Genomic DNA, 141,657 nt, shown 5'->3' with positions numbered 1-141,657 from the left:
ATAGTGTGAAGAGGAAGAGGAAGTGCAGCGCAGAATCGGTGGAGTACCCTTTAAATGTCAGGGTACATTCATGCTAAAACAACCAAACGCTGACTGTTGGTAGGAAACAGGAAGTGACACGTCTTCTCTTTCACTGTCTGATGTTTGTTGACCCATCGAACCATCAGTCCCTCCTCCCTCTGTGGACTTTGATGCTCCTTTATAACGTCACCTGATTTCCTCCTTTGCTCCCCACAGACAAGAATCATAACTCCCACGGCAGTGAGATGCTTTGTCACTTGAACCCCGTCTGTGGCTCTCAGCTCCGAGGCCTCTGGTTCCTACTGAAGACCTAAACCTTTTAAAGCTGGTCACAAACACATAGTTTCACTTTTTAAAATAGTTTCCTAATCGTTAGCAGCTGCTCAATGTTGTTTTTAGGAAACAAATGGGAGGAAACGGTGCATTTGTTGGGGACTATTTTCAGCGGCGGAGTGAGACTTAAACCTTTAAAAACTGCATAAAGTAGATTTAAAGTACAGACAGTACAAAGAACAGACACTGTGCTCTTCAGAGGAAATAGTGCATTTGTTGGGGACTATTTTCAGCAGCGGATGAATCCACATTTGGTGCTGTAGTGAGTGATTGTGGCAGCAGGACGGTGTGTGTGTCAACTGCAGTGTGTGTGTTCATGAATGAAGGAACATGTCAGCCAGAGCAACAGTGAGGCTTCCTGATGTGTTTTTAATGCTTTTTGGATTTTAATGGAGTTCTCCGGCTCAGAGGAGGAAGATCTGTGACGCTCACAGGACTGTTGGTGGATACATTCACTGCTGGTTTTTGGTTTCTCATGTGTTGACCATAAGGAAAACATAGATTGTCACTAAACTTATGCCTAAGAAAGCCAACAAGTTCAACTGTGGACCCAACCCCCATCTCAAATTCCCAGAAACAACAGTGAGGACACTCAGGTCGTGTCCTCAGCTGCACAGTCGGCTGCTTGTGACTGTGGAGGAAAGCTGAACTCCAGACTGAGTCGTGATTTACACTCTGTCTGTTCAGCATTATTTGTGCAGATTTAGGTGTAAATGATGATGTTTCTCTTCCACACAGTGTCCTGACACAGATGCTGTAACTCACTGTTAGAGATGGAGGTGATTAACGAAGGCAGCTCATCATTAACCGCCTGCTAAATTAGTCATTTGTCTGATTAATTCATGGTGAAATCTGGCAATAACAGCAGCGACAGGAGGGACGAGCTTCAGGTTAAAACAGCAGTGCAGTGAAAGGAGGAAAACATGAATCAAAGTGTGAATTTTATGAGAAAACAGCTTTCCTCTGAGCTCCAAACCGTCAGACGAAGCGTGTTTTCTCCGAGCTGCTTTTCTGCTGATAAATCTGAGACTCGTCTACATCCTGTTGAACATGCTGATTATCGTCCTGCTCAGTGTTTAAGTACAAACACATGGAATAAAGATCTGAAGCTCAGGCCTGAACGTGCACAGACAAACAGAGCAGAGGAAATGAGGACACGTACTTCAGAACGTGTTTGAAGTATTTCTACTTCAGTACATCTCAGAGGGAAATATTTGACTCTTTACTCCACTGCATTTATTTGACAGCTTTAGTTACGAGTTATTTTTACAGATTATTGATACAAAATATGATCAACAAATACAATTATTAGATATTATATCATAATTGTTAAAAGTGGTCATTGTGAGACAGAATCTGATCATTATGACTTAATATTACTGACATTTCTTCAGTGAAACTTGCTGTAACAACTTGCTGTTTATAAGCAGGTCTCATGTCTTCTACCTGCTGCTGTCATATAAATGGAGTCAAATTAACAAATGCAACGTTAGCATCTGAAGCTAAAGTTGGAAATCTGTGAAAAACGTCAAACACAGGTATTCCTCTGCTCGTGGTGAAATCCTTTATCAGAGTTGTTTTGTAGTTGTTAAACTTTGACGAGACAGATTTTTCTTTAGTCCCTCTAAGAGTCAAACTTTGAAAACCCTGGATCCTACATTTCCCATCATGCCTGTTGGCGTCCTTTGTTGGACTCTTTGTTGGCCATGTCCTGATCAAATGTTCTTCTTTCCCTTCCAGCACTGATGTCATGTGTGAAGTCAGACCGGTGCCACATTTGAGGACATGTTTCCTTCTTCCTCTCACTCGAAGCACAAAAACAGAAGTTTGAAATCGAGTTAAGCAACATTTCCAGCGGCTGAAGAAGCGGCAGCACAAACATCAGCCCGTAACGAGATGTGGCAGGCAGTGTGTGGTGTTTGGATGTGTTTAACACTTCGCTGGTGTTACTTATGTGAGACTTTAACCGCTGAACCGGGAACAGTTGACACAAACTCAACCCAATCAAAACAAATGAGGAGAGTATCTCGACAGAATTACAGCTGCCGTCAGAGCGGAGACGTTAAGACCAGCCGTCTCTGCTTAGTGGAGCTCTGGATCGAGTTTGTTTCATTTTATCTGCATCTGCAAAACCCACAGCCCAGAACACACGATAGCTGGCCGTGTGCCACCAGCAGGATGTGGGGTTTTCTGAGGACGACCTGGACGCCTGCCAGACCTGTGAATGAAATGTTCTATATACATGTGTCTATGGGGCCACGTGAGCAGCTGAAACCTATGACACAGCTGGCTGCACGTCTCAGGTCAAATAAGGCGAGTTTCTGTCCTGGAATCACATTTGTTTTTCTGCAAAAGTGGAAGAGAAGCGAAGGGATCTATTTTTTGTCGAGCGCTCTGTAATTTGTATATGTTCAGGCAGCAGGAGCCTCATGTGACCTCGTTCAGGCTGCAGCACGAGTGGATGGTGTAAAGTTTCACCTGAGTGCTTTCAAAGCCACGCCGTTCCAAGAACATTCACACAAGTACTCTGCTTAGTACTATTCGAGATACTTGTACTTTATTTGATTCTGTTCCAGTTTATGATACAAACCCCAATCAAAAAACATCAATAAACCAGAAAGTGATAACTTACTGATCCTTTCTTCACTGATTTCTGTAAATATCTGCTTATTGTGAATCTGATGCAGCAACACGTTTCACAGACTCTGAAAGATGTGGAACGCTCCAAAACACCTGTTTGGAACATTCCACAGGTAAACAGGCTCATGATTGGGTATGAGAGGGGCATCCTGGAAAGGCTCAGTCCACTTTGTGAACACATGACTGGATGAAGGTGAACACAGTTTGATTATTGATGATTGATTCTGGTTTTATTTGTTCTACAGAGTCCAGACTTCGCTGGATTCAGAGTTATTCTTTATACTCCAACATGTCAGACGTCAATGACAGCAGCAGGTTAGAAACTTAATTTAAATAAGACTTAAATTTGTTCTCAGTTTGTCTCATATTTGCTGTAAATACGTGCCCAGTTTCTTCAGTTTGTTGTCAAACTATCTGCAGATTTCTCTTAAACAGCATCTTTTCATTAAAACACACTGGTCAGACTGTTGTGCATGAATCTGCCATCTGTTATGAGGAGCAGAAGCTCTGTGATAATCCAGACTTTCCCTGCACTTAAACTTGTTGCTTCATGTAAAGCGTGATGTTCTGCTGCGGCTGGGAGGAATCCGTCCTGTGTTCTCAGGTGACGTCGTGCAGGTTGGAGCCTGGAAGAAAATCCTTCTTTGTTGCTTGTTTACATCACTGTTGTGACTCTGGTGAGATTAAAACATGACTCATTAATCTTCACTCGTACAACAACAGTAACTATGGAAGCTGTGTGAATAATGCAGGTTTAAAGGACGGTGATACATTTCACTGACTGTCAACAAACCAACCAGCAGTGAATGCTAACTGCTAACTGCTAACAAACACTGTGTGTGTGTGTGTGTGTGTGTGTGTGTGTGTGTGTGTGTGTCACAGCTGATGGATCTTCTTCCTCTGAGCTCCATTAAAAACACATCAGTGAGCCTCACTGCTGTTCCTTCATCACCATGAACACACACACACACACACACACACACACACACACACACACATCGTTCTGCTGCCTCTAACACTCCCTACAGCACCAAATGTGGATTCATCCGCCGCTGAAAATAGTCCCTAACAAATGCTCTATTTCCTCTTAAAACCACAATGTCAGTTAATTAAATTACTGCGATTATAAATCTCTTACTGTACTTCATGTCTCCTTCATACTGTTTTTACAGATTTACGTCTTCTGTAAAAACCTGTGACCTTTCAGCTGAGAGCAGTAATATCTTCATATGTACTCTGTCATCGTCCACAGCACCTGAGCAGCACCTGCATCATCTGGATGATTTAGTTTCTATTGTAACTGAACAAACCAAAGCAGTTTATTGACTTCATCGTCCTCAACTTAATTATTTTGTTTGTCTTCATCGGTCTTCCATCAGGTTCACAGCTTCTGACTGCAGGTTGTGATAATATCACCATCGAGTGGACGCTGTCAGTACTACGGCCTGTCCCGCCTTTGAAATGCAGCTGTTTGTTCAGAAGGAAAACAAATGAAAGGTAAAAGCATGATGTCAGGCTGACATAAAGCAGCTTCCTAAAGACGAGGAGAGCGGCCATAAAACCAACAGACAGAAGAAATCAGTGACGTCAGTTTTGTGGCCAAAGTTCAGGTTTAGATTTCTGATGAGGTGTCATCAGAATACAAACAACATAAAGTTTAATGTACAGATTTTCATTTTGTTTTCATGTTTTTTCATTTCTAGAAGTCACTTCAGAATAAACATTCAGTGTATTTTAATGATGAGATTCTGAATTTATGAGATGGAAACATTTTAAAGTCTGAAGTTTTGTCTGTGACCTTTTTGTGAAAAAGCAGAAAATTCATACTCAAAGTAAAATTACACTCAAACTGCAGATGTTTCCTCAAACTTTACGAATGTTGACAGAAAACACGATTTATTTCTGATCGTCTCATGAGCTCCAGACATTTTTGACCCTTCTGTGAGCCCATACACATGCTGACAGCTCTGTGACGCTGTGTGTGCGTGTGCGTGTGCGTGTGCGTGTGTGTGTGTGTGTGCGTGTGCGTGTGCGTGTGTGTGTGTGTGTGTGTGTGTGTGTGTGTGTGTGTGTGTGTGTGTCAGGCCACAGGAAGCTCAGCTATGTAACTTGAAGCCTCCTGCAGACTCTCTAGGAATCTTTCCCTCGGCTGTTCCTGGAAATGCTGCGGTGACGGTAAAGAGAGGACAGAGAGTATTTATACTCTGAGGAGTTACAGTGGTGGAAAGTAACTAAGTACAAGTATCAACTTCATGTACTATACTGTACTTTATACTTCTACTCCACTACCTCTCAGAGGTAAATATTGTACTTTTACTCCACTACATTTGTCTTACAGTTTTAGTGCTTTAAGTACTTTAAGCACAGTTTACTGATACATACTTTTACTTGAGTACATTTTTGAATGCAGATCCACATGTACTTGTCATGGAATATTTCTTCAGTGGTATTTGTACTTTTACTGAAGTAAAGCATCTGAAGACTTCTTCCACCACTGGGTGGCAGTACAGGAAGGTGGAAACTGTATATGAATATATCAGTAAACTATCTATGAGTATTTCAGTGTACATCCAGTACTCATATGAAGGATTTCCTCTGTTCTCCTTTGAATTAGAGACAAATATTTTCTTTTTGCTCTGCTTTGAAACTAATAAAAGGTCACAGAGGACTCAGCCGTCCAGCTTTCAGTGTCGTCTTATGTATAGAAATTACACCATCACACACACACACACACACACACACACACACATACACACACAGCATCACATACCATCACATCTTTTATTCAGAGCTCTGTACAACACGAGTGAAGCTTGTTTGGATTTACAGTTATTTCTACATGAAGCGTGTTCGTCTGCAGCTGCATCACTAATAAAGACTTCATCTGCTCCTGCTGTTCATCTCCTACAGCAGAACAAACAGGCCCAGAGTGTGGAGGACAACCAGAGTCCAGGTGGGACCTGAAAAGACAAAGAAGACACAGAACCGGTTTGTTCACACTAATTATCCTCTTTTATTCGGTAAATCATGATTCAGCATGATTCCTGAAAACATCGACTGTCACAAAGAAATCAGGATGAGACCCAACAAGACCTTAAAGTCGACTTTTCAGAGGTGATTTACTGGACTGAAGTACAGCTGTGAGGTACTTGTACTTCATTTGAGTATTCCATTTATACTCATACAACATTACGTCTCAGAGGCAAATATTATACTTTTACTCAACTGCAAGTATTTGAAGGCTTTATTAGTATGTAACTACAAATTTGCAGATTCAGATTATAAATACAAAAACTAGTACAATTCATTCATTCAAAGTGGTATTTCAAAAGTACTTACAAAAAGTGTACTTAAGTGTGTTATACATTGTACCTAAGTGTACTGTACTAAATTCCACTTATGAAAAGTATACTTATTTTCATGTCCTTTGTAGTACACTGTTAGCATGCTTAATTAAAGTGTACTGTAGTTTCACTTCAGTGTATTTAAATATATTTCCAGCATATTATACAATTTGCAGTAAAACAATACAATTGTACTGCAAGTGTGTTTGGTGCATGTTTTGGATGAATGAGAATCTTCACAGACATGCATACTTTAAAAAGTATCATTTAAGTATAATATGTTTTCACGTTGGCAGCTGTATATAAATCAGCCTCATCTTATCATCTGTATCAGCTGCAACATCAAACATTAAACAATTCATATTTATCATCAGCTAACATTAGACATATGATTCTGAAATGAGCCATTCTGCAGATGTACTTTTACTCAAGCAGGACTTTTACTTGTGACAGAGTATTTCTACACTGAATAAGTACTTTTCACTCAGAAATAAATGTGTCCTCTGCTTCAGGTAAACATACCTGATGGATTCCATCCACTGTTTGGTGCTGAAGTGACAGAATCTGAAGAAACAAACACATCCTGTTACCTCACAGCTCACATGCTCTTAAAGCACTCAGACGTCCCGCCCCTCACCTGTCAGACTCACCTGACATCCTGTCAAGCTCAACGCTGTAGTCGGAGAACTCGTGCGGTTTGCTCACAGAACACACATGAGCTCCAAAGTCCTCCGCCTTGACGTGCCGGATGGTCAGCGTGATGCTGCCGGGGCTGTAGGTGATGGTGTAGCCGGCGGTGCAGTTCTGGAACGCTTTATGTTTGATGTAGTGACACAGCAGCTCGTTGTTGGGGCTCCTCCATTGGACGGACAGCTGAGCGACGTGTTCGTGGTCCTCATAGTCATAGGAACACGGCAAAGAGGCGGGCCGGCCGGGCTGACAGAGCACTTTAACAACACTGCCTGGGAGCAGAGGAGCTCACTGTCAGCTTTCTTTATTAACAGTGAATCAAATGACACACACAGAATCATCACATCGTCGCTAACTCTGCAGCTCGTTAGCTCAGGGTTTCATTTTCACGGCACATTTGTTCTGATGAGCCTCATTTCGAGCAGCGGGGAGTTTTTGTTAGCTCTGATAAACCTGCTGGACTCCTAATTTAACCTTAACATTCCTCCAGAATCATCAAATCAAAACGTTTAATGTCTCACACGCTTTAGTTTCTGACCAAACACCTGCAAAACAAAGGATGTTCCACCAGCTGCAGCCACGTGCTTTCTGCTAATTAGCACATGCTAACACATGAAACATAGACAATGAACATTTTTCTGAAAAAAACTCAAAAACATTATTCTTTCAGTACTTTAGAATATGAGGTCGCCCTGCCTGCTAAACATTAGCATGTTAGCATTTAGCTCGAAACACTGCTGCTACATTATCAGAATTTTTGGCCACTTGGGGGCAGTGAATCAACCTTTAAACTTATTAGCAACTTAAAAGTTGCTAATACGGTTAGAGGTATTACTGTACTTTGGCTGTGTATTACTGCATTCTGGCTGTGTATTAGTGCTAGTGACAGCTAAAGAAAGAGGCTACATCAAGTGAAAGTTAGCTGGTGAGATAGCCATGGCTAGCCTCAACTAACACTAAAGCTAAGTTTATTCATTATCTGTAAATTAAAAATATTCTCTGATGAACTGACATGTTGGTTTTTCAGGTTGTTAATGAACACATAAGATTTTCCTCAGTAACGATACACACGCTCATACGTATGTAATCCTGCGCTAAAACCTATGTTCAGGATGTTTGTGGGCATCAACCTTTGGGCAGACGGTGAACCCTCAGCCAATAGCAGCGTATGAGGGCGGGGCTCTATGAAAAGGTGACGACCAGGTTTCAGATCTAAGCAGCCAACTTTGACTGATGTGTTTAAAAACCACAACCAACAAATCAATCACAGCTGCTTAAGGTAGCAAGCTTAGTAAAAGAGTAGCTAGCTTAGTATGAGAGTAGCTAGCTTAGTATAAGAGCAGCTAGCTTAGCAGATGTCTGTATTTGCCATCTCATTTTTTGTAAACAAACTAGTTAAAATGGACCTGAAAACTGGCAGATACTACAGTTTCTCTGAGTATTTGGAGATTATCCAAAGACAGACTGCAGTATCTGCAGTTTTGGGGTTTTATGTGAGTTCTGTGGACTCATCGTCCTTTGGTCTGTAGTTTCTGCTCCGCTGTCGTCAGGATGACAGTGCAGAAAACAGGAAGAAGGGAAAGAACAAGATCCTCTCCACAAAAATCCCCCACCAGTGTTAGCAGGTCCTTCCTGTAGAAATCAGCCGACTGTGACGCCTCACAAATTAGACCATCGGTGATACTTTTAACTGGAAAAACACTTTCTACATGTTCAGGTACACCTGACTCAGGTGTGGCAGAAAACTTACCTTCTCCAACCAGGTGTGACAGAACCAACCCAAAGTACAGCGCAGCCGTCCCCGTCTGTTCCACAGCTGTTCTCCACATTTGGTTCAAATGCTCACATGGATGTGATTCAGCAATATGAAGAAGCTGCAGCGCAGAGCTGAGAGACGCCTGCTGCCGTCGGTCGCTTTTGTTTTCAGTTCTATCAGTTTACAAGCTTCGACTGGCAGGAGAGGAAATGCTGAATCTGAGGTCACCAGGTGTCACGGGACTCCTCCTCACCTGAGCCTGGCTGCAGGTTTTGACCTTTCAGTCCACATACACATCACAAGATGGTTGAATCATGTCCAATTATCCAATGAGAGTGGACACAGAAAAGGTGAGCTGCTAAAGGATGCAGCAGTACAAATTTCAGAATAAAAGCACACAACAAAATGCAGCCATATTAAAACCATGATAATGTTCAAAGCTTTCATTAACAAAACAATCTCACCGTGAGCTTCAATTAACAGATGACATTGTGAAACCACGTATCTCCAAAACGTCAACTTTCCAGGAGCTGAGAAAAAGTTTTTCTACTTTTTTTTTGTTTCCAAGTTTTTCTCAGCACACAGAGGAAAATTAATTCTTCAGCAAATTTGGAGATACGTGGTTTTCACAGGACAGCTGATGAAGTTTGACCAGTTGATGTTCATTCATTCATTCATCTTCTATACCGACTATCCCTTTCGGGGTTGCGGGGGGCTGGAGCCTATCCCAGCGAGACGCATGGTACACACATGGTACATGGTACACCCTGAACCGGTCGCCAGCCGATTGCAGGGCAACATATGGAGACATACAACCATTCACACTCACACCTAAGGACAATTTTAGAGTCACCAATTAACCTAATGAACATGTATTTGGTGTGTGGGAGGAAGCCGGAGTGTCCGGAGAAAACCCACGCATGCACGGGAAGAACATGCAAACTTCACACAGAAAGGCCCGACCCGGGGATCGAACCAGCGACCTTCTTGCTGTGAGGCACGCGCACTACCTGCTGCGCCAGCGTTCCGTCCTTTGATGTTCAATTTTCCATTTTTTTTTTTTAGACTTTATTCTAAAAAACACAAATGTCTGGATTTTCATGCAGCTTCACTTTATTTCCATCAACCTTTATATTTAGGTTCATAAAATGATCTTGAACTAAAAGTTTCATGTAAACTGAACACATTAACCTTCATGAAGGGACTCAGCTGGGTTGATTTTCTAACTGTTTTTTGTGTGAAATATACTTTAATGTCAAAATACAGTGAGAAGGAAACCTGCTCACCTGTCGCGTCCACACCGAAGCATCACCTGATTGACGCACTTCAGAGGTGATAAGGCTGTTTAAACTCATCTGATTGGATGAAACTGTTCCGCGTGAGGGACAAATTAAACTTCACACCAGTAAAACCACAGAAACCAGTTTAATGTCAATCAGTGCCATTTATACAAATCAACAGTTTTCAAATCACACGTACAGAAAAAGGTTATTTGATCTAAATTCCACCTTAAAACTACAGACGACATGACCATCGTGACACTGAGCACACAGAGGGAAACAGGCTGTACACGGCTCAGTATTTACATAAAAACACATTCACACGTTCACTCTCACCTGGTGAAGTTTCACGTACAGACAAACTCAAAGCTGCAGGACTGAACTGACGCCTGTAAACAAACTGAGGAGGCTGACGATGAGCCTCGCGCACCAAACAAGCACAGAATCTGTCGCAGTCAGCAGTTTTCTGGGATTTAGAGTTTCCTCTGAGGTATGAATGAACCTGTCCTACAGGTGAGACAGACGGTACCTGCCCGCAGCGTCACGTACGCGCACTTTGAGAATTCAACTGAACGTCGACTTTAAAGTTACAGAAAACCAAAATAAAATGTGCATCGTGGTTCAACTTCCTGTTTTGTCGGAACGGTGCACATTGTTGCTGCAGCTCCTTCCTCCTCTTCACACCTGACAGTTGAACGACAGGTGTGACGGACTCTCTCCTTCATGACGTCACCGCCTCACACCTCAGCGTCACCTGCTCTGAAACAACGATCCAGGATCTGGTTTGAGCAACGGATCCACGAGACTGAAGGTTTATCAGTGATGATGCGATGAGACTATTTTTAAAGTGACAGCTTTAACAGAAGCAGAAATACAGCGTTCACGTGATGACGTCATCTACCTGCCACCTACACCTGCATGTGTCTGATGGACTTCGTGTTGGTTTCTTTCATGTCAAACCACCTTTTCCTCTCTGTCACACGAGGCTCTGCTCGAACTTTAATGACTCATATTCTCTAATTGTTGCAGGTCGACGAACTCTATAAACCACGTGGTGTTTCCTGTAGCGCCTCTTAGCACCGATGCTAACGCTTTTCTTTAGAGAAAACACTTCCTGTGTGTGTCTATTGTGCCCAAACTAAAGTACCTCGAACTGCTGTGGTGAAGTACAAAATGACGCCACGAAACCGATGACACACGTAAACTATCACTGTACAAATACACCTCATATTTTACAGTTGCTCTTCCTTCTGCTCGTGCCTCTGACGGCTGGGGAGGGCGCGCGTGGACGCGGCGGTTACTGGATGCCTCTGAACAAACACATGGCGAACACCATGGCGAAGAGCTGCGGAGACAGAGAGCAGAGGTTTAAAGGCCAGAGGAGACGGACAGAGACAGACAGAGACAGAGACAGACAGAGACAGACAGGTGGCAGGTAGGATGAGGCTGAAAGGATCACAATCCACTGTGTATTACTGCACTCCGGCTGTGTATTACTGCACTCTGGCTGTGTATTTGAAGCTCATGTCCAAACTCTCTGCTTCCTCCAGAAGACGTTAATCTTTAATAACAGCTCACAAATATTTAGTTTCACATTTAAAATACTTTCCTAAAACAGCCGCGCGCTGCAGTTTTCAGGCTGTAATACTGAAAACGTCCACTTGATGGCGACATTATCACAGCCTACAGTCCGAAGCTGTGAACCTCGATGGAAGACGGATGAAGACTGAATAGTTAACAGTGTTAAGTTGACATGAAGTATTGAAGAATAAAGTACCCTGTGTGTGTGTGTGTGTGTGTGTGTGTGTGTGTGTTCATCTGTCCGGCTGTGGTACACGCAGTACTTGTTAGTATTACTCTGAAGTCTGTGGTGGAAACAGATCCATCATCAGACTCTGTCATGACTCAACTCACAGCTGAACTTCAGCAGTTTATCACATAAAGAGACATTTCAAAAGCCCCAAAGACACAAACATGTTGAGACGTTTAGAATATTTTAAACGTTTTAACTGAAGTATTTCAGCAGAAAACACACAGAACTTCACTAAATGTCTTCTTCTGCTCTGTTTCTTCTTCTGTTGTTTCCTGACGCTCGATGATGAAGATCAAAGATTCAGGCTCAAACTTTTGTTTTGATGTTTCTGAACCGTTTTATATAAACTTCAGTGTTTTCTTTTAATGGAATTAACATCATGACTCAAATAGCTCCTCACATCAGCCTCCTCAAACATTCAGTAGAGCTCCTCATCCACCTCTTCACTGAATGAATTTCATTTTTCTTTGCCGTTGTCTCACATTTTCAGACATGAGGATGTTTTTAACCTGAGCAAACTTCCACATCGCTGTGCTGAATCCCTCACATGAAAAAACAAACACTAAATGATTCAGGATTTTAACACGGAGAGAAAACTCAGCACGTACTTCGATTGTCAGCACCACGATGGCCAGAGCTCCCGCCGTGTAAATGTACGTCTCAAAGTAGTCGACCATCGCCGAGTAACAGCCCTGCAGGAAGAAACACAGGAAGAAAACTGCTTCAGAGAATGATCACGGTTCTGAGACTGTACTTCATTATTCTGACGGACAGAGAACGAACAGCATCCATTCTCCTGTAAAAACATGTTTTAGTTTGTATTCAAACGTGCATGAAATAATATTTTAAACTCAGTTCTTTTCTGTGCTGTTTTACATTTCTTAGCAGGAAACGTTGCTGAACTTCAGAGCGATCATCACTGTTACTGTGAAGATGAAGACTCTCCATATGAAGCACATCATCACTGTATAAAAGTGATGCATTTGTTGAACAGAAGATTAAACTGTCACTGCTCCACAAACCAAACTGTGGCTCAGAATCTGAATTTTCCACATTTATTTTACCAGATAAAACTCATGACGACCTGCAAGTGTTTATTTTCCAAGATCACCACAAACCTGGAGCTTCAGGACCGGTTTGATCATTTATCCAGCAGCACAATCACACATTCACAGCTAGCTGCTACAGCTAGCATTAAAGCTAAACTCATTAACCTTTTAACTTTTGTTTGTTACAGCACATAAAAGAGACAATTCAACACGTCAGCTAAATTAGCCTAGCGTAGCAGAGTGTCGCTGGTGTGATTAAGCTATTTTTAAATCACATATTTCCGTATCACAGATTCAATTCATCACATGCTTTATATGATATTTTAGATTTTCATGAGTTGATCAGAGAGCAGGACAAACACTGTTAAATCAGAAACTGCTGCTCACACGTTGATGCATCAGCGCTAATCATGAGATAAAAGTCTTCTGCTCGTGTTTGTGTCATGATGCACGTTCAGATCTGTGTTCGAGGACAAAGTGTTTCCTCTGTGACCTTGTTGTGTCTGAAGGCCACGCTGCCGCTCACACACTGCTCCACGCTGACGTCTCCAAGGTAAGTGTTCCTCTGACAACAGGCCTCAGGGACCAGCTTACTGGGGCTGAGGAGCCGGAAGAGGCTCTCCTCGAAGTCCTCGGGGCCGCTCACGCCGCAGCAGTCGAACTGCACAGACACACACACACACACATGTTGTAGCAGCGGGACGCTGACGGGCGCTTATGGGTGACAAACTGGGATGATTACAAGGTGGAAAGTGGGAAATGGATACGTCACCGTGGTCATGATGGCGTTCCACGTGGACGTGAAGACATCGGTGTTGTTGTGACCTTGGTAGTGACGTTTCAGCTCCCGGCTGAAATACTCTCTGGTTAACTGCAGAGACACAAACTCAGGGCGTGAGCAGCTGACGGCGAGCCAGCAGCTCAGTGAACTGATCACATGCAACATAAAGATCGAACGCTCATGAGCCTCCTGGTTCACACAGCAAACACTGAACTCTGAAATAACTTCAGGTTCAACTTTCAACTTTACTCCCTCTGGAAACGGAAACACACAAAGCGTTCTGGATAAACTTCACCAGTAACAGTTTTTATAGTGTCAGAATTCCTCTCAGGACGGCAGAGGCAGAGACTCACATGTTCCCTGAAGAGGAAAGCCAGGATGGCAGCAGCCAGCTCAGCGAGGAAGATGAAGAGGATGAGCATGAAGAACTGAGCAACAACAAGAAAAAAACAAGTCAGAGTCACAAAAACAGAAACTGGTCGTGCACACATGTGTCATTGCATTCAGCTCCACCAGATGTCGCACGTGTACTGTTTTACTCAGGTCTTACGTAAGACTGTGTGTGTCAGAGGATGAAGAGTAACTAACTCAGCTTCACTTTTCTTCTTGTTGCAGTTTCTCTTCTTTAACGGGCTGATATGAAGTCACATCAAGTGTTTGTTAAATGAAATAATCCAAACCTGAAGTAAGACACACAGGAACGACTGGTTTTGATCATTTCTCCCACATTTTACTGAGAATGTAATAAAAACATGGTGTTAATGAGTGTATGTGTGTGTGTGTGTGTGTGTGTGTATGTGTGTGTGCTCTGTTTCTGTTCATTGATATTTCAGGATGGACTCTCTGGACTGCAGCCTCGAGCTAAAACACATCAAATACATGAATAACACATTCCGAGACGTCGCGCTGCCGCTCTGTGGACGAGCTGCTCAAAGCTAACGAGTCAGTCGATGCTAAAATGAACAAAAACTGAACCTCAGACGCACCGAAACATTTCCCCCTTCACAAACCTTTTACAGGTAAACGAGAGGCAACGCAGCAGAGCTCCAACAGCACAATGTGCTGATGGACATGATGAAGACACGTGTCCACCGACCCGTCGTGACCGGAAACATTACGAGAGGCGGACTCACAAAGAGCAGCAGACACTTGTTCTCCCTGATGGCTCCACAGCAGCCCAGGAAGCCCAGCAGGAACAGCATGCCGCCCATGGCCAGGATGACGTAGGCCCCGGTGAACAGGAGGGGGTTGGCCGCCACGATCTCCCTGAAGCCCATCGGGTCCAGCAGCACCCAGACGCCGACACCCAGCAGGAAGGAGCCGCCCAGCTGGCAGAGAGAGGGTTAAATATTCAGCCAGAACCATGTCTGCATCAGGTATGCACGGTGATGACGTTAAACAAGAGAAGGAGGAGGAGGAGGAGGAGAGGAAGGAGAAGGAGCAGACGAAGAAGAAGAAGAAGTCCAAGAAGACCAAGAAGAAGACCAAGAGGAAGAAGAATAACAAGGAGGAGGAGGAAAAGGAGAAGAAGAAAACCAAGAAGAAGAAGAAGAGCACAAGAAGAGCAAGAAGAAAAGCAAAAAGAAGGAGACCAAGAAGACAGAAAAAGAGGAAGAAGAAGAAGAGCAAAAAGAAGAAGAGCCAAAGAAGAGCAAGAAAAACAAAAAGAAGAAGAAGGAGGAGAAGAAGAAGAGCAAGAAGAAGAAGAGCACAAGAAGAGCAAGAAGAAAAGCAAAAAGAAGAAGGAGAAGACCAAGAAGAAGAGTAAGAAGATGAAGACCAAGAAGACAGAAAAAGAAGAAGAGCAAGAAGACCAAGAAGAAGAGCAAAAAGAAGAGCAAGAAGAGCAAAAAGAAGAAGAAGGAGAAGAAGAAGAAGAAGAAGAAGAGCAAGAAGAAGGAGGAGGAGGAGGAGGGCAGTGGACTCACAAAGATGAGGAAGTTGAAGATGAACATGAGGTACTTCATACAGCTGAGGCAGTCCCCCTCCATGGCTGAACCTCGAGCTGAAACCTCCCCCTGCCCCTGTGAACACACACACACACACACACACACACACACACACACACACACACACACACACACACACATTAATCAATGAATCCAGAGAAGAATGAGCAGATTAACTGACGAGGAGCTCTGATGAAACACAAATCTCATTCAGCAGGATTCAGTGATGAGTTTGATTTCATTCACCAGGAGTTCAAACGTGTTGTCCTGCACACGTGTCCAAACGATAAACTCTGTCCTCACGCAGCTTAAAGACAGCGAGGACTCTGTCCCTGCACTCGCGGTCTCGTCTGCGGTCGAGCGAACAAACACAAGAAGCAGGACGTAGAAATGCTCGATGACACATCGGCAGTCACAGTTTCTGTCAGCTCTGGGGACGTGACACCGACAGCCTGTCCCCGTGGGATCATTTGACACATGGAGGGACGTTGGCTGGTGCCGAGAAGGACATGTTGATGTGAGAGGGGCCATCGGTGGGGGTGTGAAGAGGACCAACTGTGCACTTATGGTCCCTGATGGTGTTTACCAGTTAAAACCAGCATACAGCCACCTGTCACATGAGAGGGACGGAGAGAATTTAATGAAGAGCTCCATGTATTCTGTCAACGCTCGCTTTGGAACAGGCCGCGGCTGAAACCACTGAAACTGCTTTTATTCTATATCGTCCTTATTATAAAGACATAACTCTTTAAAACACGCTCATCATTATACGGTTTCATCTCTAAAAAGGTTCGGGTATTTCCTGAAACAGCTGCTCTTTGTACTTTGTATCAAACGTTACTCAAACGGGGAAACGGTGCATTTGTTGGGGACTATTTCCTGAGGCGGATCAATACAGATTTGGTGCTCCAGTGACTTTCTGGGCCAGCAGGACGCTGTCTGTACTCCAGCAGCTGCAGTGACTCTGACCATCAAAGGAGGGAGTCAGGTGATGTTCGAGGTCCTGCTGGAACCACGATCCAGTCCCAGATCAGGCCTCGTGTTATGGATCGTCTGCCCGTTAGTGACGGTGACTGTGCAGCACAGCTGGAGCTCATTCACTGCGGTCCTGGTTTTAAAGGTGCTCGTTTCTCTATCGTAGATGACGAGACGTGACGGGTCAACCAAACACGGGACGTTAACGGCTGTCTTTGTCAAAAACGGAGAAATCAGCTTTAAGACCAAAACCTGTTCCACGTGTTTCATTTCAATATGGAGGTCTATGGGGACGCACTCACTCTGGAGCCACCCTCAAGTGGCCATCTGGGGAACTGCAGTTTGGCTGGTTTCATTTTCCATGCCTGCAGGTTGCTGCTTGATTTGACCGTTAATCCAAAGTGCTGATTTGACAAAAGACACATGTTGCTGTTTAATTCGGAGGACGTCTGGATGATAAAATCTGTGTGAACGTATCCTTAAATCAGAATAATGACCTTTCACTGCAGCGCTGCTGTTTGAAATCACCTTTTGTGACTTGGACATCTTTTGACGCTAAACGCAGCAGCTTGAAATAAACTGCTGTCCTTGTTAAAAAAGCCGTCATCAGGAAGAGAAATGTGAGGGCTTGGACTTATTTCCTGGTGGTCGTCGTCTCTGCAATTAAAAGCGAGGACTGGAAGCTAAAATCTACCCTCTGATGGTCCCTTTTAACACAGCGACGCAGCAGTTAACACCAGTAATTCCTGATTATTTACCATCTCGCTCTTTGTCTGACTTCGGCTCTCGGCTTTCTAAATGTGTGTTTACGGCTAATTTGACCGCCGTGTGAGGGGCTTTTAGCTTAATGACGTAAAATGCAGGGTGCTCTGCTTTCACTGCAATTAAACACAGGTTTTGTGACTGGCGGTGCACTCTGGGTAATTGCTGCCTGTTTGGGTGGGGTCGGGGTTAATAAAATAAGGGCACGTGCGGTGGGCCGGGACTCGTCTGCACATGCACTCAGCATTATTGACACATCTTTGTCAATCACTCACAGCACAATTACACAGATAGATGTGTGATTATGAACCGAACAAAGAACGACAGCGAATGGAGGAAAAAACTCAAGAATACAGGAAGAGCTGTCAAAAAACAAAGCATTAAAACACAGCGAGCGCTGCGACGCAGTCAGAGAAATCATGATTACAGTCACTTTTACTGCAATCACCAAACGGCTGCGTAATTACTAAGATGCAGCAGCAGAAGCAGATGTCTTGATTAAACCAACAGGGGTCATAAATGAAAGCAGTCATGATTTAATCAGTCATAATTTAATTACTACAATTATAATTACATGATTACAGTGATATCTGAAATAAAAGCAGCTGTTGCAGAGGCGCTGGAAGCCGCTCACAGCAGCTGCGCTCCGCATCAGGAGTCTTCGCTCTGTTTTCTTGGCTTTCAGTCACTGACCTTCCTCAGTCTGACGGGCTCCGTCAGTGAAAACATGAACCAAGTGTAAGGGTGTAATTTTCCTCTCAGCTAAGCGGCAGACATCTCCTGGTAACCGCCGAAGCCGCTGTTATTGAAGTCCTCAGCACTCGGAGCCACGCGTGGTTAAAAAGGCCGATCTCAGCGGCTGATTGGCTGATTGATTTAAATGAAGCGCATCGACACGTGTGCGCCAACTTCACATCAACTGAAAACACTCACGTTTTAATTATCACGCTGCGGACTCAAATCTAACAAATACGGGACTAAATATTAGTAAATTTGAATTTAATGCATTTCAAGAGCTCATGAACCATTAGCCACGCGCACACATGCATGAGATTAACGTGTGCTTTCTGTACGGCTGCAGCTCAGAGGAGGAGAGTTTGATCAGATCTGAATGAGGGAGTCCAGTTTTCAGTGCTGCTCCTCGTCTCTCTGCAGCGACGTCGAGCTGTGCTCCTACACTCCCTGCTGGCTGACTCACGCTGACTCTCCAGCGCTCACGCAAGTGTCTGCGTGCAGGTTCACGTGCGCTCCGTCAACACGGAAAGGCTCGATGGCCGCACGGCGCTCGCAGCTGCAGCAGGGAACCAGGAGAGGGGGAGGTCAGAGGTCATCGGTGAGGAGCGCCGACCTCCTGACCCCGACGCTCTCACTCAATCTGTTCAGCGATTTATTAACCAAAAAAAAACATAGCACAGACAAAGAGAACTTTCTCTCAGGTCTTGAATAAGTCAGAGTGAAAACGTTAAGCGTCTCCCTGTAGACGGGCAGTGATGACAGAGTGCCACAGATGCTGTGGACGCTGTAAACTGAGGCTGATTCACTGAGTGTGACTTCAATGACAAAGAGTTCACACTGTTTACTGAGGCATCGCAGACTGTTTGTGGGTGAACGTGAAGTAAACAGCCACATATTGTGTGTTAAATGAGTTTTCTTCTCTAAGGCAAACCTGAACATCATCAAACGCTCTGAAACAAACAAACTATCTACTTCCTGTCTGAGCCTCCATCTTTGCCATGAACTGACCCGTCTCCTGGTCTCCTTCATAATCTCCACGGTTCTTTCAGTACTGCTGATCTTAAGTTGCTCAGGTTGTTTTGTAATCACGGCCATCAGCGTTTCTCTGTAATCATTCTGTCGTCTTTCTGCTCTGAGAACAGAGAACAGAGCCGATCGCACCTTCAGAGGACAGAAGCTGGTTTCATGAATACATCACGAGCATCGCAGCACTTTTCATGAAAAACAATTTTTAGTCGACAAAATGTGTCACAGAACAACTTTCAGTCCTTTTGTCTCAGCCGACGGCCGTTGGTCCCACGTCACTTCACCCAGAAGCACCTTCAGTCTGCACCTTTACTTCAGGCTGCAGAGAAACCTAAAGACATAAAAAGTTTGTACCTTGATGTCTGAAAGCTTCTTGGCAGCCTCGTCTTCTTCTTCTTCTCTTCCTGTACTTTGAGCTTTGAGTGTGTACAGCACACAAAGACACAGCAGCAGAGTGGTGCTCGGGTCTCGTTTAGCAGCTGCGGCTCCTTTCAAAAATAGGTCCGGGGCAGCTGGGTAATTTCACGCAGCCTCACAGAGAATGGCCACAAATAATTCCCGCTGCCCTCGGCGGTCGTGGAGAATCGCTCTGCTTGGATTCAACAGTCCTGCGGCGCTTTGCTGCGGGCGGCGCTGGAGATCCTTCAGGTGTTTTCGGGTTTGGGACGGTTTGATTAAGCAGCAGATGGAAATGAATTAGCGTCAGTGTGTCGGTGTGCGTTCGCCTTCCTCATGAGCTTCATGTGCTGCCGCGGTCTGTCATCGAAATCTGATGAAAACACCTGAAAGCTGCATCGAGACGTGACGTCCTTATGAAGTCTGAAGTGTGCGAAAGTACAAACACACTATTTTATTATCCTTATCTTCCATGTGCAACTCAAATATTCAAGGCAGTATCATTTTTATACTCTGCATATTTATAGTTATTTTTTGCTTTGTGTCCCTTTTCATTGTCCATTTGTTCTTCTTCTACATCTCCTTTTTATTCTTGTTTTTGTTGCTGTCTGTAACATCTTAATTTCCCCAGTGTGGGATCAATAAAGTTAAATATTATCTCTTTTGTCCATAAAACTGATGCATGGTTGACAGCAAGAAAATTCTATTTACTTATTTATTTAATATTTGCTTTTTCTTGTGAAATTAAGAAGACAAAAAAAGGTTGGGGACAGCTAGAAATCAGCCGACAGAGCATCAGAGCTCCTGCAGATTTGAGTTGGAAGAGTGATTACGCCTTGAAAGAATCAATCAGGCAACAAATACTGAAGCTGAAAGATGTTTTATGCTCCAAAGAGAGAAAAGAGAGAAAAGAGAGAAAAGAGAGAAAAGAGAGAAAAGAGAGAAAAGTCCAGAGCGTCAGGAATCAGACTCCTGCTGAAAAGTTCAGATGGAGACTGTTGGTGCAAACCATAAGACTGCAGTCAAAACCCAAATATGTGTGTGTGTTTGTATACATGCACGCACACACACACACACACACACACACACACACACACATATGCATATATATCACTGACTTCTGCTTTCTCTCAGTGATCAATGGTCTGTTTTCACCAAACTCATCGGTGAACTCCTTTAAAAATAAAGAGATTCATGTTGCTGATGCAGAATCTCTCTGTTTCAGCTGCACAGTGATGCTCATTGCAGACGACGTGTTATTAGCATTTATAACAGAGTCACTGCAGCCCACGGCGCAGAGGACTGCACGATCAGCACACCGCAGCCGTGAAACCAGATCCCGGTGTGAATCCTGCCGGCCTCCCGCAGCCGGCGGGCCAAACCGTCTCTGCAGCCGTGAGCGCTCGCGACAGGACGCTCCAGCCCGATAAATCAGTGTCAGAGCGGCTGGGAGGAAGTGCAGCGTTTACAGAAGTGCGCTTCCTCCATACGGACGAGCTGATTGCCTTCATCCATCAGAGCAGCGCTGTGCAGCACGAGCGGGCTGAACCCAGAGGATTTAATGTTTCTGCGTCAGTAACGAGGGAACGACGTGCACGTTCCGTGTTCATGTCGTGAATCTCAGGAACGCCGGGACGGTTTCGAGTTTGTGTTCAAACACTTCGACACCAACAAACTGTGAATGAGCATCAGTAAACGTGTTAATGCTCACATGGAAAAAGACATATTAGCCTTCAAATAATGCTCAGTCTGTTCCAGGTCGACCTTTTCAGGAACTACCTGCTGCTTTTTATACTATTTCTGAAAGGATAAGCCTGCATTTCTCTTCTTGTCATCAAATCCCATTGAAAGCCAAATATGTGGGGAGGACAGACGATATATCCATCAGGTGAACACAAACGCAGCTCAGGATGATGCCAATGTGTCCATGTGTTTCATTAAAGCTAATGACTGGACAAGCTCAGGATCTGATGGCGGCTGAGTGCAGGAGAAATATTTAAAGTGTGGAGACAGAATCCAGAACATTACAGGTTCAACATCCTCAAAGTTCAGCAAACTTGAGAAGCTCCTGACTGACTGGCGGCTCTGAATCTGATCTGCTTTTTAAACTGCTGGCAACTTTCTTCAGCAAACTGAATGAATGAGCAACTTTATTTCATGTCATTCTGCGGTAACTGGAGGAGGATGAGACATACTGATGAGACGGGGGAGAAGGGAAACCTTGGACAAAGCAAGCCTCGGGGGAGTGTTTCCACTGAGGTGATTATTGCCACTCCACTCCCTCCGCGTCCTTGCTGAAAGCTAGCGATATGAAAGCAGTCGCCTGGACAGCTTCTCCCTTTGAGGGACTGCCACCATGCCTCATAACCATAAATAGAGGCAGGCAGGGGAGACATCAAATTATCTTCTTTCACACACTTTGATTCTGGGAAGGCCGTGAGACGCATGCCAAATAACAGCAGGTGGATGAAGAATACGTGAGGACTGCCTGAGGGTGGAGGTGGTGCAGGCCCATATTGACTGATGGTGCTGCTCTGAATGCTAAACAGATGAGAGAGTGGTGGAGAAGCCAGAAGAAATGAAGCTCTCAAAGGGTCAGTTTAATTAGCCAAGTCATCAATGAGTTCAGTGAAGCATCCTGACCAGTCCAGACCAATGAAGTCCAACTTCTTTCCTGATCAGCTGACAGGAGCCTCGCCCCGCTGCTCAGAGGAGGCTTCATGAACATTTACAGGGTCATCATTTCTGACGAATCTGATGTTTTCAGGTCTCAGGTGAGAGTGTTGCATCATGGAAACACCAGATTCACCAGTTAAAGGCTTTAAAATATTTCAGTCTCGACCGAAGCGACAGACCGACAGATCGTGTAAAGATGGCTGGCTACATGAACATGTGAATCAGCTGCACTTAACAACACACATGAGATTCACGTTCTGCTTTAATGTCGATATTTCATGTTTCATCTTTATGAGAGAAGAAGCTTTAAGGATGAAAACTATCTTCTTTGCCTACAGAACCTACAGAAATCTTCTGTCCAACAACACAAAGGCTGGAGTCGTGTTATAATCCAGGTCATTTTAGATTCGGCCCAATAAATCATTGATCTGGTTAAGTTTTGACCTCATTTCAGACCAGGAGCCGCCCACCGCCTGAGGCTCGAAGCCTCGCTTAAAGCACTGATTCTCAGATTAGAACTTAAAGTTATTTTCACTGGGAATTACACAAGGCTCATCTTTCTGTTGTTATATCTGAAGTAGAGTTTTGTAAAATGTCATAAAGGCTGTGATGGAACCTAAAAACTGTATCACATCACGCCAATATGAGGCAGAGATGAAGATCCACATGTTATTCAGAAGCTACGTCGCCTTTTTCAGTCATTAAATGTGATAAGAACTAAAGTTCGTGGTAGTTTGGGAACATAAATATGTCCATGATTTGTCAGAATGGCTCATGAACACGAGGCTCTTTGAGTCAGAGGCTTGAGCTGAGGTCACAGTGATGTAATGACGCTGACTGTGCACACGTGAACGAGTTGCACCCAAAGACAGACTTCAAAGTTCAGACGTTTCCTTATTTAACGCACACCTAAAACACCAGCGCTCTGTTGGCAAACACGTCATGTTTTAGTCAGCGCCGTGGGTCCTGCTTTTCCAGCCTGTCGGTTTGGAAAGGTTACAAACGCTGACATCTTCATCATCGTCTTCGTCTTCTGTGATTCTAATTCACTTATTATTTTCCTTATTTTGATGAGAACTCCAAATGAATTCCGTCGGGAGCGTCGTCGGTCTGGTCTGCTGCAGGTTTTCCTCCACGGTCGAGATGTTTTGGAAAGCACAGACGTGCATCCACAAAGAAATGATCCCTTAACCAAAATATTACTGAAGTAAACCGAAGCAAAACACACGACAAACGTACAGTTCAGGCATCTCGTCAGTGTTAACGATGACAGTCACGCTCACCATCTGCCACGTTCACACACTTTCACACTTCTGTGTGTGTGTGTTTAAGTATGTGGGCATGACCACATGTGCTTCTGTGTGCGCTGCATGTTTCACCAGGTGGTTCAGTCTACGCAGAAAACAGCGAGAAGACGAACCCACGAGACTCTGCCAGGAAGGCCACACCCAGAAAAACTGCACAAATCAACATTCGCTGGAAACAAGATGAACTAATAGGTTGAAGCGGACGGAGCTGCTGAACGGCAAAGACATCTGACGGCGTCAATAAGTTGGTTTTAACTGGACTTCATTAAGGTGCAAACACACTGGATCGACAGATCCCTTTCGTTCTCGAGCAGGAGATCCGGTGTGTGATGGATACGGCACGACGAGCTGACGGACAAGTCTGAATTTACATAATCACGACTCTTTATGCAAATGAGCCCATCCAGCGTGACGCAGCCGGCTCGCAAGAATCAGAAAATCAGACTGTCAAACCAGGAAGCGCTGATAAAATATGAATCAGGTGTCTCTGACTGCAGTGACTACTTCTCACCCAGAACATACTTTAGTGCACTGTTCAGCTGGAATATGAGAAGGTTTGTGACCCAGCTGCCACGAACCAAAACTAAGCACTGCCCAACTCGCACGACGTCACCCCCCCCCAGCCGGGCCCTCAGCGAACAGGTGTGTCCAGATGCTTCCTCACCTGCAGCGAGCAGCCATATCAGTGTGAACATGATCAGTGGAACGATGTGAACCACACCGAGGTGACAGTAAAAACAGTTTATACCTCCAATAAAAGACACATTAATACTTAACAAGAGAAAACGTTGAGAGGATTTTAGTCAGACCAGGATAAAACTAATGCAGACCAACGCCGGAATCAGACTGATAACATTTTTCTCTGTAACGATGGTCACCGCGTCAGACTATGACCCCGATCGATCACGGCTCATCTCACGATCACGCACGAGTTCAGGTGTCATCGGGGAAGCGAGTGAAGCAGCTGTCAATCAAACTGACTGAAGTGTTGTGAGTGATGCTGGCAGTCTTGTGCAAATGCAAGAGGCGGAGTTAACTTCAGCTCGTTCTGTCAATATTTCTGCATCTGCTGGAAGCATCCAGATAACAATTACAACAGGTACAACGAGGTTCACATGTCGTCATTTTACTTCCAGAGTTATTTATTCTACAAGCAGCAGGATTGGCCACGGTGGCTTCATCAAACAGGTGACTTTAACTGCATGACAGGTCGTTTAGCATGTAACACTACACGGGTAAAGATGCCTGATCATCGTCCACGGATAATTTGTCAGCCAGGACAAAATCGTCCTAATATCGTGTACTCTGATCCCAGCATAACACAACTGCAATAGATCTGCTGTCTTCAGCTTGTGTTGACTCACCTGAATCAGCCTTCTGCTGTTTGGAGCCATTTGGCTGAATGATACCTGGAGATGTTTCTAACGTTTGCTGTAAACCACATTACTTTTACCTGGACGTACCTAATAAACAGGCAACTGAGTGCATACTTGTATAGTTAAATAATGAGTTAAATGAGCTCATCCAAACAACAGATTTTAAAATGGATCAGTGTACAGATGGACACCCTGGAAGCTTCGTTCCAGACCTCTCCAACACCGTTCAGTCATATCAATGAGTCTGATGTGTCGTTATTGAGCTCACGGGCAAACGTTTCCCCTCGCTGACCAAGCAGAGCTTTGTGTGCTGATTGAAAATGCAGATGGTGTCTTCATACTGGGGTACTTACCTCCCTACATTCAAGAAAATGACAGAAAAATGGCCACTAAACGGCGGCAATCATGGGTGAGAGAGAAGGAGCTGCTGTGGTGAGAATCAAGAATTCTGCCTCTGAGCTTCAGGGTTCAGGAGTTACTGGTGCTTCACAAATGTCCACAACAGTCCACCAAATAACTAACAGATGGCTGACAGCACACGCTCTTGGCTGAAGGAATACGAACTCAGAAATGTGTGAAGAAAGTGAACAAACCAAACTGCAGTGAAGGGTGGGAGGACGGGACTGAGTAGCAACAGAAAGCATCATACCATATGTACCTGTTTAATGGCTCTTGGCTTCAAAATGTCGGCGGGAGAACGGAGTGTTTAGCCTTTGACCTCGTGCTGCTTTACATCAGCTGTGGAGAGGAGAGAGAGGAGTCAGGCTGGTCCGGTTAAACACTGTTCAGAACTCTGCATGAATGGACTGATGGATGAAATTTGGCACAGATATTCAAGTTCCCCTCAGGATGAATTCTAATAACTTGGTGATCCGACGCTTCAGTTTATGTCTGCAAAACATTCCCATCAGCCTCAGCTGTACTTTTTAGAGCCACTTAGCAAACGTTAGCATGCTAACACACTCAGCCATGATGAACATTCTACTTTGAATACATCAACAGATTATCATCTTGAGCATGTTAGCATGCTAACCTTAGCATTTAGCTCAAAGCACTGCTGTAGCCACACACCTCACTAGCATAGATGCTAGTCTTGCTGGTCTTGGTGAATTAAAGGTCCAGTCTGAAGGGTTTCTGTTAGTGTATAACCACCTGTAGAAAAGCTGTGTTTGTGCTACGTCAGAATGAGCTCTTTGTATCTACAGGGAGCAGGTTCTTGTCCATGGAGTCCGCCATGTTGCACCACCATGTTTCTACAGTAGCCCCAAAAGGACAAACCAAACACGGCTCTTGAGCCTTTTGTGTTTTTAGCGAGTTTCACAGGGTGGGCTCTCCTGGAAGGGGGAGGGTGAGGCGAGGGGTGTTCAGTTGGTTGTAACCTACAGTCTCACCACCAGGTGTCACTAAGTCCTACACACTGGACCTTTAAGACAAATAAAAGAGACTACTGTCCTCTGCAGACTCCTGCAGTACATATCATAAACTAATCCACTCAAAGACGTGACACCACTGAGGAGTCTGTGCCTCATTCAACACACTTGACAAGTTTTCATTCTAGACAAAAGCACAGACGAGTTCACAGCGTGACCCCGGCCTTGGACTCTAACCGATGTCCAGCTGTTTCTACGGCAACCACCACACGCAAGCAGGAATGAAATCATGATCGATGAAGCTGCTGCGACGGTCCTGTGCGCCGCCATCAGCACGCAGGCCGTGGGAAACGCCGAAGAAAAGGAGAAATGGCTTGTGTAACGAGAGTGATTCATCACGTTAACGTTTCAGTGCTGCGTGATTCACGCGTCGTGATTCATGATGTTTTGTTTTCAGTACACGATCCAGAACTGCAGAGCTATTTGTGAGACTCGTGAGCAGCAAACAGACACGAGGGGAGATGAAGGGAGTCGTGACGGAGCAGTGTGAAAGGCTCATGACACTGCAGCAAGATTACAAGTGGAGCGGCTAATCCTTCACTGCTCTTTTGTTTGCGTGTCATTGCTGACAAAGCTTTTGTTTCATATTCGGCTGCTGTCCCCCGTCGACGGATCCATGAGTGCTGGTGACCAGGCGACTGTTTCCGGCTCGTTCTGAAGGATTCTGGATCTGAAAACAGCCCAACATGCAGCTGTAGGACGCAGAGATCCTCTCCAGGCTGGACTTGGCTCTGATGGAGCTATAATGTGGTTTTGGCCAATCATCCCAACTTGTCTTAAAAACTCAGCTGTGTGTCTGTGGTCTGATCAGGTTTGATTGACAGTAAGCTGACAAATGATGAATCATCATCACATTCTGATTCTAAATCCTGATTGGTGCACAGATATGCATGACATCACCTTTTTTCCGATGAGCTGCACCCACTTCAGACCAGAGGAGTTAAAAAAAAAAAAAAACAAAGATGGAAAACTGATCACGTAGGATCCATCACTCAGTCAAAAACTGATCAATAAAACAGGTTTTCAGGCCTTCAGCAGGTCTCTCTAAGGTTTCACACCTGCTAAATTTCATTTCACTAGAACAAAACCAGAAAAGCGAAAAACTTGGAAAAGTGGATTCAGGACTCGCACTGATTAAAACCATTAAAACCACATTAAAACCCTGTGGTGGCAATTAGAGCTACAGTGTTCATTTTAAACAGCGTTTCATTACAAGATGACGTCTTAATACACCAAATAACCACAGAAACACTGTTGTGCTGAGAAGAACAAAGACTCACTGCACACAACCAAAGCCAATATTAGCTTATTGCCAGCATGCTGTACAGGTGACGGCGCACCTGCTGGCTGAAGTATTGAGAGTACATTAAGTACTGCAGTGCCAAAGACACACGACAGCAACTCCACAGCGACTTTTACACTGTAAAACTGCTCACTACAGACCCTGGTGAGATTTTAAAGTGTAAGAGCCCCGTATCAAAAATGTTTGTTTTCTTATGTGATTTATTAACATTATTAAATATTAAATATCAAATATCAACATCTGGATCAGCCAGGCTGCACTGTGCACACAAAACTGAGGCGCTTTGTCTGCAGAGTCCGTAAAACCAGGTTTAATCTATTCAACTCAGTCTAAATTTATTATCGTAATATAATTTAGATAATTTAGTCAGTCTTGCGTTAATGTTTCAGAGAGAGACGACCTCCTCTTCATCTCATCTGAGGTCAGAGTCACAGCTTCAAAGTAAACACTGCATGTGTGTTTTGGTTTCTGCTCAGACTTCAGTCTGGATGAGGAAAAACAATGTGGTGCCGGTGGGATCCCTCAGTCGCTGAATTAAGGCTGTAACTGTGCGTAATGTTTCAGGTGAGCCTGATTTCTGTCTCCTAATCCTGCGCTCAGCCACAGGTTGCTGCTGGCAGCTGCGCCGACGATGCAGGCCTGTCAAACAGAAGGCACATGACTCACGGATGTGGAGGACCTTCCAAATCTCCTGACAGCAGCGCTGCCCACACAGCAAGAAGCCGCCGCCCTCCTCCTCCTCCTCCTCCTCCTCCTCTTTTCCTCAGCGTGAAACAGAGGGAAAAATAAAATCACATTCCTGTGCAGATGAGGGGAGACGGTGACTAATCCTGCACCATCCGAACAGTTTGGGCGCCCTGAATGACTGTTTTCATCTCTGAAGTGGTTAATGATCGGTTTGAGATGCAGATCTGAGCTGAACTCTGATGAAAATAAGTTCAAAGGAGGCGAATGCTGCTGCCTTCTTAATGTGTGCATGAACAGAGTCACAGCTGACAACATTAGTGCTCCACAGCAGATTTCTACATGAGCAGGAGAGTGAAAATGTGCAGAAGGGACCGACTCCATAAAAAACTGCTGCTATTAAACTCCATCAAAGCTGACAGCACAGAGCGCAGCACACTGTCGAGGCTGGTTTCAAACTAACAGATCTGATTGCTTTAAAACCTGAAGAAAGGCTTCGCCCTGATGGAAGTGTGATGAAAAGAGAATTATTCTCAATTGCTGCAAACACTTCAGCCCTGTGCCACGTGAGAGCGCCGAGCTGTCAGCCCGTCGAGGACAAACCAAACCTCAAAAGATGAAAGTAAAAGTGTGGAGCACAGAGGTAGACACGTAATCCCCCGGAGACCCAATTACACTGAAACCCCAAGAGGAGGCTGCAGGGGTGGAGAGGGAGGCGTCCACTCTGTTCAGGCAGCAGCGCGGCGGCGGAGGAGGAGGAGGTGCTGCTCCTCATCCTCGATTCTATTAACGGCTGTTCATTAAGTGAAATCAATCCGCCAGGTGTGACTAAAAGCTACCTCCGTGCAGGTCAACGTCTCAGGCCAACCACAGAGCAGGACCACACAGGAAGCAGAAACCTCTCGCTGGAGCCGCCTCACGCCACCGTCGTCACAGCCGAGGCCATCTGGTTCAGGTTTGGGAGAATAAACTGGAGCACGTGGAGCAAAACGCCGTCTGCTGGTTTCTCTCAGCGGCCACGTCCAGACTCTGAATTACTGGCTCCCACGTGCAAAGTGCGTACGAGTGGTTGGATGCCAAACGCTCTCGTGATTTAGCCACCGTGCTACAGCTGCAGCTCTTCTTCTGTTTCTAATAAAGCACGGTGACTGAGCGGCCGAGGCACTGGGCCGTGGCAGAGTGCACTGAAGAGCTATCACGCTGTATTTAAAGTTTGATGTACTGTTGGTTATTATGGTTGGACTACAAAGTCTTCAGAGGAAATGGTCCAAAGTCAGTCTCTGAACGCAGCAGTGACTTTGACTGACATGTCCAGTCTCTTATTCAGTTCAATCACAAAGTATTAAACACCACCAGATACAACATCGCAGACATGAGACTGAGACGGACCACAGAGCACAGGTCAAACCACCAGCAGACATTAACTCGACCCTCAAATAAAGAATCTTCATGAAGTCCAGCTGCTTTGATCCACGTCAGAGAAAAACAAAACCTCGTCCTGGTTTCAGACGCGTCAGCAGCGTCGCACTGAGGAGGAAGACGTCAGTCAGTCCATCACTGTGGTCCCGACTGAAGCATCTCAACAGCTTCTGGGTGGATCCCCAACAAATTCTGTCCAGACGTTCGTGGTCCTGAGAGGACGAATCCTCCGTGTCCTGGTCTTCATGGTGACCAGAGGTCCTGTGGCTCGGGGCTGTTTGTTGGCACTCCTGGATCCATCTTCTCCATACATGGTGACCACTGATCTAAAACTTTGTCTTCTGCTTGTCTTTACTGTACGAACATATTGTGTTGGTCTACTCTGTGTCGTCCTGGAGAGGGATCCGTCCTCTGCAGCCCTTCCTGAGGTCCTCCTCCTTGTTTTTATCTAAATTGAGGGTCTAAAGATGGATCGTGTCGTGTGCTGGACGGACGTTAAAGCCCCTTTAGGCAAATTTGTGATTTGTCATGAATAAGAATGACTTGGATCCAACTGACTTAGTTCGTCCTCTGACTTTTCCTGCAGCGCCACCAGCAGGTTGACATTTGTAGCTTTGATTTCCATGAATTATCCTGTCAGGAAAAGCTGGAATAACTCTGCTGATCTTTAACTTCTCATCTTTCTCTGTCATCAGGTCCAAACTTCACAGCTCAATCCCTCCAGCCGTCCGCTGACTTTAGTGCTAATTAACAAACGTTAGCATGCTAACGGGCTGAACTTCGATGGTGAACACGCTGAAGGTAAAAGTGCCCAGTGAACAAAGAGCTGCTGGTGTGGCTGTAGATGAAGGCAGCCAATCACAGGCCAGCTGCAACAAACTGGCCTGTTTTTGTTTTAATTGAACTGAAATTGAGATTTATGTTGGTCTGTAAGTAATTACACAAACAATAATTACACAATAAATTTCAACTGAATCCATTTAAATCTGCAGTCTGCTGCAGAAAACTAAGTCCATTACATCACAGCCACAGATTCAGGACATTAAAATCATTTTTAGGACTTTTAAAGCCTTACTACACTCCACTGTGTGCCCGTGTCCATTCAGTCCTCAGAGTCCTTAAACAAAGTTCATGCTGTCCTGCCTCGTAAACATCTGGCTGAATATGTGAGATCGTACCTTCAGAGCTGTTTTTTTCTCTACGCCGTGCTCCTGATCGTCCTGATTTGTTTTTATTTTATTCATTTTTTCAAAGGTAATATCTCCTCTTTGTGTTTATATTTAGTCGAATCTTCCATTTTTAATTCCCTGTCAAACTGTGTGGAGCCCAGATTTCGACGTGCTTCATCTTAAATTTACCTTTCACAGCTTCAGTTAAACAGCTCACAGTAAAACAGGAGCTCAAAAGGAGTTTAGAGAAAGACCACCAGGAAAAGAAAAGCTGATAAAGCCCCCGTGCTGCGACGGAGCAGGGTTCAGGGACGGGGTCCGTCTGCCGAGGACAGACCATCTGCTTTTTAACTCACTTTGACTGAATTTAATCTCGTTAAAAGCAGACACCTTTGAAAGAGCACCGGAGAGTTAGCATTCTGTGTCCTCGCTGTGTTAAAGGCTGATAATTCAATCAACAGCTCGAGGAAATGACCCTCTTCCTTTTCTACCACACAGTCATGCAAATCTCTCATCAGCAGGCAGAAATCTGAGGGTCAGCAATGGTTAAACGGACGAACCTTTTTAGTGTTTTTCCACAAGCAAAACAACTGACCTAGAAAATCAAATTTCAGGAAGTTTCTTCTGGACAAAGCCGAGAGGAACGGAACGTAGACCGTCAATTAATGGATAAGTTGATGGTCAGAAAATGAATCTGCAACAATTTTAATGATCAAAAACCAGTAGTTTACCGTCACTGTGGATTTATGACTCACTTCAATTACTTTTTGACATTCTATAGATTAAACAAGTGGTTGATGAATTGAGAAAGCAATCAAAGCAACTGATGAGGAAAATAATGATGATTTTCAGTCCGGTGATTGTTTTGTGCTTCAGCTGGCTGAATTTCGTTTTGTCTGCACTCACTTACCGACGGCCTGATATTTTTTTATTTTCCTCGTTCAACACCAGACGTCTCTATTTGTCAGCGCTTGAGCTCAGTCCAGCCGGCGGCGCTCCTCTCTCAGATTACCGCCGAGACGCCCTCTTGGCAGGATGGGAAGTAAAGTAACAGCCAGTCCTGAAGGACCCCCCCCCCCGTGGCTCGTCAGTCCTTTTGTCAGACCGCAGCCATCACGCTGCGATCCATAAATAGACTAAGTGCCTCAGTGCTGCACATGAAGGGACGGGACAGATGGACCTGTGGTTCCCCTCGCCACGGCGCCGGTCGACGGCCTCCAGAGACACGACCTGAACTTCAGGGTGTGGAAGTGGTGACACGAGGGCGACGGCAGAACAAGAGAAAGCACGAATCAGGAAAGATCTTTCTGTATTTGACATTTATCCCCACACGACTGATTATTTGGGGGTTTTTGGTCTTTGTTTGAGAGAGACAGGGTCCCCGTGGATGTCACAGTCATGTGACATTCGGTACAAAGACGTCGCACGACTGTTTGACAAAATCCTTTTTAACCAGAGGAAAAATAGAAATACAAGTTCTGAAACAGTCGACTGACAGAAAATTATCCAGCAACAATTCTGATAATCGATCAATCAAGACTATAAGGGCCCACTCTGTGGCTCCGTGAGGCTGCACTTAGGCCCAGCTAAATGCTAATATTAGCATGCTAACACGTTCACAATAATGTGCAGCAGGTCCATGTCCACCATCCAGTCACCTTTAGCGTTATCTTAGCATGCTACTTTGCTAATTAGCACTAAACACGAAGTGCAGCTGAGGCTGATGGGAATGTCATTAGTTTTGCACTGGACAGTTTGACCTGATGGTGGCGCTGAAGGAAAAGTCAGGATCACCAAACAATGATGAAAATAATGGTCAGCTGCAGCTTTAAAGTATTCATCAAACAACAAAATGGAGCCAGAAACAAGGTGCTTCACCCACAGGGTGGAGCTCCTCTTTGACTAACGTTTGCTGCATGGTGTGAACATCTCAGACGTCCTTCTCTGGAACGTTTTTGAGTCTCTCAGGTGGTGAAAATAATCCTGTGCTGAACGTTTTTGTCTTGCAGATGGTGTGCATTAATGTGCCAAACTGATTTATACACAACGCAAAGAAAAGTTCAGACAGAAAACTCTCAAAGAGTCTCCTGATACCAGTCTGGCAGCTGAAGCTCTGAGGGTCACTTTATGCGTCGCACAGACTCACGAGGTGTGAAAGTCGCAGCAAACGGCGGCCAAATGCTCGTTTGGATACTCGACCGGACACCGAGCCAGTTCATCAGCTCTCATTTGGAGACTTTATTTTGCTCTATAAATACGACTGGCTGGTGAGTCGTCAACAGAGGAGGCGGTTTTCTGTCTTCCACACATATCAAAGGAAAACATTTCAAGTCAGACAAGCTGCTCTGAAACTGCTCTCAACCCTTTTTTACTTAACTTTCTGCACACAATTTGAGCTGTATCTTAAAAAAACACCTTAGTGTTTGAAAATCCCTCAAAAATTCTGGTTGCCGGCTCACTTGTCAGTCATCTGTCGGCCCCTCGTCACATCTCCCCCCGGTGTGCTGACCCAAACTGAACATGACCCCGACGATATCGATCAACCGACAACCTGGAAAACCTCTGGGATTTTCCCATAATCCTCCAACTGCCCGTGGAGGCTCTTTGCAGAAATATTTAGTTGTGGTTCTTTATTCGTTTATTCCTATAAATTAATTCAGATGATTTAGAGTCCGACCAGCACCACAGGGTTTTCCAGGCTGGTGCCGATATTCATATCTGAGAGTGAACAACTGGTCCCAGTACATCAGCTGATATTCATTTTTTAACATGAAGACGTAATCATTGAAGCTGGAGCGATAAATCGATTGATCGATACGTCATCAACAGACACGTATTCAACACCTGAGACACTTTTTTCTTTGTTTTTGTGAATGTAAAGTGATTTTATTTGGGTTTTGAACAGCTGATCGTAAAAAACAAACACTTTGCAGGCATCCCCAAATCTTGATGAGCACTTTTCACAATGTCCTGATATATTAAAGAGGAAACAGCTAATAAGTACTAATACTACAACTACTACTACAACTACTACTGCATCCAACTGCATCTGTACATTATTTTCTTCGACTAATCGATTAGTTGTTTGGTCAATCAAATGTCAGAAAATGGTGAAAAATGTCGATCAGTGTTTCTCAGAGGCCTGAAATGTTTTAATTTGTCCACAAACCAAAGATAGAGTTAAAAAAAAAGGAAATATTCATATTCAAGAAGCTGGAATCAAAGGATTTTTACCTTTTTTCCTCAATCACTCAAACCGATTAATTGAGTATCACCATAGTGGGTGATTAATTACATAGTTGACATCATTGCAGCTCTAATAACAAAGAATAATATATTAACTGATAAAAGAATCAATGGATTGAATAATTATAATAAAAATAATTAATGTAAACAAACATTTTTGATCAGGATCCATTAATTTCGGTTAATAAAGTGACATAATTACGTACTAAGAGGTGAATTTAACAGTGTGACAATAAGCTCACGAGGGATTTTTATTTCATACTGTCCTTTTTTATTTCACGTCTGTCCTCACTGACATGCTCATGCTGTCTGAGTCCTGATGATATCGGCCAGGCTGGTTTATCAGTCGGGTTATGAGACTGAAAATATCATCTGATTAATACGATTAAAACCTTCACAGATAACAGCTTAATTATGTTTCTGCTCATATGGAAACACTGTTACATTAGATATAGGCCATAATTGAGTCAACACAGTTTTTATTTACAGATTGATTTCACTTATTTTCAAACACTTTCACCTCAAAGGTAGAAAAAGTACGAACTTTATTCTTTCTTTAATAAAAGACGCTGCAGTCACCAAAGATTAGCCTGTTCCATCTCCAGCCAGTTCAGCCTTGTTGTTTTTGTGTTTTAATGAATGTAAAGTGTTTTCTTTTACTGTTTTCTATCAATATTTCAATCTAATGGTGACATTTCAACACTGGACTGTGAGTAAATACCGGCAGGTTGAATGTGGGCAACACGTCAAACGTTTTTAAAATCATTAATTTAGTCGTTTTCAGCCTCATAATGAAGCTAACGTTACCTGCTGTAGGCTACGTCCTGGAGCTACACTCACTGAATCAACGCTGAAGCTAACTTACGCTGCTGGAAATACACAAACCGCTCCAACTTACCGCTGACAGACGAGCTTCTTTCTCCAAAATGTCTCGTTTTTCAGTGGTGGAGGGGAAGAAGCGTCTTCTGACAAACTAATAAATCCAACAAACTATCAACATTAACGCCTCCGGTGGCTCAATGAGAGGAGAGTCCGCTGACTCCACTTCTGTCCTCGGTGTGAACCCTCGCTGCTGTTTGCGCTTCCATTTAAACCACCGTCAAGTTACGCTGTTAAATACATACAGCTTCCGGTCTACCGTTTCAAAATAAAACTATTTCCTGGTCACTATCACTAATGAATCTGTGACCCTGTGAATCCGTGATAGGTTTTTTCTTTATTTGGATCATTTTACATCCAAAATAGCAGTTGGATCCACAAGCATTTTATGAGACAAAACTTCACTAAATAAATGGAACATGACAATATTGATAAGTATATTTTAGTGCTAATGCTTTTTTAACTTTACTAATTCAAAACTTTGAATGCTGAAATTAATTGTTAAATAAAATTTCGGCACTGTGGTACTACTACTTTTCTTCCACCACTGAAAAATATTAATTAAAAGAAAAAATTGATGGGTTGATCAAATATTTACAGGTGAAGTGTCCACAGATGGACATATAGCAGCCGTCCACCAGGTTTACACATTAAAATCTTTTTACAGGAGTAGTACTACTGCACTGTGGTAAGAAAAGTTGTCGAGAGGGCTTTCTGTGGCTCCAGAGGGAGCTGTGTGACGTCTGATAATTGTTCCTGAGTCTTTATTGTGTATGATGCTGCTGATTCTTCTGGTATTTTGTTTACTCGTCATACGGAGTCATTAGTCTAAGTTGGCATAAGCTGCATTTGCCAGTTGAAACGTGCCCAGCCAGCTCAAACTGGAACTGCGCAGGCCAGATTACACACAGCAGCCATTCCTGCATGAAATCTGGTGAAGCTCTGCCTGACTTCAACCTCAGCAGAGGTCTAACCAACCAGAATAACGCACATGGATCTGCAGCGTCTTTAAGATGATAGAAATTTTTGATCCCTAGCATTTCCACATTTTTGCCACCATAATTCATAAAGCAATGCCTTTTATGGTATCATATCAGATATACTAACACTACAAAGAAACCTCTGAAAAACTCCTTCTCATCTCCTGATCTTGAATTTGCACTGCGTTCAGATAAGCCTGCTAATCTGCAGCAGCTAAACGTGGAAGCTATCACTCACAGGCTGCATGAAACAGATGAAGAATGTAAAATGAGGCCAGAGACAAAAAGGACGACACGTGGAGCTCTGTGTTTTCACTGATGCTGCTTCACTCTCATTGACTGCTGCAGATGTAGTTGATGGGCCAGTGCAGCCATGATGCCTGTGGGCAAGGTGACCCACTCCTGCTTGATCATTAGACGCTTTCATGAAGCCGCTCCAGCTTATTTTTAGGTTTTTAGTTTATCTGGATCCTTTTTATATCTAAAATAGCAGTTTGATCCACCATCATTTTATGAGAAAAAGCTTTACTTAAATAAATGGAAAGAAAATCAAAGCTCAAACATAAAAGAATTTGGTATAAATACACAATGAACAACCATCAACAAAGACAACAAAGAGATCAGAGACGATATCACAGAGGACACTTAGAGTAATCTCTCATACAGTTTGACATTTGGGGAATTGTGGAGCAGGAGGAGGCACTTATCTTTGCTTAGCCTTAGCTTAGCATAAAGTCTAGAATCAGGAGCTCACTGCACTCTGCTGTTTTCCAACAGATACAGTAAATACAGCACTTTTTCACATCTGTGTTTGTGTATGGATTAAACAAACCAGATACAGCATGTTAATCAGTCGCTTAATGTCCCCAAAAGTCTAACTGTCTCTTCCTTTACTATGACATGTACGCCTCCTTTCCTTAAACAATGCTTTAATAAGTGAGCCATCACTGTGCTTATAGATGAAACATAATTTGTACCAGAGACAGATTTTTAAGTATTGTTAAGTATATAGATGTATTATTTCAAATACCCATTGTTTTCCATGGCGTTCCACAGGGTTCAACACTTGGCCCACTAGTTTTTTCATTATACATGCTTCCACTCAGCCTAACTATACAACGACATATATTTTCATAGCTACACCGATGACACACACATCATCAGCATGATCCCAACTGTTTAAATTGTTTGACAGAAAGCCTTTAAGATATTACAGAGTCAGTGTGTAACAGCTATTGGAAAATGAACAGGACAAAAAATGATTGTTTTTAGCACAGACTCCAAAAGAGACAAAATTTCAAGTGGAGTCTGGTCAACCAAAAATTCTGTGTATCATAATAGACAGTGATTTAAACCTCTGTAAACACACCGGCACACTGATAAGACTGAATATTTCCACCTATTGTAATGATCCTTTTTCTGGACAGCTTGCAGAGTTTTAACAAAAACAACACTTTGAATTTTGGCATCTTTACATTGACTTCCTGTCTCTCTGAGAGTTGAGTTTAAAGTTTTATAGTTTACGAGGTTCAGATTTAGCAACTTCATACTAAGATGACTGTTAGTTCCTTTAGACTCACCTTTTTAATGTTTTTATTTATTTGTATTTATCTTATTCTAATGTAATATTCTTTTAATTATCTTTGTTTTAACCCTTTCATTTATTTGTTTATACATACATACAATTTTACATAAAGCACTCTGATCTCTGAAGGGTGCTATAAACATAAAGTTTATCATTATTTTGCTTTGTACAAAGCACAACTGGTTCTTTATTCACATCATACTTGGACATCCCAGCTTGGTTTTTCTGTGTGAAGGGGTTTAGGAAACATCCCTTGCAGCTCAGTGTAGTTGCAGAGATGCAGTGTGAACAGTCCACCTCTGTTCCCTCCACTGACAGAAGAGCACCATCTGGCAGAATACGTCGAGGACACCAGGGAGCTCCAGTCTGTTCAGCACAATCAGGAACAACGATGAAGCCGAGCGAAACCTCCGCTCACCGGCGTCTCCATGGGTGGTCCGACCGGCATCCACATTTTCAGTGTTCGCCTCCTCTCCTTGCCCTGTCCGTGAAGGCAGATTAAGAATCTTGTTTTCTGCTGTCAGACTGAAGGGAACACGAGGCGGTTCAGACCAGGAGGATGATTTTTAAATAATGCAGCAGGCTTCCCAGTGTCACAGTGGGAGAGAAAGCCAGTCACAGCAGGGAAACCACAACACATCAGTGGGATTTATCTCAGCTGTGCTTCACTGGGAGCGCCTTCTTTATGGATCCTTCAGATTTGTTGACGCCCCCAGGAAAAAACTGATCTTTGAATAATGGTTAAGTTTACTGAACTCAGAGGTAAACATGGTGGCAGACTTTCTGTAATTAAGTTTGGTCCAGCAGGGAAGCAGTGAAGCTCAGAAACAAGAGCTGTTTTTAAAAGTTACCTCTGGTGGCTGCAAAGCAGAGAAACCAAACCAGAGCTTCTCCTACAGGAGAGCGTGTGGACTGACTGTAGTTCAGATCATTTGAAAAAATAATTATTATTATTTAGTTTTATTTTTTCTGAGCTTATCCCTCCCACCGGTGTCACTTTTAGTCAACATGGAACGTTGTGTCTCATAGACGCTTGTCACAATTTTTCTGTCACTACTACTTTGATGTCTGGCATTTAGCGCTGACTTTTTATCAAATTACCATTTTTTATTCTTCGACAGTCATAACAATTATTCCTTTTGGCTTCATTAAAGCCAACAGAAGAGAGATGACAGGAAACGAGGGAAGAGAGATGAGGAGGCCAGACTGGAATCAGGGTCTGCAGCTTGTGGTCGGGGCCTCACGGGGCCTCAGGAACCATTTTCTGACACAGTTGTTCATCTTTTGTGCTGAAGATTCAACCTGATGAGTCTCACATTCATCAGAGCTCCGACTGTGTATGAGCAAACGACCAGGAACAAACTGTTATTATATTATTATGAGTGTGTGCGTGTGTGTGTGTGTGTCCATGCATGTCAAGGTCATAAAACATACGGTTGGACACAGGTTGGCACATGCTGTGGACAAACCAAGCAGCTGTTTTTGTGGGAGAGCAGAAATGTCAGCGCGCACAGATGAGACCAAACATTTCAGCCTTTCCTCAGAAATCAAACGAAACAGCACTCTGAATACAAATGACTCGTTCTCGCTCTGATTTCACCGCCCGAAACACCACCTGCCATCCAGCCTGACAGCTTGTCTGTCTCACATCAACCGTCCACCACCGGTGAAATTGAGATTCTCGCTGTGTCTCGTCCTCTGAAGGAAGACATTTTCAGAGACACAAAAGCTTCCCCGTCTCGCTGGTCGGAGAGATGTGGAGCGGCGAGTTGTGAGTCGAGTCGGTGCGTGATCTGTCGCTGTCCATTACCTCAGCGTGTTCCCCTGTCACATGTGATGGGCACAGCGATCCCCGCTGCAGGGGCCTGATGTATAAACCCTGACAGGCCTCCGGAGGAGCTGCAAGCATGAAGGACTTTGGGAAAAGAAAGGTCGCCCACTGGGGCTTCTCACAAGCGGGGGGTAGATTTGTGTCTCTGAGAGCTGCTGTGATTGAGCGAGTGCTGGAAACGCTGCAGAAAAAGGATTTAATGGCATCTGAACACTCGTGTTTGATGCTTGTTTTTAACTGACTCAAAGAGGTGACGCTAATGAGAGAAAGCACACACCAGGATTAACTTCACACACTTACATTACTGCACTGAAATATGAGTTAAAATAGCATAAAAATCTCAACATTTAAGCATGTTGTCTTAAAGCTGCACTCCGTTTTGAGTCTGACTGAGTTTTTAGCCTCTGAGGACTCGAAATGTGGCTTTGAGAAACTCCTTCATGGTCACGGACGACAACAGCTGGAGTCAGCTGTGATTCACTGCAGCTGGTTTACAGCAGCGACTCAGTTTCAAGGCAAAAAGTATAAAATCTTCCACTTCTCTGCTGTGTGCCAAACATTCATGTTTATACCGAAATATAGTCACAGCTGTTTGTGTTTAGTGCTAGCACGGTTAGCTGTTTACCTTCGTCTGCTCACACTGACAGATCACCATTGATTTGGAGTCGTGTTTCTGGCCAGCTGATGATCTTAGTCCAGTATTCACCCTCTTTTAGCTCTGTTTTGGTCTCCACCACCTCCTCAGAAACTTCTCTGGCTCTTTTGTTGCTCCACTGTGTTCAGCAGCTTGTCTCTGTGTGGGGGACAGGTGGTGCTCAGGTTTTAACAGCTGCCTGCTGCTGCTAGAAACACAGAGCAGAGAGAGTGAACCAGAACAGAACAGGAAATAAAACCACAACAACGAGCTGGTATAAAAAAAAAAAAACATTAATAGCCATCAAAACTGTGCAATGCCACGTGACACTCGTCTTAAATAATGAATGAATTCTCTGTCAGTGTTGATGTTTCAGCACCAGGTGATGGAGGCTGCGTGAGGCTCCTGTACTGAAGTAAAAGTACGAATACCACAAACACTGCTGACGAAAGTCAAGGACTGAAAATGGTACTGAAGTGAAAGTATGGAGGGAAAATGTAAAAATGTCAGATTTATACTGAAGTACAGTACTGAGTTACATTACACCACTACAATAAACGTGCACATTATTCACGACCTTCATGATGAAATGATGTCACTGCGACATATTAAAGGTGTATTTAAGTATTATGTTGGAAAGATGCAGAAAGTCAAAACTTAACTGTCATGCAGACTGAATCCTAATGATACTGCACGAAGAGGAGGAGGAGGAGGAGGAGGAGGAGGAAGACTACTGGCTCTCGGCACACACAGAATAACAAATACACTGCCTGCTGTCGGGAAAGACACCTGGGAGACCCTGTGGACATTTACAGCTATGTCAATAACTCAGGTGAGGTCCTCCATGCTACGCTGCCCTCCTGTACATGCAGGAGGAACCAGGAGCAGCGAGCGTCGAGGTCAAAGCCCAAAGGACACAAAAAAACCACTCCTGCAGCATTTCAAGGACCGATCCATCGAAACACAACCGACAGGCAGCAGCAGCAGGAGCCTCACACCTGGAAGTACTGCACGCAACTTTTCAGGCATTTATCTCTCATTTATGTCGGTTATAACGTTTCACTCATCAGCTTGATGGTTGAGAAGCAACGACGAGGCAGGAGTCCACGAGGAGTCCACGAGGAGTCCGTGAGGAGTCCACGAGGAGTCCGTGAGGAGTCCACGAGGAGTCTACGAGGAGTCTGCGAGGAGTCTACGAGGAGTCCACGAGGAGTCCGTGAGGAGTCCACGAGGAGTCTACGAGGAGTCCACGAGGAGTCCACGAGGAGTCTACGAGGAGTCCGCGAGGAGTCCACGAGGAGTCCGTGAGGAGTCCGTGAGGAGTCTACGAGGAGTCCACGAGGAGTCCACGAGGAGTCCGTGAGGAGTCCACGAGGAGTCTGTGAGGAGTCTACGAGGAGTCCACGAGGAGTCCACGAGGAGTCCACGAGGAGTCCGCGAGGAGTCCACGAGGAGTCCGTGAGGAGTCCGTGAGGAGTCTACGAGGAGTCTACGAGGAGTCCATGAGGAGTCCACGAGGAGTCTACGAGGCATCGACCAACAAAGCAGCTTCTGGATACATCCCCAGTTTAACACAAATATTTATTTTAACATACAGTAAATTATTACAGAAAATCTACTTGTTGCAGAGTATTTCTAAGTACTTTAAAAAGCAGCTGGACTTTAACTTTGAACTTTAAAGCACTTAGAAATACTCTGGTACAAGTAAAAATCCTGCATTCAAAATTCTACTGGAGCAAAAGAACAAAAGTTTTAGCATATAAATATACTTGAAGTACCAAAAGTAAAAGTACTCATCATGCAGCATCACCCAAGTCACAATAATGTGTTTGACATGTTTGGATTATAATATGATTTATGATGTTTATCACTTTAAAAGTTGCTGCTGGTTAAAGGTGGAGCTCATTTTAACGAGATTAGTCAGATTATTCTCTAATAATATAAATGTTGATTATATTTTGTATTTTGTAACCCGAGTTTGCAAAGTTACCAGTAACCAATGAGTGTAATGCAGTAAAAAGTAGAATATTTTCCCTCTGAGATGTAGAAAGTGGCAGAAAATGGAAAGTGGGTCTCAGCCAAAAGGACACAACATGAATGAAGCGCTGCTGTTTGAGCTCCTCTCTGAACATTGTCCACCAGCAGGAGGTCAGTTTGAAGGTCCTCACCAGCGTCCCGAACGAGCCGAGGACCCCACACAGACCCCACACAGACCCACACAGACCCACATCCATGTCGCTAATGACTTCCTCTCTGTGCGTTCAACGGCCCTCATTGTGAGCTGAAATTACATTATGTTTAACATGGCTGATGATGATCTCACTGGCCTGGACTGTGGAGCGTGTGTGTGCGTGTGTGTGTGTGTGTGTGTGTGTGTGTGTGTGTGTGTGTGTGTGTGAGCAGACCATCAAACACACACACACACACACACACACACACACACACAAAATGTCTTGCCTGTTTCCTGTCAGCTGTTGTTTCTCACGTCTGTGCTGAAGGACGTCTGATGTGATCGAGTGTGTTTGGACCTTGAATCTAACTTTATTGAGTCGTTTCCTGAGCAACATGTTTTCACACGTCAAAGGGACGAGGCCACGTTTGGAACGATCAATCGATAATCAACCAACGTGCTACAAACACACACCCAACATGACATTGACTGCTGTTTCAACTTCTCTCTGACTGCAGCTCACAGACCTGCACAGAAGCACTCAAACCTTTCACTGATGGAAAAAGCCCCAACACAACAGTGTAGAAATACTGTGCTGCATGTTAAAGTGCTGCATCCACACCCTCACTGAAGTACTCGCTGAAGTACTCTGAAGATCCCTGACTTTTCCTCCACGTCACCATGATGCTGATATGTGTACTTTTAATTGAAACGTCTCATCAAACAGTGGATGCATCGCCACAAAATATGGTCATCAGATTCATATTTGCCTTGAATTGTAAAAACTCTGGAGATCCTCTGACTTTTAGTGCCATCATCAGGTCAAAAATGTAGATTTTAAACCTGGTTGATACTAACGACACTCTCACCACCCTCAGCTGTACTTTGCATTTAATTATCCAAGGTTAGCATGCTAACATGCTAAACTAAAGTGAATGAACATGCTAAACACCAGCAGGTTAGCATTGTCATTGTGAGCATGTTAGCATGCTGTTAGCTCTTAGCTCAGAGCGCGGCTGTCAGCCTCACAGAGCTCGTGTTTTAGCTCGCTGTGGGTGGTGAGATTACAGCACAAACACCAACACACAGATCAGCTGGAGCCTCCACAACTATTCATACAGCTCATACATAAAGACGTGATGACCAAACCTGCATGCTCACATGAACTGCTTCACACTCAGTCTGGTGTGTGCGTGTGTGTGTGTGTGTGTGTGTGTGTGTGTGGACGTATATTACTTGCTATGTGCCTCCTTTATAGGGACAAAATGCAGGTTCCCACAATGTAAATCATTAAATTTCAGGATGAAGGCTGAGGTTAAGGTTAGGGTTCAGCAAGGAGTGGTTATAGGACATGAATGTATGTAATGTCCCCATAAATACACGACTGTGTGAGTGTGTGTGTGTGTGTGTGTGTGTGTGTGTGTGTGTGTGTGTGTAGGATAATACATGCAGAGTTTTGGCACAGAGCTCTGAACACTTCGCTCCAGGCAGCAGTGGATGTGTGTGTTGGACAGACGTGGGAGTGTCCCTCTGCCTCTGAAAACAGGATGATGAGTGTGTGTGTGTGTGTGTGTGTGTGTGTGAGATACAGTCATCTGAACAGTACTGAGGAGCTGCTGTCATTACTCTCCCAACCTGCAGCCCTTTGCTGCTTGTCATCAGTCTCTTCCATGTTTTAATTAATCCTGTTCATTATTAAAAGTCACATGAAACGAAATGAGACGGAGACGTCATCGCTCCTCTTTGGCTTCAGTTTATAGATCATCTGTAACGAGGGATTGTTGTAAAGATGCAAACAAACACCATGAAAATGTCAATAATAAACACCTGTTTTTATTTTTGACATCAGAGCACAGTGGAATCAGCCCTCCACCACTTCGCTCCTGTGAGTGAAATCCTTATTAGTCATAATTAATGTTATTAATTATGGTTAATTATGATATTAAAGGTTGGGGAGTTAGTTTCACCCTCTCATCAGCAGCCTTCCTCCCTTTTTTTCACTTGTAGGAGCCGTCAATGAGAAATTGACCATAAACAACACAAAATATGACTTACTAATACTCAAAAACACAGCTGAGGTTTTATTCAGATTTCCTCTCATCGGTTCCTGCTGTGGTCTCTCTGTGGAGCCACTTCGCCCTCTAGTGGTTTGGGCAGGAACTGCAGGAGTGTGCAGCTCAGTATCTTTGGTCCAGTCATTTGTGTATATTGTGTATTTATACACAGCATCTTTTTCTTTTCTGTGCACTTTAAAAATCTTCTTGCCTCGTGGGTTTTACAATCAATATTAGTCTGTTTTTATGAATTGATCGTCATGTTATTTATTCAAAGTGCAAACCTCTGCAGAAACCCGCCTCAGTACACTGCAAACAGAGCTGCCATTGTATTAATACTGCTACTCAATGGTTGCACCGTCGGTCGTCTGGTGATGTGAGCAGAGTGTTTATTAATATTAAAGAGTATGACTGAGCTAATGATAGCACACAATGAGCAGCACAATAAATACAATCAGAGTCCAACTAAAACTGCTAAACATACCAATAATTAGCACAATAATAAGCATTGAACAGAGCCTGTGAGCGACACACAGCAGCTGAAAGCAGCAGAACTGGCGCCACTTGCAGGCGAGTTCCAGCTACTGCAAACCTGCCGTTGCAGACTGATCACTGCAGCTGCAGTTTGGTTTTCTTTAAAGCTGTGGTGTCGTTTTCATCGTGAAAATGATCCATTTAAACCTGCAGCATTTTCATTTCTGGATGTCAGTCTAATATTTACAGTTTTTCACTCCATCAGCTCCTGAAGGAAATATCTCTGTGGCTGCTTCATGGGTTTGTTCTCAGACTGTCTGTCTGCTGCTCAGCAGGTCGTGTACAATCAGTTTGATTACTGATGTCTGATATTGATTAGACTGCAGGAAGTGGCTGCCTGCTTCAGACTTAAAACAAACAACAAACAAACAAACAAGCTTCTGTAATCAGTTTATTGGCAAAGTGAAGTATAGTGAATGTTGTGAGTACACGCTTACTACTCTGAGGTCCATCTAGCACTAAACATACGTTCCCTTGTTGTCTTAGAAACTATTCTAGAGGTTAATGGGATGTTTTCCATACAGACTGTACACAAAAAGAAAACAGGATGGTGGATTTGTACATTATAAAAACAACAACAACATCTTGGCTGAAAGTTAAAATTGTACATAAACGAATTTCAAAATGATTTTTCTGTATAAACAAATTTCATTTCCAAGATGGATCTCCCCCAAAAATAATCTGTTTCCTCATAGTTTAAGTTCACATGATTTGACCGAGGTTAAAGAAATGCTTCACGTCGCACACCCTCGTTTTAAAGTGGCTAAAATACGAGCCTGGATATCAATTTAAAGCTCCTTTTACAAAAGTCCTGTTTTCCTGGTCCTCACAGACAGATGCAAACTGGGAGCGATACTTTCAGAAAACAAATATCATAAATGTTCCTCTTTAGTATCTCATTATTTCTATTATTACCAGAACAAAAGAAGAAAGAAAGCAGGAAAAAACGACAGCTGCTAAAGAAAAGACTGGCAGTATTTTTTGGATTCAAATTCACACACATAATGACTAAAATTATGTACAAAGGTACTAAAAACATTTCACAACAACTCAAAACGCTGGTGTATAAAAGAAAATAAAAAAACACTCGATGGATTTTCCAGTTGTCCAATCAGGTGTCACTCAGCTTCTGCCGTCACACACCTGAAACCAGGAGGTGGAAACTCGACACTAATCTGAGCCTGAGCGTCTGCTCGTCCCTCAAACTTCACTTCTTACTGCCCGTCCGTCTTTTCTTGCTTTCCAAACTCGTTCTGTCGACGGGATCAAAAGTCTCTAAAGTGCTCCGAAGAAACTGGACTGACGGAAAAGACGGAGGCGCCTCACGAGAAGAGGAAGAATCTAACAGAATATAAAGCAAACACACATTATTTTACATTTGGACAAACGTTTCACCGAACACAAGGTGGAAAAAAACGCATTATTCGACTGTTCTCGCTCTGTCTGTGCAGCTCGGCCGAGTCGCTTCCACCCGGCGCCTTCAGTACTTTGGCACTTTGGTGTAATCCTCGGTGTGAATGCTCCTGCACAGGCAGATGGACAGGATCATCCCCAGCAGCTGTAGACACACAACAACACACCTGTCAGACGTCTCACCTGTGCAGCCTGAACTTCACCTTCACGCGCTTCGATCGAGATCAATAAAGACACAATCAACTCATGGGAAGACATTTAAAGCACATCTGAAGATAAAGAACTCAGACTTCTACCTCAGTACTAATACCACAGTGTGTTACAAGTGAAAGTCCTGCAGTACAAAAGTATTAGCATCAAAATGTACGAAGTAAAAGTACTCATAATGCAGAACGACGCGTTTCAGAATCCTGAGTTTATTAAATCACTGAATTTCAATTATCGATGTTTTAATGTGTTAATGTTACAGCTGCTGGAGCTCATTTTAATGACTTCACTTACAGCAGGGCAGCGTGTGAACTTCACCATCATCATCATTAATTCATCATCAACTGAACTTATCAGATAAATGTGCTGATGTAAGTAAAAAGCACAATATTTGCCTCTGAAATGAAGTAGAAGTATAACATGAGAGAACGTGGAGGCGCTTTAATTAAAACATTCGTCTTCATTTATGAATTTCAGTTTAATTTAAAGAGGAGCTGCTGGAAAATGTACAAAAACACAGGACGGGATGGATTTAACAGTACATCTGACTGACTGTCTGACTGCTGATGTCCTTTTCAGGCGCTTTGATTGACAGCTGGGTGTTATTTAAATGAGGCGCTGGTGCGTGATGCTGCTGCTGTACCTCAATCAGAGCCACTCCGACGCAGATCCCCAGGACCACCCCGATGTTGGTGAGGAGCCAGCTCTCCACGCTGGCGGCGCAGCCCTGGTGACAAACGACAGCACAGAGGATGAGGAGCGCAGGTGAAGGACGCCCCACAGGTGAGAGAGCAAAGGAAGACGCTGCTTACCACGTCGTAGACGGGCCAGTCGGGCGTCTGGGCCTCGCAGAAGCCGCTGTCGGAGAAGTTTCCCGAGGCGAGCGAGATGTTCTGGCAGGAGCAGGGAAACAGCAGCTGGGAGCTGTTGACGATGACCATGTTCCCGTTCCAGTCCAGACGGCCGGTCCAGCCACAGCACTCCATCTACAGACAGACAGGACGAGGACCAGGTCTCAGACTGTCCGATTGATTGGACAAAGCTGAAACATCATGTTTATTCCACGCAGGTGGGACTGAACCAGGAGCTTGTGGTCATGTGGTACATTTGGCATGTTTCCTTTGAAACTACACACAAATGAACTCGATCAGTCTGGATGTAAAATGTCTAAGTGAGAAGAAGAAGGTCGATGTTGGAGGACATAAATCATCAGGTGACCACAACAACACGTTTTGTAGATTTATTTTGAAGGGCACAAACGAGCACTTCCTGTGTTATATTTCCTTTTTCCAGACGTTCTGCAGGTGCTAATAATTCATTCCTGAATGTGTCTTTGTGTAGAATTTATACACTTTCCTATAAACTGACTGTTCTGTGTTTTAACAGGACGTTTTGTTTATTGAGACTTGAGAAAATGTGAATTGTGTTTTGGAGGGACTCCAGGAAGACCTGAGACCACTGAGGAAGTCAAAGGTGATTCAGCGAACAGTGAGGACGGCGGTCTTTTTCACAGGTGACAGATAACTCTTCAGTGTGAGGTGTGCGCCTCATGTTTGTATTTCAGACAGATTTAAACAACGTGAATCTGACCCCAGATCAGTGCTTCCTACTCACATTCCTCTGGATGAAGTCCCAGGCCTGCTCCGTGGTCGAGTTGTTGCCGGGGTAGCCGTCCAGCACTTTGGTGACGATCTTGGACATCTCTTCATTCAGCTGACAGAAAGCAGTGGTTTAAATATTGGTCATGTGACGCAAAAACAGGCTCAGCAGATTTGTTTCAGGTGTCTCAAACTGAAACGAGGACATGCGTCTTTGTGTGTGTTCCACGTTGTGTCTTATGTTTAACTAATGAGTTCTGAGCTGTTAGCACACACACACACACACACACACACACACACAAACACACACACACACACACACACACACAAAAGGTCAGTGCGCGCAGTAAGCTGTTAGCTAGCTACTGCAAATGTGTGTCACCTTCATTAGCTTCTTGAGGACATGGAGGACACTCTGGAGTCCAAATTCAGCCAAAAAATGGGATGAAAATGGTCTTAACACACATTTAACAGCAGCGACGAGTGGAAACTGTTAGCGGTTTGTTCAGTATGTCTCCCCATCAGGACTTGCTGAGGGTTACACGTGACGATCAGCAGGTTCGGTTAGCTTAACTTAGCACACAGACTGGAGACAAAGGGAAAAGGGCTAGCCTGGCTTCTGCAATGTTAGCATGCTCCATCTGATTTTTTAATCTGTACAAAATCAAAGTGTACAATAATGTTTGGAGAGAAACAGCTGTTCCCTGTTTTCAGTCTTTATGCTAAGCTAAGCTAACTGGTGCTAGCTCAAGCTTCTTATATACCGATCTCATTTAATCTGTAAAACAGGAAATAATCCTTTTTTCCAAAATGTCAAACCAGGCCTGTTTTTTGCAGAACGTTCCTGAATCTGCTGCATCTTTAACATCGGAGCCATGTTCGACTTGAATAATCTCTATTCTGCTTTGTGTCTTCGGTACGTCAGCTGGCACCAGCCGTGAATTCTTGCAGGGAAGAATTTGGCAGTCAGATCTGTAAAATGTAAATTTCATCCAGAACATTACAATCAGGAGCTGAATACACTCAGCGGAGAGCAGAGCAGCAGGAAATCTGTGAGTAATTGCTGCTGAATCGTTTCTCCAAGAGCCTCAAACCTGAACGCTGAGACACTCGAGGTCTCCGGCGAGGAGTCTCCATGCTGGAAAAGCAGATTACATGAACTCTGTTTGGCAGAGAGCAACAGTCTGACAGCGTCCAACAGGAGTCCAGATACAATAAACATAACTGCACTCCCAGGAACTGAATGCTTTTTGTGGCATTTCATCCTTTTCAGATGCTTTAAACAAAGACATCTGGATCAGCGAGGATGCTTTGGGTCCAAGTCGGAGACTTTCTCAAACTTTGTGCCCGTTTTTTGTTTCTTGGCTGCAGCAAATCCTAAAAACAGACCAAATTCTGTTACACCTGTAGACGTCTGTTGGATAAACTATGTGTCCGGTTGACGTTTCCCAGTTTTCAGTCACATTCCCCAAAAATCCAAGAAACTCAACAATCCTGTAACAGAAGCATCTTACTGAGAGTTCAGGTCCAGCTGCTTTGGAGAAAGTTGGAGTAAAAATCTTAAAAATGTGCATCTATTGTGTTTCTAATCCTCCATGTTTGCAGTTCACACATATTAAAAGACTGAAGAGCTGAAATTCAACGATTTTTTTGTCTTTTTTTGAAAGCGACAGTAGTGACAAAGACAGGAAATGTCGACCAGACGAGCAGAAAACCAAAGATTTCTCTGGTTCCAGCTGCTAAAATGTGAATATTTTCTTAGTCTTCCATGATAGTGTACTGAATCTATTTCTGTCAGAGAAAACAAGCAGTGTGAATAAAATCCAGGAAACTGTGATGGATAATTTTCACTATTTCCTGACATTATCAATTAAGAAAATGACCCACAGCTCGATTAATAAAGACGATGTTTAGCTGCAGCCCTTTAAGACTTAAAGAAAACACACAGAGTGAAGCTCTGCTCTCCTCTCTCTTCTCCACGTTAACGACTCGTGTTCACGTCATGTGGTAGCTGAAGACGGTGATGTGAGGATTAGAAACACAATGCATTCACGGAATAAAAGTAAATCTATTAAATTTAGGTTTTATTCCCTTTAACGTCAGTCCATTTGTTTACACTTCCAGGCATCTCATTAAGCATCGAGCTGGATCTGTCAAAGCTTACAGAAACGCCTGAGCGTCCCACTCGTAATTACAGCTTGGATGTTGACATAAATGGTGCTTATGAGCTGGAAGCTGGTAATTAGGGTAGCTCGTATGACGCGCACGCAGCGCACGGTCACAGGGAAACACAGATGTTTTGCATTGGAGTTAATTACTGCAGCGTCCATATAAACATGCAGCAGTCTGTGTTTCAGTGTGCAGATGCTGCTCTGGGTATTAAAGCTCTGCTGCACAGTCACAATCTGTTTAAAGTGAAAGGACGCCAGCAGATCACCTGCACGTGAACAGACCGGTCGAGTCTCTGCCCGTCAAATCGTCAGCAGCTCTGGTCCTTCGAGCACAACGAGCCGTCGCTCCTCACAGTTTGTGTTGCTTTAAAGATCCACGCGACACGTTTCGCCCTGGTTTGTTTACGGCGGAGGAGGCCTGCAGTTTGCTGAACACTCTCAGAGCTCGGAGGCCTGATTTGACTGGATGAAACCTGAGAACAAGTGACGTTCCAGTGTTTGTTGTTTCACTTGTGTCAGATTTATGAAGCTGGGCTGAGAGCTGCGTCAGTTTCACCAAAATCCTCCCAGATTTTACTCATCAGCTGTGTTTCTGTTCTGTGCTGAGCGCTCATATTCAGCACAGTTCAAACTAAACCTAAACTCTACGCATGAAAAGAAGAAACTGCATCTGTATCTGAAGCTGAGAGACTCTGAGAGGCAGAAAGATGGAAGCAGAAACAAATCAGCAAACTGACTGACTCTCTGCTGATAAACGTGATGGTGAACTGCTCTTCAGACACTTTGTAATCGAACACTTTAAACCTTTAAAGCTCGCTTTTCCCGCTTATCTGTAAAACGCCTGAGATGAAACACCAGAGGGCGCTGCAGCGCTGGCAGCTTCGGTTACACTTTGCTGGTGCTCCATTGACCATGTGTCGCCTCGTCACACGCCGCTCTCTCTGTGACGGCGGCGTCCTTGTTGGATGGGTGGAATTAGCTTCTAGTCACAGCAGAAGTTGTTCTCATGCTACAACCGCAGCACATAGTTCTGCTGATGATGGCGTGTTGTGACACATTGTGGGTGTGAGCGCAGCCAATCAGAAGGGGGGGGGGGTGTATCATCAACAGGTGTGCTGCAAACCTCAACATTCCATTAGCCAGAATTAGTCAGAACCCGTTAACGCCCGGATTCTCTGCGAGACTAACGAACTGCTGCGAGCCACACGAGTGAAGAGGAAGTGACATCACTTACCACTTCCTTCTGGAAGTAGATGAGAGCGCCGGCTGCTACCTGAGCGATGAGGATGAGCAGGAGGCAGGTGAAGTACTGAGGAGAGAGGAGAAACAGCAGATGTTAAACTCGTCAAACCCAAAAACATCTGGAGAGTACTGAAACAGCTGGATCGCATCTGGACTGAGAGGTGCCGTCAAACCGGATGAGACTGTGATTCAGATTTATTTAGACTAAAACCCACAGACACCAAACTCTCACTAGAACACTGAATGTGGATTCTTCCGCCGCTGGAAATAGTCCCCAGCAAGTATACTGGGGAGGTGTTTTTGGAGATGTACGTCCAAACCAGCCGGAGCCGCAGACAGGAAGTCCGACAGAACAGCACATCGTTAGCATGTTCGTCATGATGATGCTCACAAACACAGTCTGAATACAAAATGAACCTTTTCTCGTTCTAAAACACTCTCTGTGCATTTCAGTTTCCTTCCTTACTCTTATCTCTTACTTTTCTGGTTTCTAGTTTGTAACCACAACTTAGAGACGAAGCCATCACAGAAAACAGAGACTTCCTGGTGAATCATCTTCAACCTCTCTGTGCAGGCTGTGCACCCGCAGCACACTGGAGTCTTCATTCACTTTCAGAGCTTGAGACATGAACATTAATTTAGCAGTCACACACCAAACTAATTGTGCAAGTGCATCTTTGAAATTTCTCTTTCGAGCTTTGCTGTTGGCTGCAGCCGAGTTCTCGCTCTACGAGCTCAAATTACTGCTCCTCCGAGCCAAACTACAGCATTTCCACAGCAAACCCTCCACCCACACCGTGTCTGAAAGCCGTCACTCACCAGGCCGAGCAGACAGCGGATCTCATAAATGGCCCCCAGGCAGCCGAGGAAGCCCATGAGCATGGAGAAAGCTCCGACTCCGATCAGGATGTAGCAGGCGACTTTTACAGCTGTGGAGTTATCTGAGAGCACATCAGAAGCCACATGTTACCTCAGAGTCGTTTGTCTGCAGACTTTCCTTCAAATATACCTCAAAATAAAAAAAAAAAACTCAGGTTAAACTTTACGATCAGAGCTTCGCTGAGCCAGGCTCGACATGCGATGACCACAGCAGGTTTAATCAGCGCTGTTTCCTGCTTGTATGTAATCTAATACACACGACTGACAGCGTTCACGGGCAGGAGGCCAAGTTTACGACTTCAGTGAAACAACACAAATCTGGAACATTCATTTCATATTATACCGTCACACTCAGGTGAAAGACAAGAACGGAGGATATTTTATGTTTGACCAACATGAATTTCTTTGAGGTTTTGACAGAAGTTTTGTAGGATCTTCTGGACAGGATGAAGAGCGGAGCTGTGACGCCGCTGAACTCGACAAACTGGTGGAAACTGAAACCAGACCGGCTCCGTCGATACAGCAACATGTGCGATCATCAAAAATGAATGAAATTAGAAGCAAATGTGTGGCTGCAGAGCTCCACTTGTGGTGAGTGATCGGGCTCCAGCGTAATGCAGGGAGCTAAAATCAGGCCTCAGCTCCAGCTCGGAGGTTTGGGAAACTCTCTTTATGGACTCACCAAGAACTGACAGGGCCTGACACAAGCGGCAGGCTGGAAGGAACACGTCAGCGCTCCGTTTTTAGGACCGGACCCCCCTCGCAGAGCCCTCCTGGCCTCAAGGAATCATGGGATACCCCCGCGGGGATCAGTGAACGAGGACACGCGGCTCAAAACCAAGACAAAGGCAAACGAGGGGAGTTTATGATGGAAAATTAGGCTAAGTGGGGGAGGGGCGGTGGGTGATGCAGGAAATGAAAACCAACCTGCGTGAGTGTGTGTGTGTGTGTGTTTATGTGCCCTCACACACATGTGCAGGTTTTTAGAGTCAACGTGCAACCTGCAGGGCGACCACAGATTAATGCTGCAACACTGGCTGATATATCACGATGAAGAGGAGGAGAGGAGGAGGATGAACGTACCAACACACACTCATGTGCACACACACCCACACACACACGCACACACACACACACACACACACACACACACACACACACACACACACACACACACACACGTTCTGTTCTTGACCTTTGGCAAACAGAGGTCAGCGTGTTGAAAGTCGACCATGACCTGTGATGGAGTTATCAGACTGTCACACCTGGCGGCTGAGCTGCTCCAGCAGACATTTACTCTCCCGCCTCACTGTGTGTGAATGATGCACCTGTGGGTGATCATTAAGATAAGATAAGATAAGATAAGATAAGAGAACATCTGAGGGATCCACTCATCAGTGTCCACTTCTTGGTGTTTGTTAATGCTTGTCATAGCTTCACTGTGGCAGCTGCCCTGAAGCTTAGAGAAACAAGTTTGTGACCAGAAGGTCGCTGGTTCAATCCCCCGGGCTGGCAGGTTAAAAAAAGCACCACTTGCTCCCTCGTTCCCACTGCTGAGGTGCCCTTGAGCAAGGCACTTAACCCCTGCCGCTCCAGTGGAGTGCGTGTGTGCGTGCAGGTCTGCACCTTGAGTGTGTGTGAATGGGTGAATCTGTCCTTGAATATTTGGAGATACGTGGTTTTCCCATTCGATGTGTTGGACTGAGGTCTTGTTGTGACTCAGCTCAGTCTTTGTTCAGTCAGGTTAGAGCAGCACCAGGCTGATTTCATCCCTCACACACACACGCTGCACCAGGCAGCTCATTGATTCACCCTCAAAACCACTGCGAGCTCATAACGGGCCGCCGGCTCGGTGTGTAAAATGTTCCATTGAGCGTCAATACGTCTCATTTATGCGCAGACACAAAGCTAAACTGTCTGCTAGCTTTAGCCCTCTGCTCCGCGCCGTCTGTGTCGTATGACCACATTCCAGACCTCGACGAAATCCCTGGACTCATCTGTCCTCCGTCCTCTCGGCTCGGACAGACCGGTGATGTAGTGCGTGGCTCTGTGTGTGTGTGTGTGTGTGTGTGTGTGTGTGTGTGTGTGAGTGTGTGTAGTGATGAGTAAGGCGGTGAGCGCACTGGGCTGATGTGATGCATGCTGATGCTGGACGGAGCAGAAAGAGCCCAGTGTCTGAGGGGAGGACACCTGCAGAGAGGCCACGGACGAGGGACAAATGTCCTCAGTGACGCTCGCTGGTGTGAAACACACACACACACACACACACACACACACACACACACACACACACACACACACACAGGCTGTCTCTCTGTTACACTAGCTCAATGTCTGTCTATATTTCTTCAGTCGTCTCTGAGCCTTTCTGTCTCGCTGACACTGCTCGTCTCTTCTCTCTCAGGCTGATAAACTCTTCAACTGTTACCACTTCAGAGGGAAAACTGGGCAGAAATTGGCTTATTTGCTTTCTTTCCATGAGTGAGAAGATTGATATCAGTCTCGTGTCTGTGTGTTAAATACAGATCTGGGGTCAGTACACGGTTAGCTTAGCTTAGCATAAAGACTTGAAGTAGGGGGAAACTGCTAGCGTTGCTCTGGTTTTTAGTTAAAAATACACCTGCCAACAGCTCCAAAGCTCATTAATTAACAGGTGTTTATTTAATGTGACTATAAACAGAAAATATAAAAACTATTTGTGCCTAAACTTCTTATGTTGCTGCGTCTGCTCCTAATACGACACGTGTGCAGTTTATATTGAGAACGGCAACAGATTTACCAACAAAATTCAGCGTAGCCTAATTTTTGGATCAAGAGTCTTTAGTTTCAAACAGAAAGGGTTGAAATGACAACAGTCGATCAGATGTAGGCAGCTAATTAATGTTAAGTGTCATGAATCTCCAGCTGGAATGAGAACCGTGTAAAAAGAGTCTTAAACGCAGCTGATGGCTCACACATGATAAGATCCTGAAAAGCTTTATGATCCATGTTGAAGACATGCAAATATGTAGCAGCACAGTTTCTGTATTGCAGGGTGAAGCTAATAATCTACTATTATAGTAGAGCATAATAAATAAAAATCTAATTTGTCGTTGAGCTTTAGAGGTGTTGGCACAGCTAGCAGTTTCCCCCTGCTTCCACTCTTTGTGCTAAGCTAAGCTAATCGCCTCCTGAAGCTAACTGAACCCTGAAGGAATTACTTCATTAAACCATGTGATTTTTTGCAGCGTAGCCAGAAGAGATGCATCATTTCGACCAGGAAAGATAAGACCGAGCGAGCAAGAAATCGGCATGCTGACGGATCACCATCGGGCCCACATAACCAGATCGTGACGTCTTTATGGAAACTTGATTTAAAAATAACAAAGATTCAGTTAAGTTTCACTGGTTTCATGACTTTTACTCCAGTTTTGGCAAAGTCTCAGGTTGTTGTTGGAGCAGCTAACAATTAAAAGCACCAATCTTATTCTTAGTTTTCGCATGTTATAACCTTAATTTTAATGGGTTTAATTTCAACAAATAACTGGTTTTACAGGACCTGCTCGACAGATTTCTTAGCAAAGCTGTTTAAAAAGTTAAATCTTTTTCATATATCTCAGTGTTACATGCAGGTTTAGCAGCACAGCGAAGTGACGGCAGCTCACACTTCTGCCTGCAACTCGGCTTCATCTACAGTTGAGAATAAAATCTTTGTGGTGCCTGATGTGTGCTGCCTGGTTTTCTTCTTTGCCTCTCTCTCTCTCTCTCTCTCTCTCACACACACACACACACACACACACAAACACACACACACACCCTTAAAAACACATGCTCACACACTGTGAGCCTGCAGCCACAGCTTGGCCTGTTTCCAGCCTGTTAATCATGCCTCCATTTGTATTGGCCTACATGTGCTCTACAAGTGGAGTCGTGTAAAGGGTTCACTGGAAAAAAAAAAAAAAAAAAACATATTGGCTGTGTGTTTTGTTTGTGCTTTAGTCGTAATCACACTGAGATCCAGCCAGCAGAGCTGCGTCGGAGGCTTTCATCCCGTCGTAAGTCGACGACAACAGACACTGAAAACTGACGTCCAGCAGAGCGATAAACACAACTCATCTCTGAGGACGTACGAGTGACAAGAATCAGGTCACATGAAGGAAATTAATCATCATCAAACGACCATCAGGAGGATCAACGATTCAGTTTGTCCGTTCTTCACTTTCACTGCAAGGAAAATTCAATTAAAGCGGACAGAAGCACTTACTGAGGACCACGATGAAGCTCTGATTGTCCAGGAGGAGCCACAGTCCAAAGCCCATGATGACGGCCCCGCACAGCTGGAGGACACACACACACACACACACACACACACACACACACACACACACACACACACACACACACACACACACAGGTCATAAAAACACTCCACACACACTGTACATGTTCTTCATACTGTAACACATGAACTTCGTGAGGATCTTCACTGACAGCAGCTGATCAACAACACATTCAGCTCTCAGATTGGTTTTCCTCTGGTTATACTGGTCTGCTGTTGCTGGATACCAGTTTGTGCTTTCAGACTTTAACGTGTATTGAGCATAGCTGAGTCCTGATGAGTGGATGCAGAGGTTTTGATGATGCGTTGGAGGTCTGCAGGTCTTCATCGAACATCTGGCCGTGTCTGTTTTAGCTTGTTAGTTGTTCCCTGTATTTAAAACTGATCTAATGAACATAAAAAGCACCAAAATGTCCATATTTTGATTTCTAAATCTGTCTTTGTTGTATAATAGCTCCATAAATATGACAAACAATTCCAATAGCTGCTCACAACAAAAGCCTCCTGATGGTTCATCATTGAAAACATTTTTAAAGTTAAAGTTAAAGCAGCAGAAAATCAGGCTGATAACTGAGAGCACCGACAAGAAAGAGGGAATGAAACCGAACTCCAGACCCCAGACGCTCAGGTTAAAGTCCAGAACACAGACACACAAAGACTTCCTGTCTAATCACCAGCACAGACCTGCAAAACTCAAAGTCCATCTTAAGCCGTTTGGTCAAAGTCTCAAGTCCAAGTTTTCAAACATCAAGTGGAGAGAAGTCTTTCAGGAGTCTGAACCAATGAAGTTACATCTCTATTAGCAGCTTTTCTTTTTTTACAGGTTTTGACACACTTCAATGCCTCCGTGTCACTGCCTCTTATTAATCTTTTATCGTTCCAGGATTTTCAAGGTCAAAACCAAAGACTTAAAGTCTCACAGCAGTGAAAGTCCAAGGCTCAAGGACTTCATGTCCTTCAAATAGTCAAATTTAGTCTGAAATATTCATATCAGCTTAATAAAAAGGACCCAAGTGCTAAAATTTACCTTCTTCTTTAAAAAAAAAAAAGAAAAAGTTTTATGCAGGTCATGACCTCTGAGGTGGTTAAAGTCCATACAGTAAGTACGGTAATGTGATATCTGCTAACTTGAAATCATGAGTTCAAAGGTCACTCAAATTTTAGAAAAGGACAGTAACACGAGACACTGGGCTTAAGTTCCAGATGACAATGTTCAATACAAACTGTCTGAAGTTCCTCTCAGTCAAAAATGTGGATTTTCTCGCTCTTACAGTTGAATGTTTGAGCGTCGCTGTGCAGAGTTTCACTCTATCTTTTCACTTTCGTATTTGTCTGTTGACAGTGGAAAGTTTCTCCGAGCTCACTGAAAATCCAGTTTTAAAGAGGCGGGCAGTCGAGCAGAATTTGTGACATCACAAAGATTTTGGAAGCCAATCCTGGTCCAATATTCAACGTAAACGAGTGTGATGTGGAAACCTGAAGCCTGAGAATGAACCAAAGGAAGTCTGTGAAGAAGTTCGGGGTGTTTTAACGAGGAAGAAGACGATGTAATTAGAAGCATTTTAACAAGATAGTAAAAACTCTTCTCTTTGTGGAAAAGTCATAACAGAAACACATTATTAGTCAAAGTACACTGTTTTACATTCAGCATAAACATGCCTGGAGCAGATCTTCATACGTTGGGCTCTCATAGGTGGGAATAGGAATAAGCACAAACACACGCACACAGTGCATGTGAGGCCGCTAAGAGCCTCTTAACCTCAGATCACAGATTTCATTTCCACAGAAGAGGGAGAGAGAGGAAACGAGAGAGAGAGTATCACCCTGGTAACTAGGCCACAAACACTTCACTTCATCTGTACTGTAATTAAAACCCAGAGACACAGAACGAGACATGAACCAAAGGGTGACATCTAGCCCCTTCAAGCTGCCCACAAAGCTGCAGTCTACTGCCAATGTACAGCAAGAAACACCTGAAAACACAAAGATCCAAAATATGCTTTTACACTGATTTCCTATTTTCAATTATAATTCCTCTTCTTGAATTTTGAAGCTGCAGGACGTTAGCAAATTTCAAATACCTCACTAATATTTACTGCAACTGACACGTCAGCCAAAACAAAGACAAAAATCTGCCAAAACAAAGACAAAAAGGAGCAAGAGGACGATAAGAAATAGATTAAACAGTGTCTGTATTAGTCAATGCCGCTGTCGTTAGCATGTCCGGCTAACTAGCTTGCTGTCGGCAGTTGTAACCTGGTGTTAAGGCCCAAAACAGGAACAAATTAGCTTGTAGGGTTACAGGTAATATTAAAATCAAAAAAAGTTAATCAGAGTCCTGTTGTAGGTACCTATGATGCAGCTTTGATTTATAATTAAGGGTCAAATTTCACCCGCTAACATCGCCTCCACATCGCTAACCGCACGTTGAGTATGATGATGTCATATTGTGCTTTATACATGTATAAAGTACACATTCAAGTGATTTCATTTACCTTCAAAAATGTACATTTAAGCCCAGTCAGCTGGAAACATTACAAAGTTAGGCAGCAGACAGCAGTTTCAACCAATTAATAGTGCTAATGTTAGCTTAATTAGCAACCTAGTTAAAGCGGATAAAATGGGCGGGCTGAGAAGTTTTTGTCTAAGTGTGAAATGAAGAACCAAAGCTTCAAACAGTGCTCGCCTACAGCTCAAGAAAGGCCACTAAAAACAGAAATATTACACAATAGGTAGAACGCAAAACACTCACAAAGAAGATGAGGTTGAAGAGGAACAGGAAGTACTTGGTTGCCGTCATGCAGCCTTTCCCCATGGTGCTGGATCTGTAAACAGGAGACAGTCACAGGTTAACATCAGGTGAAGTTATTCTGTATGGGCGCAGAGCACGACTGTGGATCCAGATCTGCTTTGGGGATGAGCGTGATGTGAACGAGTGGTGACAGATGCTATAGAGTCACAGACCTCTGTGGATAAGCTGGCCTGGCTGATCATGATCCGGACTGGGGGGGCTCAAATCCTGCAGGATTACACCCGCAAAACCAGTACAATCACAACCTCAATCTCTGAGCACAGAAGGAGAGGCCAAAGGCTTTCTGACCGTCTGGCTCTCATCCAGATCCATACACATTTATAGGAATCAATACTTCGATATCACTGTAACAGGAGTAATATGAGCTGTACAGTCGAGGCAGATGAAAGTATTTAAATTCATCAAACTGCAGATTTATGAGGTAATGACATTATTTCGTCCTTTGGAGATTAATTTAACATCCACCCAAAGTATTTTTTTAATATCTGCAGATTAGAGGCCACATATCTACAACCTTTAACCCTCCATGTCCATCTTAAGAGAGCAGTAAACCAGTTAGTTAAAGTACGTTCATTCACGTCAGCACAAATGTAAGTACTTGTCTTTGAGTACAAATGGAATATTTCTATTTTATGCAACATTTGAGAGAGAAATGCTGTACTTTACTACATCTACCGACAGCTACAGGTACCAGTTTCAGATCAAGTTTTTATATGTCAAATATTTCTAAAATATTCATTGTTATGGATAAAATTACCAACAGTCAACCTTCACAACACTCAGGTGCTGATTGGACGGTGAGGAATCAGGAATAAAATTCTAGCAAAAAAACAAAAAATGCATCTGACTCCATGTCACCACCAGCAAAATGTGGATGACCTTCCTCCCTTTGTGCGGTGGCTCATATTTACGGAAAACCAACTCTGACATGAACGCAGCATCTGACCCTCTCTGCTGTTTCCACCTTCCTCCCTGCAGCCATCACTCCTCTCCTCCTCTTCCCCTCTGTACAGTAATGGCCTCTTACTGTCCAATAAATCTATGAAAATCTGGGTGAAATATGGAGACCGGGCTCGATGTTTCCTCCTGGCACTGAAGCCCTGCAGCGTGAGCGCAGCGCCCGTGTACCCGACCCACATTCCCATCACTGTAAATGGGTTACTGTTACAACGCTGCCTGTGCCAGTTTAGAGGGTGAGGGGGGGCACCTGCAGGGATGACAGAGGGAACAGAATATGCAATAGGAAAGACATTTTGGCAAACGGTCGCAGCAAAGCCAGATGGAAGGTATTACAGACTATAAACAGAGCGCGCTGAAACCTTAACAAAGACCAGGTCGGCCTCTGATACAGAGGAGCCTGGAAGGACAGACGCTGCACTTTAAGAGTGACACCCCAAATTACACTTCATTTCTTCAGCTCTGTTTTTAAGCCTTAAACTTCGGGGAAATTGCTGGGTGAGGATTTCACTGTAGAAAGGAATAAAACTAAAGACGCATGAAGAAAAAGTCAAAGCAAAGAACGTGATTTTTATGCAAACTTACGGTATAAGACTGGCTTTATTCTATGTTCTGTTACTGTCAACAAATCCCACGAAAATATCTAAATCTCTCAATACTCTCTGGCTCTCAGCTTCGAACCCATTGGCCCCGACTGAAGACTTAAATCTTTAAAATGCCTCTAAAAAGGGCTCCATTTCCAAAAACATCTGCTCACTGCAGTTTTTAACAGACGTTACCCAAACAAGAGAAAATGGCGCATTTGTTAAGGACTATTTTCAGCTGCAGATTTAATCCACATTTTGAGTATTTAAAGACAAAAGATGGCGTATGTTGGATCGACTCTACTCACAGTAAAAGTCCAGCATTTAAACTACATCAACCAGTTTCAATGCAACAACAATCTGTGGATTCTCTTGAAGTGATGGAAGAAAATCTTTTTTTTTTTTTTTCCTGAATCCACGGCACAGACCAATAGCAAACTGTCTCAATTTTAAGGATGGATAATTTGGCACGATATTTCAGGCGGTAACGATATTCTTGATGATTCGACAAAATACAGCTTGCCAAAGATTCTGCGATGCTATGCTGGGCTAATGCATCTTGTGCTCAACTGGGGGCTTCTGCTGTGGAGATTCTTTGTTGTTTTGTCCCCTTCTACAGTCTTCTTGCATTTCTTACATATCACCATGGTTTGTTGCACATCTGATCCTTTCTAACCAAAGAGTCTAAACTGGATGAAGCTATTGTAGCTTATTAGCCGTGTGTCACCCTTTTATTCGTCAGAGTATCATTACCGCTCAACAGATGCATGTTTGCAGACATTTTCCCTCTTCAGCAACTGTTTATTAAACAAAACGATGAACAAAACTCCAGAGTTTGCAAAATATTGACAGAGGCTCATTAGAAGCTAAAGAGAGATGTTCTGACTCATTGGTGATAGCCAAGCTGGCCAGTGTGTTAGCAGTTAGCTCGCCAGCTGCAGTCATTCATTAACTCTGCAAGCAAGTGGTCACCACAATGGCAAATATTTTCCAAAGACTCACAGATTAATTTCTGTGTCTTTTACTGGTGTGACCACGTACAAATACTATAATAGTTTTTTGAATAAACTGCCTAAATCTGTTGTCCCGTTAGCCACTCAGCTAACACGCTGCTACCCCTCTCTTCAAAAAATCTCTTTTTTGGATTAAATGGTGTAAAATCCTCAGGGCAAAATGGGGAATAAACAGCAAAGTACAGACAAAATACAAAGAAGCTCAGGTATTGTGAATGAATAGCGCTAGCATGCTCCTGGCTTGCTATCATGGTAGCCGTAGCCGCAGCTCACTGACTATCAGTTATCACTACGTCACCACTACGTTTGGTAAAGCTGTGGGGATGAATTTGCCTGTTTGAGGGACCACGTTGATGTGGTTTTAATAGTTTTTGGATAAAAAAAAATGGGGCTGTGCGGCACAAAGGAACAAGATCAGGCTTTAGAAATACACACAAGACTAACCGTCTTTGGTTTTGGTCTTTTCATGGGTTTGTTGACAAGGAAAATATATAAATAACACCAGACTTATCCTTTAAATTACATTCAACTATACTTTGGTGCCATCAAGGTTTCCCCAGAGGCTGTAAACATGACAAAAGCATTTCTGTGCTGTTAAATGTGAAAGTGCCACGGAGCCACTTTGTGCTGCAGCTGCTGAATGAACAGAAACATGTCTGCTTCAGGAATGTACATCATGCTTCAATTTACTGATCATCCTCAAGTTGCTGAATGTCAAATGTGAAAGTTTTCTAAAACATCCTTTATATAAAACACAGCAGCTACTTTTTCACACCAAAAATCACTGCTGTGCAAAAATGTGCAACAAGTTGAAGAACAAAAATAGAAAGACGTTATCCTAATTATTCCCACGGAGAGCTCTCGACGCGGTCTGGAGAACATTAGGACGGCAGGATGTGTCATGAATGTGCCGCCGAGAACGCAGACAATGTTATTTAACTGATGTTTGGACACAAACAGAAGCAGCGCAGGTCGAATCTGTGTCGTCTGAAGTTTTGACCCAGTTCACACAGACTTTGAAACTGGGCTGTCTGTCCACTCTGACCTGCCTCAGAGGTCAGAGGGAACCAGTCCCAGTTAGCACACAGCTCGCTATTGACTGCTGTGTGCTGAAGTGATGCAGCCACACAATGACCAGAAAATACTTCAACACAAGAGCGAGACTGAGCAGCTCTTTGCTGCGAGCGCAGACAAGAACAGCGTCTCCAGACCTTTCTGGAGTTTGATCTCTGAGAGCCAAAGACCACGTTCACACTCAGGAACTTCATGGAAAAAAGAGCGAATGCATCGAACTCTGCCTTCAGACTACACGATATCATCCCGATAACAGCCCGACCCATCAGACGTGGAGTGAAAACGCCTCATGAGGAAAGAGGAATGATGTTGTTGGTGCCACAAGGTGGATCTGTGACACCCAGTGCAACACGCTTCAGACGCCATGTTTGTTTACATCCTTTTTCCCAGACGTTTGTCCCTCCTTCTTCAGGATTCTCATCACACAGGTCATGAAAGATGCCAAGCTATATTAGTTTAGTTGTTAACCAGTCAAACAGGGGTTGTAATTCAAATAAAGGTACATTAGCGTGACCCTTTGGACCAGAGAAGAGACGACCCTGATTTTCATGGAGGCCAATAAAGTCCCGAGAGGTCGTCATCAGTTCTGTGCGAACTGAGGGTCATAAAGGATTTTATCCGGACGTAAGACATCTGACATGACACGAGTGGCGCCGAAGTGTTGCACTAATTATACCAGACGAGTTTCTAAATTACCACTCTCATGACAAGCAAGAGGAAGCTGGCAGCAGGACTGAAGTCGAGACTGAGAAGAGTCAAAGTCCGACCAGATTTTAGACGGACTCCAAAAACATGAAACGCTGCCGGCTCGTGTTCTTCTAACTGCTGAACACTCCTGTGTCACCAGCAACAGTGATGCAAAGGAGAAATATGGTTATTTCTGCATAACTGTGATTTTAAAATGAACCCACGTCAGTCGGATTATCAGAGAAAACCAGCACATAGACAGCCCCTCTTCTATATCATTAAAATGAACACACCTCCTGTAAAAGGGTGGAGGTCTGCCCTCACAGTTATTAAATCTGGGTCGTATTCAGTGCAGAAGGAGGTGGTGATGAACCTGAAGCTGCCGAAAATAAGAGACAAATAACTTCTGTTCGAATTACACTCACAGTTTAGCTAAAACAAATACAAAATTGTTTATGGATCATTTTTGGGAATCAGGTTTCAGTCACCAGCAATGCCAAAAACAGGGGATCTGAAACTCAGATTATTGAGATTCAGCAACCAATCGTGAACCTCACAGCCCCGACAGGCTGAAGCAGCACTGACAAGCCTTTGTATCATGTAGCTGTCCTCTCGTTTCTCTTCTGGTTTCATGCTGAGCTGTAATAAATAAACCCTTCCACTCCTCCGTCTGTTCGTCCCTCCTTCATTTTAATGTTCCTCCTCCTGCTGCTCCTAAAGCCTCTGGTTGTACCAGGCACAACGACACAGAGCTCGTTGGTGCTGAATGAGACTCAGTGAGGAAACCAAAGAGCAGGTTTCTGTTCAACTTTGTGTTCATATATTTTAACGTCAGCTCCTTATTGCTGTAAAATTTCAACACAATATTGCATTTTAACATCAGTATTTCCCCGGTTTCACACATTCCCAGCTTTACATACATAAAAATCAAACATATTAGGTTAAGAAGGTGGGAGTCTGATCTCCAATTTGTGGTCAACGTTTCCTCTCTTTGCCCTTGTCGTTGGTGTCTGGAGGAAGCTTATTATTTTCCATCTGAGCTTCCTCCAAGTGTTCATATTAGTCATCAAACCTCCCTGCATGTTCTCAGGTACTGATACGTCATTCTTCTCATTTTAGCCTCCTGATTCTTGGAAAATGCATGTGTCGCAGGAGAGCAGGTTTCTGTTTTCACGCACTTTAGAGAAAATGCAGCTGAGTCTGCCGTCGTGTCCATCTGTTTAAAATATCCACCATGTCAACATGTGTCTTGTGTTTCCTCCTCTTTCTTTTAAAGGACCAGTGTGAAGGATTCAGCAGTGTCTAATGAAGAGGGTGCAACCAGCTGAAAACTCCAGGAAACATGTGAGAACCTACAGAGGCCGCGACACTCGCTAAAAACGGGAAAGGCGCTCTTTAGAGTCAGTGTTCGGTTTGTCCGTTCTGGGCTCCTGAAGAAACATGGCGGTGCAACATGGCCGACTGTGGAAGAGGAGCTGCTCCCTCTGATAAAGAACTAATTCAAGGCAAGTGAAAACACAACTGTTCTTATTTTCAGGTGACTGTGAACTGGTGATTGTTCCATTTCTGCCAACAGATCTACATCTGAGACACTGGTCCTTTAAGTCTTCCTGTTTAGTCAGATATCAGCTGCAGACATCATCTCACAAGACGCCAAAAGCTGCTGCTCATTCCTTCTGCAGGGATGAAAAAAGTGTCGACACAGTGAAATAATCCATCACAGAAACCATGAATCAACTTTCTGTTTCACTTGTCCTGAGCTGCTTTGTGTCACACTCTGATTTCCTTTTCCCATGTTGGAGATAATCCCTCATAAACGCTTTCCCTGGCAAACTTCTCTTCTTTTTGTTTATAAGCCACGGTATCAGTTAACGTCACACTCAACCCGACAACTCACTGTCTCACTGTCTGTCCTCAAAAAACACACAAATACAAAAAAATGAACAACAAAAGAGGGATGTTACAACTTCAAATGACGACAAATGTTCCACTAAAAGTCTTAATCTGCCTCGTGTTTGTCTTGAAAGAGACATGAACTGTTGGATCAGGGCTCAAACTAATGATGACTCATCACTTTCCTTAGAAATATTCATATTTATCATTTGTTCTGTAAAAACAGAAAGTAGTGGAGTCCATGCTGACATGTTTACACTGTAAAGTGTTCAGAAAAAGAAAACCAGCAAATATTCATGTGAGAAGCTGAAACCAGCGAATTTCCTGCATTTTTGTTCAAAATTAAGGGACTTCTCGACACTGATGGCACTAATGGCAACGTTAAAGCTGACAAGAAATGAGTGAAATTTAGAGCTGCGGCAGTTTGTCAATTAATGGATTCATCAATCGAGAGAAAACTGGAAACTATTTTGAGGATATTTAATCATTTGAGTAATTCTGAGTAACACGCTGGTTCCTGCTTCTCAAATCTGAGGGTTTGCTGCTATGACCTCTGGGTTTAGAGTCTTCCCCTGGCCATGTTTCACAACTTTATCAATTAATGAATTAATGAAGATTATGACGTATAACAATACTGACAGATTAATTGATAATAAAAATAATAGTTAGCTGGAGCCGTACTGATATTCATGAAGGGGCTGAACTCGTGTTGCTGAAGCTCTTCTGACGGTTGGGACTGTGAAAGTCGGCGTTGTGAGGCGTTTTTCATCTGACAGACGGGACTGAAGCGTCTTGCATTGAGTGTGTGTGTGTGTGTGTGTGTGTGTGTGTGTGTGTGTGTGTGTGTGCGTGTGTGTGTGCGTGTGTGTGTGTGTGTGCAGCGTCAGTCGTACATCTCCTCCACGTCGCTTACACACTCTTTGACTCATGCAGAAATGTGCAGGAGGTGCGTGGGGCAACAACAGCGACAACAAACTCTTTTGTTCCCACTCGTCCCTCGCTGTCCTTTTCATAAACAGCTCAGAATCTATTTGTAGCCGGAAATTTAAATCTCGTATTAGGACGAACAACCGAAGTGTTTATCAGAGGCTTCTGCTGGTGTTTATCATTTAAAACTTCATATTGGCTTCAAAGAAGCTGTTGGTGTTTGTCAAACAAAAGGCTTTTTCTCTCTTTAAGGAATGCTTGTTTATATTGTATGAAGCTAAAGTCACTCGTTCAGCATTAAGACTGGATACAAAGGGAAACAGCGAGCCTCTCAGTCCAAAGTTTAAAAAATACACCCACCAGCACCTCTAAAGTTCAGCTGTGGTTTACGGGGAATTACAGATTCTACTATGATTTTCTGTAGCAAGGTTGTAATTTGTTTAAGCCATCATTCCAGTTCTACCAGTCACTGAGCTCCAACCCAACCAGTAGACTCTAATGCAGCACCATGGATGAAATCCCTCACTGGCCTACCACCCAAGGAGCGAACCAACACTGCTGCTGAGGTGAAGTCAAACTTCAGCCATGCAATCAAAGAGGGTTTAAAGTATAAAGATCTATCAGATATGACAAAGACCGTGTTTACACCTGCTGTTGACATGCGTGATCTGTGGAGACACATCACCGTTCACACCTGAGTCTATCAAGTGTCCAGCTGTCCACCTGCGCTCAGATTTCGTTACTGCCAACATCATTCTGATAGAAGGTCAAAGGGCTCGTACACAGTAACGACATGTCACTTGCTAACAGCTAGCTAAGAAAACAGAACTGTGTCGAGAGCTAATAAACATGTTCGGGCTTCAACTGTTGAGATTGACGGATCGGGACAAGTCATTTATGAAGATGAAAAAGTAGCTTGAACTCCATCTACATAAATCAGTGCTCCTCTCCAGTTTTTCAAGTGTTGGTGAGCTGGAACCAACCAAACACCACGTCCTGCATTGATGAGGTGTACCAAAACAAACACCACGTCCTGCATTGATGAGGTGTACCAAAACAATCACCACGTCCTGCATTGATGAGGTGTACCAAAACAAACACCACGTCCTGCATTGATGAGGTGTACCAAAACAAACACCACGTCCTGCATTGATGAGGTGTACCAAAACAATCACCACGTCCTGCATTGATGAGGTGTGTTCCTGTTACGTCCTTACGCATCAGGACTCATTAACATTTACGCTACTACGTAAACGCAGTCAGAGAAAAGCAGAAAGTCATTACATTCGAGATGTTTTACGCAGCGAATGTTTGGATTTTTTCTTGAAAAATAACTGTGAGTAATCATCAATTGATTTCTGTCAATAAAATCAACCAATCGTTGCAGTTCTAGTTCGCAGGAGGTAAAACGCTCACAGCAGCCTCCACATCTCCTCCCCACCTGATAATAACCCTACTTCCACACTCTTTCAATAACACACTCCCCCTCACTCTCCCCTCTCAGGGTCCCTCTTAACAATGGCAGCTTTCAGACACAATTTTCTCTCCAGCAACAAAAGGGGAAACTCGACACACAGCGGGCCGCTCCTGCCTTACGTTTCCTGCTCACTATAAAACTACAGCGGCCGTTTGAAAATGGCCTTTTTTCACCGTGAGACCTTGTTTTCAGAGACACCCGACACGCCTTTTAGCTGCGTTTAGACAATGTGAAGCTATCCTGAGCTTCAAGACCCGTTCTGCACCTCACAGTCACGAGCTGACAAAAAAAAAAAAAAAAAAAAACTGAGGTGGAAGTAAAAACTAAATCTGCAAATATTTAAATGACAACAAACGCTCCACTTAAAGCTTGATCTGCTAATATTTGGCTTCCAATAGACCAGAGATGTTAAAAGATCAACGACTGGTTATTGATTGATTGATCATTTGGTCCATAAAATGTAAAAATTGTCGAAAACGCTCATCACAGTTTCTCGGTTGATGTATTTAAATGACTTGTTTTTCTGAGCAGAGGTTCAAAACAGAAAAGTTTTACTCTGATTGAGGACAAAGATAAACAGCAAATCCTCACAGAATAATAACATTTGGCTTAAAATGAGACTAAAATGATTAATCAATTTTTAAAACAGTTGCTGGTAATCAAGTAATCATGTAGCTGCTTCAGCCCTCAGATAAACTGTAGGTACCGGAGGTGAAAAGTATCTAAGTACATGTACTCGTCTCTGAGGACGCCGGCTGCTCGCTGGAAGAAAAGCAGCGAGACAAAGTGAACCCCGTCCACCATAATTAATTCAATGACCGACCGCTCGGTGGCAAAACCAGTTGGGGCCTCCCAGACCGCTCCATCCCGCCCAGCTGAAAGGAGCAAGCTGTGCCGATTTCCATGGCCACGGTGCAGCAGGAGGGGGGTGGGTGGGAACATGGAGTGGCTCAGATCTCATGCTTGTTTAGAGTCAAACTCACTCCCACAACATGAAGCATGTAAACAGGAAGAAATCTCCGCTTTGTTTCTACACAAACCTGAGCCAAAACACTGAGCTTCACTTCTCACAGTGGACACGGCACGACTTTTACTCACGGCAGAGTCTTCCTCACTGTGGTACTGCTACTTTTACTGAAGTGAAGGATCTGAGTACTTCAGAGGTGAATTGTTGTCATTTTTTTCTTTGAAAGAGCTAAAACAATCCTTCAAACTGTCATTTTAAATGAAGCGAGTCCATGTGATCGATCGATCGACCGTGTGCAGGACGGTTTCTGGACTTCGAGAACGTTCGTGCTGGCACCTCGTCCTTCAAAAATTACTCAAACTGTTGACCCATAATCAAAGTTATTGCAGATTAATTTGCGTTGCTGATAAATTAGTGGATTTTAGGGCTGGAGGTCGAGCCTCATTATTGTTTCGCTGCAGACTGAAATGTGACTTTCACCACATTTACAGCTGGTCTTAAAACAGGATCTCAGTCTGGAAACGCCATCCGATACTGCCTTTGTGTCCACACCTGCTATTTTTAACGGCCTGTAGCACTTTCATTTTTCATGCACTTCTGTTAAATAATGCTTATTTTGGTGCTTTCATGGCACAGAACAGAAGTATAATCAGTGATTAGAGGCCTGTCTCTTTCAGCCTTCGAACTTGCTCACTCTCTAAATTTGATGTTATATCAGCAGCAGTGTTGAAACATTCAGTACGAGGGGACAAAACGATTGCTGTCATGGTGCGATGGATATCTTTGGGTTTTGGTTAGGCAACAATAAGTTTGAAGACAAAAAAAAAAAAAGATTTTTACTACTCTGTGACATTTTACAGACATAATGATGAAATGAATCGTGTCATTAATTGAAATGAATCATAAGAATTATTTTTTCACTTTGTGAAAGGATGAGGCTGTGATGAGGCTGTAGTTTCATCTTTGAGGTCAAAATCTCATGAAACAGACCAAAACCAACAACGTGCTGGTCCGTCTCTCATTACTACACCTCTCAGCTATACCAACCCTTCAAAACACCTCACAAATACATTTAAGAAAAACAAACTCAGTAGTTCCCTGAAACAGCTCAAAAAGGAGGAAATGGTGCATTTGTTGGGACTATTTTCAGCAGTGGATGAATCCCCATGTGGTGCTGTAATGAGTGTTTGTGGCAGCAGGACGGTGTGTGTATGTGTGTGTGTGTGTGTGTGTGTGTGTGTGTGTGTGTGTGTAAGAATAAACAACAGTGTGTGTGTTCATGGTGATGAAGGAACAACAGAGGCTCAATGTTGTGTTTTAATGAAGGTCAGTGGCTCAGAGGAAGAAGATCCATCAGGCTGCAACACACTGAACCTGTTATTAGATGCATCCAGTGCTTGTTGACAACACTAAACATGTAGAACATCACCAGACTGGTTCCTCTAAGGATTAGAAGGTTCTCTGTGAGAACGATTTAACTGTTCTGTTCTTGGTTCATGAAACTAACTTTTCATCTGACGGCAACACCCTTCAATTTGTGAGCTGAACTCAGTTGTTGTTTGTTGCAGAGGAGAAATGTGAGCGGCTCACGTTGTTTCAACCTTTTTAAACTGTAATTACCTTCAGGGCAATTCCACTGAACAGGGTAAACAGGTTATGGACTCGCTGTGGATGAGTCCCAGCGACTCACTTCAGAGGATGTTCATCCACCAACACACACAAAGAAACACTGTTTCATGTGTCTGTACATTTTAAACATGCAGGTGGAATGTAACTAAGAGCAGTTACCTGAGTACAAATTGCAGGTACTTTAGTTTGCATTATGCAGCTGTATACTCCACTACATCTCAGAGGAAATATTGTACTTTTTTCTCCACTACATTTATCTGACAGCTTTACTTACTAGTTACTTTGCAGATGTCTTGTGAAAAGCATGTATCTCCAGATGTGCTGATGTTTGTTTGTGCTGAACTGAAGGATGAAGAGTTTCTTCTTGAGAAAATTCTCCTCTTCTTCAGCTCAATAAACTCTTTAAAAAGCCTCTCGGATCAGCCTGTTTTTCTGAGCTCGTTACTTTTTGGAGATACGTGGTTCTCACAAGATGGCCACGCTGCAAACCTATGATGATCTTCTAGAATAAGATGCATCACTGTAGATTAAAGCAGCCGACAGGATATAAAGTAGTTCAAGGAGCTGAAACATCTACAGCAGTAAAATGCAGCAAACACATGAACGCAGCAGGAACATGAATCCACAGACAGCAGATAGAAAAACTCTGACAGGAACACTTCACTGCTACAGGAGGAGTTTTACAAATACTTAAATCCTTTCACTTCAGTAAGGTTTTGAATGCAGGACTGTACTTGCAGTGGAGTATTTTCTCAGTGTGGTATTAGTACTTTTATCACAGTAAAGGATCTGAATTCATCTTCCACTGTTGGGTGTCGGGTTAAACTGAACAGAATGCAGCCAAACTGGTACTGAGCTCCTGAGCGAGACTCCGAAAACATTCTGGTTTCTTGTCCAAACCTTAACCGCTAACAGCTGCTAACTCCAGCACGACATAATCCCCTCTACAAGACACACTCCTCTGTTCCTGGTGAATGGAAAGGTAATTAAGGTCATGCTGGAGAGGGAAGCACGACCTGCAGCTGAACTGATTTACTGCCTCACATGTTGAGGAAAAGATCTACTGATGGAAGAGCCGAGGGGGGGGTGGGTGGGAGGGGGGACGGGAGGGGGGACGGCGCTGAAATATTGACTGAGCAGTGATGCCACCATGCACAGCGCTGACCCACATTCCCATCTGTAACACAGACCGGTCCTCGTAAACACACAGCAGGCCCACAGCTCAGTCCAAAGCTCTGAAGAAGAGGAGCTGGATGCTGAGTGATGAAGGTCCCCTCAGGCTTCAGGGCTGGAGCCATTACTCTATTAACTGATGGCACTGTGCTGATAATTGATTAATGGCTTCAAAAGCCAACCATCCCAGCGTCTGCAGTGTCAGGACTTGCTGGTTTGGATGGATGAAGGCCAACATCATAAAAATCAGCTTCAAGGTGCAACAAAGCAAAAAGATCTACAGAGATCAGAGCTAGTCTGAACAAAAAGCCTCATTCAGTCAGCGCCAGGCAGGTGCAGAGGGGTCACATGACCCAGAGCTGGACCGACCAATCGACCAGGCTCATTTATTGGCTGAAATCAGCTGATCGGAGATTATTGAATCTGTGTTTATGGTTTGTCAGTTTGTAGACAAACGACAAATTAAGTCTGATAATTGATTAGTTTGGGGCCAAACTTCTGATGATGATGAAGAAGAAGAAGAAGAAGAAGAAGAAGAAGAAGAAGAAGAAATGCATCTGATGTTTCAGCAAGTTCCCCAAAAACAACACCTGCTGACGTTCAGGTGAGAGCGCCTCCTGGTGTCAGCAGGAATGTTTTCATATAGTACCAGTATGAAATATTTAATTTCTTACTTTCTCTGTATTTATTTCTGTCCTTGTGAATTTCCCCTCATAGACAGAACATTGAACTAATCGATGATTATTGATCATTAATCGTAGCTTTTTTAATGATATTCTGCTGTTTCAGAACCAGTTTGAATCCCTGAGGCTGATTTTTACTGAGTGAAGTTTAGAGTGTTTGACAAAGGGAACCAGGTTAACACAAACTCCTGTGTATTTAGAGTCTGTCCGCTAATCTGGGCCTGTTTTCTGGTCTCATTCAGGACCGTTTTGGAGGCGTCTTTATTAAAGAAACAGATTACAGAGCGGCTGAACTGCACATACACAGAGGGCCGAAATCCACTGAACTGAAACGCTTTCACGCCCTCAGGGGAATAAAACTCTTTAAAATCACTGAATCCTTTAAAGTTTTAGGACACGAAAATGATCAAAAACTGGTTTCAGACATTGGACGTTAAGTGGATCAGCCTGCAGGAGCTGATATCTGCCAGCAGCTCTGTGAACGTGTGAGTACAAAATCCAGTGTGGGACAAAGTCCGACAGTTGATCAGCTTCAACTTCAGTTTCTGTTTGCACCAAATCTCACGCAACAAACTGCTGTTTTAGGCGGAAGGCTGAAGTTTAGAAGTTCAGACACGTTAATGAAGTCCTGACAGACTTTGAGTCACTCAGACAATCTTCACATCGGGTTTGTTGGATTTTCCTCTGAAAGCTTCTCAAAGATGAAAAGCACTGTTCACCTGAGATGTGGAAAAACGAGGATTTCAGTCTTGGTCGAACTTCAGCAGCTCTCAGAGAAACAAGTGGTGTGAAGGTGAAGCTCATTGAGTCAGATACATAAATCATCCGCACGGCGCCACATCATCAGGCCGTTCACTCATCAAACTGCTGCAAGCGGGACCGTTTTCACAAAGAGCCGATCAATCGATACAAAGGTGATCAACCTCCACCCGATCACCCGAGCAGCCGCACGCGCCTCGTGGGAGAAAAGCGTGAATGAGAAGAAGAAGCAGTTTCCGTCTAAGGAGCTGGAGGTTACTTACGTGTTCTGCGCTGAACTGCGGAGAGAAGAGCTGCGGGTGCGGGTCCGGTGCGGGTCCGGTGCGGGTCCTGTGTGCGCTGTGAGCGGGCTGCTGCTCGGACTGAGTGACCTCCTGCTCGACGGGAGCAACAAAGCTGCGAGTCTGCGAAGCGGAGGACGGACGGTCTCCTCCGGTCCCCACCGTGTGGCAGATATGGGAATTAACGAGTTCAGTGTCTCCTTTAACCCCTGAATCCCCGCAGAGCACCGCAGCATCGCGGGGCCTCGGAGGGTTAAAACACGGCTGCTCTGACGGTACTCAAGTATTCGAGTACTGGAGGACACTTCAGTACAAATGTGAAGTACTTGTACTTGAATCTTTTCTTTTCATGCCACTTTCTACTTGACGACATCTGACAGTTTTAGTTACTTCACAAATTCAGATTTTTACACACAAAACTTAGAAAAAGTGATGTTTTTATCACAAATTAAATTATAAAAAATTTAATTAGCAACTATTCTGATATTAGTTTAAGTCATTTTTGCTGTAAAATCATTGATGTTTCAGCTTCTGGGATGATTTGCTGCTTTTCTTCTGAATGATCTGATCTGAATGAATCTGTAATAATTTGGATCTTTGGACCAACAAACATGGTGAAGGCGTCACTTTGGGCTCATTGAGACCACATTTCTCACTATTCTCACAATGCTTCCAAACCAAATGATCAATCGATTGATGATTGATCCAGAATAAAAAAGAATCATTAGTTTGAGTCCTTTACAACATAGTTGAAGATGAGCTCCACCTCAACCAACTCCAACAGGAACATCCTGCTTTGACATGAATGAGGAGACACAATAATCTAATGAGACCAGAGACAAGAGGACAACAGACACAGGGGACACTTTACTGCACTCAGTACTTTTACTTTCAAACTAATAAAGCACATTTTCCTGATTAAACTTACTTAATTTTACTTCAATGCAGGATTTATACTTCTAATAGAGTATTTTTATTGTAAGCATGTTAGCTTGCTGATGTTAGCATTTAGCTCAAAAGTACACAGAGTCGTGGCTGTAGTCACATTACTGCATATGAAATATTTACAAAGCACGTTACCTGCTGCTGTAAAGTTCAAACTATATTTTCACATTTTTTATCATGAAATTTGGTTCAGACGTTCATGTTTCCCTCTGGGTGAATTGATAACTTCGATGATGCTCTGAGTTTTCATTTAGCGCCATCATCAGGTCAAACATGTAATTTTAACTTTGTTTTTTTCATCAGATCCGTTCAGACCTCGTGGCAGTTCCCATCAGCCTCAGCTAAACTTTGTGTTTAGTGCTAATGAGCAAACATACCTGCTAACAGCATGTTAGCATTGTCACTGTGCGCGTGTTAGCATGTTGACGTTAGCACTTAGCTTAAAGATCCCCTGTATCTAAGTACAGCCTCACAGAGCTGTCTAACAATTAATTTATTCGGTTAGCCACTGTATTATTAGGAGAGGAAATAATTGTTTTTTATTATTCTATTAAAAATACTGGAAGCAGCAAGCAAAAAGTTTTCAACAGTAGATCATGAATTTGCTAAAGGGCTTCAGGGGAAATGACATCAGTGTTGGAGGTTTACAGATGACAGCGGTAACGTTAGTCCTGTTCTGCCTCAGCAGCTCACATCATTCAGCACTGACTGACCGGCCTGTGAGGAGGAGGAGGAGGAGGAGGAGGAGGTGGTGAAGTCAGGCTCAGTCTGAAGAGCACAATGCTCCTCCACACATCACAGCACATACAGTCAGCTCGGCGTGTAATAAATGGCGTTATTCTGCAGCGTTCGCTGCCACGAGCTGTACAGCTGTGATCACAGAGCGAAGCTAAGTGTCCACTGAACAAAGAGGGACAGAAGAGACACTTTCTCACTGCGTCTGAGGACTTCACATGGTTTTATAAGAGACGAGTGACGCTCAGGATTAATGCCACCGTGTGAGCTGGTGAGCTCTGACTCATGACCAGCGTGGAGTTACGTCGTAGCTCCATGGCCTGATTTCTTCTCCTACAAGGCCACAGAAAGAAACGTCAGATGTTCTGCTTCGGAGCAGCAATCTGAAGGTTTTAATATCTGAGCGTCAGTCGTACGGCAGCAAAGGATCGAAGGCCTCACAAGAAAACACATGAAGCTGCTGCAAGAAAACACTGAGCACCAAATTCACCTGTTTGAAGATCTCTTCCTCTGTCCCCACTTCCACATTAAAGTGACGAGTTCTTCACAGAAATCACTAACTTTAGCACTTTAGCTAACAGCGTTAGCATTTATAATTCCGACAACACTCAAAAGGCATTACTAGTCATGCAACCAGTAGCTTCCTACAAGTTTTCACCACTGACAGATGATATTGCTACGAAATATTTATATAATATTCAGTATTAAAATGTAGGTTATTGAAAATATTGAAATGGATGATTAAAATGTAATGTATATATTTCATGCCACGTTCGGGTCAGCACAAAATATTTCAGAGGCCCGTCATTGGCCCGCGGGCCGCATTTTGAGTAACCATGCTTCAAAGGGAGCTGTGCCAAGTCTAATAAATGGCCTTGAGTGATGTCACTTGAGTCAGAGATGGGTGAAGACAAGTTTGAAAATGAAACAAGTGGAAGTTAGAAAGAGTTAATCAGACCTCTGCTGCAGGATACATGAACCAGAACCAGGGAGGAAGTATTCAGAGCCTTTGTTCAAGTAAAAATACTGACACCACACTGTAAAAGTACTCTGGTATGAGTCAAAGTATGACTGTGACAAAGTTACTTTAGTGAAAGTATGTAAGTATAATCAGGAAAATGCATTTAAAAGTGCAGTAAAATGTAAAATGTTTTCACACAAAAATGTAATAGTTCATATTTAACTAATTTATTAATCAACTAATCATTTCAGCTGTGCTTGTATGTTTGACAGTCTCATTTATAATAAAACATCATATTTCAGAAGATCTTTGTGTTTTTATGCCAAAATCTTAATTTGTAAACAGAAGCTGACAGATAAATGCTGTGAAGTTAAATATTTCACTCTGAAATGTAGTCGAGTAGAAGTAGAAAGTGACATGAGAATACAAGTACTTCAAATTTGTTCTTAAGTAGTTGAGTAAATGTATTTACTCTCCACCACCGGCTGGTACTGACGTAACACATCTGAGTCTCTGAACTGACGGCTGTTGATTTGCATTGTGGGTAATGTAGGCATGCAGTTTGTTCGTTGCTGTTATTGTTTCTTTGATGTTATGATGCAGCACTTGAAGCACCGCTGGTCAACACACACAGAACAAAGCTGTCAAAGAGTTTGAGAAATAAAAAGGTTTAATCTCGACGAGGTCGACAAACATCCATGAATGGAAAACTACAATCTGCACCACACACTATACACACGGTCTGCACAGCTTTTTAAACAGCAAATTCAAGCACTTGAACCAAAAACTTCCCAGTCTCTTCAAGCCTTCATCACCATTTCTAAAACAAAGGCAACTGTGTGAAAAAGAAGATAAATACAGATTTCCTTTGTCCCCTCAGCAATTAATGTCTTGTCAGCAGCTGTTCATGATTAACTTTGTATTATTTAACATTTGACAGCAGGAGACAAAATAATGCTGATGGGATCATTTCAGATATTTAACCAACATGAGTGATTGTTTAGATGAACCAGACATTAAAACACTGAGCATTTGAAGTCAAGTATAATCGTAACTAAAAACATGGTTAAGATTTTCTTCCTTAAACTTCAAGAAAGAAAAAAAAAAAAAATCCTGTAAATGGAAATATTGGAAACATGACACTAAAATCATAAGTGTAAATTTCAGGCAGAAAATACCAGGGAAAGAAAAAAAAAGAAAGAAAAAGAAAAACAAAGCAGGCACAATGAAGTAGAACAAAGATGCAGTCAGAGTAAAGCTCCAGATGATTTAACGGGTCCAAAAATCACACTTAAAATTAAATAAAGAGTGCACTTTAACAGCTAACATTCAGGAAGTTTGCTGCTGAAACGACGCTGCTCCTCAGCCACAGACAGCTCAGCACTGACAGACTGAATTAAATCTACTGTACCGCAAAGATTTCTGGAAAGACGTCACTGATTAAAAAAAGTGCACAGCTTCCCACAAAGCCACAAAGCCTGAATCAAAAATTAAAAACATTTTATTAAAAAGTAGTGTTTCTCCACAGGTCACAATCTAAAATAAAGTGCAATAAGGCTTCATCTGATGAAATGTAGAAGGTCTCCTCAGGGATTGTTGAGCAGAGCAGCCGCCATGTGTTTGATGGTGGACGACTTCAGCTGAGGAAGGAGGCTGATCTTCATCAGTTTGCTGCTCGAGTACTTGTTCTTCACAGCCTGCAGAGGAACAAAGTATCTCAGTTTAACTTGCGCTCAGCGTCAGGGGTTCTTGTGCTTTGTTGGCCAGCTCACCTGGAACTTCGTTTTCCCCTCATTTACCATCACGACGTTTTTGGCGACGTGCTGCATGATCGGCTTCAGGTGGGCCTCGTCGTAAGTCGAGTAGTGCTGCTGTGTAGGAGACTGAGACGAGACGGATTAGACGACTTCACCAAAGAGGCAAATTACAGCCATTAAACTCGTCCCTCGAATCCATCAAACTCACCCACGGCAGCCCGTCAAGCAGCAGCTGGGAGAGACACAGCGAAGCGGCGGCGATCTCAGAGGGCCGATAGTGCACCATGTCGTAGTCGAGCAGGGTCAGCTCCATCAGGTATTTGGCCAGCGTGTGTCTCTCTACATCAGACTGAGACAAACCGGTTCAGACCTCCGTTCATGACACATGTTGCTGCTTAACCCCCCAAAACTAAAATGAGCCGTTTGTGTGAGACGTTAGCACGAGCACGTGGTCAGAGGTGATTGATGAACAGATGTTCTAACTCTTGATTAGTTAAAGTCTGTTGCTGCAGCAGATTCATGCAGAAACTCACCCCGGCCACCTTGGAAGCCCGTCTGAGGAAGTGTAACGGAAGAGGACGTCCAAGCTGAAAGTTGAGGCTCCTCAAAACCACCTGCTCCATCTCCAGAATCTGAGCCTTGGTGTACGCGTTGTCTGTGATGTAGGCGAAGTCTCCGACCTCCGGGGCGTACATCTCCTCGTACTTACAGGCCACCAGCATGGCGGTCACACCGACAAGCTGCAGCTTCCTGCGAGAGACCGGCTGGACCTGCAGCACAGCGAGGAAGGTTTTCACACAGCTCACAAAACCCGACGAGGAGGAAAACTATGGAGACTGTTCCTACCTGGAGGAAACGATCCAGGACGGCAACCGTGAGGTAGAGAGTCTCCTGCAGCAGCTGGAACCTGGAGTGAACCTGGACCAGCCAGTCGACCAGAAGAGCTCGCATGCGCTCCGTGATTTCATAACCCTGCATGTAGTTGGCTCGCACAGCCTGCTGCACCTGTGGAAACACAGCGATGAGGATAAAACTTGACCGACGCTGGGTGAGAGTTTAATGACGGAGGAATAAATTACCTCCAGCTCGTGCAGATAGTTGTAGATATCTTTGACATATTGCGAGCAGAGCTGCGGCAGGTCTGCGTCCTGCTCGTCCACGTCCTCCACAGTGAGCAGCGCCTCAGAGAAAGCCTGGCACAGCTGCTCCTCCACCTCCTCCTTCATGGACACATCAGCCGACTCCTCTGAAACTGGAGGGACAGGGACCGCAGGTGCTTGGACCTGGTCTACCGGATGCACCACCTGGACCGCAGCGGGTTTAGCTTTTTGGGCGCAGGACGGTTTGACCGGTGCTTTGGCTCGAGCTGTTCTCTGAGGAAACAAGTCTCTTATTAGAGTATATATTAGAGGTGTTTTGAGTTTGGGGCTGTAAGGCTTGTTAGATAAAGTGTTCAGGAGGAGTCCAGAGGTGCTTTCACACTCAGACATCACACATGTGATTGTCTTTCCAAAAACATGGTCACTGATCTGCAGCTACATCAGCCTCCACTCTCCTGGGGAGGATTCTGGCTTCATGGACGAGGGAGTTCATATATTGTAGCTTGTGCTCATGTGTGTCTTGGATCATTATGTGATTCACAGCGTTAATTACAAATGCAACACAACACAACACAAACCGCACTGTTCCTCCATAACGTTACCTTCGTGTTGACTGCTGCTCCAGGAAAGTTGGTGATCTCTCCAAGAGCGGCTCTCCTCTGACCGGCTGCGGTGCTTTTAGCCATCTTCACTGGGTTCTCTGCGGCTGGATGCTGCTAAAAGAGAACGACACGAAAGTCAAGAACCTCCGAGAAGCTTCACAAACGCTGCCAGGCGTCGAGTTTCATCATAAAAGCACAGGAGAACAAAAAACAAGCAGGAAGCAGGCGGTGATGTTAGCTAACGATGCTAGCTAGCGAGGCTAACCGCAGCCGCTTGGCTAACAGCTAAACGCAGTGAAAGAGAAAGATGTCCGTTTACTCACCACAGCAACAACTTCCACAGACGACATGCTGACCGTCCACAGCAACGAAAACAAGCAGCGACTTCAAGAAACAGAGTTTTATTTTAGGACCAACCAACAAGATTCACCGACAAGATCCCAGAACAGCGATTTCTGCAGGTAAACAACGCAACGACGAGCAGCTTTCAAATAGCGCTCCGTCAAATCTGATTGGATAGAGGCTTAGAGGGACGCTCCTGATTGGCTGAAAACCAATGAGGCCAAAGGTACAGGTTGAGTGATGTTTAAATTTGTAACATAATAGTTTTAAACATTTGGTACTACGGCAATATGAAAATAAACATTAAAATATTGCGTAAAATACTTAATGAACGACTGGTTGTGAAATTGCTGATTGGATTGTTCAATTAATAATTCTTAAATGTTTGATCAAAATCAGCTCTATTGGCCAACTATGTGCACACCTCCAGGAATCAGACTCACTGGATAAATATAAATGTATGTCCTTATTCACAAGTCTGTTTTATTTCGTAACGTCAGTCTCCATGACAGAAAAAGCTTTAGCATTAGAGAAAAAAGCCAAACAGCTTCGTCGGCTTGTGAGTTTGGATTATTGTTAATGAGCTGCTGTTGTTTTGAGGAGCTCAGAGGAAGTCTGTCTTCAGTCTGTCCGTCTGGGCTGATTGGTGCTGCACAGGTGCTGCACAGGTGACTCAAACAATGGAGAAACAACACTGATGAGAGCAAAGACAGAGAATAAAAACACCTTTAAACCAAAATAAACTGAAAGGCACTAAAACACTCAGAAGAACTGCAGCGACGGGCGAGTTTGTTTATCAAAGCCCCCAATCTGACATTTAATCCGCTGTTAATACAAAAATACTGATTAGAGCAGCTGTGAGATTAAAATCTGATGTTCAAATCTAAAATATGTCAAACTCTTCAAAATGAGTCGCCTCGTCTGATGAAACGGTCTCTGAACAGGAGACCTGGTCTTGGATTGTGACAGTCAATCACTGACCCACCGGGCCGAGTGAAGGCCTCATGAAAAGAGTAAAATTCTCAAAACTGAATCTTCTGACAATGTGTTTTCTTATTGTCAACAAATCCCACGAAGAGACGAAAACCAGCAGTGAATGCTAACTGCTAACAGTGAATGCTAACTGCTAACAGTAAATGTTAACGGCTAACCGTTCTGTTTGTGTATCACAGCTGATAGATCTTCTTCCTCTGAGCCATTGACCTCCATTAAAAACACACCAATGAGCCTCACTGTTGTTCCTTCATCACCATGAACACACACACACTGTAGTTTATTCTCAGTCACACACACACACACACACACACACACACATCACAAAGTACAGACAGATGGAATAACACATTGCTGCTTTTGCTCTTTTTGTTGGATTTGTTGACAGTAAGAAAAATCTAGAATATAAGAAGTGATATCTGGAAACACAAAAAACCAAACGTCGACATCAACATCCACGAGGCTCAAACAGGCTCAGGAAACAAGAGTCACAGAGAAACTTTATATAGTTTTCAAGTATTCAAAACTGTTAAATAAGTACAAGATGTGTTCACATGATTTACATATTGGACAATATACACACTGCCCATTTTTAATTCTCTTTACATGTTTCCCACTACCCACGCAACACGCTAAAATGTCCGCAAACTATTCACATTTGTTTTGCTTTTTTTTTCTCCTTTTACTTTTTGAATCAATTGGAAATCGTGACAGCTGTCTATTGGACAAAGACCACACAGACGGTACACCTGGAACAGTTTACAGTGTAGGATGGAGACGTCCGACGAAGGGGAGGGACAGACCGAGCCAGTTTCAGAACGGCGATTAGCTGCTGGTGATATGAACAGTACATATTAACACGGGAAAAGTGGGTTAACATTCAATCTCAGTTGATCCCTTGATCTGTTGGACAGTGAATTTACTTCCACACAACAAAACTCAAATAATATACAGAAGGACTGACGGTGGACTTGTGTTGAAGTGTTTCCATGTTACACGGGGGAAGCAGATGGCTTGGCATTTTCACTCTTCATTGATTAGTCACGTAATAAATTTGGTCTAAATGCGTCAGAAAACTCTTTAAGGCACCTAATGCTGTAGGATAGACAGAATCTTTTTTGCAAACTAAAAAAACCGAACACGCATGAACTCCAATGAAGAAAAGAAAACAAAAACTTAAAAAGCAACAGACACGACTGAGAAAATGTGCAGGGGCTGATGGGAAATGTGTTCTATAGATTTTGGGCCTGTTGAGTTAATGCTGCCACCATCATCAACCAATGACGAGTTACACAGGACAGACGTTCAAAATGATGAGGTGAGAAAACAAAAGTAGCACCATAGAGAAAAGAATACGTGACTGTCAGCCAGTAAGAGCATTTCAGACGTGTGATTTTCCTCCCGAACTCTAGTGTCAGTGGACATTTGTTAACGTGGTTTCAAGAATCAGATTAGCTGAATAAATGTGAGACTGGACTTGAGAGAAAACAGAAGTCTGAATTGAGCTGAGGGACATTAGCCAGTCTTTCTGTACATTACTTTCAGATTTAAAAAGCATGTAGGTAGCCTTTAAGTATGGATTTGGTTTGATTTGCCTTCTCAGTTGTTTCAGAGGGTTGAACTACCACATGTGCCATGTTGCCATTATACAGCAGCTCCAGAAAGAAAAACACTGGTCCATTTATTCTGTCATTCTTCAACCGATTATAAAACCTTGTGTGCTTTTATTTCTTAGAATTCTTTATTAACGGCGCTCAGAATAAACCGCAGGGAGTCGATCCGCTGGGGAAAAAAAAACAAAAACAAAAACTGTGCAACTCCATCATCCACGTCGTGATGGTGAGAACACACACTGTACTTCCACATGCATACTGTTACTGCGAACATGATACTCTTCTTTCAAGTGAGAGCTTAGTGTCAGTGGTGTGCAACACATTAACTTGGTTTTGGTGCACGTTAAATGCATAATATACATAAAACTGTAAATTCTGCTTCAACAGCTCTTTCTAAAGTGAGTAACGTGACGGCACCGATTGGCTGACAGAGTTAACGTTGCATCACTCAACTCTACAGAGACGTGATGAACTCACAGTAAATAATGCTGACAATTAATAAAGGAAATTCAATTGGCTTTAGCAGGAAAACTGCTGGGATAATGAGAACATGGCACCTGGATCCACGTGAACTGACTGATCGTGATAATGCCTCTGGACCAGCCACACCACACTGTACATTCAGCATGGTTTGCCACACAAAAATTACAAACTATGAGACAGAAATCAAAAGTTCCATAAAAACCTGCCTATGAGACAGAGGAGATAGTCACCATACTGTACACTTTCTACAATATCCATGTCCATTATGAATATAACAAGTGCATTCACTTAAAGGAAAAGTTGAACTTAAAACAAATTCTCATTGTTCACTTATAATCCGGCCAGATTATTCAGAAACTATAAGAAGACAAACTTGGCAAATTCCTGCAGTTTACAATTCGCATAGTACGCAGGTCAAATGCCAGAACAGTGGACTGGGTGAGTAAACGTTTGCTTAATCAATGTGATTTGTATTTATAAGAACTCAAATTACACTCAAAATGAGAATTATGAACATGATTTACGGCTTGATTCCAGCGGGCGCGGAGCTGATCGCGGACTGGCGTGGAGAATCCGGTCGGTTTTAAAGAGAAAACACGATGGTAAACAAAGACGGAGTGGGGAGAATTAAATAAAATAAGCACGAAATCAAGGAAAATGAGCAAAACAACAAAATCTGAGCAGGTCAACAAATCAAGAGGCAGCACGCTGCTTCTGAAACGATGGCGTGCGAAGCTGTGTGGAATAAAACCGCGTTACAGACGTGACGTCGTGGCGCCGCGCCCGCTGGAATCAACGCCGTCAGTGAAAAACAAAGATTTGTTTTAGGTCAACAGCACCCTCGAGTAATGTTCATTCAGATTCTTACTTATTCAGCAATTTTTTTTGTTTTTAAATTACTGTACTTCTTTTACATCAACACAACAGTTGATTAGTGAGTCATCGTTATTTACAGGGAGGTGGGAGTGATGAGCTCCACAGCTTATGCATTGAGCCTCAGAGACTGATCCTCTCTCCTCCTGGAGGAGATATCGATGTCTATGGAGTCTTTACCCACGATGAGTCGGAGGCGCTTTGCCGGAGGAAGCGGAATGAAATCGTCTTCGAACTCATTGTCGAAGTAGTCATCGTCGTCATCCTCCCCTTCCTCATCGTCGTCGTCGTCGTCCTCTTCGGATGAAGGGTCCGCCAGGACTTTCTGGGACCGATGTCCACCGTTTCTGGCCTCCAGACTCTGACCCATGTCCCCATTATAGGACATCTGGTCCGCCTTTGTCTGAGATATTCTCCGTGCATCGTCCTCCCTCTTCAGCTGGATCTTCAGCTTGGTCGAGTTATTGTGGACCACGGGGGCAAAGCCGTTGTTCAGCTTGGCGATGTACGAGCTGCCTTTGTCCTTATCGTGGTCCTTGCTGAACTTGATGCTGATTTTGCTGGAAGAGGCCGAGTTGACCGTAGAGGCAGAGAGGTTGGAGGAGCCAATGGGATCGTTGGCGTCATTGGTCTTGCTACTGCTGCTGTCCCTCCGCCGGCGGAGCGTCAGTTTGGGGATGCCCGTGTTGTTCTCCAGGATCAGCTGAGCGTCGTATCGCGTGATCCGGCGCTTCTTCTTCCCCTTGTCCTGTGACCGGCAGCTACTCTTACCTTTGTCCCTGCGGAGGGATTTGCTGCCGTTGGCAACCCCGTTGTAGTCCCTGTGTCGGTCGGCAAAGCTCAGCAGCACATTACCGCAGTCTGAGAAGTTAGCAGCGTGTCCGGCGGCCACCGGCATGAACGGCTCACCATATGAGTCCTCGCATTTAATTGTCCGCTCGGTCCTGAGCCGCGTCAGCCGTTTCCGCCGCGTGCACGAGCCTCTTCTGGCGTAGCCGGCGTCTAATGCCGGCTGCTCCAGTCCTACTCCATGGCGGAGGTACTCCTCCATGTCAGCCGGCTCTGTTTTAATGACCACTCCACCAGGGACTGGGCTCAAGCCGTCCATAGCACTGGGCTCCAGCTTAACACCAGCTGCCGTTTCCTGGGCTTTTACGAGGGTCCTCGTGGACCTGCGAGTTCTGTACGTCAAACACTGGCTGCCATCACTGCTTTGCACATGCGGTAGATTGCCATTTTCCTTGGCAGCGTGACGGGTGAGGCAGCCCCGCTGGCCTAGTGTCTGCTGCACCAGCTCCTGTCCATCCTTCTCCTTCTTGACGGTGACACTTTTACACAGCGACACCTTTGAGTCCCTGAGACCCAGCTGGCAAGCCTCTCCTTTGGCTAACGCCTTGGGCTCTGCACCCCTCCTGCGACTCCGCAACTGGACTTTACTTAGTGAAGGCTTGGATTGGGATTTTAGTCTCTTTGGTACCCTGTTATTGTTTACACGACCTTGTTTTGAACATGAGGTAGTAAGGGCTCTTGACAAAGTCTGTCTGGATTGAGTCCTGTTTTTATACTTCAGGCCAGATGATGATGATGTTCTTTTTCTGGCAGCTGGTTGAAAAAGACAAAACACTGCACATTATGTTTTTATAACACTTAGAGAAAAGCATCTTCAGATCTACAGGCTGGGTGATATTTACTCAATCAAACCTGATGTTTTTTACTAAAACAGTAACAATATAAAATGACTAATGGTGCAACAAAAAGATAAATCGAGTTAATACTTTGGATTCATAAGATTGAAGACATGTACATCCTGCCCAGCTGAATTGTACTTAAACCAATACACTTGTGGAATGCTACCTTTACCACACGGTGCTGCCACATGGGATTCCTTCCCAGTTTCTGGCAGTAACTATGGCAACGACATGAAGAGACAGATTCAATTTTTAGGGAACTCTTACATTGATGTGTTTTTGGCATTTCCTGAGAGTCAACGTCGGTGTGGGAGCCTACTGAGTGACTGTCCGAGCTCCGGTTTCCTTCCCCCATCTTCTTCAGCCTGTTGAGACGCTTGTCTGTCTCTCGCAACCCGTACTTGCTGTTGATCACTGGCACTTCCACGGGCAGTCCAGCTTTGGATTTGAAAGCACCAGTGCCCCGTCTGCACAACAACAACAAATTCAATGAACAGATGAAACTGTTTAACGTTCGTGTTTTCATGTGTTTTCAACGCAGCTTCTCTGCAGCTGAAGGATCAGATTTAGACTGAACTACGACACCGTGTTCTTGTTTTATGGCACCAAACGTATGAACTCATACTGTACATTTAACACCATCAACACGTTCTGTATGCATTTACTCATGGTGTACTTGCTGTTGACCTACCGTTCACATGTATAGCATTCACAAAATTCGTTGTTTTCCCCAAAAAAACCATCTCCGTAGTAACACGAGATTTCCTCTCCTGGTTCAATGTCCCTCAAAACCTTCACACAGGCCGTGTCCCGTCCTGTCGATACAAACTGAACAAAACAGAAGAACCAAACTGTTCATTTCCTGAGCTTCCACGCTGAACAGCAACTAACGTTTCTGTCAGAAACCTTTCAAAGAACCTACCTTGCAGTTTGGCCGACAATCTGAAAGAGAAAAGACAATGAAATTAGTATTCGTCTGAAGAACACTGGGCTAGTGGAGATAGAAAAACAGTTCAGAAAGCTCATTATGCTGTTATAGTGCTAATGACACCCAATCACTATAAGACTGAATACCGTGATTGATGAACGCTGCGGGCCCCAGCCAGAGCTGTGCACAGTTCTTGCGGGTTGAATACATGACACTGAAGTCATTTTCCCCGTGCCGGAGCAGCATGTTTTCCTCGCTCTCTGAGAGCTCAGCAATGCATCCCACCAGGTACTCGATCTTGTCATTTCTTTTCCTGTAAAACAACACATGGTAGAGAGGTTTGTTACACACGGCTACCCGCAGTAAATATTTGACCATCAAAGTTATAAACTGTGGACACAATAGTGAAGTTCAACATAAAATTAGAACAGTTATATGCAGTTTGTGGATGACAGCTAATGAACGCAGTGTGTTGACGGTGCTACAGTTAGAATCAGAAATAACAGATGGCGTTATGTCCTCACCACTCCTTTGTTGCCACAATTTTCGCTCCATTTTGCTCTGAGGAATAGCGATTACAAGGGAGAATCTCAAAGCCGCTGTCCGTGGCAAACATCCGCAGATACACAAACACCTGTGCAAACATAAAGTTAGTCATCTGAACGTGTGGTCAACCATGACGATGAAAGAAAAACAGGCCAGATCTTAGATAAAACTTTTACATGCTGCTTGAAGAGCTTTTCTTGAGCTTTCGTCTTGTGGAGAAACAGATTTCGGGACCAGTCTCCGGTTGTCAAAGCTCTGAACGCTTTCTCCAAGTTGTCGTGTTTCTTGAAGCGCTCAATGAGCTCCTTCAGCTCCTCTTGTCTTCCCTTAATTGGCCGAAATCTGGAGGGAAATATTAATGGCAAAAACAAAGACAACACAAATGTGAAAATCTGAAACACAAGACAACGTTATGTAAGAAGAAGAAGGCATTTGTACACTCCAATATTAATGCTTTTCTGTCTCTCTGAAAGGACTTCACAATTATCAATTCCACTCTGACAAATCTGCTGACCTGGTGTTCATTTTGTGAGTCTGAAAGCCCAGGTATGGATCCAGGATGAGACTCGTGGTCAGATCATCGTTCTCACACAACTCCTTGGCAGTCATTCCTGAGGAGGGCACATAACGTCTCTCTGCCTCCAGACTGGTTGTATTAAACCCTGTAAACAAACAACAAACACACACTGATGTTACTGTATGTGACTTATTGAGAATCCATACAGACAGTATGATGATAACAAACTCATTTAACTTACGGCGGCTACATCTTCGGTTTCTGTTTTTGTTGTGGCGCAGGGACGCCCGCTGTGAATGCTGAGAGCGAGTCTGGCTCTGGCTCACAGGTTGCTCGCTGGTCAACTTGTTTCCGTGTCGTCTGCCATTTAATACCATGTTCTTGGATTCGCCCAACCACTTCATGCCCACAAGCCCCCTGGTCCAGTTGCATTTAGTCTCCGAGATGAAGAAACACTCTTGAGTGGGGAAGACTGGGGTCTAGAGTTTGAAACCTGAAGGAAGAGAAGAAACAACAAACATTACTAGATGTGCTGCCAAGAAATTTAATTAGTTTACAAAGACTGAAGAAATACAAAGTGGGATGGAAATGGGCAGGTAGATGTGTTGCCAACTCAAAGACTGCCAATAAAAAAACAAACTGTCAACTGTCATGCAACTAACAAGCTAAAAAGATGTATTCACTGTGCATCAGGGGACAGGAAACCAAACTTTTCTCAGTGAATTAGGAATACTTCACCCTGTTCACGCATAATACCAAACTACATCCGTGTGATCACACACAGACATCTCTAAATGTAAATGAGAGATTGCATCAAAATGCCTTGAGGACACACTGAGACACAATGAGCTCAGGGCTTCACTGAATGCACATGTGTCTCTGACCACTCTGCAGGGCTGTCCAAAGAATTTCTATATACAGTTCATTCAAGTCTGCCAAACAACTTGGACAGGGTTGCACCTGAAGTGAAGCTCCAATCGGCCACAGTGATCACCCAATAAAGGTTCTACAACTGGTAGCTGCTGAAGTGCAAAACATGAGCAGCATCAGTCAGTTTACCAGTGATGGCTGGTGTTTACACTAACACAGCTGTAACATAACCAGGGAAGAAGTGTTGAGGAAACAAATTTGAAATGATCCGACGGCGCCCCTTAGTGGTAACCCCAAATAATGCACTGGCTTACTGTCAAGTGCAAGAGAACCGTCTTCGGTGCTATCACCCATAAAGTATTGCTTTGTTAATTTATGGATCACACAGACACACAGACACGTCAAACAACGTGCACGTTTAATATTACATAAACGCGTTACACAATGTTTCTGCTTATGCATTACGAGTGATGTAGTTTCCAACGCACAAACGCGTCATAAAGAGCATCATCTCATTTGTAATCGATGCATAAAATGCTTCGCAGTTTTAGCTTACAAGTTACCATCAGCCACAATCTAACACAACACGCCACAGGGATCAGGAAAGACTGTGGAAACACGGAAGGCCACACCGACAGCTGAGGCCGAGATTGTATCAGTTATCAATACAGCTTCATTGTTTGCTAACTGTCGTCTCTCCACCCATACACTCCGTTAGCATGGAGCTAACCACCACAGGCGACGCCAGGGAGATGTTCGGCCGTGATGGTTAGCTTGCAGCAAACGCCGGCAATATGCCACGGCAATTTAGAACAAGCAAGCTGATACCGCACACCAACCTCGAAACAACAGAAGTTAACGAGTAAATCAACACAAATACCGGAACAGAATATTATAAGGATGGTGACAAACACTGATTATGATATTTAACGATAGTATTACACCATAACACTCGTCTCAAGCGGCTTCGTTCTGTCCCATTATGCACGCAAACCTCTTCCAGTCATCACATAAAACTCTAGTAATCGACGTGTACTCGTCTCCTGGTATTAAAAGCACAAACCTCACCGAATTATCAAACATTACATTACTTCTTAGTTTGTGTTAGCTATGCCAGCTAGCATCAAACTTCACTTCAGCAGGCTGCTAACTGTCCGTCAGCTAGCAGTCAACAGAACACAACAGTCGATTTAAACACAATGCCGCGAGCCTTTCTCCCATTAACGATGTAACGCTGACTTAGATGTGCATCAAATATTCTCCGACAAAAACCGATAGTTAGCTGTACACATGTACCAGTAAGTAACTAGCCAACGCTGGGCTACCTACCTACAAACCATTGGACCACAGCGGCTAACGCTGGCTAACGTATACTGCGTTAGCTTGGGTTGTTTGATGTGGAAGCCATTAGCTAGCTTAACAGGGTATATCTACCATTCGCAAGCGAATTAAAAGTTAGTTTCCGTGCCGATACCGTTGCCGATACGATCTACGGCAGCTATCAGAGCGAGAGAATAACTAGTGTCTCGGTGCAGGCAATGTTATTTATCATGATAGCTAGCAGTTAAAAGAGCATTAAGCTCAAAGCATTTTCACGCGTTGGTAGAGTTAAATGTCTTGAGTCGACAACAGAAAGCGAACAAACACAGAATACTCACTAGGTGGTTCAGTAAAACAGTCACGAAATAAAACACCACTCCTTCAAACTAATCCAAATTTGGCACGACACCCTAAACGAAAATATCACAGGAAACACATTTTTTTTAGATATTAACATTAAAATTCAAGATGGCGGCCTTGCACAGGAGAGAGGGAGAGAAAGGCGCAGCACAGCCATCCAAAAGAAAATAGATCCGATAAATACGCAACCGTTGTCGTCCGTCGGGACCGAAATGAGACACAGGACTTGAAGAAACGGTCTGAAACGTGAAAAACGGACGTTGTAGTGGACTTTTCGAAGTTTTTTCCCATAAAGATGTCAAAAATAGTTATCTCAGTTTGTGTGCCAGTAAGTGTCGGATGTACACAAAAGTAGTGCTGCATAAACAAACCTCTTTACGCTTCCTAAAGAATCCAGCAGTAGCGGACAGACAACAGTGAGGTTCTGCTGGGCGATCCGTGCAGAACCTCAGCAGAACAGACCAGGACGAGCAAACTCAGAACCACATGTGGACGGGAGACCTCCAGACTTCTTCCTCTCACTCTTACTTTGATGTCCCTCCTCTTCACTTATCACTTGTTAATGTGGCTCATAAACAGTCTCTTCCTCAGTTTTTCTGCAGAACCAGACAATATTAACGATTTCTAATTGTTTCACATTATTGATTATGTTATTATGTAGTATTCTCTGATATTATCTCACTGAGTTGATTTTTTTAACGTGAATAATTTCTAATTAGTTCCGCCAGTTTTCGTCTATGAACGCCACTGTTTATGCATTATTGCTGGACTTGGTGTTATGTGGCCTATTACTGTGTGACATATCTTGCAATGAAGATTCAAATGAAATAACATTATTACATGATAGTTGCATTGTAGCTTAACAGTTAACTGTTAGTCCACTTTAATTCACAGTGATTTGGCTTCATTTTAATTAACATGTGGTTTTCAGACAGAAAAGACAGAAGATGAACTTCATCCACTTCAGCTATTTGACTTTGTTCTTTACCTTAAGTTGTCATTAGTTTTAAGTATGCTAATTTTAAAGACTGTTGAAATATACTTTAATCTTTAATTTACATAAAATCCTCCATGGTGTATTTTTCTTACATTAAGTTTGGATAACTGAGGCTGTGTTAAATGACAGAACACCATGGAGGAGCCCATGAACCACACATTTACTCCTCAAATGCTCCAGTGTAGCTGCACAATGGATAGCACATCAAACTGCAGGAAAGGGGCTTAATTGGACAATCTCACCCTTAGTTACCCATGACTGAATGCAAACACTCATCTTGTTCAGTTTCTGACGTTTCCATAGTGTGTCGAAAACAATAACTCCATGAATAATGGTACGACGCCCACCTGCCACCTGCTGCACAACAATATTTGATTGTTTGACAGTTTCCATTAAAATTACAGAACTGCTGGGAGAGCTGTGTCTTTCTCTGCAGCATAAATAGTGAGGATAAAGATGACATTTTCAGAGAGACAAACTTTCAGCAAACGTGCAGCAACAAGTAATTAAATAAAATCTACAGTCAGTACAAAACCATTCATACAACAAAAAAGTCAATACACCACTGAAGCAACGCTGCAGTCATAACAGTTCGGGTGTCGGCTTTTGCTTTTCTTGTTGTTTTTACTGTGTTGAGTTGAAATTGAATTATAATTAAAGTTTATTAAGGCCTAATGTTGCAGTTTTTTGTGTTTTGTTCAGCATGAACCAAATGCTGCCCTGATACAAACAATAATTCTGCATTTAAAAAAGCTCTCAGTGTGTTTGTATGTGTTTGTGGCTGCATGCAGACTGACAGGTTGAGTGTTATTTTTGTCACAAATAAAATACACTTAGTTATTCTTGTTAACACATCTACTTATCAGTCGCTTCCTATTTGTCTGTGTCTCAAACATAATGCAATAATAATGAACTGTTTCAGACCTGAGTGTTGATCTGTTGGCTCTCATGTTTCTGGGTATTGGAGGGGCTGTGGTAGAAAGTAACTTAAGTACTACTCTTCCTTCTAATTTTGAGGTACCTGTACTTTAGTATTTCAATGTCATACTACTTTATACTTCTACTCCACCATATTAGCTATAGTTACTTTCATTTAAAACATGTTTTCACTTTATAAAATATGATGCATTCTAACTTCAAATAGATTAAACTGTCCAGACTATAAAACATTGTTAAGATTAACTTAATTTTCATCAGCTAAAACATAAAATACTGCACACACAGTAATGTATTACATAAAAATAATACAATAACACACTGTCTCACTGATAGGGATCACTGTACTGCCTATGAGTACTTTTACTTAATTTGCTGCTAATGCAGCTGCACTTCTAATTAAGTAAGACTTTTTACTTGCAGTGAAGTCATTTTACTCTGAAATATCGGAATGCTTCAGATCTTAGTCCAGAATGGTTTATGAGGCTGTTTGTGCAGTTATCTCCTCTTGATTGTATTAAATCACTGTTCAACCAGACAGCTCATGAGCAGTATTATTCATATTTAATTCAGGAGTTATTACTGCAGATTTTAAACATACTGGAGCTCTGACTGTGTGTCAGTGAGAAGAAACTCGTTCAGGTCCTCGGTGTTGGGCTTCATATGTTGCATTGAACTCTGTCCTGGTCTGCAGAGTCTGACACATCTCCTGGCCTTGACTTTGTGTTGACAGGCTGATCTGTAGCCTTCTTCTCTCCAGACGATGGTTATTTTTGTCTTTGCAGAAAGACGCTGTGGTGGAGAAAGTGTTCAGATTCTTTACTGAAGTAAAAACAGCCTTCACTGTAAAAAGTCCTGCACTTAAAATGTTACTCATGTTGAAGTATTTATGTATAATCAGGACAAAGCTCTTAAAGTATTCAAAGTAAATGTACTCAGTGACTGCTGTACTCTTGTAATATTATTATTATTATCTCTCTCACGTTTAATCCTGTTGTGTTTGGTTTTGTGTGTGTGTGTGTGTGTGTGTGTGTGTGTGTGTGTGTGTGTGTGTGTGTGTGCGCGCGTGTGCGTGTGCGTGTGCGTGTGTGTGTGTCTGCCTGCCTGCTCCTCTTCACTCCTCTGAGCCGGCCGGCAGGGGGCGCAACTGATCAACAGCTGCCTCCTCAGTCTGGCTCTTGATTCCTCGGGACCTCCTACGTGGCGTCACGTTCCAGTTTGCAGACATTTGTTGTTATTTTCACGTTGAAATTGTCGCTTTTCATCTCTGGTATGTTTGAAGCTGCATGTTGTGTCTCCTTCATTCCATTTCTGCTCACATACAAACACACTGCACACACAGCCTGTCCCTCACTTCCTGTGCCCCTCCCACCAGCCCCACCTGCCCCACACACACCTGGCGGAGGCCGTCCAGCCACTCATGCATTCATGTTAAATATTTGTATAGTACTGAATTGCAGCTAATGATTCTTTTCATTCTAGATGAATCTGCTGATTATTTTCTCCATCAATCGATTGATCATTTGGTTTGGAAAAAAATCTGAAAATAGTGAGAAATGTGGTCACAATGAACCAAAAGAGACACCTTCACCATGTTTGTTTGGTCCAAAGCTTGTTACAGCTTATTACAAATACACTCAAATCATTCAAAGAAAACGCAGATTCTTTTAAAGTCAGTCAACTAATTGATTAATCAAACAGTCATTTCTCTGTGCTTGTATAAACTGTCGGGTAGTTTAATTTATACAAAACACCCTAAAATAGAAGCTTCTTATATTTTTTGTGTGCAAAAATCTTAATTTGCCAAGAAACTAGTAACTGAAGCTGACAGGTAAATGTAGAACGTGTCATGAAAAGAAAAGACTCACATAAAGTACAAGTACAGTAAATATATTTAGTTCAGAGTTTGTTGAGTAAACATGTTTTCTTCATTTGCTTCTGTTTTGGCTGTTTACACGTGTTTTGGTAAGTTGAAACACTCATCAACAACTTTATTACACCTGTTCTTACTACAGTTAATGATATGCTGATATCAGTATGTGAGTGGAAACGTTAAGTTACGTCTCAGTACACAAGTTGTTTATTGAGTTTTTTTTCATCCTCTCTCTTCAGTATCACCTGATATATTCTAAATGATTAAGAAATGAGTATATTTGGGCAGAGAGCAAAGATGTTCAGTATTTACTAATATCTGTGAACACATTATTAACTGGTCCTCGACTTTAAACGTCGACTGAAACACAAACGACGTAGCAGAGCAGAGGAAACTTCAGTATCCTGGAGCGCTGCAGAAACAGCTACAGACGCCTGAACCTGGTGGGCGTAGACATTCGCCTTTTATTGCACGGCCCCACTCTGCAGAGTGGTTTGCAATGTGTGGGCTGCATCGCCTCCTGCATCTGTGAGGAAGCCAGCTACCATGGAAACCACCTAAGTACCTTTCTCCCAACAAGCTCTGACCTTCTCCACTCTGTAATGAAGTGTAAGCTGAGCTGGAAGTCTGCCCAGTCCAGGTTTTTAATAATCATTTGTACCCATCAAATAATGTGTGACTACCTGAGAGGAAGCATCATCACCTCAGTGATCTTATGTCAGTTTGTCAGAGCAGCGTTTAATGTTCACAGTTCATCTCTGTCCTCAGGGTCCAGAGACACAGGCTGAGGTGAAGCCGTCTCGTCAGCACAGACATGATCACCAGAATCCATTACCTGTTATTCTTTCTCTTTCTTACTGTCAATGAATCCCATAACAAGACCCAAACTTACAGTGTGTTGGTGCGTCTCTCATTACTTTCCCTACATTGATTCCTACTGCAGGTGTAAGTCTTTAAAAACACGTCACAAATATATACTGTCGGTTTTAAAAAAGGCTCCAAAAACGGGGAACTAAAGCATCTGTTGGGACTATTTTCAGCGGATGGATCCACATTTGTTGCTGTAGTGAGTGTTTGTGGCAGCAGGACGGTGTGTGTGAGTCAGAATAAACTACAGTGTGTGTGTTCATGAATGAGGGAACTACAGTGAGGCTCACTGACGTGTTTCTAATGGAGGTCAATGGCTCAGAGGAAGAAGATCTATCAGCGGTGATGCACACACAAAACTGGCTAGGAGAGACATTCACATTAAAATACTCATGGCTTCAATGGGAACCAATGGGCTTGGAGCTGAGAACCTCACACAGGAAGTCAGAGTGGATGAACACATTGTTGGTTTTGATCTTTTGATGAGATTTCACAGAATTACAGCCTTATTGTTCCAGTTGGTTTATACACCAAATGACTTTGTAATGGGAAGGGTCTCAATATGACTCATTGTTAACTGGCTGCGGTCTTTAAACACATGATGTTATCTATCAACTCGCACTCACAGCTAGTGAGTCATTTTCCTTTAAACTACCCAACAGTTTATACAAGAACAGCAGAACAGTAGCTGATTAGCTGATTAATCATTTAGTTGACTGTGTACGTTTAATATTTTCAAGGGTTTTACTGTTGGTTGGACTAAACAAACATGGTGAAGGTGTCACGTCGGGCTCATTGTGACCACATTGCTAACTATTTTCACAATGTTTGTAAAAAACCAAATGATCAATCGATCAATGGAGAAAATAATCAGCAGATTCATCCATGATGAAAAGAATCATTAGTTTGAGTCTCCAACAGTAAAATCCTGCTTTGACATGAATGAGGAGACACAATAATTTGATGAGACCGGATAGAAAAGTTACTGCACTGAGTACTTTTACTTTAAGTTCATTTTACTGATTGTACTTATATACTTTACTTAATTAACATTTTCAAAGCAGGCCTCTTACTTGTACTTTTACAATGTGATATTAGTACTTTTACTGAAGGATCAGAATACTTCCTCCGCCACTGCCAAACAGAAACTTGTTTTTGAAACTAACACAATTGCAAATTTAACGACGTGGGCGTTATTATTTTATCATTTCTTATTAGTTTTTTAAAATTATTTATTTATTTCCTGCTAATTACGTAGCAGTCAGGCTACGTCACGCATACGTCAGGGGTCGAAGTTGAAAGTTGACGGAGGAGGGCTCGTGCTTGGAAGGTTCGCGGGAAACGTCTCAAAACAAATCGGTCCTGTTGGACACGCGAGCGACTCCAGAAAGAGTTTGAACGGATCAGTCAGACAAACTCATCGATCAGATCGATAGCAGCGTCTTCTGCTGTAACTGACGGTCACGGCTCTCAGCCGCTGGACGGTAATCCGAAACTGACCGAGCAGGTTCACAGCAGCTAGCTGCTGCGCTAGCTCCGGCTAACGACACTGTTCATCAGCTAGCATCGAGCAGCTCTCCGGCCGTGCACGAGAGGCAGCCGTTAACCGAGGCTGACGGTGGTGAGCACACGGCGGACGCGCTTGGAGGACTCGGTGGACTCGGTGGACTCGGTGAAAATGGCAGAAAGGCCAGAGGACCTGAACCTTCCCAACGCGGTCATCACGCGCATCATTAAGGAGGCGGTGAGTGCGGAGAGACGCTCAAAGTACCAGTACAGCAGGGTACTAATACTCAACTGCAAGTAAAAGCTTCCATTCGTAATCTCACCAAGTATTAAAGTAAAAACTAAGTAGTAAAGTAAAAACACAAAAGTATTAACACAATGTACTTGTAATGTGTAGTAAAAGTACTCGTTCTGCAGTAAGTATGTGTCATTCTGACATTATTGCATTAATTCTGAACTACAGTACTACTCACGCCACTTTATACTACTACTTCATATACAGTTAGCTGGTTCAGTCCAGTGGTGCCCAACGTAGGGGTCTGGCCCCTCCAAAGGGTCAGCAGATCAATGTGAGGGGCCCTGAGATGATTAACGGTAAAGAAGAAAAAACTAAGTTATGAAACACAAATCTATGTTGTAATTTTCTTTTCTGTATTTATGAATTAAAGTCTGAAAGATTCAACATTACTTTGGTGTAAATGATAGTAAACTGATGTGAAACAGCTGCTGTCAAAGACAAACAGATTATCACGTGTTTTTATGTTAAATCATAATCTGGAATCTAACTGTAGCATCAAAGAGATGTAGTGGAGTTAAAAGTACAGTATTTCCCTCTGAGATACAGTGGAGTAGAAGTAGAATGAAGTGGGAATACTTAAATACAGTACAAGTACCTTGAATTGTACTAGAGTACTTGTGTATGCTAATCCCGTTCACAACATTCCCCCAAAATAACTTTAAAATTGAAAAGACAATAATAATCACAGTGTCAAATATTTAGTTTCTGAGAAAACTGAATGTTTTCAGGAAGTCAGAGATCACGTCATCTGCTTTGTCAGCCTTTCATCAGCGTCCTCGTTACACTCAATATAAGATTCATTAGATTCATTGTTCTCAGTGTTTCATTCAGTTGGGAATAATTCCCTGAAGCAGAAATCGTCTCTCAGTGTAAATCTTTCCCCGAGTCTTTATTGGTTCTTAGTATAAAGGAGAATAAAGTGATTTCTATTCAAACCAAACTTCAATGTTTTTCTAAAAGAAATAAAAAACCTAAGGAGACTAAATAACAGGCTTTTGTTCTTGAGAGCTGATGTGTTTGTTAACGGTGTCCTTCATGTTGAGACGCTGTCGTCCTGAGCAGCTGAATCTCTCTCCTCGGCCTGTCTGTGTTTTCTGATAAATGCTTCTACGCTGCAGCTTTGAGATAAACTCCTCCGCACCGTTTGTTTTCTGAACAGCTCCCAGATGGCGTGAATGTGTCGAAAGAGGCACGGAGAGCCATTTCCCAAGCTGCCAGTGTGTTCGTGTTGTACGCAACATCCTGGTGAGAAGAAAAACCCACAGTCGAGTCCCGATTCACAAAATTCAGTTTGATCCAAGCTGCGTCACGGCTGAACTCATTTCAAACGCAGAAGAGACTCCTTGAATAATAGATGTGTTTTTCTGTTTGTCTCGTCACAGTGCAAACAACTTTGCCATGAAAGCAAAGCGGAAAACTCTGAATGCAGGAGACGTTCTGGCTGCGATGGAGGAAATGGAGTTTGAGCGATTCCTGGAGCCTCTGAGAGAAGCTCTGGAGGGTCAGTGCATCACAAAAACACACAAAATACAAGTTCATACTGTTCCTCCTCAGTTAAGTGCACGTGCAGACACTTTAAAGCACATCTCACTGAGCAACACAGGTGCGTCCAATCCAGGTCATACCTGTCACATCGACCTGCAGCTGCACCCAGAACAGAGCAGGTACACCTGTGACCTGAGCTCCAGGTCGTTTGTTTCCAGCTGACGGTGGCTGTTTGTGTTCCTCCACAGTGTACAAGAAGGGCCAGAAAGGAAAGAAGGAGGTGTCGGAGCAGAGGCGCAAAGACAAAGAGAAGAAGACTGACGCTGACAATGATAAGAGCAGGGAGGAGGAAGAGGAGGAGGAGGAGGAGCGCATGGAGGAGGAACCTGAAGCTGAGAACGAAGCCGAGGAGGAGGAGGTGGAGAACTGACGAAGCTCCCATGACTGATGAACGAAATGCACTCCTGTCACCTCCTCTGAGGCTGGCTGGACACGATGCGTTCAAGTGACGCTCGGTCATCACAGGTCTACACTGCAGCAGCATTAGGGAGGTGAAGGTGAGGGGAGGTGCAGCCGCTCTTTTCCAACCCGCCAGCAGACGAGTGCTGCTCCATCGCGCGCCTCCTCTTCTTTGTCTCCGTTCATTTTGTATTTTTACTCATTTTTTATACAAACACTGTTCTGTTTAAATAAAATCCAGTAGTTAGCGTTCGTTGACAGGAAGTTAAATACAGAAACTCTGATCGTCCTCGTTAAAACACACAAGTTTACGGCTGGAGGGAGCGAGAACGCAGGAAGCCGTCAACAGACGCCAGGCGTGGAAAGGGCTTTGAAACGTTTCTCTAGAAGCACACTTAAAGTCCCTGAGACGTTTAGAAATCCCTTTTTCTATTTCACAGAAGTTTTCAAAATGTCGTCTAAACACAAGAAGAACCGGAACAGTCTGAAATCAGAAAAGATTCAAAGCAGGAACCTCCTGAAGGAAATCTGATGTTATCTTCTACCAAATCATGCGACGGTTCAGATTGGAGGAGGTGGAGTTTGTGGATTGAGCTGAAACCTCTGTACTTCTTCTTGTGTACTGACACACGTAATATCTGACAAAATACTAGAAACAAACAGCAAATGTGTAACGAGAGAACGTGAGAAACAGACTGACGGCTGTCATGACCACATGGCTGTCTGGGCTCGTAGGCCTTTTTGTTCCTTGTCTGCTGAGTTTTTGAACCATTTATACTTTTGTAGAATTGTATATTACTGGCTGAGATTTCAATAAATATTTTGTATAAAAAGTACAACAGCGTTGAATCTTACTGATGTTAAGGACCTGTTTTCTCTAATGACAGCAGCCAGTGTAAAGCTCACTGACAAACACTGCATTTCCTATGAGGACTTCAAAGTAAGAGTCAGCTCATGTTTGGCAAGTTAAATGCTTTTAATTTGAAGTTGCACCAACAGGAAATGATCTGTTTGCATTAACAGGAGCTTGATACTTTCTCTGGAACGTCGCCACAGACACCCAGTTCATAATACTGCAAATATAGATATACTGCAGTACTTGCATTAGTGGGTCACAGGCTCAGTCAAACATTTGAGGGTTTTTAACGTTTGATCTGGGCTGTTGCAAAAATAGTTTTACAATAAAACTGATCACTGATCACTTGACCAAATCAAAGTTTTCTGCATGAAACTTTTTTTTTTAAAAGGCCAATTTCACATATTTGTTACTTACATTCAGAAAATGTACTTCAGCAAAAATACATTTCAGCTAAATGTACTTCAGTATATCACTTTTGGCCCTGAATTGTCCAAATTGAAGTATTTGTGTATTTCTGTGTGCGAACGGTATTTTAACGTCATGTCTGACAGGATGACCTCATGAACAAACACAGATTTTCTCATGAACCCGGAGTGTCCGTCTGTCTGGTGCTTTCTCATCTATTAAGTGTAAAACAAAAAGGACATTTAGGAAACAAGGTGCTCAGTTTGTCAACTTTTTATTTCCGTCCTCAGTTTACTCGGATGGACACTCGATTTTGCCGCTGTTGATGTCATCGATGACATCATGGGGAGGACGTCCGTCGACGGTGCAGCCGACAGACTGAGCGGTTCCCAGGATCTCTTTGATGGTTCCTGAAGGCCAAAATAAAGCAGATTTAAGGTTTGAAGTCTACAAAAAGATTTTCATGAATGATTGCAGCTCTTCTGTTCCAGTTTAACGTGAAGATAAAATGATTAACGAGCTCGACGGCGTGTTCCGGACTTTTCGGCACAGAGCTGTCCAATCGTTTGGAGCAGCCCTGTTTCCTAAAGCCGGGTTGATCTGAGCCTCCACTGGATTACACTCGGTCACTGACAGACGGGCGTAGTGGCGGGAGGCTGAGCGGTGATGAAGACCATCTGCCCGCTGAGGTGAGCTGCGAAAAGGCCGATAAACCGACGTTTGTCTTACCAGAGAGCTCCCTGGCGATGGAGCGAGGCCTCATGATGCGAGCGACGTTCACGATCTCGTCGAAGGACACGCTGCCGCTGTGTTTGACTGAAGGAGAGAAGGTTTAGATTAGAGAACACTTCAGCTTCCTCCTTTGTTAACCGTTTCCACACAACGCCGTGGCCACTTACTGTTCTTGACCTTCTTCCTGTCACGAGGAGGCTCCTTCAGAGCTTTGATGATCAGAGCCGATGCAGAGGGAACGACCTCGACCTGAAAAACAAAAGTCACGTCATCCCGCCGCCTCCACAAAGCCTTTGTCCTCACAGCTGGATGAATGTGGACGGAAACGTACCACCGCCTGCCTGTTCTGGATGGTCAGCTTCACCGTGATCCTCAGGCCCTTCCAGTCACCGGTTGCCTTTGCGATGTCGTCACCAACTTTCTTGGGAGACTGATGAGAGAAAGGGATCCGTTCGGATCAGCAGGTACAGACACAAAAAGACTTTGACTAACATTTAAAGTGTTCAGGCTGCAGGTTAGCGGCACACAGGACTCGGTTTGTGTTCCAGACTTTTCGGCACAGAGCTGTCCATTCGTTTGGAGCAGGCCTGTTTCCTAAAGCCGGGTCGATCTGAGCCTCCACTGGATTACGCTCAGTCACTCTGACAGACGGGCGTAGTGGCGGGAGGCTGGTTCGGTTCTGCTGAGACTTATTGTTATACTCACCAGACCCAGAGGTCCGATTTTGGGGGCCAGGGCGGAGGTGGCTCCGACCTCTCCTCCTGTGCACCTCATGTACACTGAAAGACAAAGAGCGAGAACACCTTGATTAAAGGCTTCACGCTGACCAACACCCACCGACAGACCGAGCACTGCAGTGACAGCACACCTGATTATCAGGAATTATTCCAGGAATGAGAATTAGAGCACAACTGGGATTATGTTTCCACATCTTGCCATTACATCCTTGATATATTACATATTTTCTTCAATATTACCTTTTTCACATGTCTGTGCATAAACTGTCTGTAGTTACTTTTTTTAATCAACTATGCAATAATGAAAAACAATGCAGTTTCTTTTGTATAGAATGTATATATTTCTGTCTCGTTTCATATTGCTGCTGCCTGTAAGACCCTCATTTTCTAGACGGAGGATAAATAAAAAGTAATTATTGCCGAGGCTGCAGCCAAAGTCTCAGGACATTAAACATCAGCACTGTATGCAAAAAGCATTGTAAAGCCACTGCTGCTACAAAGGGTGAGTGATTAAATATGACTGTCAAATACAAAAACTATACTGTTCAATACTTTTAACCTAATTTAAACTGATACATTAAATTATAGACCTAAAAACCTGCAGTTAGCTGCTTTGGAGACATGTTGGTTTCAGTGCTCCTGACTGTTAAACTGGGTCACGTGGATCGTGTGCACTATAATTCTGACATTTGTTTCAGTTTTTACTCTATTACAGAACTAAAATCACAACCTGCAGACTCAAGAAACCATTTCCTAAACTAAGTTCTTATTCACAAATCTCTGGTCTCGAATATACCAATGAGCCCAGAGCTGGTGGACATACGAGTCAAGATTACATAATATGTCGAGGTACTCGTCTGATAAATATGCAAAAATCCAAACAGGATGCAACACAATAAATGTTACTGAAAACATCTACAAATCACTCTTCATCATTTGGCTCATTTTATGGAAGAATTACATAATTCTGTTGGTAAACTAATTGCCGCACAGCCGTTCACCTGCTTTAGCTGATCAGGATGAACCCACAGTATCTGGGGTCCCCAGTTTAACTCAACTCTAAACTACTGTACAGTATGAACAGCATCAGAACAGGAAATGACTGTAGAGCCATAAACCTGATTGAAGACATTTGAGTTGGCTCATATTTCCCGTCATAGAAAGTGTATCAATCTGAATCAATCACTACTGGAAATATTGATCACTTTAGACACCAGTCATGGTTTTATACTTCGGGCTGATTAATAAGTTGTTTTCAATCTATTTCTCAGTGCTGAAAGTGATTAATTCATCTAATTTGTTATCATCCAAAAGTCAGATGTTGACTGTACCCAGACATGAAACAATAAATCTTCATATTGAAGCTGAGTATATTTATCATCCCTAGTTTATTGAATTCAATATGCTGAGTATTGATAACGAGGAAATCTGTTACCTAAAAACTGTCACGAATTACTGTATTAGCCGTTCAATGAATTAACTGAATCGGGCCATTCATCAGTAATTAACAAATTACTGAGAAATTACAAAAGAAACGTTAATCAATGACCTCATGAAAATCAAAAGAAATTACAGTAAAAAAAATACGGATTTTGACACGTTTAAACGGATTTTTTCAGCACTCACTGCGCTACGTTAGCATTTTACTGTTAGCAGCTAGCTTAGCACGGCAGCTACAGCTGCTCCACGTGGATTCGCATGTAGTTCCCGTTTGACACCAATTTTCTTATCCATCCCACCACAAGTCTACCACATTTCGCCTGATAAAAACATTTAGGCATGCAGAAATTTAGAATTCAATCCGTCTTGCTTTTTAAGTCGATTTCTGTGTCCCATCTTTACCGTTTTCTCACAGGCCGGCAGACACGGAGGCAGCCGGGAAAGGGCGACTCCATCTTGGCTGTGAACAAACTTCTTTTATTACCCACTTGACACTGAAAACATACCAATTTTAATCTCGTTGGGGTCGAATTTAGGAGGCATGTTGCTGCTGTGGAGGTTGAGCTCAGTTCAGCTTGGTTGGTGAGGGTGTCGGATGAACCCGGACTCGGGACGACCGATTACTGTTGCACCTTCACCGCTAAAGGGAGAAAGAAAGGCCGAGGGGTGGCCGCGGAGGAATATATAGCTAAGCCAAGTATCGCGAGAGGCCATGAATCCGTTCTCGTGACGTAGAGCCAGCGTCACTACTTTCACAACAGTTTTCTTTTTTTATGGTTTGCTTTTGCTGGTTTTATATTTTCATATTTATTTCATTTTGTCATGAATTGAAGCCGAAAGGAGCAAAAAACGACAAACATAGAATAATGGTTTGATAAACAAAATGTGTGCAACAAAACAAAACAACACAAATACTGACACACATTGTTAGCATTATAGTAAGTAGTATTAATGCTCTCTCATGTAATCTGGGCGTCTTATTTGATAATGTTCAAAAGCAGAGCTGTAACCTTTGTGCACTTTCTGTACTTTTTGATGCAGAATTGTCTTTTGATGTTCCGCTGAATAGAGTGTTGAAGTCCTGCTCTGTCCAGCTGAGACATTTAACCAAGATCAGGTCATTCCTCTCATCTGCAGATCTAGAAAAGGTCATTGGTGCTTTTATCTCCTCCAGACTCGACTGTGACATCCAAAGCCTGCATCTGATTCAAAACGCTGCTGTCAGGTCAGAAGCGACCACATCGCACTGATCTGTCCTGGACTGTCATGATTATATCCCTCTTTCAGTCTCAATAATCACATTCTGAATCTGACAGGAAACATAAGAAACCTGGTCGTTCCTTTACCTGAACGACAAACTTCTTATCCTTAAATAAACCTTTCTTCTCAGATCTGCTCCAGTTTGTGACATCCTGAAGATAAAAGCGAAGAAATTCACAGCAGCAGAGAGAAACTATGAGGAAACAGATGAAAAACAATTGAAGGAAGTAAATAAATAACGAATTTAAGAACATCCAAACAGCTTCATACAATACATACATTACAATATGTATATTCATCATAAGAGAATATGCAAACGCAAGCACATGCATATAGGCATGAATAATAAATATAATAGTAGTATATAAAAGTATAAAGTGCTACATGTAATACATGTGCAGTATACTGTGTAGTTATGATACAACAGAAAAGGAAGAGAAAAATATGATAATGAGATAAATTGTACTGTTTCATGTTTTTCTCTTTTGTCAAGCACCTTGTGTTGCATTTTTATGTATGAAAGGTGCTATACAAATAAAGTTTGATTGATTGATAAAAAATGACATGTATTTCACTGAAAAAGACACTAAGACAACAAACTTAAAAACACACAATAACAAACGTCCTGTTTGACATCTGGTGAAAACCTCGCAGTACGAACGTCGTTGCACTGACAAGTTTTGAAAACTTTCAGGTAATAATTGTTTTTTTAATTTGATTTCAGTCGTTTGAACATTTTTGATTTTATGAATCACTTTGTTGTTGTACATTTTTTATGGCTCTTCTGAAGTATGAACACTGATTTTAATAAGTTATACTTGAAACTACTGACATATTTACACATATATATACTGTATATGTATGCACACAAACACACACACACACACACACACACACACACACACACACACATATACATACATTCATACTGATATTTCTCTCTCCTACTTTGTGTTTTGAGCAGCTGCTGCACAACAAATTCCCTCCAGATAAATTAAAGGAACGTTAAGATGTTTATGATGAGACTGATTGATGATGATGACGAGGCTTGATTCAGAAAAGCCTTAATTTCACTCGCCACTGTGCGACTGTGAAACGTTTGTCTTGGTGTCATTTATGCTTTCCAGCGTGATTCATTGTCTGTTATCACCAGAAATTATTTCAACTTCAAGATTTCATGAACTTACTTTGTGTGCCTGTTGCTCAATTCCCAAATAAAATAGAACAATAACAAAACAGTGGTGATATAATATTATTACTGGTAGAAGTAACATAATGCAGCCTACCATGAGGCTTTTTGCTTGTGTTTAATGGATTTTGAGGGTTTTGTCGATGGTGGAAAGTTATTTTCTGAACTGGTTCATGAACTCAGAGGAGGTCAAAGTGCTTCATGTGGGTGCTGAGTGGATGATCAGCCTCCGTATCAGGATAATGGGCCTGAAGCTGCTCGAGTGCTGCTGGAACATGAAAGTATGAAGTCGTATCATGGTGCTCGCTCCTGCAGGTGTTTGTCATGCTTCCGGGCCGCCGCTGTCGGTCGTATCAGAGCGGCTGTTGTGTTGAGTCACATGTAAAACCTGTGTTTTCCTGTTCGGTTCCTGAAGGACTTTTTGACTCAGAGCTGTTCTACAGGAATAGAAACAGAACACAAGAGGGAGTAAGTGGGTGAGAAGCAGAGATCATCACTGCTGTGCTGTTTAATATGCATCATGAAAATCTGTGAGGATAGTCAGAAATTCACAGCTCATATTATCAAAGGATAGCTTTATCTGTATTTTCACAAAGTCCTCAGCATTTAGAGGAAATGTCACGTCTGAATAATCTCTTTAATGAAATGTTATTCGGTTTTTAAGCTCTAATGGCCAGAAAGCGTCTGAGTTTAAATGCTGGTTTTCATGTTGAAAGCAGATAAGACGTGTTTCACTTTTCTGTTTCTGCTGCTGAAAGCTGAAGATGAAGTTTCTATTTCTGTTTACTGACATTTCTTCACGTGTTGTTTTGCTTCATCTGGCTGACTTCATGTTTCTGTGTTTCTTTGTGAAGTTCAGTGATGTGTGAGCGAGGACACGCAGCTGAACAGAGAGATAAGAAGTTTTCATGTTGTTTCTGACAACATAATCATGATGAATAATGATTTATTGTACTGTAATATTAATGTTCCTCACAGTGCTGATGAATGACAGCAGTTATGGATTATAAACAAAGCGGCCTGTCTTGATTTTTAGTGTATTTCTCTGTGAGAACGACCTGGTTTGTCACATGTTAATTAGCTCAGTACAGTAATGTCACGTTACACCAACATGAGGCACGACGGAGTCCAGTTTCATTCCTGCAGAGGAGATGGCAGCATGTGATGCAATTACATTTCCATTCTCTTGTTTCTCTCTCTCTCTCTCTTTCTGTGTGTGTGTGTGTGTGTGTGTGTGTGTGTGTGTCCGTGTGTTGGGTTTGTATTGCTATCGCTGTGAGGATCCGTTTTAAACCATCACAGTGAGGACATCCTGCTTCATGTGGACATTTTGGCAGGTCCTACTGTTTGAGCATTAGGACTGTGTGAGGACGATGTTTTTAAGGCTTTGGTTGTTTGGTTGTGATGGTTAAGGTTCAGGTGAGGGACTCACCAGTGGTGAAAGAAGTATTTGGATGTTTTACTTATTTTTCCCTGTGTTTTTGTGTCCAAGTGACTAATGGGGACAACAGTTTTTGAGATTGGTTCAGTATTGAACGAGAGTGCTGCAGAAGCAAATCGGCCTGCAATCTTACCCATCAGTGTACGTCAACTAAGAGTGTTTATTTTTTCCACTGAAAGGCTCAGATGGTTATAATAAGTGTCTGACAACATTATGGAAAGGATCCCCGCAGAGATAAAGCCTTCTGTTGAAGAGTAAGATCGTTTTTGTTTAACCAGAAACAGATGTTCCGCTGCTCTCGTCAAAGCCACCAGACTCCATTCACAGAATCAGTATTTTATCAGTGTGAAACACGCTTCATTCAAACTGACAGAAACCAAATAAAACGCACCAAAACCTTCTTGGTTCATTATTCCACTGATGGAACAATCACCAGCAGCTCTGATTTGGTCAGAATAAACCCTGGTTTCACTCAATACTGGATCAATTTCACACATCGATGAGCCCATTAGTCACATGAACACAGTGAACATGGAAAACAGGTTGAAAAACACCTGAGTCACCTTAAGTCAGCAAAAATTAGCAATACTTCACAGTGAAATTATTCTCCTACAAGTAAACATCTTGTGTAGTACAGAAGTATTAGCAGCAAAATGTATTTAAAGTATCAAAAGTAAAAGTACTCATCAGGCAGAATGACAGCTGTTAATGAGACTTTATATTATTGGATTATTTACTGTGTAAGCAGCATTTTATGTTGCTTTAAAATTAAGAAAATTGTAACTATTGTTGGGTAATTTCGTTTATAACGATCTAGAATAATCTCTAATGCATCATATCTAAACTGAGCATATGTTTTCAATGTAAAACTAGAATTCTCTAATAAATACAGCTCTCAGATACATTTAATGGAGTAAAAAGAACAATATTTCTTTCTGAACTGTCGTAGAGTGGAAATATAAAGTTGCATAAAATGGAAATACTGAAGTATAATTACCTCAAAAGTATACTTAAGTACAGTACAGTACTTGAGTAAACTTAGTTACTTTGTGCCACTGGGACTTGAGAATGCAAGACACCAACGAGGGTCCTCACAAGTCTGCAAACACAAACTCGTGTGTGTGTGTGTGTGTGTGTGTGTGTGTGTGAGTACAGGCATCACAGTGTGAAGAGCCAGCTGTTATTTCTGCATAAACAAACTGTGGGCCTGGAGCCAGTGTTTACATGCACACACACACACACACACACACACACACACACACACACGCACACACACTCGGTTCGACAGCTCATTTGTTAAAGCTCGGGGGATGATTCGATTTCAGCAGAGTTCCTCCGTCTTTTCGTCCTTCTTGACCTTTTCCTTGTGTTTTCCCTCCAATCAGCAGCTCTTCTCTTGGTCTTTGCTCTAATTTCTCTGCTGTACAATTTCCTCTCAGCTATTGATTTTTTTTTTTTTTTACTCTCAGCTATAGTCGGGGGATCAAGGCTAAGTACGCAGCTTGTCTCCTCTAACTGGATTTAAAAGAGGGGAAGAAATTGTCTTTGGATTTCTGTCCCCCGGCCAAGTCAATCTTTAAACAGCTTTATCGATAGTTACGAATGCCGAGCAGCTGGTTCCTGATTGAGCTTGAGAGGAGAAAGTCGATGAGGCAACTTTAATCTCGGCTTCATTTCGTGCACAGTCCAGTTTTAATGAAAGACACTTTAAATCTGAGTTTGAAATCACTTCTTTGTTCACTTTCCCCATTAACTATGGTTTAAATAAATAAAGTGTAAATGTAGTAAATTCTGTTTGCTAGATACAGCGCCACCACTCAGCCTGGACACTCATGGTACTACAACAAAAAGTCCCCCACAGCCAAAAAAAAAAAAATTTAATAGCAACAATTAGCATAATTAACTTAGTAACGATGGAAAAATACTCCGATACAAGTGAAGTTCTTCATTCAAAATCTTACCTACTTAAAAAAGTGTTTGCAGCATTATGCAAAATGGCTCCATTTAGTGATTTAGCAGCTAATTTGAGCTAAGTTCTGATGAAAACTGATCCCCTCTTTGAAGCATAAAATATTGATCTGGAAAGTCAGTAAAGCTATCAGATAAATGCAGTGGAGTAAGCAGCACAATATTTCCCTCTGAAAAGTAGCAGAGTATAACGATGCATAAAATGCAAATGCTCCATTACAGTACTTCAAATCTGTACTTACAGCACCTGAGTACAGATGCCTGCAGACACTGTTGAAGCAGCGTTTTTGTCTTTTGAATAAATTTGCAAGCATTTCTAAAATCCTGTTTTCACTTATGGGGTGTTGACTGTAAATTAATGTGGAAAAATATTAATTTTAACAATTTTAGCAAATGCGACAAAAAAGGGACTTTACATGAATTAGGTCATGAAAACAGAGAGATAGTGAAGATTGGGACTGTAGAGAGATGCTGCATGAATAACCAGAAACAGTCATGAGAACTTGTGAACACACACCAGCCGCCACTGTTTGTTATGTTGGTTGCCTGTTTGTTGTCCGTGTTGACGGATGGCTCCACTCTCTGTTGACTTGTGCTTGATCAGGTAGAAAATGCCAACAGGACGTCGCTGCCAATTAGTGAAAAAACAAAAAGACTGCAGTGAAACGGACTCGACGTGTTATCGCTCTGCAGCCTGAACCTTCCCTCTCTGATGCTTAAAAGATGTTAGCTGTCTTTTATTTTTGTCCCAGTGTCGTTGGATAACTCACTGCTTTATTCATTTGAGTGAAACACTTGAAAGTTTATTCAAATATAAAAGTGGGAATATTCAAAGTAGATGGACATTTAGAAATAAAAAAACAAAGAAACAGGGATTAGACCTTTAAAGGCAGCAACAGAGAAAGAGATGAAGACTGTAGACAGATTATTGTGACTCCTGGTTTGCAGACATTAACCAGATATTGTACAACTACAAGTCAGTGAAGACAGTCTGAATACATGCAAATGATTTAAAGGAAAAGCAGATCCTCACATTTGTGAAGCAGGAACTATGAAATGCTTTTACATGAAAAGTGACAAACCATACTAATCATTAGAACTCCCTCTAGAACTACAAATTGTAGATACAACATGTTAATAAGTGGACTTGTGAATGAGTGACAGCCAGGCTAGCGGTTTATGCTAAGCTAAGCTAATCGGCCCCTGGCCTCAGATCCGTACTAACAACACAGACATGAAAGTTAATCTCATTAAACTCTGTGTGAGAAAGCAAACAAGCAGAATTTCCTGAAATATCAAACTCTGAGGAGTCACAACTGAGGAAATATTTGAGATGTGACTTTAGATCAGACTTTAACTTAAACTTTAAATCAGACTTTAACTTAAACTTTAGATCAGACTTTGACTTGTTCTTCTTTGAAGCAGTCAGTCCTTGTTCTGTGTATCTCTGCATACGGCTCAGCTCCATTAATCTCTGACAGCTCTGGGAAATTTCACATCGCTGATGTCCCAAAAGATCACCTTTATCCCATCATGCATCTCTTCCCCTAAGACAACAGCATTCTCCAGTGTAGTGCTTCTTACAGTAAAGCTCTAATGGCCGTCTAATGCTGAGAACTGAGGCTGTCGCAGATTCTCTTTGAGACTTTCGTGGACTGAGTCTTTGGTGTGTGAACAGCTGAGGACTAAGAACGTCGACCTCGGTGACCTCAGGACTGCATCTCTGACTTTGCCGTAACGCTGCAGTGATAATCACATGGTGGATCACTTTGTAACGTGAACGCTGTATTTTGTGGAGATAAGATAAAATAAGTGATGCCGGGTTTGGTTTCCAGCCTTCAGACTCTGCATCCTGAGCATAAGAATCATCAACAAAATGTACTTGAAGTATTAAAATGTAACGATCTGCAGTCAAACGTCTGGTAGATTCTGTGTGACACCCTTTGATTGTAAAGCATCAGTGTTTATATACTGTTAGCTAGTTTAGTCCAGTGGGTCCCAACCTCAGGATCGGAGCCCTCCAAAGGGTCACCAGATAAATCTGAGGGGTCATCAGATGATTGATGGGAAAGGAAGAAAAACCAAAGTTGCACACAAACATCAAAGTTACAAAGCATTAATAATTTGTTTTGATTCGGAAATGTGATAAAGAGCTACACACACACACACACACACACACACACACATCATAAAGAGTCACAAGCTTAAGGGTCCTCTGGTTTAATGTGTAAACATGCATTTTATTTTACAAACTATGTTTTTATGTAGAATTTTAAGATAAGATAAGTGACAGGTGTTCAATAAATGTAGTTGAGTAGACGTTGATAAAGCTGCATAAAATGGAAATAAGTGAAGTACTTCAAATTTGTACTGAAAATAACAATACTTTATTTTCAAAACCTTGACTAATAAAATCAAAAGTACCTGCAGGAACTGATGGAACAAGAGTTACATGAGAATTTCTGTGTTGTTGTTTTTTTCGTGTAACTGGTATTTAACGAGCAGACTGTGTCTTCGGTCACAGTAGGATGCACTTGGTTTAAGACGCCGTCCGTCCAGGATCTGTCAGGCAGCCTGTAAGCTGAGTCGGGGGGCTAAGAGGGCAGCTGGTCGATAACTGTAACAGGACACCTGGCCTACATAATCTGATTCCTTTCTGAGGGTTTCCTCCATGGACGCTCCACTGGCTTCCTGTCTCCCTTCATTCCATTATGAGAAACAGGAGACAGGCAGGAGCAGCACAAACAACGTATGAATGCTTAATGAAGCAAAGCTCGCACCAACGCGCCACATTAATGACGTACAGTTCAGCTGCATTTTAAAGCAGAGTTTGGGAGACCTGATAAAACTGGGATTTGAGGCAGGGGTTAATGAAGGAGCCTTTGAGAGGACTGTTTGTGCCGAATCAAGGGTGAGTTATCAGTTGCCCCGCTGCACAGGTCTCCTGGTGATTCGGCACAAATTGAGAGAGAAGAGCAATTCCCCAGGAGTTTGCTTTAATTTCTTCTGTGAGAGAGATTTCACTGAACCATGTTAACCTCCAGCACCATCAGGAAATGAAGTTGCTAAAGAAGCTTAAGGTTTCCAAACAAAATGAAATGAAGGGCTGGCTGTCGTCTTCATCAGCTGGCTGCTCTGAAACTCAGTGAGAGAGAACAGTATTTCCAAATGTAAACTTGCTGTTCTGGTACAGAGAGAAAGGAACATGTTTTCTTTATTAGCAGGAGAGATGAAGCCTGAAACTGAAAGCAGTTCTTCATTGAAACATCACTGCGGAAAGTGAAGTCGTCGTGATTCCAGCTCTCAGACGAAGTTTTCTGGGTGATTTGTCGGTGAACTTGTTCATATTTTGCTGCCAAATCACATTAAAAATATCCCAGAAATTTATGTTCAGCCATATCAGAGTGGTGGACAAAGTATTCAGATCCTTTACTTGAGTAAAAGTACTAATACATTCAAAACCTTACTCAAATGAAAGTATCTAAGTATTCAGCAACATTGTTCTTCCTGTGACGAACAAACAGACCTTTTAGTGTAAAACTGTCCCTTTGATACTCTGGATGATCCTTATTTATGGTGTCAAACCTGAATCAGAACCAGTTCTGTTCCAGTCAGTGAGGACACTGCTCCTGATCCTTCGCAGTACTTTCCCAGCAGGCTCGTGGCATCCCAGCATGCTCTATGGTTTGCCTTCCCTCCTCCTCCCTCCTTTTGTGGATTATCATGTAATCCCTGATATTCATCAGCCTGGGGGGGTCAGAGGTCATCTGATTACAGTTCTGGATTGTACTGGTTTGTGGGGTTAAAGAGGAGTTCAGACAGTTCAAACTCAGTGTCATTTTCAAGACTTTTACACACCTGAGAACACGCTGACAGATGTGGACGACAGCTGTTACTGAAAAAAATGAACTGCAGAAATATATTTATGGTATATTTCTGCTTAATAAGAAGAATAAGACACTTCAGTACATACAAGAGTAAGTGAATGCATCACCGTTTAGACACTGCAGTAGATACAACAGTAAGTGAAGGCATCACAGTTCAAACATGGTTATATTATATGACTGGTGACATTTCTGCACTTCTACTTCAGTGGGTTTCTGAATGCAGCAACGCTGTTCAAACATTCCTGGTTCACCTTAAAAAGGAAATGTGCAACAGTTTTTTAAGCTTTCAGGAGAATTTAGGAGGCAGACAAATGCAAACAAGCTTGAAGTTTAGGATAAATACCTGCTGCTGCCCTGATCCTCTAAATTTGAGTAGCTACGTTTTCAGTGACAGGCTCTCTCCTAATTTACAGTTAGTTAAACGCAAACACATGCATGAAGTTTGTGTGAAATCCAGTCCGTACTGCAAAATGTGAACAGGAAAGAAATCCTCGCTTCACAAACCAAACGTTTATTTTGCAGAGGTCACATTTTAAGAGCGAGGATGTCACCGTCACAGCAGCTGATGTTCCAGTTATTAGATGTGGAAGGAAACAACCACCTGCTTCTTGTAAAGCAGCAATGCAAATCATGCATGACATAACACTGTGTGTGTGTGTGTGTGTGTGTGTGTGGGTTTGTGATGCAGACAGACAGACTGAGGATCTGTGTTTTATCTTCTGTCCTTTTTTATTAATCCTCTGTGTGTTTGGTTGTCGGCCTGCACAAACTTTGTCAATCAGGCTTTAGCTGCATTTAAACAAAGGCTTTCAGTGGAGTCCAGTTTGGACTGAAGAGTCATCATCAAGTAGAGACAAGCAGCTCTGCACTGTAAAAAACTCTTTGTTTATTCTACTTACTGCATTATGGGGTGTTTGTGTCCAGCTGCTCAGGAACTGCAGACACTAAATCTGCTGCAGAACAGTCAGAGCATGTTTTCTCTTTGCCTGAGATTCATAGTTTTATTCAATAAATAAATCTTAGAAAATAAATTAAAAAGTCAAAGTAACACATGTTTAAGCCAACTGGTGCTTATCATCCACCTCACAGTATGACATTAAAGTTAGTGAAAGAAGTACTCGGATATTTTATTTAAGTAAAACTAGTAATACCACAGTGTAGAGATAGTAACAAGTACTTACATTTTTACTGAAGTAAAACTACAAACAGCAAATTTTTTTCTGCCACAATAAAACCATGAGCTAAAAGAGGCTCAAATGCTCTGTGGGTTTGTCGCTGCTAGCGTCTCTTTTCACACATTTTCAGTATTGATTGTAATTTCACATACAGGGACCTTCAGGTAAGACACAAAAGGTTCAGTAACATCTGTGTTTGACCTGTGAAAACCTAAACAACATGTGGACCTACATAGTTTAACATGAGACACACACTGAATGAAGAGGAGCAGACAGCAGCTTACATACAACTGAGGGATTTCCAATGATGAAGTTATTAAAGTTGAAAATTTAAGTTGGGAGACCAGAGTTTGTGTATTTACTTTGCAGCTACAATTGTACTTTGAAGATGAAGATTGTATGTACAAAAACTGTTAAAATGTTCTGAAATACGATTTATTCTTAGCCATGCTAGCAACGAGCTGATAAGTTTGCCATAAATTTCATGGTGGCAGAGGATGAATCACTTTAATGTGTCCTTTAGCGCCACCAGCAGGTCAAAGTATCCACCTGTCCTGGGAAATATCTCAACAAGACATTCATGTTTCCCAGATAGCCTACCTGTTCGACATCAGAATGTTAGTCTTTTAGCTGTGGGTCTGTTAGTATGCTAACAGGCTAAACTAAGAAACATTGCTAAACATTATACCCTCTAAATATCAGTATATTGGCATTTTCATCATGGGTATGTTAGCATGCTAACATGCTAGACTAAGGAGGTAACACTGGTAAACATCATGCTAAACATCAGCATGTTAGCATATTCATCTTGGATATGTTCGCATGCTAGCATGCTATACTGAGAAGGTAACATTGGTAAACATATCTGTGAAACATAAGCATGTTCGCATTTTCACTGTGGGTATGTTGGTATGCTAACAGGCTAAACTAAAAAAAAAAACATTGGTAAACATTATACCCACTAAACACCAGCTCACAACATTAAATGCTGCTTCAATGGTAATGTAAACAAAATAAAACTAATAGTGATCATTTAGCCTCATGAAGGCTACTTAAACTATTAAGAATTCTGATCCTTTAGAAATCTGAATGACTTCTACTGGTGTACCTCTCTACACAGTGTACTACTGTAGTACTGCTTCTGTTTGGGCAAATATAAAGATGTGAGTACTTTCCAGCATATTCTGAGTGCAAATGCTTTAACGTCGTTTTTTACAGTGTAGAAGAACAGAGAGCTGGATAGGGGAGGTGGTGGGAGGGGAGGAGGGTGAAAAGAGGTGGAGGAGGAGGAAGAGGAGGAGGAGGATGGTCCTGCTGTCAAACACAGATGAGAACACAGCAGCAGGTTTGAGGAGGACGCCGCCGTTAGATAACTGCGTTTGCGTGTCCTCGGCAGCGGCGGGGAGCGGCGGGAGCGGTGGGAGCGGCGGAAGCGGAGCGACGCGCTGCAGACGAACAGAAATCATATTAATTGAATTTCCTCCAACTCCGAAGCTGCCGGAGAGGCGACGTGTGCAGCGCGGTGATGCTGCACAGACACACAGCAGCCCTGCAAACTTCAGAGCGGATCTATAAACTGTGATATCACCGCTGCGCCTGCTGCCGCTCGCCGGGCTGATTCCTGAGATACTTGGTCTTCAGTTTAATGATAAGAGCAATTATGCGATCATGACTTAATTAGTGAGAAGCGTCTTCATTATAGCAACAGATGAGAAAATGCTCAGGAGCAACAACAGAGATATTAAAGAGCCGAGGCTGCCCACCTGCGCCCTTTAAGGTGAGACCATAAATTACAGTTTTACTCTGTATTTTTACTTTTACAGTTTTACTCCTGTTATACAGTATTACTGCTACTGTACTGTAAATGTAACGCGCCATTATTTGCGCACTTCAATTAACAAACTGTTGCTCCAATTTTTGTCTCCAATCATTTGAAATTCCTGGGAATAAATGATTTGTTTCCAACGCAAATACTTTACTCTCCTGCAGTGGTGAAAAGTACATTATATCTCAGTGAAAGTACAGAGTGGATGTACTAAAGCACAGTGTACTTAAGTACAATTACTTAATGCTTCTATTTCAGTACATCACACAGGGAAATATTGTGCTTTTTACTCCATTTATTTAGTAACTTAAATTGCTTTTCAGATTCAGATTAATAGTACAAAATGTAATCAATAAACAAATTATGATGTATTGTTTTGGTTAAGATGAGACTCTATTGATCCATGAGGGAATCACAAGCTACCCGGCAGCATAAACTGATTAAAATAATCTTTACCAGCTCCAACATTTCACTGAATAATGTATTAATTCATCAATAATTATAATACAATAATATACCTTTTATTTTGGGTGCCTTTGAATTAAAGTTTTGAATTTAAAGGGAGTGGAGTATTTCTCCACAGTATGATTAAATAAAAGTACTTTGTCCACCACTGCAGAAGATCTTTCCAGTGGATCTTGATGAATTGAACAGGACTGCCATGATTTACGGTGATTCACAAATCTTGTCTAAAATGATCATGAACATAGATAAGCCTTTCAAAGTACAGAGTATACATGCTGTGTATTTGGAGTATTATTGAAAATCTACATACATTTGGAAACCTAATCTGTATAATATGTCAAGGAGAACTTATTTTTTACTCATCTGTGGAAGAAATATTGATATTTCTTCAGAGCTACTTAAAAGTGACAATACCACACTGTACTTCAAGTGCGAAAAGTAGAAGTACTCAGGCAGCAGAATGGCCTCTTTCAGAGTATTTTATCATTGGATTGTCATTACTGAAGATGTTAAATGTATGTAAAAGTCAGCTTTAGTTGACTGGTCCTATGATTTGTGTGTACAATCTCAGCCTTCAAAGTAACTTGTAACTATGGCTTTCAGATAAATGTAGTGCAGGATCATGGGAGTCGTCGTCTTCACGGTTAAACAACCATTTCCAGTGAAAATCAATAATCATTAATCGAGTGAGAAGAATAATAACAATAGTGAACAGAAGAGTGGCTGCAAGCTAGTTCTCCCAGTTCCTTAAATGAAACACACCTGTTACCTTGTTCGTGATAATGTTAGTACACACCTGAACAAAATATATGACATCCTGTAGGTGCAGTCGTTTTTAGGCATTTAATGTGGACAATCCTGGTTTTAGCTTTTTATTCCAAAAGTAACAGCATCTAAGCAGGACCATAGAGGCCAAGAAGACATGCATGAATCCATTCAGATGAACGCTGAATCAAATAATAAATTCACCAAAAAACAGACAAAAAACCCAAGACAACAACAAAAATATACATATTCATATTCGTCTCTGAGAGTTCTGCCTCCACCTCACTAGAACAGAGGTTAATGGAATTTATTTTGTGATGCTTCCAGCATTTAAAATTTACATTTGAAAGAATCAGCAGCAACACCTCCAGTGAAGGTCTGGTTAAGAGTCTGGGCTTTAATTCCCAGCCAGTATGCAGACAAGCTGGAAACTCTGAAGGGTATTTAGATTTTGGAAGCCATTACAGCGATGATCTAAGTGCTCTCAGTTCAACTGTTTGTACAAGGTTTGATTTGATCATTTTATCAAAAGATTTTCTCTATTTTTTGATCTGTAAATGAAAGAAAAAATACAAACATGGCAACAACAAAAATCCAGCCATCTCCTTTAGAATCAGTGTAACCCGAAATCCAAAAAACAAAACTATGCTCATGGCTGGATAACAGCAGAGAAAATGTGGTTTTATGTAAAATAATCTACAGTTTAAGCTCAGTGTGTTTTTACATTTCATCAGATAATCTTCTACCTTTAAAAACTTGTATTAGGATGTCAGATTGAACAGACGCTGTCGTCAAAGCTTCTTTGCTTCTGTTGTCGGCCAATCGCAGACATTTGAACCTCTCTTGGTGGTTTGCACCAAGAGGTTTTAAGGTCATGCAGCAGTCATGTGAGAGTCATCGGAGCAACATGAATCCAGGCGTGAATTGGTGTGAAGGCATCTCAGAAAGGTGTCAGGACTAAAAGCAGGGTGCCAACATCTTTTTTTTGAGTGGATTATTCTTCATTATTTGACAATTACAGCAGCACATTTGATGTGATGTGGTTCTTATCGTTTTCGTTCATGAATGAATGAATCAACAGAAATTATTTCTGTATTAACAGAGCTGAATCTCAGCGCTGCTGCCAGTGTGCCCCAGTGGCCACCTGCGGTACTGCAACAAAAACATCTCCTGCAGCCCGAAAACAATTTTCCCCATAGACCTCCATTATAAAAGAGAGTTTGTAAAACTTTTGACAGGACACCTCACCTGCAAAAAAGGCATTTATTACATTGTATTATGAATTTTTAAATCACAAATTTGTGCAGTAAACTGTTCTCTAAGTTCTTTTGTATCAAGAATAAGGACTTTTGGAGTTTTGTCCTGAATTAGTTTGATATTTTTGGTGATCAGGTGATCAGGATCAGCAGCTATACAGAGTTTTGTGTAATCTGCTAACATATGGAAAGTAGTGGACCGTGGACAGAGCCCTGTGGCACTCCAGGTTGGTAATGAGATTCTTTGAACTGAGACATTTATAGAAAAACAAGGCTAAAGATTTGTTTTTTATTTTATCTTTTTGTCATCACAGCCTCTCTGTGGATTCTAAACTGTCAACTGGACATACAAACACCTCCTCCATCCCGTCACACGTTCTGAAGCCAGAATGCCCATCATCAGTAATGCCAACCATGACTTCAGCACCTACTCCATCAGCAGTGACGACAGCAGCCTTGACCGCTTCTTCACCGAGATCCCGGAGACCGAGACCATCAAGGGTGTTTACTTCCAGAGAGCACAGCTGCTTCGTGACCCCAAGGCCTCGTACGTGGTTGATCACACCCTGCAGGTTCTCATCAATGTCGGGGGCAACCGGTACACCTTCCCTTGGAGTACCTTGGAGCAGTTCCCCCAGAGTCGCCTGGGACGTCTGCGCTTCTGCACCACCCCCGAGGAGATCGCACGACTCTGCGATGACTACGATGAAACGTGCCAGGAGTACTTCTTCGACCGAAATCCGACAGCCTTCAGGGTCATCCTCAACTTCCTGGCTGCAGGCAAATTGCGTCTGCTTCGAGAACTGTGTGCCGTGTCGCTGCATGATGAGCTGGACTACTGGGGCGTGGACCCAGGCCACATGGAGCGCTGCTGCCGTCGCCGCATGACCACCCGTGTGGAGGAGGTGGCGGAGCGAGAGCGCAAAGAAGAGGAGTGGAGGCAGAAGAGGGTGATGCTGAAGAAAACCACCACACAGGCTGAAAAGGGCTATCGTAAAATGACCGGGATGCTGAGAGAAGTGGTGGAAAACCCTCAGTCAGGGCTGGCGGGGAAGGTGTTCGCCTGCCTTTCTGTCGTCATGGTGCTGGTCACCGTCATCAGCCTGTGCATTAGCACCATGCCAGACCTCCGAGATGAAGAGAACAGGGTGCGTATGATGAAAAGCTGACAGCCACATATCATCCTGTTAAACCTGTTTTACACACATGAAACTTTTCTTTATGTTTCCAGGAAAGTTCAGGAAAGTTTTCTTTGTCACTGTTCAGCAGAAGATTCATATCAACATGTCTCAGCGAAAAGAGGCATTTAGTGACATTAATGCTGAAGTAAATGAACCAAAACTCTTTAAAATTCTATGTTAATTATATTTTCTCAAGAAAATTATCATCAAAGCTTTGAAGGGGCAGTGAGTAGGATTTAGGTGAGTTTGCAGATTGCAGCCAACTGATCACTCGTCCTCTTCCAAGTGTGTAGGAGAACCTAGAGCGGAGGCTAAAAACATGAAAGTCTCCCTCCAGAGCCAATGTTAGGTTTGTCCATTCTGGGCTACTGTAGAAACATGGCGGTGCAACATGATGGACTCTGTGGAAGAGGACATCCTCCCTCTGTAGATACAAAGAGCCCATTCTGAGGTACTGAAAAAACAAAGACTTATTTTCACTAATGAAAACATAATTCTGAATATCAATAGATCCCATTAAATCCAGCACCTTTAAGCTACGAATCAATATTTATGGCTCAAATGACTGTAATGTTCAAGGAAGGTTAGTGGTGATTAACAGGTTGACCACCATCACCCAACTCTGCAGGGTCCTTCAGCTCTACAGAGTTTATCAGTGTCTTTCGGGTCATTGTTTTTGTTCTCTGAAGAACTTTATGGTACCTGTCCAGCACCAAATGACTGCCACAGCTTGCAGCATTATCTTGAAAACGGTAATGATATAAATTGTTGTTTTTACAGTTTTTTCTAGGAAGAAGGGTAAATAATCCCAGCCAAGAATAAAATGAAAGCTGGCCTGTAAATGATAAGTAAATGTGAATCAAAACAGTGGATTGATGGGCGGCAGTCAGTCAGTTTGTGTAAAGCAGCGAGTTGTGAGGAGAATGTGGCTGTGAAATCAGTTTGGACGCTGTGTTAAACATGAATAAGGCCGAATGTGATAATCTGCCAATCCTTTTTGACTTATACTGAACTGAAAACAGCACAAAGACAATGTATGTTTTATCTTGAGTCCAGACTTCAGATGATTTCTGCTGGTATCAAGTGAACAGAAGCAGGGCGGCTGCACAACTGATAAGTCGTTTTCATGCTAAGAGCCTGAACTGGGCTGTATGTGATTATGTTTCTAAGCTCGAGACAGTGGATTGATTTCGGCTTGATGAATTTGCAGTCAGTCGCACTAATAAACAGAAGAAAATTAAAGCGTGGACGTAATCAGTTCAGAAACTGAAAGTTATTTTTCATATAACTGTTGGACTGAACATCTGGAGTCTGTTTCTGAATTTGGCTCAAAGACAAAAGCAAAGCCAAGATTCCTTTTAATTTCTGGAAACCAGTTTTGTTTTTGAATTTCTGGCAGACATGTGTAGTTGAATGCCGGCCAGCTGGTTTGACGAGCTTTTATTCAGCTTGACAGGCGAATAAGGCTGATCCAAAATAGATAGAGCTGTTGGTTTGTCAAAGAAAGCTAAGGGACGAAAATTCATGGTATGAAACAATGCTTCCTTTACTCAAGACAGACGGAGACAAAAGCAGCTTCTCATTTCTTGATATTGAAATCACATTTTCTCACTTAATATAACCAAATTCTTGAATATGCATTTGATGACTACATGGCAGAATGCTACTTGAGCATTGCATAGTAAAAAGTGGATGTAATAAAGAGAAGAGCATTGTTCTTGTATTTTGGGTAATTATCTTTATTATGCAGCATTATAGAAAAAATGTCAGATCAGATCTTTTTAGCGTAACTTTGTTCAGATTGGCACAGAATGAGTTACTCAGATAAATGACACAGAAGTTAGATTAATGCTTTATTTTAAACAACATTTCACTTTCACAAACACAAGAGGATTTTTAGGTTGACTTTGGCAAAGTCGTGTCCTGTAAACGTCACCAAATCCAACACAGAGCAGCAACGTTAGCTTAAGCTTCCATATAGCGCTTAGCAGGCCTAGCATCCAGGACCCATGTTACACTGCGGATATGTCAATCCTGAACCAGGCTTTTTCTAAAGTAACCGCTATTTTTGTCCTTGAGTAACCCCCCTCCCAAATTTTCTTTTCCGAATGTTAAACTAACCTTTGGCCTGCTACTCGACCAGCTAGTACTGTAACTGTTAGTGAGGTATGCTGACGTGTCTAACTGAAGTTAGCCCAGACAAATGTTGTTTAATCCGTTCTTCACACTTTTAATTTTGTATTTTGTTGGAAAATGTCTAAAAAAGACACAACCCTCGACCCCTGAGGCTTGTTGTAGCCTACCGAGTTACAGATGCTAATGCTAATTTATGATTAATCTCTGTTAGAGGAGAACGTTAGCTGAGGGTCAACAGTCAACTGAAAGCTTAACATCCTTCACAATGAAAGCACCCATGTGAAGTATTCACAAGTCAAGTACAATAACATTTTGTACCATTCAGTAAATGTTTTTATTATGTTCCAGCCAGTTTCTCTTCAGCTGCCTGGATGATGAGTCAGACATCAGCTTTAGAGGCTGTAACATCAAATGTACCACAATGATTCCTAAACAGTTTGGATGTTCGGTAAAACATAAATCAAACTGAATGTGATCACTTGTTAATCCTTTCTGACATAAACTGACCTGAAAACAGCACCAAATCAATATATTTAATGTTTATCCTCATCAGCCTCATTGATTTGTGTAAATATCTGCTTATTGTGAATCTGAAAGAATTCAAAGGGGCATCCTGCAAAGGCTCAGCCGTTCACAGAGGATGGAGCGAGGTTCACCACTTTGTGAACACATGAGTGGATGAAGAGATGAACACATGGACTCAGAGACACTTCTGGAAACTGCTGTGAGGAAACACAGTGTGTCTGGAAATGATTGATTCTGGTTTTATTGATGACTTTGTTGGAATTGGGGTTGTAGACTATAAATTGTTGAAACTGTGCAGTGAGCTATCAACATGTTGCCAAGCAGAAAGTTCAGATCAAGTTCACCTTTATTTCCTGAACATTAGTGCCTTCAGGAGTTGTATTTTCTCAGTGCGCAGAACTCCAGAGGAGAAGTATTTATACTAACGCGTAATGAAACCTGCCCTTCAGCTGTTAGAAAACATAAAGAGACTCATTATGTGCTGTTAGAAAAGTCTGCGGTTTACAAGGTTATAATTTTAGTTTGTTTTTGGGTTACTGTAGGATTTGTGGTGACCTTTCCTCAGTCGAGGGCCTTGTTTTCTTCTTCTCTGCCGTCATTCAGTTATTCAAAGACTCTGAAATGGAAATTGATTTTTTCCACTTTAATGACTCCACATTACAACAGACTCTTTTTCAGCACACAGTGCCAAAGAAATACTGTATTAGCTGGCTATGAATCAATTCAAGTGCTGTGCAGTTTTTAAAATGTTTTTTCCTGACTTCCTGAGACACAAACTGGTGAAATCACACAATGAACAGTTGAGCAGGTGTCACCGTTAATAATACTGAAAAATGTACATTTATATGCTGTGAAAATATGTGCTGCAACCAAAATATGTTGTTCTCAAATGCACAGTTATACAGCTTAAGCAATCAAAATTAAAAGCAGAAAAAAGCTAAATTTTATCTTTAAACAGGGACGTGAAAGAGAAATGTTGAAAACTGAGGCAACAAAATTTTGACATGACATGCTTGCGCTGATGTCATCAGGGTTATATTCTCAGGTGTTAGGAGCTCCTGCAGGAGCTCCTCATTCCACAGGTGGAGCTGAGCTGGTCTTCAGGTGTGAAGCTGGTGTGTTTTCCTCACAGTGCGTCTCTTTGTCTGCAGGGCGAGTGCTCCCAGAGGTGTCGCAACATGTTTGTGGTGGAGTCCATCTGCGTGGCGTGGTTCACGTTGGAGTTCGTGCTGCGATTTGTCAACGCTCAGAGCAAGCTGGCCTTCGCCCGCGGCCCTCTCAACATCATCGACGCCATCGCCATCCTCCCGTACTACGTGTCCCTGGTCGTCGACGTCAGAGAGGGGTCGGAGGAGGACGTCATCATGGGCGCCGGCAGAGGCTACCTGGACAAACTGAGTCTGATCCTGCGCCTGCTGCGGGCCCTGCGGATCCTGTACGTGATGCGACTGGCTCGCCACTCTCTGGGCCTGCAGACTTTAGGACTGACCATGCAGCGCAGCATGAGGGAGTTCGGCCTGCTGCTGCTGTTCGTCTGCGTGGCCGTGACCCTCTTCTCACCTCTGGTTCACCTCGCAGAGAGCGAACTGGCGCCATTTGCCGCCACGCACCCCCAACACAGCTTCAGCAGCATCCCGGCCTCCTACTGGTGGGCCATCATCTCCATGACGACTGTGGGCTACGGCGACATGGTGCCACGCAGCATCCCAGGACAGATAGTGGCGCTGACCAGCATCCTGAGCGGTATTCTCATCATGGCGTTCCCCGCCACCTCAATCTTCCACACATTCTCCAGATCTTATCAGGAGCTCAAGCAGGAGTACGAGCAGCTGTGGAAGGAGGAGAGAGGTGAGGAGATGGCTGCGGAGTCAGAGGAGAGCCGGTCCAAAGTCCATTTGTCACCAGACGAGCTCCCGTCTGTGTCCAAGGAAGACAATGATGGACTGATGCCAAGCAGGAGTCATCAGTCCACACTTCCATCCACAGCTTTCTAAGAGAGCAGTCGGACGCGTTCACCCAGTAATTACACGTTTCACTGGTGACTCACTAGATCCTGTACAGATACACTTAGACTCCAGAGGACTGTTATATCGTGGACAATGCATCAGATGTAAAGTTCTTGTCTGTTCACGTTCTGGATCAAACTCAACCCAATCGAGCACTCATCAGGTCACATTAAGCTTTTTTCATGACGTGCAGCACCACATACCAAACCTTTAGCTAAAGTTTAACCTTTAATTCTCCTCACTTTATGTGTAAGAAAATACGAACTATAACCTTACTGCAATTATTGTGCACATTTTTCCATTTTCACAAACAGCAGGATGACGTACAGAAGACGGGCAGTGGTGTCATGGCGACCAAGGCTACAACCCGAATGTTTAATGAAAAGAATAATAGAAAATAGCCTTGTTTTGGCTTCACATGCTGATTCCATCTTATTATAAGGAGGGCAGGAGAGAATGGGAGGTGAGAACAGGAGGAGATGAGCACGACAGACAGGTGAGACACCAGAAGAGCTGCTGAAGAGGTGAAGAAGAGGAGAGAATCAGACAGAGTTCACACAGTTTGTCACACGGCAGTAGAAGAAGAAGCTGTGAGAACAGGATTGGTCAGTTTTAATAACGATGTTAATTAAGAGCTAATTTTGTTCACTTTGACTTCCTGTTGTAAAAGCTAAGCTACACACCTGACGGGAATCTGAGCCTCCAGTGTTTGTAGACCCTAACGACGCCGCTGTGGGGTCCACCGCTGGTAGGAGACGCTGTACAGCCTTCAGACGCCGACACTAGAAGTTCACATCGCGTTAGCTGTTAGCCTTTAGCAATGTTAGCCATCTGTCCCTGTGCTACATCCAGTATTTGGAGTTTCGTGTTGCTGCGTTTGTGTCGCATTCACAGACAAGAGGCTTGTTAGCCTAGCTTGCTAACATTAGCGGCTATTTGTACTAGTTGTTAGTTTTCCTTCAGGTTATGTTCAAAGGGAAAGGAGTTCTAGCTCGCGTTAGCCGTCCGTCTTTCATGAGTCTAGTTGTAGTGAAAGTAAATAACCGTCTCCTGTAACCTCAGCACTTTACGTTAACATAGGCTAACGTAAAAAAGGGCCATGCGACAGGTAACGACGACCCCCTGAAGAACAACATACAAGGACCAATGACATTACAGATAAATGTATAAAATACTAAATTTCTTTTTTCTAAGTACACGAGTCAAAACACTCACCAAGCGGACAGATAAGAGAAATTTAATTTTGACTTTGAAAACAAACCAATTAATTAGACCTTTTTATAGCCTGCAGGGGATTAAATGAGGAACAGAGAAAAACAATTAAAATAAATTGATTAATAACAACGACTTATCCAAACACAGACGAGAGCCAACGAAATTCACTTTATCCTCTTAACAACTTCATTGTCTGCTCATCGTTCTGAATTTTACATCACAAGTCTAATGAATCTCAAATTTGTGATGTTGTCGTGTCCTTAAATGCACCGTCTAGCTGCATTATCAGGAGACAGTGATTTCAGCACGAAGTCTTCGCTGTGATAGATTACACAGCACGGCTCTCATGACTTTTCAGTGGAAATCAATGGGCGGAAGCTGACGAGCAGCACTGTGTATGACGTGTATTTAACTACTTTCGTCCTCCACGCAAACATCGTGTAGCTCCTCTGGTGTCGCTGTTTGTCTAACTGGCACTTTTAAAATAAAACCATTTTACTCTTTTGCTCGTGTTTTAACTGCCTCAGAGGATGAATGGTTCATTCACTCTGCATGAAAGTCATGTCAGTTAATTCTCAACAAAGGGACCTCAGAGCGGTGGATCACATGACTCAAGGTGCACTATTTCAGGATGAGATCATATGACTGAAAAATAAGTGAAACGACTTCTGATCCTCACTGACTTTTAGATTCACAGGCATTTGCAGATTCATAACATAAAATGAATTACTACAAAATGAGTTTCCTACTCTGCACATCACAGGTTGCCACTCAGCCTGTTGGAGCTGTGTATAAATTACAGATTTATTAAAGGTTCTCTGTGGAGTTTTCTTCTGACCAAACAAGTTGTGTTTACATTCAGTGTTTCTCACCAAAAATCACTGCGGTGAAACTAATGTGCTGATTTGTTTTTCTTCCTCTCATAAAACATCTGAAAAGCAGATTTTTCTTGTAAAAGTTTGAACCTGCTTTGTTTACACCAGCCGTTTCCTCGTCTTCTTCGTTTCTTGGCACATTACGGCCTCCTGTAGATCAGTGGAATAGTGTGAAACCATTGGCGGGACTGTGCGTCGTGTCACCCAATCATCTGCGATACAACTACAGGTCAAATGTTTCACAAAGCAGTTTTTGAAAAGTTAGTTTCCAAACAAACAGGAAGTGGTGGAGAAAGAGGGTTATTAAATGCCACAAATGTCACCAGCAATCAAACCCGCGACAGTTTCCTGTGTGGCCATGTGGCGTTCACTGTCTTCAGCTGCCATTAAATACGTACATGTAAGGATGATCTCAAGGCCAGAGGAAGTGTCTAAACTTCTACTTTAACAGTCAATCACTGACTCTTTTTCTGACGGTTATTAGTCTGTGCTTTCATTCAGCTGGTGTGACAACTGACGACAGCGTTTAGCATTTTGTTGTCTTCCAGTCAGTGTTTCACTTGCTAAACGGAACATTTATCAATTCATGTGCTCGCCGTCTCCGTTTGAGAGCGAGCAATCTCTCGTCACACTGACATCTGTTGTTATGACTGTGTTTGAAGACACAGATGGAGCGTTTTTAACAGCCTCTTTCTATCTGGACAGAACTTCTTCAAACACTGTCGCTGGCAAGAAAACTTTCAAACAATGGAAACATTGAAAAGTCCAACAGTCACTTGTTCCTGTCCTCCGACACCTCGTCTTTTCCTCCAATCCACTGCCTGCTGTCCTCATTTAAGAGACCGTGACATTACATGATTGATTGGTTTTATGTCCTATAACCTCATCAAAGGGCTGAAATGATCGAACCGTCAATAAACAGCCGTCAGATTGTTAAATGATTCGTGAAGGAGATGTGTGAGAAATCAAATGAAGGTCTCTACATCGTGAAGATAAGAAACTTAAGATCAGACGTCATCACACGATACTGAAGGTGAAGCTTCTGCTGCCACATGCTGGAAAACACCATCAGAGAGTTAGTGGTTTACTCAGATGTTGTTCTGATCGTTAGTTCTGAAATCCAGCAGAAACTTTCAACTCCAATTTACACACATTCAGATATTCAAGGAGGGCTGAATCAAGGGCAGCTGGACTTGGCTGCAGATACTTAAAAACATTTCATCTCTCATCCAAGAGACCTCTGTGGGCTTGTTATCAAGGCCATTGACTGCAGCCAGGAGCAGCAACATCCCAGGTGGTGTCAATGTTCTTGATAAGGAGCCCACAGAGGTTAAATACCTGCAACTCCCCACCAGTCAGATAGAGCTGAGGAATGAGAGGGGAAATGTTTTCAAGTCCAGTTTCCCTTGATTCAAACGTCTCTGGATAAAAATGACCTGAATGACTCTAATCCTCACAGAGACACACACCAGGATAGCAAACATGAAAGCTGTGATCACTTCAGTAACACGGACAGCGTGCAGTACCAGAGACCAGCACAGGCTTCCAAACTATGCTAACGCTATCTGCCCAGCACCCCTCAGCAGGCGGAGGTAGCATCCCGGTTGGTGAACATGGTGGAGCGTTTGGCAGCCGGAGAGGCAGATATTTTACTCAGGAGTCACAATCAGATGTAGAGTGAATATCAAAGGGATGCTAATGTGGCTTCATGTCTGCTGGGTGTGTGGGTTTGTTTGCTAACACGTTAGCCATAACAGCTTAGCCATGCTAGCAGAGCAGCTGGGTGGCAATGCTGAAATATCTCTACATCAACGCTGTGGATTGGTACTAAAGTTTGAACAGACGTTCATGGGGCCCAGAGGATAATTTCACCGACGTTGGTCATTCCCCGACTCTAGCGCCACCATGAGGTTTATATTTTACTGTAAACCTGCTGCTGTCAGAGTGGATTAAACATCAGTTTTGCACATTTTAAGTTTTACAACAAGTATCAACAAGTTTCTCAGGAAGTGCGAAAGCAACAAGCATAACATCATTACTGCAGTGGATCATTTTGATGTAATTATTTTAATCGCTTACAACCAGAATCAGCTCTCGAACCGCTGTAGTATTTCTACCTGGACGGGTTCTGGAGCTTCACTCACATCAATATTTACATAATTATGGAAATTTCACACATTTGCACAAATATTTGCATGATAACCAAAACTGAGGACCTGTGTTCAGTGGTGGAGGAAACACTCTGATCTTTTAGTAATACCACAGTGTAGAAATACTGTGTTACGAGCAAAAGTCCTGCATTCAAAATTTTACTTAAGTAAAAGTACCATCAAAATGTACATAAAACGTACCAAAACTAAAAGTACCTGTTATGTATAGCATTAATATATATTATACAGTATCATGAGGTTAAAATATTATTTGATTTGATTTGATTTGATTTCATGTTCATGAATGTGTTCAACACTTTAATGGTGCAGATGGTAAAAGTAAAGCTAATTTCAGTTACTTTAAATACAGCTGGGTAGTTTTTTAATTTCCCTTCAGGATCAATAGATAATTATCTTATTGTACATAATTAGTAACCTGAATCTACAAAGTTACTACAGTTGTAACTAAAGTTATTAAATAAATGTGGTGGAGTGAAAAGTACAATATTTGTCTCTAGTGGAGTAGAAGTAACGAGCAGCAGAAAATGGAAATACTCAAGTAAAGTACAAGTACCTCAAAAACTTTGAGTACAGTTCTTGATTGAATGTACTTTCTGTCACTGCTGTGTTCACACAGAGGTTGAACCACATACATTTTTATGTATTCTAAGTATTAAACAGCCTTTGTGATGCGGCTGAAGGTCACTCTGTGTCTCGACTCATGGCCTTCAAAATAAAACGAGCTGAACACCGAATCCAAAAATAAAGCTTTTATTCAGAAAGGAGCAACATATTTGAGTAGAAATGATCACAGTAGTGCCACTTGTTGTTTTCTAATCTTAGACTAGAGGCTGTGTTTCATATCTCAGAAGTCATTTTTCACATGAAACTTCCCAGGGTCACAGTGAATTCAGCAGTTTTAACTTCAATGTCACTTTTCTGCATCATCATCATCATCATCATCATCATCATCATCATCATCATCATCATCACAGCTCGTCAGATGAAGGGCTGCATCATACTCCAGTGACAGACATGTAGATAAAGAACATACATGTGATCATAACAGGCTCACACTTTTTTTCGAGCCCTTTGAACACGGGAGGCGGTTGAAGGGGGCAGACGGAGACTTCTTTTTAGCCGCTGCCTTCTCAAAGTCTGCCAGCAGATTCTTCGCCCAGGTCCAGTTTCCATCCACACAGATCTCGTAATTACAGACTGTCGTGACCCTGTAAGAAACAAATAACCCATAATACTCAGTGCTAGAGGTCCACAGTGTCCCTGGAACCAGCATGATATTCAGGTCGTGAACCTAGAAGTGCGTTATCACCTACATGTACTCAAAAGCTCTAATCGATACAGAGACGATGACCGAACCCGACTCGTCCTCTCAGCGTTACGGAGCTCTGCAGCCCCTTTGAGCTCATTGTTACAAGTACTGTACTTAAGTACAGTTTTGAGGTACTTAACTTTAATCCTGCTTGACACTTTTAGTCAAATATATTTCAGAGTGAAATATTGGAAACAGATTTCTGTATCACAACTTTTTTTTCCCTCCCATTAATCATCTGACAACCCCTCACATTTATCTGGTGGCCCTATGAAGGGGCCCAGCCCCTACGTTGGAAACCACCCCATTTACATCAGTGAAGGCAGGTTAAATAATACAAGTACGTCTTTGTTCATGTCTTGTTCATGGAGGGAAGATTTACTGCAGGACTGTTGTATTAGACTGCATCAGTCTAACAAACTTTCCTGTTTGTTAAATTATTAGATTATTATTAACAGCAATCGTTAAAAAGTTGAATTATTTTGTATTAGAACTAATCTCCTCCTGAAATAGAGTGGTGGACTTTCAAAGTGGCAGAAAATGGAAATAATTAAGTACAAGTACCAGCAAATTGTACTTTATAACAGTAGCACCCCCACGCAGTCACCCAGCAGGTCTGCGTGTACAATGACTGAACAGCTCCCCCTGGTGGAGGATCTTCAAACTACTACAGATAAATATGTTTGGAAATTATTATATAATTAAAATCTAATGATCAGAATAATTGAATCTATATATTTTTCTTATTTTCAGATTTTTTTTAGGGATGTTATATTTGTTTGTTGCTTATTCAGTCACAGACAGTTTTTAGATGCTCTGCTGTATTCTGAGATACTGTTAATGACATGACTGTACTTTGTGCTGCTGCATATGGAAACCTCATAAAATATAAAGCAACAATGCTTTATATTTTATGAGATTAAATAATCCCACAATATTAAGCAGTTAGATTTAGTTTAACACTGTAAAATGAGTCCATTCCTGATAAAAAGTACTTTGATTTTAAAAAGGTACCCTGTTTTCACTGTAAACAGTTTTCTGTACATGCTGTACTGTTATGGTCTGTCAGGTATTAATCGTTCTGGGTGGCAGAGCACTGACCAATCAGAAGGTCGGGGGTTTGATCCCAGTCTGTGCTTCCAGTCAGTGTTTTTATCATGATTTTGCTCTTTTTACTTGACTTAAGGGACTGAGAAACAGACACATTCCAGGCTTAGAAAAGCCAAATCTAACATCTAAAGCACCTTCTGTGTTTACTCACACGACGGCTTTGAGTCTGCAGGCGCTGTGGGTCATCACCACGTTTGTCACCTTTCCTTTAGGAATATGAGTCCGAGTGCAGTTTGGACAGCAGCGCTGAGTCAAAGAGTCTGGAGCCAATGTGTCTGTGAACACACACACACACACACACACACACACACACACTCATTAAATACTCTCAAATGCAGTTCAGGTGGACAGCTCGCACAGAAATCAAGCAGCAGAGTTACTGACCGGCAGAGATGTGATACAGGAAAAAGACCAGAGTCAGAGACAGGACAGCCACCAGAGCCTTCATGTTTCCTGGACAGAGACAGACGAGCTTCTGCTGGATCACCTTTAATCTTCAGGGTGGATCTGTGATCTGTGCTCAGACCTGCTCTGGCCTCCCATTATATGCAGCTGATCAGTTAGTTCTGAGAAAGCTGTATTTCCCCCTCTAGTTCCTCTTCTTCTGCTTTCTCTGTCACTTAAGTTATTTTCTGCTCTGCAGAGAAACTGTGAAGGTAATAACACGTAAAACAATTCTGCAAAAAGCCTTACGGAGAAAAGAAAGCAGGTTTTCACATTTACTTGTCCTTTTAGATTAAATTCTGTTCCTGCCAACATTAACAAAATCACCTTTGACTGCAAACAAAACAGAGGAAATCACAATCTGGGCAGTAACTAAGTACTTTTACTTGGACTTTACTTGCACATGTTCCCATTTTTTGAAATGTCACACTTCTACTCCACATCTCAGATGCAAAAACCACGTATCTCCAGATGTGTTGAATGTTTTAGCCGAAGTGAAGAATGAAGAGTTCCTTCATGTCTGGAGAAAATTCTCCTTTTCTTCAGCTCAATACACTCTTGGATCAGCTGAAAATGCATCGTCGCAGAGCTGAAAACAGCCTGTTTTTCTGAGCTCGTCAGACTTTTTGGAGATATGTGGTTCTCACAGGACGGCCGCGCTGCAAACATATGATGATCTACTAGAATAAGATGCATTGCTGTAGATTAAAGCAGCCAACAGGATATAAAGTAGTTCAATGAACTCAAGCTGAAACATCTACAGCAGTAAAATGCAGCAAACACATGAACGCAGCAGGAACATGAATCCACAGACAGCAGATAGAAAAACTCTGACAGCAACACTTTACTGCTACAGGAGTACTTTTACTTCAAGTACCTCAGGATCGTTTTTCTTTATTTGGAGTGAAATCAGCAACACACTGTTGAATCTCTCTCGATGAATGTTCGGCCGAAGCATCTTTAATTTCGTGGGATTTGCCTCAGTTTGTGTTGGCAGAACTCGACTTTTCTCTGCAGTCCTGCTGAAGAAAGCTTGTTCTGTTTAAACATCCTCTGATCCACATGTTTTTCCATGAGAGCCACTTTAATGAACCCTAATCTGCTGTAAAGTCCCCACATTTATTATCATCCTCCACCAAAACTTCCAGACCCACTTGAATCATTTTCATTTGCTCAGAGTGATGAAGGACGACTGACTGATGTCATTCGGTCAATATAATCGATTCTTAATAATCACAACACGATATTATTGAAGCAGAGCACACAGGAGCTCTGGCTGACATCTCCCTTCATCCATGAACACACACACACACACACACACACACACACACACACACACACACACACACATACACACACACACCCCATCCTGCTCCCACAAACACTCACTACAGCAACAAATGTGGATTCATCCGCTGCTGAAAATAGTCCCAACAAATCCTCCACTTCCTCCTGTTTGCTTGATATAAACTCCAGTGAGCAGCTGTTTGGGAAATTCCCGAAACTTTTTCTTTTTAAGAAATTGTATATTTATGAGGGATTTTTAAAGATTTACTTCTTCAGTGGGAACCAATGGGCTTTAAGTTGAGAGCCTCAGACAGGAAGTCAGAAAATAATGAGAGACGAAGAAAAACATTGTTGGTTTTGGTCTTTTTATTGAATTTGTTAATGATAATAAGTAAAGAAAAAACAGTTTTAGCCTTTAAGGCCGTAAATTAGCCATGCACAGCTTGCTGACTGACAGCTGACAACAGTGTTTGTGTTTAAGTTTAAATAGTCACATCCCTGCAGCCTCTGTGCTACTGGCAGGGGTAAAAGTTTGAGTTTAAGTGTTGTAGCATCAGTACTTGCAGTACCAGTCGTAGTGATGATGAGCTCACTGCTTGAAGTTAACGTGAATGAACTGTGAGAGCTGAAATCCTTTCACTTCTCTTCCCATGAACAAATCTGTTGCTAAATTCTAAGACGTCCAAATACTGTGATGCGTCACTGAAGAACAGCACGGCAGCGATTCTGAGAAGAAACCGTTGGTGTTTCATGGAGAAAGACATCAAAAATAAAAGAGCTATACTTCATTATTCTGGTTAGACGATCACAGTTAATGAGAAGAGAGGAGAAGTGAAACAACTTCACTTTCTTTGCTCTCATTCACCTCGTTTCAGTTTAGAGGGAACATTATTAGACATGTTGATACCAAGAAGAGAAGAATATTTGTTCCTCTTTGCATAAAGACCACAAGTGGAGGGTTTACATAAAGACGGGAGGTCCTTTAATACACCAGAGGAGGAGCAGTGGGCCGAGTGTGAGGCCCTGAGGAACTCCAGACAGGCTGACCTGATGGCGGTGCAGGAGGAAAAGTCAGCGGATCACCAACGTTTTAACATTTCATCCTCAGTGTAACTAGAATATTTGATTCCATCGACGGCGGTCAAGATCGGTCCAAAGTGATGGACCCACATTGTTATCCACATGCTGCTAGCATGCTAGCACGGGGTACTTCTCAAAAATATCATCTTTTGGGACCCTGTATGTATCATACTTTAACACTCTGAAGGGAAACTTTTCTTTAATGCTTTATTTATTCACTGGGGAGAAAACAAACCAAAAGAAACCCTCAGAGACAAAAGCAGAGACCAACATACAGTTGAATGAAAAGATTTGGGGAATAGTTTTGTTCTTGGACTGATCTCCAGAAGACACAAAGTTCAGGATGAAACATTCTCTCCAACATTTCAAACAAGGTTGGTGCATTACTTTGGTCTTTGTACAATTTTAGAGTGAAAAAAGGAAAAAGAGCAACATGCAAAAGTTTGGGCGCCCCAAGAGATTTTGAGCTCTCAGGAATCTCAGATCTTAGCTGACTGATAGCGCTGCGGCTTGTTCTCAGTCATCGTTAGAAAATGCAAGTGATGCAAATTTAGAGCTTTGCTCCTCAAACCTTGACACAACAGTCAGCAGCTGTGGACTCCTCAAAGCAGCCGCCTGCACTCTGAAAGTTGAAATAATCGACGCCTCAAAATCCACTGCAGACTACCTCAAGAGGACCAAGCTGAAGGATTTGCCGTGGCCCTCACAGTCCCGCGCCTTAAACATCATCGAAAACCTGTGGACAGACCTCAGAGACTCAATGGCCCAAGAAAAACTGAGCAAAAATCCCAAAAACACGAACTGAACAAATGTTAACTGGCTACAAAAATCCTTTACAAGCTGTGATACCTGACAAAGGGCAGTAAGTCCTGAGCAGGCAGGGGGCCCAAACCTTCGACTGGGTCCTTTTCTATTTTTGTTATTTTAAATGTTTAAACGTTAAAGTAAGATAGACTGCCGTGTAAACATTTTAATACCAGAACGAGCCTGTTTCTGTCACACATGAGCAGCTGTGAGTTAATGAGTTTAGAAATTCTAAGAAATGTTTGCAAGCTCTTCACATTCGAGGAAAAAAAAGAGAAATGAAACCGGAAGATTAGAATCAGGTCAGAGCAACGACTCGTGGAAAAAACGTGACCTCAAACTGCCGTCTGGAGAGTTTGTCCACAGAGTCGATGAAGGGAGACGTCTGTTAAATCCTTCAGCTGATTCATTGTCAAAGTAAATAAAACACATCAGTGTGAGATAAATGCTGCAGCGTTCGCCTGATATGAAGCGACACGATGTTCTCTTGTCGCAGTGTGCAGATGAGGACCTGATGTTGAGGTGCAGATACACGAATGAGGGGCAGGACCAGAACATCTGGCTCGTCGACGCTGCCATCAGATGCTGATTTCTGATATTTGACTCTGAAGTGCAGAGGTGGACGTACGTGGATCAGGAGTAAATTAACAGACTAATAATGAGATGTGGGATGGCGTTGGGGGTGGAGGGTCTCGTTCCCAGACTCCTGCCGTCTCAGTCGGTGTTGGAGGATTGAGGAGCTGAATTTCATCAGATAATCTTGAAATGCAGCCGTTAAAGATTGCGTCAGAGCTCAGACAGTCGTCCAGAAGGCAGGCTGGTGGAGGAAGAGGAAATACAACCATTCAGGGGTAATTCTGCATCATGACTGCTCTGTTTTCCCCCTCAAGTGGAATTTTGAATGCAGGAATTCTACTTGTAAGAAAGTATTTTTACAGCGTGGTACTGCGTTTACTCCAGTAAAGGTCTGAGTTCTTCTTCAGTCGGAGAACTGTGAACGAACACCAAGGGAAGATATTTAACATGAAGTTTAAAGGAATGAGATTTATCAAGCCGACGATCCGCAGCAGGAGGAGCGATGACAGAGATGTGACTCAGCTGTGAGGATGATGATGTTGTTCCTTTCTTCTTCCTGTGAATTTTGAATGAGGGAAGTTCTGCCTGTTTAATACCGAGGATGCAACATGTTCGTAGAAAGACTGCTGAGGGAGACGAGGAAGTGGACACAGGAAAGGAAAACACTGAGCTGACTGTTTGACAGTGACGTCACTGTTATTCACTTTTCTTTGTAATGTTTCTTATAAATTAACCCTTTAACACTCAGTTTCCTCCCTTGGTCCCATTAAACATGTTCTCACACATGTTGTTTTGAACGAGTAGTGAAAGTCTAGTGTACTGCATAAAATAAGATGAACTTTATTGATTATTGAACAAGGACATCAGATAAAGTGAAAGAAATGAACAATAAGAGGTTCATCAAACGAGAAAAATGAATGAGGTCGGTTCAGGAACAAAGACGTCTGGAACACATCCTGTATCTGCACAGAAGCAACGAAGCTCACCTGATTCATTCACCCCCCCATCTCAAAACAGGACCCACGGGGGGCTTTGACTGAAAATCCAAGAATATCCGACAAGGTCAGATCCACCCTGAGTCTCAACTCCACCAAATCCGTCCCAGCTCACACTGGTCCATCACACACTCCATCCATCCATGACCTGTATCTGTCCCTTCACCCCTCTATCCTTCATCCCTTCATCCCTCCATCCTCAGCACGCCTTCCTCTCACCCTTCATCCATTCATCCCTGTTTCCACCTCTTCCCTCATCCCTTCATCCTCTGTGCTCTCCTCCATCCATAGTACATACTGAACTGTTATTAATCTGTATCTTACTGTTGTGGTTTTTCTAAGTCAAAATACATCATTGAAATATCAAATCTGAGACGTATAAATGGTGAAATATAGAATATCGTGTAATAGATACTGGAGTACAGAACATCAAATATGATAAGGTGTGGGTGTAGGATAGCATCAAATATGATAGATAATAATGAAAGCAGATATTTCACAGAATAGATCAACATGTACATGAAGCGGTCGGAGCGCTGTGGAGGACGGGGGTCTGTGCGGTGGAGGAGGGGACGCTGGGCTGTCGGCGTGGCGTTATCGACCGTGTTTTCCTCTTGATGTTCAGTCTGAGAGCAGCAGCTACAAAGCAGCACCTGGAGCAGGTGGAGCTGCCGTCTGCCACAGGTCAAAGGTCAAAGGTCACAGGTCAGAGAGGGACGAGCTGCGTTTCATCTCGTGCTTCGTCCTCGGTTCCAGTCTGAGCTGGTCTTCCTCACCGCCACCGCTCACTTCAGCTGCTTTAAGTGATTTCACACACAAACGTGGAGCGTGGAGTTTAATTTGTGTAGTTTATAGAGTGGACAAAATAACAGAAACAGCTGTCAGCATCACACAGCTGAATCGACTCCTCTTTAAACCCGTTTCATCTGGAAAGGAGGATTTATCACCGACTTCTGGATCAGACGGCAGCTAATTAACACACAGCGACACCTGCTGGCCAGTGGGGCAAAATGACAAAAAAGTCTTAATTAACCCACAATTCATTGCAATTTAGCTGCAATTGATAGCCAAGAACTAGACAGCTTCATCCCATAGATGGATTTTAACGTCTGATCTCAGCTGCAGAGCAGTAAACAGAGATGGAAGATTTATCCCAGTAACAGTACCACAGTGTAGAAATACTAGGATTCAAGTAATACTTTTAAAGTTTTACTCAAGAAAAAGAACAAAAGTATTAGCATTAAAATATACTTTGAGCAGCAAATGACTAAATTCTGTTTTTATTTATGTTTTACACTGAGTCCCAACTTTTTGGAATCGGGGTTACAGAAGTTTAAAGTAGCAGAAAATAGAAATATTCGAGTAAAGTATAAGTATCTTGAAATTGAGTAACAGTATTGTTACTTTGCAGTCCTGCTCGTGAAGTTTTCCTCATCAAACTGTGAAGAAATGAGCTGTTTCACACGCTGAAGCTCATTAAATCAAACGTTTCATGAATTCATCCGACACTCTGAGAAAAACGACCAGGTTTAATTTTAAGGTTTTTATTGGTCAGGTCATCCTAATCAATTCAAATAATTAAATTAAAAGCTCTTTTAAATATTGTCTTCAAAGAGGAAAGCACAACTAAAAGCAAAACTCACTCACGCATCATTTGAAATGTGAAAAAACAAATCAAGGTTCCTCCTAAAACACTCAAATCACAACGTTAAATAAGAATCCAAATGAAACACACTATACACAACTGAATCTACGGATCTTTGAAGACCTGGTGCAACATGGGCCACAACAAACACACCGGTGCACTTTATGTTTATCCCGTCAGGTGAGCAGTCTTTCATCTTTCCGTTACGTCACTGAATCTCTCCGGGGCTTCCCGCCGTTTCTCCAGGGGCCGAGCGGGGGCTGTGATTAGATGTGGGTGGCCGTCGGCGAGGCCGCGCCACGCCGCGGGCGAGGCCGGTCCCGTCGCGGCTTCTCGTTTTAAAAACCAAAGGTGTTCTCTCCGCTGTAAGCCACGTATAAAAAGCCGTCCTCGTCCTTCTCTTTCTCGTACAGCTGCCCCATCGTGATGCTGAAACATCAGAGCGAAGACGAGCGTCATGATTGGCTCCTGACAACACTTCACTCGTGGTGTTTAACATTACGTGGAGGGTTTGTTCCACATTATTCTCCAGTTAATATTTTCCAGAGCTCTAATCAATGAAAACATTTTCTCCCTTCAGCTGCTTTGATCAGCTCGCGTTCAGTGGAACATCAGCTTCCATCAAACGTACCTTATAAGCAGCACTGACAGCACGTCTTCACTAAACCATGAAAATGATAAGAAGCCACGTGGGATAATTAAAAGGACACAGTGACTTTATCCAGACGGCGCCTGAACTTAAACCCAGTTCCTGCTGATAAAACCATAAATGTGATTTGACTGTAGTTTTATCTGAATACCTCACATGGCCATGAAGGCAGCTGTACTGTCGTGACGGCAGATCATCACAGAGACAATAACAAGCAGCAGGTTCCTCAGTGCTGCTTTTAAAGAGGACGTAGATGACGAAAAATGTGCAGACTCACAGCTTCTCTTTGACATAAATGATCGAAAATAAAACATCTTCAGGTTTTGACTGTTGGTTGGACAAATGAAGCAATCTGAGGACGTCACCTTAACGAGAAGCATGACTTTTAGACATTTTATTGATTAAACAAATGATTATTTTGGAAAGTTCTTAGCAGATTAATGGAGAATGAAAACGACTGTTAGCTGCAGCTTTACATGACAGTATTGTATGAATACGACTGTCGACAGAATTCGGGTTTAATGCTTCGATCTATTCAAAGAACCTGATTCAGTCCTAAACTTCAGCACTTTCATGCACTGTGACGCATCGAGTGAGAGGAATGATCTCTGTTTACACTCTGAATGCACAGGTGACACGAGTTAGAACACGATGACCGAGTACCTCCTGTACTGTACGTGAAGGCATTTACTGCAAAAACTACCTAAAAAAATGACACAATTATTATTGAGATTTGTTCGGCAGAATCTTATAGTTTCCTCCTGGTCTGGGGAACCTCTGAAAGGTCTAAACCCCCCTCAGCGCCCCGGCCCTCACCTGGACTGAGGCACCGTCTTGTCCACAAACAGGAAGATGGCCTTCTCTGACGGCAGCTGGATGCGTTTCCTGATGATCCACATGAACTGAGCCACTGTGATGTCGGAGGGGACCAGGTACTTCCTCTTGTCGATGTCCACGATCTGCGATCCAGACACTTTCTCCACAATCACCTGCCGAAACACAGACGCTGACTTCAGCAGCAGCTCATGAACAGACATCCTCTACATCAGCTGTGAATGACAGAGAGGCGGTCACTCACCGGGACCCTGTCAGGGTACTTGTTGCGGATTTTGGCCGATTCTATGCATCGATGTTCTGGAGGACAAAAAGCAACGTTTGTGTGAATTACATGAACGCTGAACGCGACAGCAGACGCAGAAGTTTCCTAGAAATCTTCGTCTTCAGTACAGACACAAGAGGCAGAGCAGTGATGGACAAAGATCGATACCTGACGTCTGAGGTGTGACATTCACAGACAGCCGCTGTGGATTAAGACACGCTGAGAGGAGCTGAACCACCACACCCATCAATACAGTCACTTCAAAGGTGGATGTGCAGCGTTTAATCGTGAACCACCACAAACAGCTTCTACAGAACCCCTGAACAGCTTATTTTACAGCAAACTCTGACAGTAATAAGTTTCTTTCTTCTTCGGGTGTATTTCATATCTGAACTATGAGTCAAAAAGTCGAATAAATTAAGATTATAAAACAGTGTTTTGCTGAGCACAGCCTTCAGTTATGAGGCATCACTTTTCATTAAGGTTACCTGGATTACTTATTGTTTATACGATATTATCATGTCACAGAAGAAGACCCTCCACCTCCCAGAATGAAGGGTCTTAACCAGCGAGCTCGAGGATTCAACTCTTCTTAAATGGCAGTAAACTAGGACTGACATCTCCGCACTCAACCAAAAAATAAATAAAAATAAGAATTTTTACAATATTAGTTAATAACCGCCAACAGTTTCGATTATCAGTGAAAAAGACAAACACTGACTGGATCCAGCTTCTCGAATGTGATCTGACAGTAAATTGACTAGAATTGGATTTTGGACAGTTGTTTAAATAAAACAAAGACGTGAAGACGACACCTTGAGCTCCGGGAAAGTTTCACTGAGCATTTTTCACTATTTGATCTCACTTTATTAAACAATCAATCAGCTGATTTTAAAAGAGAAATAATGGTTATTTGCAGTCTTTTCCACATGACGCAGCCACTGTCTGGATAAGGAACATCCTCGTTTTCACAGGAAGTACAGGGGTTTATGGGTAATGTAGTCTTAACACTGACACTAACGATAACACTAGTGGAAAGAGGCCAATTGTCTCTGCTGTTTTCTCAGTTATTTTCCATTTTCCAGGTTTAAAGTGTGAAACTTTTAACAGAAAACATTAATCCTCAACAGCAACACGCAAACCTCGAGTATCAACACATAAACTGAGCATTAAAGCCTCTTTTTAAAGTCTGAAAACAGTAGATGACACGGTCAGACAGCCTGTCGACAGGAAGTTCATTCAGATGAGGAATAAACGATCGGGGTAATCCGAAAGGTTAAAATACCAGATGTGATGTTGAGTCTAACTTTAGTGTTTGATTTTTTATTTATTTTTTAAATCCTGATACGTTTTCACATATCAGGATTAAACACATTTGAGGCTTTGGCTGTTGGTCAAACAGTGTTTTCAGGAACCTCTCAGTCCTCTGATAACCTGAAGGCATTTTCTCATTTTTGCCATTTTTGTGTAAACAAATTAGTCGATTAATTGACAAAATCTCAATCAGCAGCCACATCATTACTGATACAAAGATGGGCTTTGAAACCAGCCAGCAGGCCTGCAAATGTTCAGCCGGAAGAACTTCTCAGGCCTCCAGTTTATGACAAGAGAAGGAAAAATATGAAGTTAATCTCATAAAGTGGCTGATCACTGCTTCATTATCCAGCTGCTGAGTGGAGCTGAACGCAGAATGGAGGCTTAGCAGCTTAATGTCTCCACCGGGTCAATATCCACCATCAGCCTGACAGCAGGTCGTCGTCCGGTGGCAATAAGGACAAAGACACGATGGTTTGATCGTCGACACCGGCAGAGCACATCAGAAGCTAACGGTCGTCCATTAATCCTGACAGCCATGTTTAATGTTTAAGTTCTGTCGACACAGCTAGCTAACAGCTAAAGCCTGAACAAAAGCCTGAAGGACAGGCCAGTCCGAGAGCCCGACGTGTTTAAAAGAGGGATTTCCTAAACATTAAGCCTCAGTTTATTCTCCCCCCGTGCTAAAATGAAGGATTTCACCTCAGATCTGAATCTGCGTAGACATTTTTATGAGTCTTCCATCAAAATATCACCTCCCTCCTCCCTTACCCAAGGAGTGATCCTCTTTGAACATCCATTTCATGTTTGCCGTTTCCGGGCTCTTTTAGCTCGACGCAGCAGATTATAAACGCGACTCAAAGTTAATTTAAGAGTGAAAATGTTTTTCTTTATATTTTTGTTGAAGTTATAACTCTTGAGTTAGTATATAAACGGCTCAGCAGTTCGCAACACAGCAAAACAACAAAGTCGCTTCTCTTCACTATATCTGCCTGCTCAGAGCCCCGCCCCGCCGATGACGCAGGGCCGGACTGTTCCATTCTGCCGCACAGGGGAGGGGTGTGATACATTAAACAATGGGACGCTCTGACTTCATGCTACTAAAACTATGTAAATTAATTGCAGTAAGTTCTCAATAAGTATAATTCTGATGTTTTACTGTTCAAATTTCATAATTCACAGTAAATCTATACATTTTACACGACAG

The 141,657-nt window shown here is 42.9% G+C and overlaps 10 protein-coding genes and 2 non-coding genes across 16 annotated transcripts; 2 read left to right on the top strand and 10 right to left on the bottom strand.

Annotated features, from left to right (window-relative positions):
• Positions 1-5,791: 5,791 nt before the first annotated feature.
• On the bottom strand, positions 5,792-8,983 carry LOC143314374 (uncharacterized). Its single transcript, XM_076729465.1, has 4 exons — positions 8,779-8,983; positions 6,989-7,300; positions 6,861-6,902; positions 5,792-5,954 (listed from the first exon to the last, which is right to left on the bottom strand). The coding sequence occupies exons 1-4, from the start codon at positions 8,855-8,857 to the stop codon at positions 5,899-5,901; spliced, it is 489 nt and encodes a 162-aa protein (XP_076585580.1). The 5' UTR covers positions 8,858-8,983; the 3' UTR covers positions 5,792-5,898.
• A 1,207-nt stretch (positions 8,984-10,190) lies between these two features.
• LOC143323210 (tetraspanin-18B-like) lies at positions 10,191-35,249 on the bottom strand. Of its 3 annotated transcripts, none has more exons than XM_076734943.1 (9): positions 35,059-35,249; positions 25,568-25,647; positions 15,636-15,731; positions 14,841-15,035; positions 14,061-14,135; positions 13,699-13,797; positions 13,420-13,587; positions 12,486-12,569; positions 10,191-11,409 (listed from the first exon to the last, which is right to left on the bottom strand). In XM_076734943.1, exons 3-9 carry the CDS (start codon positions 15,696-15,698, stop codon positions 11,362-11,364), a joined length of 732 nt encoding a protein of 243 aa, XP_076591058.1. In that variant the 5' UTR covers positions 15,699-15,731; positions 25,568-25,647; positions 35,059-35,249; the 3' UTR covers positions 10,191-11,361. The 3 variants fall into 3 exon arrangements, with proteins under 3 accessions (XP_076591058.1, XP_076591049.1, XP_076591067.1); XM_076734934.1 differs by having other exon boundaries at positions 25,559-25,647; positions 35,059-35,221; XM_076734952.1 differs by lacking the exon at positions 25,568-25,647 and having other exon boundaries at positions 35,059-35,222.
• A 9,956-nt stretch (positions 35,250-45,205) lies between these two features.
• LOC143323202 (CD82 antigen-like) lies at positions 45,206-73,850 on the bottom strand. The gene is made up of 9 exons (XM_076734921.1): positions 73,554-73,850; positions 59,408-59,480; positions 56,581-56,653; positions 52,278-52,399; positions 51,451-51,525; positions 48,062-48,160; positions 47,260-47,433; positions 47,091-47,174; positions 45,206-46,385 (listed from the first exon to the last, which is right to left on the bottom strand). The coding sequence occupies exons 1-9, from the start codon at positions 73,805-73,807 to the stop codon at positions 46,308-46,310; spliced, it is 1,032 nt and encodes a 343-aa protein (XP_076591036.1). The 5' UTR covers positions 73,808-73,850; the 3' UTR covers positions 45,206-46,307.
• Positions 73,851-77,697: 3,847 nt separating this feature from the next.
• LOC143323191 (G2/mitotic-specific cyclin-B2-like) lies at positions 77,698-80,163 on the bottom strand. Of its 2 annotated transcripts, none has more exons than XM_076734908.1 (8): positions 79,995-80,163; positions 79,672-79,782; positions 79,049-79,342; positions 78,816-78,974; positions 78,503-78,739; positions 78,178-78,318; positions 77,985-78,095; positions 77,698-77,909 (listed from the first exon to the last, which is right to left on the bottom strand). In XM_076734908.1, the coding sequence occupies exons 1-8, from the start codon at positions 80,019-80,021 to the stop codon at positions 77,799-77,801; spliced, it is 1,191 nt and encodes a 396-aa protein (XP_076591023.1). In that variant the 5' UTR covers positions 80,022-80,163; the 3' UTR covers positions 77,698-77,798. The 2 variants fall into 2 exon arrangements, with proteins under 2 accessions (XP_076591023.1, XP_076591014.1); XM_076734899.1 differs by having other exon boundaries at positions 79,672-79,785; positions 79,995-80,137.
• Positions 80,164-81,488: 1,325 nt separating this feature from the next.
• Positions 81,489-90,677, bottom strand: kmt5b (lysine methyltransferase 5B). Of its 2 annotated transcripts, none has more exons than XM_076734885.1 (10): positions 90,576-90,677; positions 87,896-88,147; positions 87,652-87,799; positions 87,314-87,479; positions 87,116-87,225; positions 86,738-86,904; positions 86,586-86,605; positions 86,355-86,491; positions 85,931-86,130; positions 81,489-85,577 (listed from the first exon to the last, which is right to left on the bottom strand). In XM_076734885.1, exons 2-10 carry the CDS (start codon positions 88,056-88,058, stop codon positions 84,085-84,087), a joined length of 2,604 nt encoding a protein of 867 aa, XP_076591000.1. In that variant the 5' UTR covers positions 88,059-88,147; positions 90,576-90,677; the 3' UTR covers positions 81,489-84,084. The 2 variants fall into 2 exon arrangements, with proteins under 2 accessions (XP_076591000.1, XP_076590991.1); XM_076734876.1 differs by lacking the exon at positions 90,576-90,677 and adding an exon at positions 90,183-90,320.
• Positions 90,678-96,174: 5,497 nt separating this feature from the next.
• pole3 (polymerase (DNA directed), epsilon 3 (p17 subunit)) lies at positions 96,175-99,454 on the top strand. The gene is made up of 4 exons (XM_076734851.1): positions 96,175-96,621; positions 97,841-97,926; positions 98,064-98,182; positions 98,415-99,454. Exons 1-4 carry the CDS (start codon positions 96,556-96,558, stop codon positions 98,594-98,596), a joined length of 453 nt encoding a protein of 150 aa, XP_076590966.1. The 5' UTR covers positions 96,175-96,555; the 3' UTR covers positions 98,597-99,454.
• A 693-nt stretch (positions 99,455-100,147) lies between these two features.
• Positions 100,148-103,456, bottom strand: rpl12 (ribosomal protein L12). Its single transcript, XM_076734836.1, has 6 exons — positions 103,305-103,456; positions 101,327-101,400; positions 100,953-101,051; positions 100,789-100,870; positions 100,619-100,705; positions 100,148-100,299 (listed from the first exon to the last, which is right to left on the bottom strand). Exons 1-6 carry the CDS (start codon positions 103,339-103,341, stop codon positions 100,181-100,183), a joined length of 498 nt encoding a protein of 165 aa, XP_076590951.1. The 5' UTR covers positions 103,342-103,456; the 3' UTR covers positions 100,148-100,180.
• On the bottom strand, positions 100,417-100,542 carry LOC143325945 (small nucleolar RNA SNORA65). Its single transcript, XR_013077589.1, has one exon. It is a non-coding gene; the product is annotated as a small nucleolar RNA SNORA65 (small nucleolar RNA).
• On the bottom strand, positions 101,159-101,286 carry LOC143325969 (small nucleolar RNA SNORA65). Its single transcript, XR_013077595.1, has one exon. It is a non-coding gene; the product is annotated as a small nucleolar RNA SNORA65 (small nucleolar RNA).
• An 11,591-nt stretch (positions 103,457-115,047) lies between the features above and the next one.
• Positions 115,048-125,597, top strand: LOC143323154 (voltage-gated potassium channel regulatory subunit KCNG4-like). Its single transcript, XM_076734825.1, has 3 exons — positions 115,048-115,495; positions 118,344-119,177; positions 123,023-125,597. The coding sequence occupies exons 2-3, from the start codon at positions 118,419-118,421 to the stop codon at positions 123,863-123,865; spliced, it is 1,602 nt and encodes a 533-aa protein (XP_076590940.1). The 5' UTR covers positions 115,048-115,495; positions 118,344-118,418; the 3' UTR covers positions 123,866-125,597.
• A 3,353-nt stretch (positions 125,598-128,950) lies between these two features.
• Positions 128,951-131,069, bottom strand: LOC143325918 (C-C motif chemokine 19-like). Its single transcript, XM_076739313.1, has 3 exons — positions 130,942-131,069; positions 130,709-130,832; positions 128,951-129,346 (listed from the first exon to the last, which is right to left on the bottom strand). Exons 1-3 carry the CDS (start codon positions 131,003-131,005, stop codon positions 129,178-129,180), a joined length of 357 nt encoding a protein of 118 aa, XP_076595428.1. The 5' UTR covers positions 131,006-131,069; the 3' UTR covers positions 128,951-129,177.
• A 6,202-nt stretch (positions 131,070-137,271) lies between these two features.
• LOC143323145 (gamma-aminobutyric acid receptor-associated protein-like 2) lies at positions 137,272-141,439 on the bottom strand. Its single transcript, XM_076734814.1, has 4 exons — positions 141,222-141,439; positions 139,116-139,171; positions 138,854-139,026; positions 137,272-137,817 (listed from the first exon to the last, which is right to left on the bottom strand). The coding sequence occupies exons 1-4, from the start codon at positions 141,253-141,255 to the stop codon at positions 137,727-137,729; spliced, it is 354 nt and encodes a 117-aa protein (XP_076590929.1). The 5' UTR covers positions 141,256-141,439; the 3' UTR covers positions 137,272-137,726.
• Between the last annotated feature and the right edge of the window lie 218 nt (positions 141,440-141,657).

The sequence above is a fragment of the Chaetodon auriga genome, chromosome 1 (genome assembly GCF_051107435.1).
Source record: "Chaetodon auriga isolate fChaAug3 chromosome 1, fChaAug3.hap1, whole genome shotgun sequence".
Lineage (NCBI taxonomy): Eukaryota > Metazoa > Chordata > Actinopteri > Chaetodontiformes > Chaetodontidae > Chaetodon > Chaetodon auriga.
This window is presented reverse-complemented; position numbering and strand designations above follow the sequence as displayed.

Coding starts and splice junctions, on each gene's coding strand:
- LOC143314374 (XM_076729465.1), bottom strand. CDS start 8,857: ATGTGGAGAACAGCTGTGGAACAGACGGGGACGGCTGCGCTGTACTTT. Junction 7,301..8,778: donor GTCACACCTGGTTGGAGAAG/GTAAGTTTTCTG, acceptor CTCTGCTCCCAG/GCAGTGTTGTTAAAGTGCTC. Junction 6,903..6,988: donor TGAGCTTGACAGGATGTCAG/GTGAGTCTGACA, acceptor TTGTTTCTTCAG/ATTCTGTCACTTCAGCACCA.
- LOC143323210 (XM_076734934.1), bottom strand. Junction 13,588..13,698: donor GGAACGCCATCATGACCACG/GTGACGTATCCA, acceptor GTGTCTGTGCAG/TTCGACTGCTGCGGCGTGAG. Junction 11,410..12,485: donor TCGTGGTGCTGACAATCGAA/GTACGTGCTGAG, acceptor CTGTCTCCGCAG/CTCTTCGCCATGGTGTTCGC.
- LOC143323202 (XM_076734921.1), bottom strand. CDS start 73,807: ATGCTGCGGTGCTCTGCGGGGATTCAGGGGTTAAAGGAGACACTGAAC. Junction 59,481..73,553: donor CGCAGTTCAGCGCAGAACAC/GTAAGTAACCTC, acceptor TCCTGTTTACAG/ATCCAGCACCATGGGGAAAG. Junction 47,175..47,259: donor ACTGGCCCGTCTACGACGTG/GTAAGCAGCGTC, acceptor GTTTGTCACCAG/GGCTGCGCCGCCAGCGTGGA.
- LOC143323191 (XM_076734899.1), bottom strand. CDS start 80,021: ATGTCGTCTGTGGAAGTTGTTGCTGTG. Junction 79,786..79,994: donor CTGTGGAAGTTGTTGCTGTG/GTGAGTAAACGG, acceptor GTTCTCTTTTAG/CAGCATCCAGCCGCAGAGAA. Junction 79,343..79,671: donor GAGCAGCAGTCAACACGAAG/GTAACGTTATGG, acceptor TTGTTTCCTCAG/AGAACAGCTCGAGCCAAAGC.
- kmt5b (XM_076734885.1), bottom strand. CDS start 88,058: ATGAAGTGGTTGGGCGAATCCAAGAACATGGTATTAAATGGCAGACGA. Junction 87,226..87,313: donor AAAAGCTCTTCAAGCAGCAT/GTAAAAGTTTTA, acceptor ATGTTTGCACAG/GTGTTTGTGTATCTGCGGAT. Junction 86,905..87,115: donor ATTGTGGCAACAAAGGAGTG/GTGAGGACATAA, acceptor GTTGTTTTACAG/GAAAAGAAATGACAAGATCG.
- pole3 (XM_076734851.1), top strand. CDS start 96,556: ATGGCAGAAAGGCCAGAGGACCTGAACCTTCCCAACGCGGTCATCACG. Junction 97,927..98,063: donor GTGTTGTACGCAACATCCTG/GTGAGAAGAAAA, acceptor GTCTCGTCACAG/TGCAAACAACTTTGCCATGA. Junction 98,183..98,414: donor TCTGAGAGAAGCTCTGGAGG/GTCAGTGCATCA, acceptor GTTCCTCCACAG/TGTACAAGAAGGGCCAGAAA.
- rpl12 (XM_076734836.1), bottom strand. CDS start 103,341: ATGCCTCCTAAATTCGACCCCAACGAGATTAAAATTG. Junction 101,401..103,304: donor CCCCAACGAGATTAAAATTG/GTATGTTTTCAG, acceptor TTTGTCTTTCAG/TGTACATGAGGTGCACAGGA. Junction 100,706..100,788: donor CAGGAAGAAGGTCAAGAACA/GTAAGTGGCCAC, acceptor TCTCTCCTTCAG/TCAAACACAGCGGCAGCGTG.
- LOC143323154 (XM_076734825.1), top strand. CDS start 118,419: ATGCCCATCATCAGTAATGCCAACCATGACTTCAGCACCTACTCCATC. Junction 119,178..123,022: donor TCCGAGATGAAGAGAACAGG/GTGCGTATGATG, acceptor CTTTGTCTGCAG/GGCGAGTGCTCCCAGAGGTG.
- LOC143325918 (XM_076739313.1), bottom strand. CDS start 131,005: ATGAAGGCTCTGGTGGCTGTCCTGTCTCTGACTCTGGTCTTTTTCCTG. Junction 130,833..130,941: donor CCTGTATCACATCTCTGCCG/GTCAGTAACTCT, acceptor GTGTGTTCACAG/ACACATTGGCTCCAGACTCT. Junction 129,347..130,708: donor TGCAGACTCAAAGCCGTCGT/GTGAGTAAACAC, acceptor TGTTTCTTACAG/GGTCACGACAGTCTGTAATT.
- LOC143323145 (XM_076734814.1), bottom strand. CDS start 141,255: ATGAAATGGATGTTCAAAGAGGATCACTCCTTGG. Junction 139,172..141,221: donor CAAAGAGGATCACTCCTTGG/GTAAGGGAGGAG, acceptor TTTGTCCTCCAG/AACATCGATGCATAGAATCG. Junction 139,027..139,115: donor AGTACCCTGACAGGGTCCCG/GTGAGTGACCGC, acceptor GTGTTTCGGCAG/GTGATTGTGGAGAAAGTGTC.